Source organism: Camellia sinensis, chromosome 15 (assembly GCF_055761805.1).
Source record: "Camellia sinensis isolate YWXY chromosome 15, ASM5576180v1, whole genome shotgun sequence".
NCBI lineage: Eukaryota > Viridiplantae > Streptophyta > Magnoliopsida > Ericales > Theaceae > Camellia > Camellia sinensis.
Window position 1 is genome coordinate 42,229,587 of NC_138975.1, and position 144,179 is coordinate 42,373,765.

At 35.7% G+C, this 144,179-nt stretch overlaps 4 protein-coding genes, 3 long non-coding RNA genes and 1 pseudogene across 11 annotated transcripts; 6 read left to right on the top strand and 2 right to left on the bottom strand.

Annotated features, from left to right (window-relative positions):
- Positions 1-31,166: 31,166 nt before the first annotated feature.
- LOC114309136 (GAG1At protein) lies at positions 31,167-36,751 on the top strand. Its single transcript, XM_028254835.2, has 2 exons — positions 31,167-31,422; positions 36,375-36,751. Exons 1-2 carry the CDS (start codon positions 31,239-31,241, stop codon positions 36,464-36,466), a joined length of 276 nt encoding a protein of 91 aa, XP_028110636.2. The 5' UTR covers positions 31,167-31,238; the 3' UTR covers positions 36,467-36,751.
- A 25-nt stretch (positions 36,752-36,776) lies between these two features.
- On the bottom strand, positions 36,777-40,994 carry LOC114309135 (putative F-box/LRR-repeat protein At5g02930). The gene is made up of 4 exons (XM_082908201.1): positions 40,985-40,994; positions 37,641-38,857; positions 37,490-37,561; positions 36,777-36,869 (listed from the first exon to the last, which is right to left on the bottom strand). Exons 1-4 carry the CDS (start codon positions 40,992-40,994, stop codon positions 36,777-36,779), a joined length of 1,392 nt encoding a protein of 463 aa, XP_082764327.1.
- Positions 40,995-44,095: 3,101 nt separating this feature from the next.
- On the bottom strand, positions 44,096-52,173 carry LOC114308432 (magnesium transporter MRS2-1). The gene is made up of 7 exons (XM_028254018.2): positions 52,018-52,173; positions 51,862-51,945; positions 49,054-49,660; positions 46,233-46,361; positions 45,790-46,128; positions 45,650-45,697; positions 44,096-44,473 (listed from the first exon to the last, which is right to left on the bottom strand). The coding sequence occupies exons 3-7, from the start codon at positions 49,639-49,641 to the stop codon at positions 44,243-44,245; spliced, it is 1,335 nt and encodes a 444-aa protein (XP_028109819.2). The 5' UTR covers positions 49,642-49,660; positions 51,862-51,945; positions 52,018-52,173; the 3' UTR covers positions 44,096-44,242.
- LOC145813856 (uncharacterized) lies at positions 50,600-51,159 on the top strand. The gene is made up of 2 exons (XR_014357218.1): positions 50,600-50,722; positions 50,955-51,159. It is a non-coding gene; the product is annotated as an uncharacterized LOC145813856 (long non-coding RNA).
- A 13,193-nt stretch (positions 52,174-65,366) lies between the features above and the next one.
- LOC114308412 (protein LURP-one-related 15 pseudogene) lies at positions 65,367-67,512 on the top strand (annotated as a pseudogene). The gene is made up of 3 exons (XR_014356323.1): positions 65,367-65,378; positions 66,281-66,508; positions 67,357-67,512. The product of XR_014356323.1 is annotated as a protein LURP-one-related 15 pseudogene (transcript).
- A 1,835-nt stretch (positions 67,513-69,347) lies between these two features.
- Positions 69,348-72,089, top strand: LOC114308433 (uncharacterized). The gene is made up of 3 exons (XR_014356240.1): positions 69,348-69,463; positions 71,477-71,698; positions 71,803-72,089. It is a non-coding gene; the product is annotated as an uncharacterized LOC114308433 (long non-coding RNA).
- Positions 72,090-77,872: 5,783 nt separating this feature from the next.
- LOC114308434 (uncharacterized) lies at positions 77,873-82,110 on the top strand. 4 transcript variants are annotated; one of them, XM_082909381.1, is made up of 9 exons: positions 77,876-78,035; positions 78,182-78,265; positions 78,886-78,979; positions 79,304-79,371; positions 80,505-80,577; positions 80,804-80,925; positions 81,008-81,112; positions 81,478-81,577; positions 81,788-82,110. In XM_082909381.1, exons 3-9 carry the CDS (start codon positions 78,896-78,898, stop codon positions 81,962-81,964), a joined length of 729 nt encoding a protein of 242 aa, XP_082765507.1. In that variant the 5' UTR covers positions 77,876-78,035; positions 78,182-78,265; positions 78,886-78,895; the 3' UTR covers positions 81,965-82,110. The 4 variants fall into 4 exon arrangements, with proteins under 4 accessions (XP_028109824.2, XP_082765507.1, XP_082765508.1 ...); XM_082909382.1 differs by having other exon boundaries at positions 77,898-78,035; positions 78,182-78,616; XM_028254023.2 differs by lacking the exon at positions 78,182-78,265 and having other exon boundaries at positions 77,873-78,035.
- Positions 82,111-84,613: 2,503 nt separating this feature from the next.
- Positions 84,614-87,653, top strand: LOC114308437 (uncharacterized). Its single transcript, XR_014356851.1, has 3 exons — positions 84,614-84,751; positions 85,234-85,283; positions 87,132-87,653. It is a non-coding gene; the product is annotated as an uncharacterized LOC114308437 (long non-coding RNA).
- Positions 87,654-144,179: the final 56,526 nt, after the last annotated feature.

Sequence of the window (144,179 nt, forward strand, 5' to 3'; positions counted from 1 at the left end):
CACACAGGGGTTGACCCCTGGTGTGGTGGTGTCGACCCTTCAGCAAGAAAAGACAATGCTGGCAGCAGGCAAGGTGTCGACACCTCCCAGACTAGTGTCGACACTAAATTCCAGCAAGCAAGCCCCAGATTCTGCAATATACAAGGGTCGACCCTTCCTAGACTGGTGTCGACCCTTGTGGACAGCAACAAGAGACATGTGTCAACCCTAAATTCCACCAACACTTCCAGGAATTTTATCAACAAGTAAAGGTTGACCCTTAGGACAGTTGGTGTCGACCCCATAATAGAATTTCTAAGTTTCGAATGAACGTTTTGAAGAACAAGGGAACAAACAAACCCAACAAGTCTAAATCAAATTATACTCCTCCAAAGCCAAAATACAACAACTCCAAAGACTCCCAAAAAGAAAATAAAGTGATTAAATACACCTTCCAATAGATTAAAAAATCCAAGCGTTACACATACTCTAGTGGTTGCATGTGGATTTTTAGCCAGGCAAATGAAGACATATAGGAGGTCCATTCATTTCCAACGGTGTTGGTAAACATTGGCAAGCATTCATGTTCATATTTCCAGTGGCAATTGAATGGATTCCCATGTACACATGCGGTGGTTGTAATACAGAATAGTGGTAGGGATTTTAGGACATGTGTTGAACCATTTTTCACCGTCTATCAGTACAAAACAGCTTATTCTGGATACATTCAGCCAATACCAACAGTTGACAAACCATCATTTTCGGAAGATGATTTCATCATATCTCCATCGGCAATTAAACGTCCTCCAGGGCGACCGAAGAAGAATCGGATACCATCTTGGGGAGAGAAGCTAAGTCAGATTAGCTGCGAGCGATGTGGCCGTATAGGGAGCCACAACCGAAAGACATGTAAAGAACCAATATAGTAATGGACACTTAGCGGTGAAGTTTTATAATCACTTATGAACAGCAGCATCGTATTATCATAGTAAAATGTAGCGAAACAAAATGATGACAAATTTTAATAAGTCAACACATTATTGGCATGTGATAGTTTAGCTGGTTTTGTTCTTTACACCACTTTCATTCATATATTAATGTTACATGTTTATGTTATGCTTCGCAAAATTGTATGTTTCAAACCAGCAATACACGTTTGCATAGTGCGTTGCACTTGGGCTTTTATGTAAGAAGCCATAGTTTTTGAAGCCATGTCACATTGGTGTTGTTATGTCAGTGTGACATAGGTGATCCTGCAATCAATTCATCAATCTTAATTTATAGCACTTCCTTGAAAGATTAAAGTGACAAAGCACACCTACCATTTGAAAAGTGCATGTTCCACCAATGTGACATATGTTTGTAGCTTACTTTTCGTACTCCTTTCAGACACGACTAGACCTACAGTTCGGACTCCCGTGGTTCTGAATCTGATTTCACAAGTGCAATGTAAAATAAATAAACACAAATGAGTCCAAATCCGGTAATTCTTTTGGAAAATCGATTTTGAATCAAAATGCCAAAAATGGACTGCTTTGCCAGATTACAGAATCGCCACCTAAATATTTTTGAAAAATTTAGGAAACTCGTGACTCGTGCCAAAGGCCACGTGTCCGCCATCACCAAAGTGTCTCGGCTCGGGAACTTAGAGATGAGAAAGGAATGTCATGAATTGAGCACCCCATTCACCCGATCAAAGATCGGCCTTTACTAATCATGATGCGATTCTTATTTACATTATATGCTCTTGTTTCGATTTTATTAGGCTAATTTTACTACGTGTTGCATACAAGTATAGACTAATTTGCAAAAATTAGAACACTTTGATTTCATGTATGTTTTGAAAAGTGTTTGAATATGTGCCACTTAAAAAAGCGATATCATATGTACAGTAATCAAATTATCCCAATTAGCCTTCATCCACAAGCATTCAAACAGGTATATCATTTAACAACGTAGCCTCATGGAAAGCATGCTCGACATGGTATCAATCACACATATACAATATGCTAAAGCGAAGAAATGCTCACCTAGTACTCCAAGGCAAGCCAAAAAGTAATAAAATAGTTAGGGAAAGCGTATGATCCTAATGATGCAAAATGACTAATGCAACACATACAAAATGCAACTGATAAGTTTAGTTTCCTAACATGACATATGAGACAATTTGATAACATGCGGTGGAGCACGTAGTCAAGGAAGTAATAAATGACAATGCCGTTAGAATGATGAACGAAACCTTATGCATGCGAGACAAATGGATGCAAATCATGGAAAATGCTAAGAGAAACATGATTCTCTATACTATCCATCATAAGCAAGTAAATAAAAGGGAGAAAGAAATGGGGTTTGAAGACATACACATTATTACAAGTATGCCCTCGCGCAAGAGGGTTTGAATGAATGTCCTAGTTAATTAACGAATTAACTAACTATTACAATACCAAAATAAATGAATTAAGTACACTAGCTAATTATTACAATGCCACAAATTAACTAACTATTCTAGCTATTACGAGTTCGAAGGAATTAGACTTAATTAATTACAACATACTACTATTAACATAAATTAACAAGCCATAAGGAATGAAGAATTTTTCATGTATGAATGCAGATTTCCACCCGAAAATGCTCTCTGTTCTGCTGCCAGAATGCTTCTATTACACAGTCAGAAAATTGACCTATTTTTGCCTTAGACTCTGCTCTGTTTTGTAAGAAAAAAGACATTGCCTGGCTGAAAAGAGGTAGCCAACCGGTCAGAAGAAATGGTCGGTCGTACACTAAGGTGGCCGACCGGCTACTAGTTTTTGTTACTGCCCTGCTGCAACAGATAAGAAACGGAGCACAAACAAAGTATTTTCAGGGGATGTTTGTCCACCCTGTCTCTCCTTATCATCAAACAGATCAAATGAGAAGTAGGCTTGATTCGCAAACCATCAATCAACACAAGTTCATTGTGTGATGATACAATCTCAATAAATGACAATGAGAGACTCACAAACCTCCTCCCCATCATAGAATTCATCAAGAGAAGTGATTGACATTGATTCTTGAACCATTATCATCACTAAAGAGTATGAAACGGTTCAAGACTCAATGAGTTCAACTAACGTTCGATTGAACCCCAAACTTGATTTTATTATCTTGTTCCATTTTTAGTTCAATTTTATTGCCTCTTTTAATTACTTTTCCATTCCTTAGTCATTATAGTCCAAAAATGAGCATTAAGTCCACTAAATGGAGAAGAGTGTCAAACAAGAAGTTGTTTTGGGTATGAGAGAGAGGTAATGCCCTGGTAATGAACCTCCAAAGAGAATAAACCATTTAGCATTGAAGTGTCTCTTTCTCAAGCTTAAGCAACACTCAGATGAAACAATTCTCAAAGAAATAAAAAGCCAAGAAAGGGGAGAGGTTGCAGAGATGATTACACATGAACACAAGTATGGAAAGTATGAAATAAATGCTATCAACTCAAAAAGGTTGGTATCTAATACCTAAACCACCAAACTTATGAGGACCATTACACTACAAGCATGCTATACAAAGCATAAATGAAATAAACAACTTTAAAAAGTCCTAAAATAGCTAAAAACAGTGCTGAAATTCTCATGAAAAAGCTTGAAAAAGTCAGCTAAAATAATGAGGAAATGAAGCTAGTAAACAAGCATAAGGAGGGATGGCTAACCCCTCCATTTTTGGGACTTCAAAACTACATTTTTAGCCTATGAAAACTTCTAAAAATTAGTGGTAAAAATTTGAAAAAGAGTTGAGGAAGAGATGGGAAACACCAAATGCAAAGGCTTAGGACACAAGGTTCAAAGAAAGGTGATTAACCCCTCTACCTTTAACAGCCTTAAACAACAAGCTTCAGCCCATAAAAATAGTTGAAAAATAGTCTAAAAACAATAAGAAAAGATAGGAAAGAAGTAGTGTAAAAGAGCTAGGAATTATACCTCTTGAAGATGAATAATCCTTTGAGTTATAAACTAACAATTTTCCACCCTCAAGAGCTGAAATTCGAGCTCAATAACCTCAGCAAAGAGCTCTCAAAATTTAGTTTAGGGAGTCTAGGTAAGGTGTATATAGGTTGCAAGGTAGAGAGAGAGAAATATTTTCCAAGATTTTTCCTTCACCAAAATTTTATAACCTAAATTCTAAAGGGGGGGTCAAGTATATATAGAAAAATATGTTACTATCTTTGAAATATCAATATAGACACAACTGGTGCAGTGCATGCACCTGTGGAGACAGGTAGCACAGCTGGCAAGAAAATATCTATTTGGTCGGAACACTTGGTCGGCCGGCCATTCACTTCTAGCCAGTCGGCTACTAGTTGGCTTGCAGGCCTTTGAGTGGTCAGGTTTGGAAAAAATGTTGTTTTGGTCCAAAAGCGGTGCAAGGTTTGTAGGTTTCTGAGGCTCGAAATTGGGGCTTCTTGCTGAGGAAATTGAGCATTTGTACAGCGTATACATTCATCATTACGTGAGCAATCAAAGGTACCCAAGTCTTAAGGGCAGTCAAAAATAGAGTGTTTACAATTTCATTTGACATAGGAACCAAATCACAAACACAAACCACCAATCGAAGTCGCACTATTCGTCACGCATAACACAATTGACATTGCAATGGAAATTACATGACCACACATTTCACAAAACAATCACATAACAACCTATCCACATTCCCAAAGACGTTTACATATGTGACACCAAAGTGCTCAACGTAAATATAAATAACATGACATATGCTACCCATTTTTCAGTTAGATCACCATTATATACTTCAACAATGGGAACAAATTTGAAATCAAATCAAATCATTCGAAATTCAAAGAACAATATTGTTTATAAAGTTTAAAAAAAAAAATTAGAACTTCTAGTCTTGGAAATTGGTGGAATTGTAATTTGAAGCAAAAAAACTAAAATCATTTCCAAACAAATGTGATTTTTACTCTTATATTTTTTGCCAAAAAAACTAAAAATTACTTGCCAAACGAACCTTCGTGTCATTGACCAATATGACCACACGAACGAGAATGTGCTATATGAGGGGTGACATATAACACACTACGAACACGAATGTGACACCATAAAATGGAGACAATACGCAAATTGACATTATAACAACATATAAAATAACGGTATGCATGCCGATTTATCGAATAATGCGACAACATAAATGAGAATGTGAGGTGCAAAGATTGATGTATGACACACCCCCAACATTAACATCATATATAATGGGTATATGACACTTTGAAAATGTGACACATTGAAAGAAAATGTGACATATGCCATTTGAAATGTGAACCAAAACTGCCCAACAAAAACCACCACCCAAAGTCGTGTTAGTTGTATTTTTCAACTCTCTATGACAAGTAACAAACACTCTCATACATTCACATTCACAAGCTGGGTAGTAAAGATGGGAAGTCAAATTTGGTCAGAACAATCCACCATCAACACGTAACATGAATGTCAAAACCAACAATTTAGACAACCTAGATATTAGATTAATGAGTATAATGTGCATTACTAAAAACGAAAGTCAAATCTCATATAATACTATTCAAATGTCAGCTCATCATTCCTCAATCCTATTAACATTCCTACTGGCATTATTGACTGATAAATACCACCCTATTATAACAAACAAGTGCAAACAAAAAGTTATGACTGAACCATTCTAACATATTCCCACAAAAAATGTACGAATTAGAAACCGTATTGACAATGCTACCCAAAACATCCAAAAACATGATAACAACAAAAATTGTTTAACATCAAACGCACCGTGCCATTCAAAAACTAGTTAAACTTGAATTTAGAGCAAAAAAAAAAAAACACGATGCACCCACTTGGCATCATTAGAAGATTGTTCCGATTGTCAATTGTCATCAACAAATGACTTTATTGGGTCGTTCACAAATGACTTCACCATACCAGCTCGCATTGTCTTGCAGCTCTCCCTTCCCATCGACTTGTCCACATCAAGGTGACACACGAGTTGCTTCATAATGAAGCATACTATAATTCCACAATCAACCCTGTCAGAAAAATTTTAGACATTAGTAAATACATTAAAACGAACCATATGCATTGTATGGAAACATCAATGACACTAATTGCAAACAAACATAATTCACACTTACGAGTCTGCTTTTTGTTGCGGACAATAATCAACCACTAAAAGTTCCTTCACCAAATCTTGCATTTCAATTGTGCTAACCTTCAGTCTACACCTTATGTAATCCTCAAAGTATCCCTTCTACGTTATTGTCAAATTTATATTACCAAGTAATTAGTATTGTTTGTCAAATATAAATTACAAAGACCAGTGAAATAAACTAATTCACGTTTACTAACCAACAACCATGCTTCCCAATAATATTTGTCTTCCCTCCCACATCTTGGTTTCATAAAGTTGTAATGCATCTAAAATCCCTCCTCAATGTCATAAACCATAAGTGTCCAATGGTTATCTAAGTGGATTGGGAATTGAATATATCTGGCTTTGAGGGCATGAGGGGCACGGACCGCCAAGTACCTGTCATGTGCATCTTCACCCACATCTCTAATTGTAGGCTGCACGCATTTGATTTTGTGTTAGTTACCACAAACATAAAATGTTTAACGACAATTTTTCAAATGTCACATCTTACCAAACACAAATTACTGAAAATATATGATTTCTCCTCATCTGTGGATCCAGGTGACAAGATTTTTTGCTCATACATCAGCATTTCCGCGTACAAATCAATTGCCTATGTGCACAAGTAAAACATCTATGACTTTGCTTGACTCATATACATTTACATTATTAAATCACGTCCGCATGTTCACAATCATCAGAAGTTGCAAGAAAAATTAGGGATACCATACTTACATTCCCTCGTAACGTCAGTTCCTTAACGAGTGCCCGTATGTCATTGAAACACACATAATTGAAACCATTCTGCCCAGTCCAGATTTGCACACTAATAATTCAACAAGACATTGTTCAACACTAAATTCATGTACAAATGAAATTGGTAATAGTAAGTTTGGAAACATACCGATTCCCGCCTTTCTCATAAGCTTCTTTAAGCTTGTCTTTCTCTTGTGTTGATAACAATTTCCAAATTGGTAAACGTTTAGTCAAGTCAAACCGAGAAAATATTCTCTCTAGCTCTGCAAGGTCATCAACCTCTATAATATCATCGTGCATGATTTGCTTATCGTCACACTCACCCACGTCGACCACACCACCCTCGGGTGGTTTCTTCAACCTCCTCAAAACCAAGGGGTAATCATACTCTGGCAGTTTGTGCTCCATTTTTTTTTTTTTTTAATGTTTCTCACAAGCAATTTTTGCAACACAACTACTATTCTAGTAGTTTGACTGATTGCAGGCATCATATCCACATCACATGCCACATGCCCAATTTGGTGGGTGGGGGTCACATGGGTATCTACCCCTCATAACTCTGCCTTCACATTCACGTCAGACGGAGATGACGCTGACAATGGCATAATGTCAAGTATGTTTGTCTCACAATGGTACATGGTCGGATGACTTTGCACCATATCTTGTACACCAACAGCTACTTGGGTGTATTCATGCACTACATACTCCTCCAACTGATCCACAAGCTTGGCGTTTTTGGCGTTAAGCTAAGCCACTAGCTGCTTCGGCCTTTCTATCTCACAATCATTCTGATTATTGCACAGTATGTATTCATGTGCTAACTTCCTACATTTTTCTTCATTTGATGCCCTCATTGTTGAAGGTTGTATCTCCAAATCAACTATGACATCACATTTACAGCTAAGTTCTACCTCGAGCACACCAGTTTTACCCAATGCTTTTTGGTATTCTTCAAACATAGACGCACACTGACCATTACAATCCGCACCACCTCTATTGACATCCCTTTCATGTTGTACATTTTCTTTTACGTTGTCGAGTCCATGGACACGAATACCATCAGTCGAACCCAAAATGCTACCATCTACAATCGTCCCATTACTTGAACCTGTGTTCCCACTAACCCCACTGCGATACGAACATTCGCCATTTGCTTCAATTTCCTTCACGTTATTCGCCTTCGTGATGGTCCGTTCAATTAAACATGAGACGAATGATGCATTCAAGTGTTTCCGTTCAACATGACTCATGTGAAGCTCTTCTAACACAACATACCAGGAAAAAAAATGCAAATATCACAAATAGTAATTGGCACGTCTCATATTTACGCTAACACTAGCATACATGCATACTTCAACATCATGCGGCTGATCGATGTCCACAGATCTTATCTTTGTGACCAACTTGCTGATATTCCATTTCATGAACCTCGAAAATCCATCTCCACGATCAGTGTTGATCAAGTCGGTGTGCTCACATATCCAAAACTATAGATCCATGGGTAAAAAAAATTAAGTTGCCAAATTTATTCAAAACGAATACACGTACCAAAGTTACCAAAAAAAATCATAATTAACTAAACGGGGAAAAGAAATAATACAGAGCACTTACAAGCAGGATAGTTACACATCCAATAACTTTCTCAGGCTTAGAGTAGAACCCTTAAGTGACTCCATCAATGTTGCGTATATTGCTCCCACCCAATTATATGCTTTCATGTTGTCTAGATCCTTAACAACCCGGACAAACCCCCATCCCACAGTCTCGCCCGAAGTGGAAAAGAACAACTTCTGACAAAAGTACAAACGCAGTAACTTTGCGACATCATGGTGGTCCTGACTAGTGTTCCCCAATAATGCATCCATTAACAATTCCTTAATGGTCTTCAAGTTTATATGCGCTATGTTGAGACAACTTTGTTAGATGAAGTTGGTCGGAAGTCTTGGGCCATGTGACTTATCTAAACTCTACTTGCCACCATGGATTCTAAATATTAGTTGTATATCGATGCTCATCAACTCAATGTGTTTCCCACCAATCATGAAAGCAGCTTTCTCCGAAGCAAAAGTTTTTATGATCCTCATTACAATATCGTCGCATTTTTGGAAATCATGTTAATTTAGTTCTGTTCTTCGCATAGCATCAAACAGAAGCCAGAACGGTGTTTTCTTAAGATGCTCCAAATTGTAGACGCGCCCGAACGTCCCGGGAAAATCTTGTTTTGTTCATTGGGCTCACTACAGTTTGGACTTGATGTCACGGTTCTGAATCTAATCTCGCAAAGTGCAATGCAAGATCGATAAATCACCAAAGAGTCCAAATCCGGCAAATCGTTTTGAAAAACTGATTTTTAGAAAGAAGTGCCAAACATGGACTGCTTTGCCAAATACAGAGTCGCCACCTAAATATTTTATTTTAGGAGAATTTAGGAAACCCTGACTCATGCCTAAGGCCACGTGTCTGTCATCACCAAAGTTGCCTCAGCTCGGGAACTTGGGTACGATTGGGGAAGGTCATTTCATGAGCACCCCCGCTCGCCCGATCAAAGATCAGCCACTACTAAGCATGATATCTTGTTTTTGAAAACACATGTGCTCTTATTCCGATTATTAACCTAGAATTACTATGTGATGTGCACAGCATACAAGTATAGACTAGATTGCCTAAGTTGGAACAAAGCATCGCATATCCGTTTGTTTTGAAAATGGATTGAAGTTTGCTACTCGCAAGTAGGCTAAAACACGGGTTTCGACGAATTATTTCAATTCAAGCAACCCAACCTTCACCCACAGGCATTCAGGCAGTTATATCACATAAGCACATAGCCTCATGGTAAGCATGCTATCATGGCAGTCACTCACACGCATGCAAGGATGCTAAAGCATAAACACTTACCGAGTACTCCGAGCCAAAGAAAGAAGCTAATTAGAAAACATGCATGAATCCTAACTATGCTGAGATGCCTAATGCAACACATGCAAGAATGCAACTAAGATAGGCTCGGCTATTCTAAGATGGCATATGAGATGCTACAGGTAACAACTTGGAATTGAAATACGATGCAGTTAGTATGATGCGCCGAGCCCAGTGCATGCAAAACAGATGAATGGATGCAAACATACAAGCATAAGGATGCTAATTGAAACGTGCCCTAAAACTAACCATCATAAGTTGGTAAATAAAAGGGAGAAAGACGTGAGGTTGGAAGACATACATCACACACACGCACACTTATTACAACATTGCCCTCTCTCGGAGGGTCCGAATAAATAATACAGAATCGAATTAACTAATTATTACACAACACTAGCTAATTAACAAATTAACTAAACTAGCATGCAAACTATGTAAAATGGGCTTCCTCAGCTCTGCTTTGAATGATAAAGGATGCATGCATGCTCGAGTCGCCTTGTCAGGAAATCCATCGCGATGCCACGGCTCGCCTTTGTTTGCAATTGATTTCAGAAACTTGCACAAAGCTCCAAGGAGATCAAACTCTACCCTGGGAATCTAAGGGGAGGCTGCCGACCAGCTATAGGCATTGGAGACCACCTACCGACCACCCTTGGTGGTGAAAACCAGAAAAGGTGGTCGGTCTGCCAAAAAACCTGGTCGGCCGACCAGTTTCTTCTCCTGGTTTCTGCATTTTCTGCAACAAAGGCAAGAGAGAGAGAAAGCAAGGTATTTGCAACACATGTGTGCACGACCACTCTCCCCATCATTGCATAAGCTCTAGGGAGTGTAGTCCTCGATCCTCAGGCCACCAATCACGCATCCCGATGCATGATGGCCGAGGAGTCGAATTGCACGACTCAATGTAAAATGAATGCACATACAAGCACCTAAAGCCAACAACTCCGTCATGGGTAATCAAGAGTGTCGGGGACCGGGAATCGAGGCACGTTTTGTCACTTTGAGTACGAAACATCCTTCGTTTCCCGTGTTCGAACTAACTCCTATTCCGAACACAATGCAACAAACAATGGCATGCACAATGCGACTCTAAGCATGCGACCTAAATGCTATGCAACTAAGTGATGCAAACATGCAAAGGATGACATGATAGCATGCACAATGCAAATATGAAATGCAACGTGGACAACCTAACAAGGCTAATGGCATGCACAATGCTAATGCTCACATACTCAATGCAAGACAACATATGCAACAATATGGCAAGATACGACTAGCATACACGATGCGAATATCAAATAGCATACTCAATGCGACGAACTACATGGCATGCGCAATGCTATGAACTACAATGGCATACTCAGTGCAAAATGGACTTAAACCAAAATGAGTGGGCCTCAGCCACACTCAAATCAGTGGCCATAGATGATGAAAACAAAGCTCCAAAACTCATGCCAGCACGCACAATACAATGGCCCGAGCCTAAGGCACAAAAACACAACTTTGCACATGCATTGAAAGGACTAAACATGGAGTACAATGGCATATATTCCAGCTCTGAAATGGCATATAACATGACTCTAAAATGACTCTGAATCATGCAAACAACTCACACAACGCATGTTGAATGGCTCAAGCATTGAAACTAGTGAAGTGCATTACACTATAGGCATGCAAAGCGATGCTCAAATGATGAAAGCAACCCCAAACAGACCCTATGCAGGCCTAAAATAGTAGCAAAATGGGTTGGGATGATGGCTTGAAAGGCACAAAAGTGAAGCTCATGCAATGGCTCACAAATAGGGCATAAATGCACAACTCTAAAGAGCACTTAAAGCATGGAAAATATGGAAGTGTAGCACCCCTATAAGCTCTGAAATAACATGCCCAATGATGCCAAAACATGTAAATAGCTCAAGTTAAGCATGCAAGAGACCTCCAAACTCAAAGCTAGTCAATGCTATTACACAACAAGTATGCATGGCAAGCATCATTCGACCAAGGGACCTCAAAACAAAGCTAAGGCAGCCCAAAATATGAACAAAATCAGTTTGGAGTATGGCCAAAATATGCTAGCATATAGGGCCAAAACAACATGCATTGTGAACTAGTGAACATGAGTTACACTACAAGCATATGAAGCATGTGAAGGACTACCAAACCAAGCAAAAACAGAGTCATGGCATGCCAAATGATGGCCAAAAACCCACTGAAACTAGACCAATACATGCAAGAATGACATGCTCCTTTGAAAAGCCATGAAAGAGATTACTCTACACATGCAAGAAGCAAGCAAAAGGGGACCAAACCAGCCATGGTCAGAGCCTAGGAAGGTCCTAAAAGTCACCAAAAAGTGCCTGAACTAGGCCTCCAAATGGTATAAACATATGCTCCTTTGGTAAGCCAAAAATGCTAGTAAACAAGACAACAAGAGAGAGGGTCACCCCTCTCTGACTTAGGCCCTCAAAGCCACATTCTCACCACTAAAAATCCACTGGATTTCAGTGGTAGGAAGGCCAAGCAAAGACTAGCTCGAATGCCCTATGGCATGGCACAAAACAAGGCTAAATAGAGCATGCAAGAGGGTAGATGACCCTCAACACCAAAAGAGCCTTAAACAAACATGAAAAACACTTAAATATGAAGCTTTTTTCAGTTGACAACAAAGCTCAAATAAGCATGAAAATGAGGCTAAGAGAAGGATCAAAACAATGCTTAAAAAGAGGAAAAAGGAGTTACCCTTGAAGCTCAGCAAAACCAGCAACTTTTTTGAACCAAAACCCAACTTTGAGACCTCTCAAAATCCTCCAGCAACTCAGTAACAATGGTGGAGGTGTATGGTTATGAGGTGGTGTGCAATAGGCCAAGAACAAAGCACTTTCTTAGCCTAAAATATAGAGACAAAGAGAGAGATATAAGCTTTGCCTTAGAGCAATTTCAGAACCTAAACAAAGGAGAAGGAGGGCCTCTCTTATAGACATACAAGGCCAAAGCTTCTTCAAGAAGCTAAAAACCAAGGCTCAAGATCCTCCATACACGTGTATGGAGGATACAGTCTGTGCCTTCCACCTGGCACAGCTGGCACACACTTACAGAGACAAGACTAGGGGAGGCAGGCCGTGTCACGACCCGAACCCACCCCTATGGGTTAAGGCCATAACTGGCCAGTAATCATGAGATTACCTACGGCCTCAAAAACAAATAAGACAAAACTCATCAGAGTAAAAGGGGCCGAACGGAAGCAATTTAAAACTTTGTCCATAGAGCTGTGCTTACATGCACGTCATAACATTCCAGACATAAATATATTAATAACTCACAACAAAATTACAGTACCAAAAAGTTCTATACAACAGGATCATCCAAAACTAAGTCAACCCATGGGAACTATATACAGACATGTACAAAGGCTTCGCCAACATGACAAAATTACATAGAATGGCAAAAGGGCGAAGATGTGTCTCGTACGTGAGACGCAAAGTTTGACTCTCCAAAACTTAGTTGTTCCACACTGGCTTCACTGGGGCGGGGTCTGGACCTCTCTTAGCTCACCTACAAACACATGAATGAGCATGAGCGATAGCCAAGTGAATAATATCAAATAACGAATATACATTGGAACAATTTACATCGAACGGCCTTGGGCCCAATTTGCATTTCTAACTAACGCATACATACATAAACATATGTAAGTTAAGTAACTAAGGTTCCAAACACATCATACAGCCTCGGGCCCAATTCATTCGTATTATTCAGATCAAACTAGCCTTTGGCCCATTCGTTTATGTCAAAACGGCCTCTGGCCCATTCATTCATGTCCATCGGCCTTCGGCCCAATCGTTTATGTCAATCGGTCTTTGGCCCACATTTATGTCAAACGGCCTTCGGCCCATGTTTATATCAAACGGCCTTTGGCCCACATTTATATCAAACTGGCTCATAGGTCTTTCATATCAAACTGGCTCATAGGCCTTTCATATCAAGCTGGCTCATGGGCCTTTCGTATCAAACTGGCTCATGGGCCTTTCGTATCAAACTGGCTCATAGGCCTTTCATATCAGACTAGCTCATAAGCCTTTCATGTCAAACTGGCTCATGGGCCTTTCGTATCAAACTGGCTCATGGGCCTTTCGTATCAAACTAGCTCATAGGCGTTTCGTATCAAACTGGCTCATAAGCCTTTCATATCAAACTGGCTCATAGGCCTTTCACATCAGACTCGCTCATAGGCCTTTCATATCAAACTGGATCCTGGGCTTTTCATATCAAACTGGCTCATAGGCCTTTCATATCAAACTGGCTCATAGGCCTTTCGTATCAAAATGGCATTTAAGCCTTTCAAACTTGTCATATCAAACTGGCATTTAAGCCTTTCAAACTTCATATCAAACTGGCATTTAAGCCTTTCAAACTTATCATGTTAAACTGTGTCCACCATTCAAAATTAATGAACTTTACAAAACTTACATAGAAGTAAGCAATTGGATAACAACATATTTCAGATATTACTCACAGTGATCGGCTTGTGAATTTGCCCTGAAGCTTGACCCTACACATCACATAGCACATATGGGTCACAAACAATTCAATCCGTTCTTTAATTCACATATTCCTCTTTAGGCTTCATTCTTATCTATTTAATTCAATTACAATGCTCAATGTATGCCTAAGAGTGTTTAGAAGTGAAAGGGAACAGAAAAACAGAACACAGAATGCATTTTCAGATTTTTAGAAAACAGGGTCCCCGCTCAAGCGTGGACTTCCCCGCTCGAGCGGACCCTTAAGGCCTGCAAAAGTACTGGTTACATGAAAAATATGCTCGAGCGTGTAATAGGACGCTCGAGCGAAAGGCCTGTCTAAATAGCTCCCCCGCTCAAGCGTGGCCTCCCCCACCTTAAGCGGACACCAAGTCTGCAAAAAGTACTGGGAGCACGTTTTTCCCGCTCGAGCGGACATCAAAATTCTGGGTTTCCCAGATTGTGTTCTTGAGTCCAAATTCGACATTCAACCAATGTTTCTTGCATACTATGGCTCTAATTTCACATATTTTTGTATTAACATGGTATAAACACCAAAACACATCATCATGGGGCTCAATTTCATGAATCAAGCACATGCATGGCTCAATTTAATTCAAGTTCAATTCTATCATATGCATTCATGCATTCAAAGCTCCTATCTTTAATTATTCAAACATGCATGCTAATCTTGACTTCATTTCTATTCCAATTAATGCAAATGGTGTTCATTCTCATGGAACACAACAAAAACATGCTTGCATGTAGGATTTCACACTCATATTTCCACGTTCAACTTAATACATGTTTGTTTATGCAAACTTATGGTGATCCTATACATGCATGTGCATTTCAACTTCAAATTCATCAATTAGAGCACAACTCTTGTTCTTGATCACCAATTAATCTTTAATTCACAACATTACAAGTTCAAACTCATGAATTCATAATCAATCACTTACCTAAGAGCTCAATCTTCTCAATCTATAGCCTAATTTAGAGTTGGACTTCAATTCTCCAAGCCTAAAGACCAAAATTTCAAAATTCTCCCCTTAATCTCCCATAACCGACCCTCTCTCCCCTTTTCTTAGAGTTCTTATCAACCAAAAATGAGAATTAAAGAGGAAGTTTGAGTGTATAAAGCCCCTTACAAGCTCCCACTCACACATTACTTTAATAAAAAGCAATTGGGCACTAATTAATCAATTTAATCAGTTTAATCTGACCCGAATCAATTTTCAATTAAATTCCACCGTAGATTCTAAAAATTATGCCAATCACAATGGCGTAATCAATTTCGAGTCCTGTGGCCGATAAGGCCTTTAATTTAATTTTCAAAGCAGATAATCAAACAGATATTCCTACGGTGGACAGATAGAAATTGAAAACCACATAATGGCACACAAAACCATATTAAACACATAATCATACTCATATCAAGGACCAATTAACATATTACGAAACAGGGGTATTACAGGCCGACCAGTTCAGTTGGTCGGCCGACCACTTCCCCTGGTCGGCCGACCAGTTCAAAAGGTTCAACTCCAAGACAGGTGGTCGACAGCCCCACTTGATGGTCTCCACATTGAATGCAAGCTAATGGTGTGGTGGGAGACTAGTAAATGTGGCACAAAGACCAAAGAGACCAGCTTCCTGACAAGAAAACCGACTTGCGGGAGAAAAGTGGTCTCCAAGGAGAAAAAGTGGTCTCCCACCCTTGTACCACCTCCCAAACAATGAAAACAAGGTCCATGCCAAAAATAGACCAAGACGGATGCAAAACGAGGGTACGGGGGTCAAAACGCGCACCCGGGTGCCCCAAAAACAGGTTGTTAAGCATCGAAAGTGGCGTGCGACCACAAAGGTGGTCACCCGGGCCACAGTGTCCCTCTAGAGAGAGGAAGCAAGGTGTGTGCCAAAAATCGTGCCGAATGGAGAAAGTTAAGCGGTCCCGAACCGAGGCGCACGGCCGACGGCTCCGAAAACCGGAAACAAGTCTCCAAATGGGAACAGTGGCCTACGACCATGAAAAGTAGCCTACGGCCACTGAGAGATGGTCTACAAGACCTCTCCCTCCCTTCAGAAAGAGAAAATAAGACCTGATTCACAAACCGAGGCAAAGCACAAAAGGGTCCCGAGGTCCGAGGGTAAGGCTCTCAGCCGAAACTCCGAAACCTTAGAACGAGCACAACATGCACCATCACCGAGCGTTCAATCGATGACGTCTGAGTCTTAAGGTTGGTCAAAAATGGGGTGTCTACACAAATGCTCATCTTTCAAATTTGATGCTGCCACGACCTTCACAATTTCTGTAATGTTCGACCGGTAACAAAATCGAGCTGGTTTGGTCAATGGTTTTGGAGGTTCATTTTTAACCTTCTTTCCTTTTTCACCACTGCTTTGCCCTATTGCGTTCGCATTCCTTAACAGAGATAGACACTGTTGTCTTTTACCAGATGTAGTCCCTTCGCGGGTGTTTTCTTTCGCGTTGGACCCCTTTGGTGGTGTAGCCTTAATTGTACCACCTGATAAACATGCCACAAATATTTCACATTTCGTATACAAACAAGTGGGCAATAGCTATGTAAGAACTAATGTGAATATGGAAATTAATAGCAGTATGTGACAAGATGAGTTAATATGTTCATTGTGAACATTAACATATAATAAGATAAGATGTGATAGTACGTGTATTCAATTCACACCCATTCACAAACCCATACCATACATTAACATTCCAATTGGATGACAATACAACAGTTTAAGTCCAACACATTCAATAAGTATAGCGACCCTGATTTTTCGTAAGTCATTATTTATTATTATTACTTCATTTTATTTTTGACTTTATTAATTGTGTGGATACATGAAAATTTAATGTAGTATTTAATTAATTTAATGTGATATTTAATTATATATAATTAATTTGAATATTTTTATATTTTTATATTTTATATATATATAAAAGGTGTTTTATATATATATATATATATCTTATATTTATGTTTATATATGTTATATTTATGTTGTATTTATATAATATTATATAATAGTCAATTAGGTTAAATCATAGGAGGCTACATTAGAAAGAAAAGAAAGAAAGAAAGAAAGAAAGAAAAAAAAGAGAACCAAAACAGAGAGAGCCGAGAGAGAGAGAGAGAGAGAGAGAGAGAGAGTAATCAAAGAAAAAAAGAGAGCGTTGTGTGTGGCGTGAAAAGAGAGGCGGGAAAGAGGAGTAAAGAAGAAAAAAAAGGGGTTAGGATTTTGTTTTCGTGGCTCCATTAGTTTTTCGAATATTTCTTTGATCTTCAAAAAATAATTGTGAGTACATAACCCACTTCCCTTGATTTATGTTTAATTAGTTGTTTTTATTTATTTATTTTTATTTATTTGATGTTGGTTTGATATTGTATTTACATGAAAATGATAGATTGATTTTAATTATTTTGATTAGTTGTGTATTTTAGGTTTAGGATTTTTATATGTATTTATGTTATGGTTGTAATCACACTCATGAAGATATGAAATTAAAATAATTAGGAACCCATAGATAAGTTCCTTACACTCAACGATGACTCCATGGATTGTTGTTTTATTTGAATGCTAGTGAGAAAGAGTGTATAAAAAAAATGAGAATTATGAGATTAATTTGAATGCCTTAGGCTCGGCATTGTTATGCTTGTTCTCATGAGTAGATGAGGGATTGTGTATATGTATATTGTTACCTCGTTCTCAGGAGTAGACGAGTGCTTTGATTTACAAGCGTACGTATATACTAACCATCCGGGGAGTGTGGGTTAAACTCGAGATGATATCCCCGTGCAAGTTTGGCTTCAGAACGGTGTTAGGTATACAGGAGGCAGATGGGATATATGTGTAGGCCGGAAGTGGAGGGCCGAAGTGGTGGAGTTAAGGTATAAAGAATTAAATATGAACTTATTGGTATAGTTTGAATTGTATTGATTTGTACATCTTGAAAAATAGTAAGTGACCTCAATAAATTACGAAATTTGGACAGAGGCATGTATACATAATTCTAGACAACTTTTGTATTTTAACTTTTTACTAAAAAGATCGATTAGAACTTGTAATCGGATGATCTTGGTTACAACAGTTTTTGTTCATTTTAGCAATGCAGATTTTAGATGCTGTTTTAACCCGTGAAACAAGCTCATTTTTATTGGTTTCACGCAAACTGAAGTAAAATATCATTCTCAACACTTATCGTGTTTTGAACATTTTCAAAAAAAAATCATCCTAGGATAGTTTCTTTTCATTTTCAAATCCAGATTTTTCGATCGAATTTCGCCTAGGTTCTTCTATTAAATTTTTCTCTCAACCTGTTCAATTTCTACTAAATTCATTCTCCTTACCCTTTAGGAAATTTGATTTTGTACAACTTTTGTTCTTTGAGTTTTGGTCAATTTGAATGATTTAAGCATGAAACGGTGCGTTTTCATACTTCTTCAGCAATTTACTTATGATTAAATTATACTAACTTTATTTTTTTTTTTTGCAAAATGGTAGGTCTTACTAACTTTTTAGGCAGGGTTGACCCAACATATTTTTTTATTTATTTATTTTGTTTAATTTATACTCAATTTATATTTAGTTGTATATAGGTAAGAAACTAAATGTCACCGTATCTCGGGAAACTACCCCTTCGTCTTAGTGCGGTTGGAACTACTTGTCTTGTCGCGTAACAAGAATTAAATGTATTTTTATTTGTGTATGATGAATATGTGGGTGTCAAATATTTGTGATGATACCAGTATACTTGTAAACTAACTCGTTTTGTCTCTTGGCATCTCGGATGTGTTCTATTTGAGCGCAGCCGAGCTTCCTTTGCAGAATTAGTTGGGCCTAAGGTGGTGACGAGAAATAACTATAGTTGTTGGACATGTCTTTGGATTTCTTTTGGTTTTATGAAGTTTAGGATTGATATTAGTTGGTTTATTCATTTTTTTTTATGACCTTAGTATTTTGACAATTTGGCATTGTGGGTTATTTTTCAACTTTACATTATTTAAGTTGTTTTGACTAGCTGTTGCTATTCAATGTTGGAGGTATGGGATAGTCATGAATCTATGAGGGATAGTTTGGTCGGCATTTATTAATTTTTTTATCCCTTGTATTTTTAACATTTAGTTTTTTGTTTCACCCCTATGATTTGGATGATGGAACATTGATTAGGGTTTGGTCCTAATTTAATATTTAATGTCCAAATTTTGGGGCTTGACAATAAGTATGCCTGAAGATATATTTTTGCTTCATTCGATAAATGTTAAAATTAATTAGAACATTTTCACGTGTCGTTACGTTTTACTTCTATTAGATTAACATGCATTTTCTGAGCTACTCAATTTAATGCACATCCTTCTTTAGCAGGAATGTACTTATAAATCATGTGAACATAATCCAAATGACACAACACCTTTCTGATTGAAAGCACCACAACACTGTTGGTTTGAAGGAAAAATTAAGATGAAGAACATGTGTATATAGGTGTTAATGTCTTCAGTCCAAAAACAAACGGCCTAAATATCAATTTTTACAAAACAATATGCAAATTGACATATACGGAACAATGTCATACATGATATAACACAACATATAGCATAATGTGGCGCATGCCATTTTTATCCAATAATGTGACAACATAAACCATAATGTGAAGTGAAACGATTAGCGTGTAACACACCCCGAACACGAGTGTGACAACATAAAATGGATATGTGCAACTTGGTGAATGTGACGAAATGAGAGATAATGTGACATATGCAAATTGAAATATGAACCAAATCTACCCAACACAAACAACAAACCGTAGTCATATTATTCATCCCGCATAATACAATTGATGTTGCTACGGAAATTACCCCACCACATATTTCAAAAATTAACACATAACTATGTATCCATATACCCACACATGTTTACAAATGTGACACTAAAGTACGCAACGTAAACGTGAATAATGGAAGACATGCCAATTCGATGAATAATGTCAAAATATAAACAAGAATGTACTACGTGAATATTGGTGTACAACACAATACGAACACGAACACGAACGTGACAACATAAAATGGGCACGTGAAACCACAACCACAATCCGAGGTCGTGTTAGTCGCATTATTCAACTCACTATGACAATCAACTAGCAGTCTCCTAAAAATTCACATTTAGATTTAAAACATGTATTACTCATCCCACAGAAAACAATTGACGTTGCAACGAAAATTACCTCACCATAGGCTTAGTCGCTTTATTCAACTCACTGTGACAATCAACTAGCAGTCTCCTAAAAATTTATATTCACATTCAAATTTAAAACATGTATTATTCATCCCGCAGAAAACAATTGGCATTACAACAAAAATTACCTTACCACATATTTCACAAATTAATACATAACTATGTACCCACATACCCACACACGCTTACAAATGTGACGGTAAAGTACTCAACGTAAACGTTAATAATGTCACACATGCAGATTCATTAAATGATGTGGAAAGAAAATAAATGAAAATGTATTGCGTGAATCTTGACGACTAACCCACTAGGAACACGAATGTGACAACATAAAATGGTGACATGAAACCACAACCATAACCCCAAATCATGTTGGTTACATTATTTGACTCATTGTGACAATGTACAAACAGTCTCCCAAAAATTCACAATCACATTCACAAATCTTAAAGTACGTAAAACATGGACGTGGCACCAGCTACATTCGACAACTTACTTTTGTTACTGAATGCAAACAACCAAATGACATCGTAGCACAACGTAGACTACCAAAAAACATTCAATCAAATACCATCGTTTGTGTGGGTAAGAAATAACCACGTCATACCTACGATGTTACAAAGCTCCATTCAAACGTAAACATCACAAAATAAACCCCCTATTCGAGACCACATCAACAAATCACACACAAACGAAGAGAAATTGACAACCCACATAACCACCATCCAAAATCACAGACAAAAAACTCACAGCACACACCAAATTGACAACCGACACTTATATACTGACAACTTCAAACCAAAACTATCAAAACTTGTAATAGTCATAAAACCACAAAATATACATCTCACGTTACAACTTAACTTTTGACCAATAGAACCCGTAAATGTCAATAATCCCATATTCACATAAACCCTAGTTATGGGTTGCTAAACAAAATCAAATGAATCAACATTGCAAAACAGGGGAAAAGTCACACTTACGTTTCGGGGCGATCAATCGACGATGTTTCACCGGAGACGCATTGCAGAGCCCTCCGTTCCATCGCACCTCGCCGCCGAATCGAACTGTCGTTTTTCTTTCAATGGTGGCCTTCCAATTTTTTGGTAATGAAGCTTCCCTTTTCATCAGCCTAATGAGACAAAACATATCTCATATATTTTGTTTCCTAAAAAATAGCTTAATCAAAGCTGTAATCACCAAACATAACGTGAATTTTGAATTCAAATTCACATACATATAGATAGGATTATAATCTATGGTAACATTCAATTTTCTATATATATGATCTTGCCATTATTTATTATGTTAACAAATAATATTGAGAGTAAATGTGTCAACAAGCTTTCCACAGAACTTATGGGAACATAAATTTTTTTGGAAGACCACATATAACATAAGTCTCTCAAATAGGCTTATAAATAATTATCCTTAAATTAATTGAGAGTAAATTTCATGAATAAACACTGACTACATTTTTATTTCGCACTTGATTTATCATATGAGATGTAATCACTACACTGAAAATAAATATAAATGATACCACTCACTAAAGAGTGTTTTGGGAGATGGTTAAAAGTTGACTTTTGACTTTTAATCAAACTTTTTAGTTTTTTCAGAAAGTCATTTGGGAAGTTGGTAAAAAGTTACTTTTTGACTTTTTTACTTAATATTTGTTTATACTGTCACATCATAATTAAATGACCAAAATATCCCCACCCATTTTAGAAAATATCCATTGTCACTCATGTGGCTCATTTACTTATGCTGCAAAAAGTAGCTTTTAACGTGCTCCCAAATGACCCCTAAGTGAATGTTTAGTAACTTAGTTTTTTTAAGTGGTATTTTAATTTTTAATTTGTTATGAGGTGAAATAAGTTTGTGTATTTAGAATAATTTTTTTAATTGAATAGATAAACCATAAACACCAATTTCCATTCATCTCTCAATGCCCAAATCGCCCAATAAGCCAAATCTTCGTTCAGTTTGACACACGCCTCATCAAAAACTCAATCGCTTCTCCTTTGGAAGGAATTTTATTTTATTTTATTTTAGTGTTTTGGCCTTTTCACGGACACCCAATTTGATATTTTGATGGGTTTCATAATAGATTCATTGAAATTGATTGTTTCATGGTGAGGAGTGCCATCATCAATAATGTTACAATTTCAGAAATTTTATTATGAATTTTATTTAAAAATATTAATCTATGATTTATATTCATTTCATTTTATACTTGAACACATAATATACAAATTTAATTTTTCCCACACAAACACTTTACCTAGAAAATGAACAAAAAAATCTGTGTCCATAGCAATTTTGGTGCCATCATTGGTTCTTAAAGTTGGTCTCATGGACTCATGGTTTGTTCTTTGGGCTTGAAAAAGCTGACCCAAAACTGTGTTACGTGAATTTGTTGCCAATTTTTAATAGACTTGTTGGAGTTAGTCTCCATTTTGCTCTGTAAAATCAAATTATTGGAGATCATTCTTGCTCAACTTGTTTGTTCAAAATCAATTTGTTAAAACAAATTATAGGAATTAATTAAAATTTGTTCGAAATTGATTAGAAAAATAAACAAGTTTTAAGACAAATTTAAAACTAATGCTATATTGATTATATTTTTGTAGTTTATTGTTTTTGTTATCTTATATATCCACACAACATTAGTTTAATGAATGTCCTTATTTATCTTTATTATTAATGTAGTGTTGACACGTAGAGTAATAAATATATTATAATATAAAATTACTTATTTAAACAACTTACTACTATTACTTAACTCGAATGCTTGCAATTTGTATCATTATCAACCAACCACCAATATTAAGAAAGATGAAAAGCAATTATATTATAAATAAATAAATAAAACATACAGATTAAAATATAAGACCTCGAAGAGCCAAATAAATAACCAAACAACAAATAACAAAAAGTAAATCCACTAAAAAATCACTTAGGATCTAGGATAAAACCATCGATCTTCTTATAGATGTGGTTTGAAAAGCTAGATTTGCAGCAAACCAAGCAAGATTTGTATCAACACTTGTCGTCATCGTCGTCGATGTGGTCCCCGTCGCCACTATCTAACTCTGCCATTGCCGCTGCCATACTTCGGACACCACCAGAAGATAAAGTTGAAAAGGAAGAACACCTACAATGATATGGGAGAAGGTTTGAGAGAAGAGAGAACCATTATAAGTGTTGAAATTTAAAAATCTATACCGAAATCAGGAAAAAAATATTCATAACCCTATTCCAGACATAAAAAACTTAAATCTACACTCTAGAAGTGTAGATCTACATTTTAAAAGTATAAATGAGGTCATCGAAACACCATTGGAAATATCTAGAGAGAGAAGGAAGAGACTTTTCTTCAATTGGGTATCCCATCTAGAGAGTGTTGTTGGGCTTTAGTGGACCCATTACGAAACTCGCATCGACGATCTGAATCGTTTAATGTATAAGACTCGTCGAATATTTCATTTTTGCAAAAAATCACGTTAATTAATATCAATAGTCACTTGATCAGATCACATTTATATTTTTTTTTACAAGGATAAAGTACTCAACACACCTTGTGTCAAATAAATTATTTCTACAAATGTGATTTGATCATATTGTGCAGGAATGAAGTACTCAATGAGTCCTACATTAAATGGTGTAGATCATGGATGCGAGCTCTATGGTGAGGTCCAACAGTATTATTGAATCCAATTTGGACAGAAGAGAAGCCTTGTCCATATAAGAATTTATGTAAAAAATATTTTGAAAATAATAATAAAAAAATTAATTGGAAGTTTTTTTGTCACGACCCAAACCCGATACCCAGAGACTTGACATCGCAACAAGATAATAACTGAAATCATACCAAATTGATGGTGCAGCGGAGTAAATAAAAGGGTACCCAAAACTTTATTTAATAATAACAAAACATATACATTTGAGCTTCTATTTAATTATATTGTCAGAGCTTAGATCATGACTATAAAGTGTCGTGTGCCTACCCACGCACCGGTCCTGGCACATCACTCGAAAGTGGTAAACAACTATAAGCACGTGACAGAGTGAGAAATATTATACTAAGAGTATAATGACATAAAAATCACCATGGATAATTATTAGTTAAACAAAGCTTGATATTAAAATACAGAGTATATAATATGGAAATCATTTGACATATAATACAAAATAATCATAACCATAGTACATAACAGAAAAAAACAGATGTATAGACTCAAGAGGTGGCTCGTACAAACTCTAGAGGTGACTCCCATAATAGTGTAGCACTTAGCTCGATATAGTACTTTGCTCCACACTAGAAATCAGAGTGTCAATAGATCCATGACAGACAGAGGCCACAAGGTGACCAATTAGAAGCCAATAGTTTATTTAAGTCCCCAAGACATAGGACTCCCGTGGTGATACTTATAAAATCATTGTCAAATATTTTCTAAAATCAAACAACATATTCATGAGTTTCAATTTAAACAAATAAAGTTCAAAAAATAATCTACGTAATTAAAATAGTAATATAATTTATAAAACACAACTTACGTAGAATAAATTATGATAACTCAAAATATACATAAAATATATTATAGTGACTCAAGATATAATATAATTCACCTTAATATTAATTCTTTATTATATTTCTTTTGATGCTGCTTTCCAAGGCCTTTGTTTTTTTTTTTTTTATCTTTCTTTCTTTGTTTTCCGTTCGCCTACCAATCACTCCCTTTTATAGGCAAGCTTGAGCAGGTGACTCAACCTGCAATTAGTACCCTACATGCTGATTCACTTCCCCTATTGCCTAGGTGCAACATCTGGTACACTCGTGGTTGCCCAGCAAATTGGCCACCTTTCACCTAAATTTCACCATGGCCCAACTAATTTAATAATTACATTATCACCTTTTGGTTAAACACAACAATCCCTAATTTAAATTAAATTATATTTTAACACATACAATTATACAATTAAATATTTTTTTCCAAGTATTAATTTAACTATTTTATATTAATTTAGCTTAAAGTATTCAAAAATAAGGATGTCACAATTTTTTTCCCCACAAGATAACCATTAATATGCTAGTAGTTAGAATACAACAAGAATCAAAATCAATTTATAGCTTGATTTTTCAAAACTATTTTAGATAAAAAAAATTTATTTTTAGTGATTTTTTTTATTGTATTTTAATTAAATTTTTTTTTATACTTTTTAAATACACCTAATTAAGATATATTTAAAAAGTAAAACAATTAACCAAAATATGAAAAATAAAATTTAAAATGTAAACCAAACAATCCATATAACTTGAAACTCACCATACCACCTAAATATCCTTTTCATGACACGATGGCTGGAATAATTACCTTGAAATCTATCACGAAGGCCAGGGTAACGGTAAAAGTAAGGATGAAGGTTGGGGTGGGAATTAAGAAGTTATTGATTAGTCTTAGAGGTTGGGGTGGGAATTGAGAAGTTATTGATTAGTCTTAGAGTATTATTTTATATTATTTATTGAGAGATATGTGTTTTATTGTCCCTTAAATATAGATAGAAATATGATAAATTCTGTTAATTCAACTAATAACAATAAAGTTGGAGCAGCACATTAACTTGCTCTAGGAGCAAATAATAATTTTTCATGGGGGTGGGGATCGAAATAGAGATGGGGATGCTGCTGTGCATAAACGTATAGGCACGATGTCGTTTCGTGTCTTCTCTTTGTTTTTATTTTTTTATTTTTTTTATTGGGTGTTTAAAACATTAATTTTCTTATTGGCTTCATTTATTCAAAGAAAAAACCTTTGATCAAAAGATTGTGGATTTTCTTATTGGTTGTATTTGAAAAAAATTAATTTACAAATCACTATTTGTTAAAAATTAAATAATGTTAAAAAAAATTAAAAATTTTAATACATATTTTAAAAATTATATATATAAATTATATTAAAATATGTAAATAAATATATAAAAGTGTTATGTGTATTAAAATTTTTATTTTTGAACATTGTTTAATTTTTAACAAATAGTGTTTCGTAGCCTAATTTTTTTCAAATACAAAGAAAATTATTAATAATTTGGTCAAAGATTTTTGGGGAAATTAAAAAAAAAAAAAAACTTAAGGCTTAATCCTTATAACAAAATAAATTATGTGGTTTTAATTTTGTCAATTTAAATCATAATCTTTTGATTTGTTTTTTATTTAAACAATTTGTCTAGCTTTATGAGCTAAAACTAACCCTCCCAAAAAAAAATGATATTTTAGTTATTAAACTCAATAAAAAAGTAATATTTTAAATATTATATATATTTACATTGAGTTTAATGACTAAAATATATTTTTTATGTTAGTTTTATTAACTAAAAATAGACAAATAATTTAAATCAAAACATATCAAAAGAAAATTTAAACCACAAAATTTATTTTATTGTTAGGATTAAACTCTTTTTTTTGGTAATTTATCCTTTTTTTTTTTTTTTTTTTAACTGCAGCCAAACTTTGCCCTAAGAAGTACTTTTAAAGGTCCAATACCATTTCTTTCTACACAAAAAAAATAAAAAATAAAAACACATACCCAAAACAACACCGTACGTATGTGCAGCAGTTGCTACTTCATAGGGATGGGAATTCAAACCCAGCCCAATGGGGACTCGATCCCCCGACCCCGAATTGAGCAATTTTCTCCCAAAAAATACTCCCGACAGGTCGGGGATGGTATTCAAAAATAAATCCTCGATGATATTCGGGGCGGGAACGATGATACATTTTTCAGCCCCGGCCCCGTGCCGCTTAGCCCCCGATTTATATATATATATATATATATAAATATGTGTTTAGGGTTTGGTGACTCACTGTCACACACAAAACAAACATCCTCTTCTCTCTCTCTATCGTCTCTCTTTCTCTCTGTATCACCTCTCTCTCTGTCTCTCATACACACACGCACGATCGCCACTCCTCCTTCACCGCTGCTCCTCTCTCTCGGCGTCGGCGGAGTCTCTTACACACAACTGCCGCTCCTCTCTCTGCTTTCTCACTGCCGCTCCTCCCTTATCGCTGTTCCTCTCTCTTGCGTTGGCGTCGGCTCCTCCATGTGTTTAGGGTTTGTTCTTCAGATCTGAAAATAATGAAGATGAAGATGATGATGTTTATGTTGTTGTTGATGAAGGTTTTTTACTTTTGTTCTTGATGATGTTGTTGTTGTTGTTGTTGTTGATGATGATGATGTTGATGTTGTTGTTGATGATGAATGGTTGTATTTTCTGAAGCCAGTTTTTTTTTTTTTTTTTTTTTTAGCCGAGGAATGTTTGGGGTCGGGGAAACCCGATCCCCGTTATGGGATAGAGCGAGGGCGATGATTAGGAATGACAACGTGGCGGCGCGGGGCGGGCCGGGGATCACACTCCTCGTCCCAAATGGTCGAATTTCCCCCATCCCCGGCCCTGATCCCCGACAAGGAACCTATCATCGCCCCTATTTCTGTCCCTTAACGGGGATCAGGTTTTCCCGACCTCGAACATTTCCTGGCCAAAAAAAAAACTAGCTTCAGAAAATATAACTGTCACGCCCTCAAAAATACATAAAAACCCATCATTCATGACATGCATTTATAAAAAAGAAACAACACCTTTCTATTCATCAGAGTAGTTCTTTACAAAAGTATTACATGTTGACATCAAAAGTAAATGCCCTATGGGCTTACAACTTTCCAAGCCAACACTTGGATACAAGAAGTGAGTGCTAACTCAAATACATATTAAGCCTTTAGCTTGAATTTACATGTAATACATCAAAAAGTAAAGCAAAACAACCAAAAAGTCTGTTTGCCTCTAGTCTCCCAAGCTATGTCCTTGGAGGTGGCATACCATCTGTACCTGAAAATGATGTCCCATATAGGGTGAGCCACAGCCCAGTAGAAATATACTAAACCAGCTATAAACAATGACTAGAATAATAGCAGTTGATAGATGGTCAACACTTATACACCCGTTCATATCACATTACAGTTCCATGACAATCATGTCCATGTTACATTTCATTTCCCTTACTTAACATTTCATTTCATATATGTGGCTCAAAACCTGGCCAGATAACTCGATAGAGATTTCATCTCTTATTAACAATACTTCCAATTCAAGTGAGATATCAACTCATATTGATCCTTTCATACATCATAATAGATACACATTTTTGTGCTGTATCAACCTCAAACAAAAACACTTCCATACTTTACAGATAATACACATTTTAGCGCTGTACCAAAACATGTAAAAACACTTCCATACTTCCCAATTGATACACATTTTAGTGCTGTATCAATGTCAACAAAAATCCGGTTTAGAGGTCCATCCCCTATCTTCTCCTAAACCGTAGAGTACATCCCCTATCTCCTCTCACACAACACAATGTATACAAACACAGGTCATATACATAATCAATCAATACATAAGTTTAATGTATTATTCCAACCGTCATATTCGATGACACATTCAATTGATTAGTTTTAGTTCACCTAATCCTCATGCATTGTCTACAACAATCAAGACTATCCTCTACCGATAACCCAAAACAGTTATTTCTAAACAAAAAATAAATGCGTCAAAAGGATATACAATCCACATTTCAACTAGGTGAGTGATGAATGAATCCAACTACACCCTTTAATCCAATAATCTCCCAATTCCAGTATTCTCAATTCAATTTCTCATTTCTCAAAATTAATTATATAAATTAATTTATCAAACTAATTAGGGCATTATCCCATAATTCACAATACCAACCCTAAGGTTCCATTTTCATCAATAATCCAACATTTACCTCATTCCTCTATGTCATACATGAATATGGATTATTACATATAAAACCCCCATCTTTTGTAAATTACACAAAGACCCAAACTTTTCCCGAAATTTCACAGCAATCCCCAACATATCAAAATGCTAAAATTCAAAGACAAAGCTCATAAGAAGGAGTAGGATATCCCTATCTCGAAGTTAGAGCCCCAACGGAGATGAAGACCAAAAACCAAAGTGCTCCAAATCCAAAGTTTTTCAGATTAAAACGAAGCCCTCAACCCACTCTACCTTTCTTACAAAGGACTTAGGATAGATTCACACTAGAGGGAGATGAAAACCTAGAGAGAAGGTTTATAGAGAGAGAGAGAGGACAGATCTAGAGTTTCAAAATTTGAGAGAATGAAAAATGTTAAGTGTAACCCACTGCTGTCTACTGATATATAACAGGCTCGCTCGAGCGAAGACTTGGTCGCTCGAGCGACCAGACACAAGAAATTCTCGCTTAAGCGAAGAAAGTCTCGCTCGAGCTAAAAACTCGAAGCTTCAGGTCTACAACCCAGAAGCACGCTCGAGTGACAAAATGCTCGCTCGAGCGAAGAACTTGAAAACATACACCTCGCTCGCTCGAGCAAAGAAACACAGCTCTCAAGTCAAAATGAGACGTAGACGCACGCTCGAGCGCAAGACTTCTCGCTCGAGCCACCAGACACAAAACTCAACTCTCGCTCGAGCGAAGGAACGCTGGCTCGAGCGAAAGATCTAAAACACAGAGCTTGCTCGAGTGACGAACTGCTCGCTCGAGCGAAGGACCAAAATTCTGGGCAGCAACCATTTGCTCCTATTCACTCCCAACCTGTAACAAACCTGCCTATCACATCCTATTACTCAAATAACAAGGATTAAAGGATGGAAACAAGATATAAACAACTACTAACATCTACGGAACCAAGTTCGGATCACTGTACAACAAGGGGTGAAACTCGGGATCGTTATAATAACCATTCATCATCATCTCCAACAACAATAACAACATCAACATCATCAAGAACAAAAGTAAAAAACCTCATCAACAACAACATAAACATCATCATTTTCATCAACAACAGCATCTTCATCTTCGTCTTCATCATTTTCAAATCTAAAGAACAAACCCTAAACACATGGAGGAGCCGACGTTGACGCGAGAGAGAGGAGCGGCGGTGAGGGAGCAAAGAGAGGAGCGACAGTTGTGTGTGAGAGACTTCACCGACGCCGAGAGAGAGGAGCGGCAGTTGTGTGTGAGAGAGAGAGAAGGAGGCGATAGAGAGAGAGAGAGAGGAGAGGCTGTTTGTTTTGTATGTGATAGTAAGTCACCAAACCTTAAACACATATTTATTTATATATAAATCAGGGGCTAAACAGGGTCGGGGCTGGGGCAAGGTCAGGATTGAAAAATGTATCACCGTTCCCAGTCCGAATATCATCAAAAATTTATTTTTGAATACCATTCTCAACCCGCCAAGAGTATTTTTTGACAAAAAATTGCTCAATTTGGATTCAGGAGATCGGGTCCCGTCGGATCAAAATTCAAATTGCCAAGAATCGAGGCTAGAAACTGGAGAAATTCGACTATCGCGAATCGAAAATGGAGAATGTAATCCGTGACTCCGTCCTATCCCGTTATCATTTCTACGCCCGTGTGGGCCATACCCAACACGTGGTGTGGACCTCGGTGCTGAATAGTCATTTGCAAAACAGTAAATTGAAAGAAAGCTATACGAGGGTTTTAGCTAAAAAAATCAATCAAGGAGAGAGAGAGAGAGAGAGAGAGAGAGAGAGGGTTTTGTTTGGTTGCGAACAAGAAGGGCAAGTTACGAAATGGGAAACGAAACGAAGGCCAACAATGGTGGCAATGGAGGAGCAGCAGCAGCAGCAACAGGAGGAGGAGGGTTTAGGTCAAAAATGGAACATTATCTATACAGTGGTGATAAGAAGCACGTTTTTGCAGGGATTCTCATCATTAGCGCCGTCTTTGCTGTCCCCTGGTTTCTCATGAACCGAGGTTCATCTCTCTCTCTCTCTCTCTCTCTCTCGATCGACATGTACATACACACATGGATGTATCTCTGTTTCTATATTCTAATAGGTTAATTGTTCGCCTGCTTCCCTATCGGTTTGGTTTCTCAGAATATATAAAGAAAAAAAAAATAATGTTGAAGTTCTGATTTTTGTTTGTCTGTGTGTGCTTTTTTGGATCTGGAACGAAAAAAATTACATCTTCAAGGGGGTGTTTTGTATCGTTTAGAAACCCAAATGGCAGAAGCGTAGATTTTGGAATTATCATCTTTTCTTTTCCATAAACAATTGGAGGTGAAGGGGTTTAATGAGGTCAGTTAGATGAGAACCATGTTGTTTTATTGGTATGTATTATAGTGGTAATCTTGTACTAGCAAGCAACTTGTGATTTAGGGAAGATCTATAGATGGTGTGACAAATGTGGTTAGGTCAACAAGGTAGAAGGTAATTTTAAGTCTCGGGAAAATGCCAGTGGGTGAAAAAAAAAGAGAGAAGGAGAAAACAACCCGGGCTCTATGTAGTTGCATTTCTTGATCAACACTAACCCGCGTCCCCAAAGCAATCGTGCACGCTACTGACTATCAATCTTTTGCTTAATTACCAAAATATTTAAAAAAAATACTATTTTTAGTTAATGGACGGATATATGATTTGTACTAGGGAACACCAAGATCTTTGTGGCTTTGACTTGGACATCAATTTGATTGAGGTAAGGGTTTTGCATAGGAATGTGAGACTTAGATGCACACTACTGACTATCAATCTTTTGCTTAATTACCAATTTTTTTTTTTTAAAAAAATAATGCTATTTTTAGTTAATGGACAGATATATGATTTGTACTAGGAAACGCAAAGATCTTTGTGGCTTTGACTTGGACATCAATTTGATTGAGGTTGAGGGGTTTTGCATAGGATTGTAAGACCTAGTCAAGAATATACTATAATCCACAGTTTTGAATTTGCAGTTATTGAATATTGAAAAGGCCCTCATTGGTATATGTGTAGCATGATGCGGTTTGTTGATAGATTAATTGGACTTGTTGGACTAGGGGGATTTTTAAGGTAACGTTGGCTATGATATGTTGTGTCAGGAAATTGGTTTGGTCTGGTGAGATGGCCTTTATTGTTCTATTTGTAATGATCTAGCAACCTGCAATTCTTTATCTACACACACGCATGTATGTATTTTATACATGAGCAGATGAAGTTTAACACTCACAAGTATTGATGTTCTTTTACTAGTTTACTTGTCTGGGAAGTAAGATCATGGATTCCCGCATGTGGACATGATTTTGCATAGACAACTTAGTAGATAATGGTAGGTTGATAATTATAGAGAGCAGGGAAAAGATTATAGAACTCCCAAGTCCCATTTCAAAGTTGGGCAGGTTTCTTCTGTATTTATTACCTTTTTTTTTTTTTTTTTTTTTTTTAATAATAATAATAATAAAATTTCATTCACATCAAATTCAAGGTAGTTGGGTGCTGCAGTTGCAATGGCAAATAATTGAATGTAATTACTAGCCCAGTGGCATATTATGATAACTATTTGGCGGCCACCACTGTACCGTGATCAATTCTGGCTTCCTATTTTTGTTCCATCGTGTGACTTACTTTTAAAGTGAGTTGTGTAGATGAGGGTATAATCATCGAGAGTCTTCAAATTCTTTGCGAGTGATAACAAACTAGTCCTTTTGTACAGTGAATAAAGTAGGAAAACAAATTTTAAGTTTCAAGGTCGAATGAGTGATAATATTTCTAAGTGGTATTAGGACGAAAGTAAAAATGCAGCCCCCTTAAGTGGTATTAGAAGAAATTTACTTTCCAATATTTTCTTCCCCCACCTTCCCAAAAAATAAGAAATAAAAATATATACATTCATATATATTTATTTGAGAGCTCTGTTATCAGAATTTTATGATTTGCGATTCGATTCACAATCCGATTAGCAATTTTTGCAAAATCAATACGAATCTAAGTGAATCTATTTTGGAAGTGAATCTCTAGTGAATCGCACGATTCATAATCGATTCACTCTATACGATTCATGTAATTTTTGAAATTATTATATCCGGCATATTTTTTACTTTTTTTTTCTTGATTTTTTTAGTGAAAATGACATAATATAACTTCTAATAACGTTTAATACCAAGATAAGCAACATATATACATGATTTATTATTATTTTAATGATCATGGAGTTTTTAATAAGATCCAATCAGATTCAGTCAGACCCAATATATTTTTAACCTTTCTTCTCATTTTTTCCTCCTAAAAAATATATATATCTTCCAAAGATGTTTAAGATTAAAGTTACACTATGTATTATATATTGCTATTTTATTAAATTGAATATTATATGTGTGAGGTCAATTATACCTTTTAAAATGTTTCAAGCTTTAAAATAAAAGATTATAAATAATTATTTCTTATTATTTGCTCACTGTTACTTAGACAAGTATGTATGCTTATTATCCAAATATCAATATCATTAATTGTTGTTTTGAAAGTTGATAGTTTGTCTATTTAGTTATTATTTTTATTAAGAATGGTTGATAAGAAATATCTAAAAAAGAAAAAAAGGTAAAATGGTGATCTTACATTAGAATCTTTGTTTACTTCTTACCTATTAAACTACGTAATTATCATTCAAAATAACATTTTCATTGATTTAAGTCTAATTATTTCATATTCATAAGATATATTTAACATCTAAATGTGTAGATATATGTTTTTTAGTATTTTTAAAAAAAGTGACCGAATCTTTACGATTCACGATTCAATTCGATTCACAATTCGGTACAAAGCCATTTTGATTCACAATACGAATCCCAATTTGACAACTATGTTTGAACTTCAGTTGCACTAGTTTTGGACCACAGGTCCATTGCGGAGTACACATTTTGTCATACCTAGTATTATAAATCTCAAAGATACAATATGTAGCATTAAAATATAGAATACATTTTGCACACCATATGTTTGTATTAACACCGTTCCATGTCCACAAGTAAAGACTTTCTTACAGCTGTGAGCCAGTCACCCGAAATTGCTCACATGCAAATTAAATGTGGAGTGACATCTGACTTCCATGAACCAGCTCATGTACCCAAACTGTAACACTTTTGAGTCACAAATTTTAGAGTGACTTAAAATTTTCTACATGTTAGTTTTATGATACAATTGAAGCTGACCATTGGGAATGCCTTCAAGGGCATTAATTATTGGTTAAATTTTCACAATGTTTTATCAATGCTCTATCAGGAAGATTTGCATAAGATCTGGTTAAAAATCCAGGATCCACTATTATCTTCTGCCTAATTTAAATGAGCTCATCTGTTAGGGACCATTTCAATTGGCAATTTGTGGAAGAATAAAAATAGGCAAATATATACTATCTCTAGCTGTTTTTGGTCTGTTTTCATTGATGGAAAAATGAAAATACAAATTGTTCTATTGCCTTTGTTACTGGCGTTAACTTGGCCTCTCTGACATGGATTATCCACTACACTCGTCATAGAAGGGTTTTGTATTCTGAGGACCTGTAAACTTGACCTGATTGGACAATCTCAGCTGCTATTTTGTTTAGCTCTTGGGTATATTTGGGGACAATATTTTCCCTGGGGAGAGGTTTTAGAAAGCCAAAGCCCTTTCTAAGGTTGCCTTGTTCACTTGGATGGTATCTTGTGGGAAGATTTTGATGGTGGACCACTTCTAGAAACAGGGGAAGATTATCTCTAATTGGTGTTGTATGCATAAGGAGTTAGGGGAGCTGGTGGATCCTTTACTTCTCTATGTAAAGTGTGGAGAAAATTATGTGCTTTCCTCTTAAAGTGTGGAGTAAATTATGTGCTTTCCTCTTTATATTTGTTTGGGACCTTGAGGGTAATGCCTAGATCTTTTCAGGATTTGTTTGGTAGTTGGAGATTAGGGACAGTCTAGAAATGCAAAGTAGGCTTGGCTTGGGTCTCTTTTATGCTTGATTTGGTGCATATTTGCTCAAACAGGTAGATCTTTTGGAGGAACGGAGAAGCCAATATTATAGGGTGAAGAGTCTTGTTCTGGCTCTGCTTAATAGTTGAGTCAGAGGGAGTGTGAATCCCTCCATGGATGTGCTGTCAATTATCTACATATTTTGGGTGCCCTTTCATTTAGTATAGCGGTATTGTATATGTTGAGCATAGATAGGAACATCGCCTTGTTTTTTGGCATTTTTATTAGTAAGTTCTCTTACGTATTTAGAAAAGGGAAAAAGATTTGTGTTCAACCATCGGATCAATTGAAATCGGACCATAATTTCAGTTTTGACATCAGAAGTAAAAAATTAGTAACAGTTACATATTGAAAGAATTTGAACTTTTTCAGTTTTTCACAACGTTTGTTTTTTGTAGCACTTTCAAGTTTTCAACTAGCTTCATTTTGCTTCAATATCATAAGGAAGCATTTCTATGCAACCAAAACATCAAAATTGTTATGTCAGTCATGATACAACAATTTAAAAGTAATCTTTTATTTTTAGAACTTAAAGTGTGTAGGTTAAGTGTATTCAACAGCCTGTTGTTTTTGACGAGTAACAAAAATTTATATTGTCTGACACAACTTGTGTTGTTCATTTAGTTTACTCCAAAAAAGAGAAAATTTCCTTCAAGTTTACAATACAAGAAATATCAGTAAACTCAAAAAAACATAATGATCTTGACTCCTTTATGTTCAAGAATTGATCAATTAATATACTCAGGAACAACTTCTATTGCCTGCATTCTTTTGCACGTGCTTTAGCTGATGCATGCCTTCATCTTTGTTTTCTAAAAGTGTTTATTCATCAAACAAGAGGGGAAAACAATTAGAAATGAATAATGTGTTGTCTCAATATATTTTTATTTTTGTAACTACTGTCTCAATGTAAACTTATGTGACAAATTTCTATTTCTTTTGTAGGGTCAAAACATCAATCCCATCAAGATTACTTGGAAAAAGCTGACAAAGCACGGAGTGAAAGACTTTCTTCGGTCTCGTCTTCAGCAAAATGATTTACGGAAGATTTCTATGGTAAGCATTAGTTTTACTGCATTGACCATATACCGGGGTATGGAAGTTGTCTGACATTTGGGCACCCTTAGTACCTTTCTTTTCCTTTTCATTTTGGGTTAGCACAGGACAAGCTTCTATTTATGCATAAAGAGTAGTACAAAGGCCTATGAGGGACAAACTTATGCTTTTGCCTTGTAATTTGAGAAACAAATGTTTTGGATGAAAACTAGAAAGTGCTTAGAGAGTTTACATTGAAATTTAAACCCTACTTTTCTTCTGGATTAGAATGGTTACATCATGATTGAAGGATCAATCGAATGCCACTTGGCATAATCCGTAGCTGCTTGCAAGAACTTTGGATTTTTGACGAGTATGGCTAAATCTTCTCTGACCTAGGCCATTCTGAAAGTAAGGACACATTCAATTAGAAGTATTAACTAAACAGAGATTACTACAATCAACCCACACCATAGTTATCGAACCCCAACTTTGGGACAATTACATAAAAAATCCCAAGGTTTGAAGTAATTAAGAAGGGAGAAGTATCAAATGAGCAAACCATTGGCTGACAATAATTCTAAAGCTCAAACATAGCAATTAAATGTCATAAGTGAAACTTATTAACGATCGTCGATCATCAACATTCCAATTTAATGTTGTAGTTGTCTGGTAAACCAATTGAATATGTCTTAAAAAATGATTTCCAGGCATAATCAATCCCATCCATCGCTCATTCAAAAGTGAAAATCCCAAAGCCATCCATGAGACACTGCCAACCCCTAGCTTTCTCTTTTCATCGTCTTCTTCATGTTCTCACGTAAGAGCTGTATTTCAGGTTAAAAGAGCAAAAATAGATATTATGCTTTAAGAAGTGGAAATATATTAAAAAAAATTCGGGAGTTTATTATAGAAACTTCAATACCTCAAGCTTGTCATGGTGACATACCACATATAAGAGAATCGGATTGAACTTCACACAAGTATTGTATGAAATCTGCATTTGTCCTTGAAGTAATATATACTATGGGATTGAAATCCTTGAGATGATATAGTGGGGAGAGGTTATCACTGAGCTTTTTTTGAATAAATATAGGCTGCATAAAAAAAACAGAATAAATGAGGCAGATAAATAGACACAAATAAATTGAGCAATGAAAAATTACAGTGAAATACCTTGGAATTGTGGTAGTAAAACATAACCAATTTAAAATCCTTTGAATGACTTGACTGGAGAAGAAAATTCTTCAATTTATCCAAATTACTAAGTTGAAGACTTTGAAGCCAGAATTCGATATCAACATTGCGAAGATGAGGTGTATTCATGAAAATGAATGGCATTTTGTATCCAGCATAGTGAATTGAGAGCAGATTTGGAGTGTCAAGCTCAGTGACTGACAATCCAAGGCATTGATGCACGACAAGCCGACTGAGCTTTTGACTAGAAATCTTGATTCTATTCAATATGCTACAAGAATGCAATCCCAAAACCTCAAGGCTTGGTAGCTGTGTCATAAGTTCTTGAAATGCCTGGTCAGTGATCAAAGTTTCTCTTAACTCTAATGTTTGTAAAACTGTACAAGCTGACAAATTATGCTGGAATGATGAAAATCCTTGTCCGCAAAACGAAAATCTATGAATATTAGGTGCTTTGATTTCGATACTCTTGAGATCAAATGCAGCATCTAGGTGGACATTCTTCAATCGAAGCAGAGTTGAGCCTAAGTGAAGCCTGTTCAGCCCCTGACACAGACTAAGTTTGAAGTCCTCAATGGAAGGACAATGAAAGTCTAGGTTTTCAAAGAATTGATTGTCTTCTTCGATGTAAACTCTGTGAAGGGACAACTTCTGTAGCTGGGGAAGTTTTCCGAGGCAGTTGTTTTGCAATTTACAGTAGGATAATGAGACTACTTTAAGCGTATTGGCAATCGGGACACTCATAGGTAGAATATAGAACTGGGTTGTTGAAGTGACATCCAGATTAAGCTCATCAATGTTTCTGGCAAGCGCAATGGTCACCCACTTGTGTAAACAAGTGGCTAGTGATTTTGTGTAAGGGAAGGAAATGCTCATCTTGAATGCACGCATGTTAGGGTTTTGCAGGAGGTGGCGTTGTAGGCACTTGTCGACTAAATCCAACTTCTCTTTATACTCGTTTGGAGTGATTATGTAATCAGGGTTCTTGAAACCTACTTCGAATGCCAAGAATGGGGAGGTGGAGTATAGGTGGTGGCATGCCTTGGACAAGATAGAGGTGCGAGCTGCATCTTTGGGCGGGAGCAAAGAGAGGATGTTATGAACAATGGAATCTGGCAATTGGGGGATACCATCGTGCATGACCATGGCTGCTGCAGCTGCTGCTTTGGCTTCTTCATCTCTCTTTGGTTTATTTTCTGCAAACCAACCAACCAAGCATTCAAATCTCAATCTTTACTTAACCAAAAAAACTAGAATACTGTTATGTAATTACTATTGGCAACATTCAGTTTTAATCTAAAAATTAAAGTCACTAAAAAATTAAAAAACTAACAAGTTATATTAAAAAATCAAAAATTTTCTTTTCTATCTATTCTTTACACATTTTTTCATAAAAAATAAAAATATCATCTTAAACATATCAGTTTTTTTACTTACTGTTTTAACTAAAAAATTACTAAAATAGTACGTTCTCAAACAAGGCCTTAGTGTTCAAATTTGGTCACCTTGACTGCCTATAATGCTAAGATCTAGATGAATGGTATACTAGAACTAGAGATAACCATTTTTTCCTGTTTCGTTTCGGCTACGCATCCCCAGTTTCGCCCCATACGGTTTTCCCCGTCCGCGATGAGAAAGTGGGGTAGGGATGGGTATTGCTTCCTCCACCCTGTTCTAACTTGTCTTGCCCTGTTTATATTTTTTAAATATATTTATATGTATATAATATATATCATTTAGCTCTAGTTATAAGATTTATGGGTAATATTTTTTTAATTATTAATTAGAAAAATAAATTTAAAACTATTTGAATTTGAGAATTCTATTTTGAATTAACTTGTATCTGGCACAACGAAGGATTTCTATCTAAAAAATGTTTTTAATATATTTTTCTAATCACATAATTTGATAAAATTTAAAAACATAAAAAAAGACAAAAAGATTCCATATTTACAATTGACACCCCAGTTCGCTATCCATACATTAATTAGTTTGGATTAGTTAGGTTTAAGAGTAAATCAAAGACTGAATCATTAATTACTATTACATGAAATTTGAAACTAAATCAAACCATAAAAATCTTAAAACTAAATCAAACCGACTATGATTGCTTGGAATTAATTCTACTACTATACAACACGTTTGCAAGAGTAGAGAATTACAATATATATATATATATATATATGATACTAATAAAATATTTGAGTATTTACTGTAAATAACAAATTATATATATACGGTCTGATTTTCATAAATAGGAAGTGCAATTTTTTTTTTTTTTAATAAAAAAAATTAAGACCAAATCGCCCATTGAAAAAATCAAACCAAATTGTTCGATTCAATCTGGATCGAACTGATTTATGATTTGTTCAATTTTTTTATGCAACCTAATTGGCAGAGGTCACAAAACCAAAATATCAACCATTAATTTTCCACATCAGTTATTCGAATACTTAATTAATTCAATACTTGAATTACTTTTCTGTTATTTTCCAATCTTCGGTCTCAACCTTTGTGGTTTTATATTATTTTCCAATCTACACACAATTACCATAAACATGCAAATATATTGGCACACAACAATCTTACAATGATAAAATTTAAATGTGAAGACATACCTAAATGACCCGAGATTTTCTATCTTTAAATTATTATTATTATTATTATACTTTTAGTTATACAAATATGTCTTGAGGTTTTCATATCTCAAAATTGCTACTACATTGTTTGATTGAGAGTGATTTGAGATAGAGATTAAAGGAGATTTGAAAAAATAAAAGATATATTTAGCTAGGATAGTAATTAGAACAAACAATGAAATTTTCATGACAGCTCCAAAATTGTTAACAGAACAACAAAAAGTTGATGATTACTAGCGCACACAAAAAAAACGAATGAAGTCTATAAAATGTGACCAAACCAAAATATCAACCATTAATTTTCCACAACAGTTATTTGAATACTTAATTAATTCAATACTTGAATTACTTTTCTGCTATTTTCCAACCTTCGGTCTCAACCTTTGTGGTACACACAATTACCATAAACATGCAAATATATCGGCATACAACAATCTTGCAATGATAAAATATAAATGTGAAGACATACCTAAATGATCCGAGATTTTCTATCTTTAAATTATTATTATTATTATACTTCTAGTTATACAAACATGTCTTGAGATTTTCATATCTCAAACTTGTTACTACATTGTTTGATTGAGAGCGATTCAAGATAGATATTAAAAGAGATTTGAAAAAATAAAGGATGTATTTAGTTAGGATAGTAATTAGAACAAACAACGAAATTTTCATGAATTTTACCTTTTCCCATGACAGCTCCAAAATTGTTAAGAGAACAACAAAAAGTTGATGGTTACTAGCAAACCCAAAAAAAAAAACGAATGAAGTCTATACAATGTGACCAACTTAAATAGATTTATTTTTCCCACTCCTAACTTGTAATTGAAAAGACAAATAGAATTTGAGTAAAAGTATGTTTAGGATTTCCTAATGAAATTAGGAGTCAACTTTTTATGATGTGTTTAATTTGAGTAAAAGTATGTTTAGGATTTCCTAATGAAATTAGGAGTCAACTTTTTATGATGTGTTTGATTATAGTTCGACAGGTTTTCTTTCAAAAAATGTCAGTTTTATTTTTAATTACATGATATAATAAAATTTTTAAAATTTTATGGAATTAATTATATTTTTAGTTCCCAAAGTATGTGGTTTATATCATTTTAATACATAATATTTACATTATGTCGAATTATCAAAAAAATATTTAAATTATGTCAATTTAATTTATAATATGTAAAGTGTTCTAATTTGGTCTCGCAACCTAATTCCGTCAATAAACACCATCAAAGTCAGAAATATGAAAACTCATTTTAAAATTTATACTATTGATTTAAAAATATGTGTTCCTGTGTCGTTAATGTAAAAACTCACTTGAAATAGATTACTCTTCTTCTTCTTTTTTTGTCAACATTTTAGGAAGTTAGATTTGTTAGTAAAATTAATGTAAGTCTACTACTTGAAAGAGTCGCTGCAGATCTATCAGTTCAAACTCCTAATTTTTTCTCACTACACCATAAGGTGCAGCTACACTCCAACTTACCATAACGAAGTTGACAAAAAAAAAATTAGCCTTTTAAGTAATGCTACGTATCATGAAATAAATATCATGAAACATTTCATGAAACTAATCCAAAGGTGAATGCATAACATACAATAAAACACTACAAACATTATAAATTAATCCAAGGGTGGAGAATCTTTACGAAGACTTTTCATGACACTATTTCATGATACCTAGCATTATGCATCTTTAAAATATATGATTTGTGTTATTTTTTATTTTCATGACATTTATTGCGAAGTTAGGTTAAGAACCAAATTAAAATATTTTTATTAAATTAATATAATTTAAACATTGAAAATTAAAATAGCATAAAACTCCATATATCTTTTGTTCTATAGTTCAAAATATATTTTTCGTTTTTTAGTATTTTAGACCCAAAGAACAAAACCAATACATCAGCCATTATTTTTTCTGACAACAGTAATTTGAATATTTTATTAATTTAATATTTCACCCAAAAATATTTAATAAAGATGTATCTTAAAAATAAAATAAATTGACTAAAAATATTTTAAAAAATCACTGAAAACAAAAAAAAAAAATCTGACAAAAATCTTTGTGAATTTTTGTTTTTGTTTATTGTATTTTTTGTAATTCTTTTTTTTTTCATATTTTAGTTAAAAAATTTTACTTCGTGGATGCATCATAAACGATTTTTTTTGGGGGGTATAATTTCAGGTATCTATTTATCTAAATTATAGGGGAAAATAAGTTAAAATAATTTGGACAAATAAATAAAAATACCAGAACATATAGATTAAAATAATTTAGACAAATAGGTTAAAAATATGGGGACACAAGTGTTAAAAGTATGAGGACAAATAGATTCAAATATGTGGATAAATACATAAAATAAAATTTGGAAAGATGGCTAAAAAATTTGGGATAGATATTGGACAGATAGATACAATATTGGGACACAATTCGGACATATATGTCCAAATATGGAGACAAATAGATAAAATAATTTAAACAGATATGTAGGTTGTACGAAAAAAAAAATTAGTGTTAAAATTTCAATAAGTCATAACTTTGCTTAGATAATATGTTTTGGATGAATTATTTTTTTATTCAGGCCCCGTTTGGAGACTTACCTTTTAGTCAAAAAGTCAAAAAGTTATCTTTTTAGCCAAAAAGCCAACAACTCATATCAAAAAGTCAAAAATTCTCTTTTCTCTCTACTTTTTACACATCTTTTCGTAATTAGCCAAAAAGTCATCCCAAACATATATGTTTTTTTTACCTATTTTTTTAGTCAAATAGCCAAAAAGTTACTAAATTAGCCTGTTCCCAAACGAGGCCTTAGTCTATTTTTTTGGAGATCTATCCATCCGAAGGCAGTTTTGAGCGCTTATTTTTTATTATTATTATTTTGCTGTTTTGATTGATTGAAAAATTATTCTTTTCACTCTTTTTTGTCTGTTTGTTTGTTTGTTTTTTTTTTTTTTTTTTTTTTTTTTTTTTTTGAAATTTCATGTTCAATATTGATTTTGTTTGAAAAATCTCGAAAAAACAAATATACATATATTAATTTTGTTAAAAACGAATGTAGAATTCAAGTTATGAGATTTAAAAAAATTTAACCAGCAAACTTGGATGCTCTCCCCAAAACACTCCCTGTCTGTTTTTCTTTTTGAATATCTTATAAAATTATAAAATCATGTGTAATTGAACTATTTGGCAATTAAACTATTATTTTTTTAATAACTTTATACAATTCCTACAAAGTCCTGATATCAATTTATTTGCGCTTTAAACTAATTTTTTCTTAGTAACTTTATACAACTATACTTAAAAATAATTTTTTGTATTTATAACAAGCAAAATAGCAAAATGTGATGGCCAAAAAATCAGATAATTTTTTAGTAATCCCGAAATATAGACACGTTCTATAATATTGGGACGTTTTGAAAAGTTAGTAAAAAATTGACTTTTTGACTTTTTTGGTAATTTTTTTGGCAAAAAAGCGGACTTTTTTGGTTAAAAAAACTAAAAAATCAAAAAGTTGACTTTTTTAGCTTTTGCCAAAAGAGTACATTGTGATTGGTGAAAAAAATTAGTAAGTAAAATATTGTATTAGGTGATTGAAAAATATGAAAAGACAAAATCAATAATGATTAGTTAAGAAATACGTACATATGATATTTCAAGAATAGTCTATAATTTTCCCAAAAAATCAGTGCCAATATCCCATGCATGGCCAGGTCAACGACTAGTGTTTTTTTAAAGAATAAAAATGAAGTCAACCAAGAAGGATCTATACAACCAAATTATGGACCTCTAAAAAATAGAAAGAATTGCCCTTAGAGAGAGCCATATTTTCATTTCTTATATTTTTTCAATTTTCAATAAAGAACACAACAGTAAATGATGACATTAATAATACTCGATAGCATTTTTTAGCTTCAAGTAATTGCAATTTGCTTCACTATCATCTACAGCGGCATCAATCTTCGGTACTTGAAAAACCACAAAAATGAACAAAATATGACGATTCCAGCTACTCCTGTTATTACTAGCACCCACTTGAACGCACCCTCGTCATCAAACAATGGTATTGGAAAATTCATGCCAAATATCCCCGCTACCACGCCAAATATCGCAACCACAAATGTTGCGGTTGTCAGTAGCAGCTCGAATTGTATAAGCTGGTTTCGAACATTATCCTGGGAAAAAAAATTCAAAATCAAATTTCAAAGTTCGGATGTGGCCTTCTGCCTGAAACAACACCAAATACTACAATGTTATTGTTACAATCATTCAAAAAGCTCAATTTTAACTACATCTTTAACTTGAAACTCAAAGGGTATTAACCACCTGGAGATTTTAAGTTTACATAATGAGCGCGCTGTCTGCCAAGCTAGAGGCAGGAGCAGCAGGCAAGTGCTTGATAGACCTTTTGCCCAGTGATCTGGGCTACTCAAAATTAAGAGGGGTAGCCACCAAGAAGAATGAAATCCCGAACAAGTCCAATAAGACTTCCTTTCAAGTAATAGGGACAGTCTAATACTCTCAACTCCTGATCTATGAAGCCCGGACACTTCTAAGAAGGTGGAGTGTCCATGTCGGACACCAACACTGGACGGATACTTCCCAACACGTGTCGGACACTCATCAAAATATGTATTAATATTTTTTGACTTTTTTAGACCCAGACAATCTTTGGACTCTTGGGAAACACATGTCCATCACTTGGACACACATGAAACAATTATAAATTTGAACAAAGTAACCTAAGATGCAAAGCTAAAAGAAAGATAATGTAGATTTATGAAAATTAGTATGATATTATTTTTATTATCTTTGAATAATATATTCATATGAACATATAAAAAATAATTAAAACTATATATTTTATGCGTATCCCGCACGTGACGTGCTCTACATTTTTTGAAAATTGTGGTGTTGCCGTGTCCGTATCTTATTGCTTGCCTGTGTTCGTGCTTCTTAGCTCCTAATGCAGGAGTGGGAATCTAAGGGGTTGTTTGGAATGTTCTAAATAAGTGCACTTTTTGACTTTTTATGAAATATGGGTTGAGTTTGAAGTGATGTGGCTTAAATAAGACGATGCGACTTAAACAGGATAGTGACTTTTTGACTTTTTTAGGGGATGTCAAACCTAGCCTAAAAGAGGAGAAAGCTTTCGAAAGGCACTGAACCTCCCAATCGAATTGAATATTAACATTCGTAATAATCAACTTCTAGTTATAGAATCATCTACTGATTTCCGACATACTAACTGGCAGAACTTCCTCTTTATTTAAGTTTACAGAAGTATTGCACATACATGATCCACTCTAAATATAACCAGGTTATTTTTAAGATGAGCCAGGGATTCTTACCAGCTGAATGTTGATGAAATCTTCTGTGTCATCAATGTACTCCCGCAGCTGAAATGAAGGAAACAAACAGATTATTAAAACATTTCCACCTTAGTTAAAGGAATGTGAAAAGACAAAGCATAATGAATCACTGTAGATACCGATGTGAGCTTGTTGAGGGTGCTGTCAATGACAACAAAGTAGGCCTCCAACAACATCTCCAGTTCTGCAATACTCTCTGTAGCACTTTCAGTACTACTTCGTGTGCTCTCGTGACGGCTCCTAGCAGTACTCAAGCTTTTCTCGAGCTTCCTACTCTCGGGGGGTGAAGAAACGGGAGAAACTGGAGCTGAAGCAGACTGCACACCGTCAGTTGATCGGTATCCCATTAGAGCTTGGTCGCCGTAGAATGATGATTCCATCCGCATTTTCTTTTCAGTGAGATACATTTCGGCCATATCTCCATCATCATCCATCAGCTGCTCTATCTCATCCCTAACCTATATGAAGAAGAATGAAAATGGAGAGAAAATAATATATTAATCAAAGATCTGCAACCATTTGTGTGCACAAAATAGTAAAATCAATTAGGAAAACACAAAACCTTTTGAACTCGTCGAGTTAAGGCAACAAGTCTACTTTTCAGTCGACGCACACGTTCCAAGTTTAAGGTGCTGATCTTCGACGTGAGTTCATCTAGCAGTGGATATGCTTCAATTTCTAATTCTGTTGCCTGAGTAATTCAGAAATTTCAAAACCTCACGAGTGCGCAACCAATTTTTTATTTGGAGATAATGCAAGCTCAGAACAATAATATCTTCATATTATCAAAGAAACTAGAAATTTTATCAGGATAAAATGGGTATATTTAAGAATGCCTTTCCAATTTTAGAAAATCTAATTAATCGAGCAATATCACAAACACCATCACTACCTCCATATGATGACAATATAGAAACATCCTCTATGTGCAGGCCTGCATGATGACGCAATGCAATATCCTATTTCAGATATATTCTTCTTTGGTGGATCTAACAGATATTGATATATATATATATATATATGTATGTATGTATGTATACATATGCAAGTATGATTCCCTCCCCAGTAAATATGAAAATGTTACTGGAAGTTTAATTAACAAAAGCAAACCCAAATTCATTATTCAATTTGAAACATGCCCTCTACACCAAGGTCATGTTTGCATAGGCAGATTGAATTAGATGAGATTAGCATTCCTAGGACTAGGATTATCAATATGAGGAGGAATTAAGAAAATCCTATCAATTTTGCAATTTAACCAAATTAGTCCAAACCTATTCTTAGTCCTCGATTTTGGATTGTCCCATCCATGTGCAAGCCTCAGATTACAACTTACAAGACTACATGGGGGATATCAAGTTAAGGAAAAGCAAATCATTGTTGAGATCAAAATGCAATCCTTGCCACCAAATCTACATAGAAATGGCCTCCTAAAAACGAAAAGCCAAAGGGACACACCATCACAAATTCCAATAATCAAGATAGTGAAGTCTACAATAATTTTCTTTATTGTGTCAGTCTTATAGCTTACCAAAAAGCAAAAAAGAGATGCATATTGCCTTTGAGGGCGCAACATCTCCACTTCTTTCCTGTGACAAATGCCTTCCAACCAAGTTGAAGGATGCAACATGCTTCAAATCCCAATCATATCATAATAAAGACACTCTTTCCATAGTAAGTGAAAGATGAAATGCTTTTCAAGCCTAATTAGTAACACAGAGTTTTGCATTCTTCTAATGAAAGTCCAGACTCACACTTAAAAAGCACATCAGTCACTCCCACCGACCATGATGAGAGCACCAGTTGCCTTTTCCACCCTATATATACCTCCTCTTCTTCTACTGACAATGATGGGAACACTAACAGTAAGTGAAAGATGAAATACTATTCTCAGCCACATTAGTAACACGGATTTTCACATTCCTCCAATTAAATTCAGGAGTCACAGTTAGATATCAATCACTCCCACCGACCATGATAAGAGCATCAATTGCCTTTTCTTCCCTATATACAGCTCCTCTTCTTCTCCTACCAACCATGATGAGAGCACCAACAACTTTTTCTTCCCTATATATACCTCCTTTTCTTTTTCTTTTCTTCTTCTCGTTTTCTTTTTTCATTTTTTGGGGGTCATTAAAGTTCCACATTTTGCACTCAAATTTTAGTTTATGCTCAACAGTAAGGGGTTGTTTGGGATGACCTAAATAAGTGTACTTTTTGTCTTTTTACGAAAAGATGTGCAGAAAAGCAGAGATGTGATGTGATGGAAAAAAGATAAAAAGATGAATTATTTGGGACTTCCCAAACTTGGCCTAAATAGCAATTCCCTTTTTTCTTCCTCCTCCTCTACCCTTTTGTCCCCGACGGTTCCTGATAATGTTCCATTGGTCATATGAAGCTCGCTAATCTCTATTAGATACACTGTCCATGGATCTTCATCCTTAGGACTTTAATTCTATTTAACTACAATGAATAAAAGACAAAAAACTAACCTAATGCAGGCCATTACAGAAACTCAATGTATCTTGCTCTTTACCAGCTTCTGCTGGTTCCATCTTTCCACAGAGGTCTCTCATCAGATGCGTGCACCAAATTTTGGCATGAGTTCTTCCGTAATTTGAAGTAAAATATTGATTGCAATATGCAAAAATCTTATGGCAGTACAAAAATGGTGCTGATGAATGTATATTTTGTGAAACAGACTTATCCCTAATAAAATGATTAAAAAAAAAAAGAAGAAGAAAGCATGTAAGAAAGAAAGACCGACATCTAAGAAGCAAAACTGAAACAGAGCCCCTTCTTTACCCAATGTGAATGAGGTCTTATCCATCTGCTACCAGAACTCAGAATGAGGAGCAGAGACAATCATATGCATCATCCTTTCTAGACAATTACACATTAAGTCAGTATGCTTCAACTTTTATAGTTTGTAACCCCACCCCCCCGCCCCCAAAAAAAAATTTTTTTTTTTAGTGATTTTGATGAAGGATTCTTGATATTTTTGCCATCTTCCATTACACAGCTTTTATATCTTCACTAACATTTCTCATCAAAGCAAAGTCCACCTTTTACCATTCAAGTCCACCGATGTACATTTCTTAGATCAAATTCTGAACATACACTTTTAAATTGTCCCAACAGTCAATGCTTGCATCATATTACAAAGGGTGTCCAGATATTAACTTAACCTCTCAATGACTCCACGATGTGGGATTACAAGTTTCTTGAAGGTTACAATGTTACAAAAAAGTAGCAAGCATTCATGTCCAAAAGCAGTCAATCAGTCATCTAACAACTTCCATTGATTTAAACAGTTGGTATACTAGCTATGAATTCTAAAATATATGTATCATACAATATGGTGGTTCTTTTTTGGTACGCACCTGAGAATCAAGAAATGTACAGGCAGCCTCCAGAGCAATTTCAAGAGCCCTAAACTCAAAGGGCAAGTAATCAGGTGACACGCTCCCAAACATGTTGTCAAAACTCTTATTTCCTCTCCTGCTCAACTCATTACGTTCTGACTGCCAAACCTCACCTACACCAGCAGTTGTCAACCGCCGTTGTAGCTCCGCCACATAGTGAAATACATAGCTATCAAGAGAATTCAAAAGAAGAACCTCATCAGCTGTGATAATACATCGAATTTGCTCAAGATTAACAACAATGGCCTTCTCTCTGCCAAGAATTGTTGACGGGTATACGAATAATGGATCAAGCAAGCGTAGATCACGGGCAGGAAGATCACAACGACGCATCATTGTGAACTTGTCAACCTCAATCACTTGGGAGTTCCCTGATGCATCAACATGAATCCATGATCGAAGGCCTTGGCCACGCTTTTTCAGGCCTACAACATCCACAACTTGAAAGGGTTGACGACCAGAGGCAGAAGGTCGATAAGATGGGTCTCTAAGATTTGCAGCTGATGCAGGTTTTGGTGGGAGTAGGCATTCTTTGAGGTCTGGCATTAAAAAAGAGCTTTGAATGCTGCGTGAAATGAAAGACATGAAGGAGCAAATGTTACGTAAACCATCAAAAAGCGGATTCTTCACGGTAAATTTGGCCAAAATAGCCCTTATCTAATGCCCATGCCAATAGTAACATGATTCTGCACCTAAAATGTGTCGAAGAAAACTTCTAAAAACAAGTATTGATAGTGATCAGGTAAATGGGTTACTTGGACAATCTCATTTTCATGGATTTTTTTTTTTCTACGTCCAAATATCTTATAATTTTTTTTATTTATTGGAGTTCTGATGGATTTTTAATTTTATATTATTTGGGGGGATTTCTATGATATCCAAAAGCAGGTAAAACATCACAACAAAAAGATTCATGCAAACTTCACAAAGCTTAAAATTGAAGACTCCAATGGGGTAAATGTGAAACATGCAAATGAAATTGGTTCCACAACTCAAATAATTGTTGTTCACATAGAATTAAAAAGATCTGAAAGTAAGAAAGAAAGGAAAATATTTTCCCAATACCTTAGTACAGTGAAATGATTTTGTTCTTCAAACATAAGCTTGCTAGAAGGATAAAAGGGTGTAAGAACATATTAGCAATGACTTCTTTGTTCATACAGACGGACACACGCACAAACATATATTTGTATTCTCAATTGTCTTGCAATTCTAGTTTTAGTTTTAAGATGTAAACTGTAGCAACTCTTTATCATAGAATATATGCTCTTAGTTGTAACCATCCAATCAATTTTTATTTTTTTTTTCAAAATATTCATTGTAAGACTTAATAACTGTTCTAATCAAGTTTGGAACCTTTTCCCAAATAATAAGAGTTAACCAAGCTTTATACTCCTACTATTTTAGAATTGGAAACAAAATCCAATTTGCCATTCATCTTTGTTGAAATTCGCTGCAATTAACCACAACATCAACAACAACGAACACATTAACTGTATTTTAATTGAACACATTTAGCAATATAGGGCTGGCCCTTAGAACATTTGTGGTCTAAAGCGACAACAAAAAATGAGGCCTTCTACATTTTAAATTTTTTATTGAAAATTTATTTGTCTAACTTTTTGAGGTCTAAGGCCTCGTTTGGGAACAGACTAATTTAGTAACTTTTTGGTTATTTGGCTAAAAAGGTAGGTAAAAAAAACTTGTATGTTTGGGATGACTTTTTGGCTAATTACGAAAAGATGTGCAAAAAGTAGAGAGAAAAGAGAATTTTTGACTTTTTGGTATGGGTTGTTGGCTTTTTGGCTAATTTAGTAACTTTTTGGCTAATTGGCTAAAATAGCCTCTTGCCAAACGAGGCCTTAGTCTCTCTTATGACATAGTTGATTTAAGGTAAAAAAAAATTCAATTTTAATTTTGAATTACTTTTTTATGGGGAAACAACTACTAGTATTCTAATGATATTTTGTAAAAAATACATGCATTTGGAAAAAAATCTAATCATTTTATATAATTTAGTACATTAATTAGAGTGCTTTCTTCATCAGTTTAAAAAAAAATAAAAATTTGTTTGAAGAATAACTTTTTTTAGCTGGACACTGAGAAAATAATCTCATTTTCACGATGGTACAAGTCTCGGTGGTGCAAATTTTTTTATGTTTGGTACAAATCTTTTCTGTGTTAGACATGCACAAAAAAAATAAATAAATAAATTCTACCGATAGTATAATTATTTTATATCTGTTTCATTTATTTATAATTTAAAAAAAAAATGTGACAGAGAGAGAGAGAAAATAGGTTAATTTTTTGGAAGTAGATATTTAATTAATATTTCATTATTTTTTAATCATCTTGGTCTCTGCTAACCAGACTTGCTCCAGACGTATTCTCGTTTAGAAATCAAACAAGTAATAATTTCCTTATACACAACGTTACATTTACTTCTTTTTTTTCTTTTTTTTTCTTTTTTTCATTTCACGGTACATCAATAATTAGATCGAAAATACACAATAATAGGGAGGCCGACCTATTTCAACCTATATATATATATATATATGCATATAGTTATTATATACACCTAAAGCAAAAGCTTTGATGACTTTATGCTTGAGCCGACCCTGTATCAATAAAATGGCATTCAAACTAAAAAAACTAACAAATTGAACTCAATTCCCAAACAAAGAACAAAAAGCCAACAAAGAGTTGTTGAATACAAATCTAAACAAGATCAAAACCAGAACAAACATCTATATTAGTACAAGTTACCTCCAATGAGAAAGTTAGGGTTTCTTTTCTCACAGGAGTCGAATTTTCCGCCACCGCCGATCAACGATTGGATCATTCGAGAATCTGCAAAGAAAATAAGGATGATTATTCAATCAATACATATATGTATATAAAAGTATACATGTGTGTATGTACCGGAATGTGTGTGAATCGGAGAAGAGTAGAAGATCAGATTCGGAATCGAGGAGAGTGCGTATCTGATACTCTATCTCTATACACAGGAGATGAGCCAGAGAGAGAGAGAGAGAGAGAGATCCGCAAATTCTTTTCTTTTTTTTTTTACTGTTCCGCAAGTTTATTCGGTTAAGGCAGCGATAAGCTAACGTCACATGGGTGGTCCCATTAGATTGGTAAAAATTTTAATAATTTAATTAGATTCCTAGTATAACTGTTTTTGGATTTGCTAAAATCAAATATATTAATGAGTGCATTTAATAATTTAATTAGATTCCTAGTATAACTGTTTTGGATTTGCTAAAATCAAATATATTAATGAGTGCATTTAACATTCTTTACCATATGATGAACATTTTGAAAACATTTATGGCAAACACGACTTAGGGGTGGTTTTGAATGTTCTAAATAAGTATATTTTATTATTTTTTATGAAATATAAATTGAGTATAGATTGAGTTTGAAGTGATGTGGTAGAGAGGTGATCTGACTTAAATAAGATAATATGACTTAAAGGAAAATGTCTCGTAGCTCAAATTTTGTGGCTCAAAAGTGGCTCAAATGGCCAAAACGACGTCGTTTTGGCCATTTTTATGTTGTTCTGTACTCAAAACGACGTCGTTTTGGCCATTTGAGCCACTTTTGAGCCACAAAATTTGAGCTACGTAGCATTGTCGCTTTGAAGGGTGTGCACTATAGTGTTTATAAATCATCAGATCAATCTTAAGATGAAAAAAAACATTCAAAAAAATTATTCCTAAACATGTTAATTTTTTCACCTAATATTTTAATCAAAAAAAATATTAAAAAATCACTTTCCAATCCAATCCTTATTTATTTTTGTAACCAAATAAAATTGTAATAATAAAAACAACAAAATATTTAGGAAGAATATCAAAAAAGTGAAAAATAGAAAAAATAAGATCAAAACAATTAAAGTACAAATCTTTCTTGCATCAATCATTTGTACTTTCATTATTTTAAAATTATTTAGATAAATTACAAATACATTTATAAGGTTTGATTAAAATACGAATCGTCTCATGTGGTTCTAGAAATTGCATTCTACTATCATCTATTTTATTAATAAATCATCAAGTCAATTAACAGTTTTTAATAATAATAGAAATATGTTTCAATTAACAGTTGAAGTAATTTTATTATTGTATAGGAGAACAATTATGAATTTCATTTTTTTAATTAATTATGTTAAATAAAAAATTCTAACAATGAGTATTTATAATTTTCTAAATCACAGGAATAATCTGTACTTTAAGCAAACCTCAAAAGGCGTATTTGTAATTTATCCAAATTATTTTGTCTACCTTCCATTTTTTGAAATTCTTCCAAATGTTTATACATGTGTTCAAAGAATTATTTAATAACAATTATATAATTTCAGGAAAATTGATCTAGCATTCCTCTCCAACTTTTAGTAATGGAAAAGTCTACAATAATTTTTTTTTTGTAACCTAAGGTCCATCACCCATACCCATATATAACACTCGCTTTCTTATTTTCTCTCATTTCTCTTCTCGCACCAAACCTTTCGCTCTTTTAGAACTTGATCGGAAAATTCATCTCTCTCCATTGAATAAATCCTCAAAATTTGGATCATGAAATCAGATATTCATTAAATTATCTTCCAAACCCACCAAGAACAAATATATATATATATACAAACCAAAGCAACAACAGCTAAACCTACAACAGCAATTGGATCCCAAAAGCACTAAACTCACTAGAATTAACAGCAAATTGAGGTTGGAATAAGATGAAAAAGAATGGCAGTAGAAGAAGCAACGGTGATAGAAAGAACCATCGCACAATGTCATTGTCAATGATGGTGTCGGATTGTATGAAGTAGTGGTTCCAGGAGGTCAAAGGTAGTGACTTCTCTAGTGAGTTTGTTGAAGGAATCGCCGACGTCATCGATGTGGGATATGAAGATGTGGCCGGGGGTAAACTGCACCGATTCCATCGGCAGTGCAACTCAAGAATCAGATTGAATCTTCTCTAGACTCTGTGAATTTTTTCTAGATATGGGAAATGTGTGAATTTTCTCTGACTGTATGAATTTTCTCTAGATGTGGGAACTGTGTGAATTTTTTTTTCTAGCTGTATGAATTTTCTCTGGATGTGAGAATTGTGTGAACTTTCTCTGGCTATATGAATTTTCTCTGGCTGTATGAATTTTCTTTGGAATGTGTGAATTTTCTTTGGATGCAGGAATTGCATGAATTTTCTCTAGTTGTATGATATTTCTTTGGTTGTATGAATTTTCTTTAGTTGTATGAGATTTCTTTGGCTTTATGAAATTTTCCTGGATGTGGGAATTGTGTGAATTTTATCTAGCTGTGATTACTGTGTGCATTTTCTTTGGTTGTGGTCACTGTTTGTAATCTTGTAAATTTTCTCTAACTATGATCACTGTATAAATTTTTTCTGGCTATGGTCATTGTGTGAATTTTCTTAAACACTGTGGGATTGTGAAGTGTTTAGAAAAATTTCAGTAAAAATGCCCAAAGAAATTATAAACATGAACCCACAAACATACTCAGAGAAATTGTAAAGGGATTCTCATGTGTCCAGAGAAATTCCAAACATGAACGCATAAACACATGGTGAAACTTCTCTGATTTTGAAATTTCTTTGAAAAAATGTTGAGGGATTCCAACTACTATGAAAATATTACATGTATTTTATCTTCGACAATGCTACGTAGCTCAAATTTTGTGGCTCAAAAGTGGCTCAAATGGCCAAAACGACGTCGTTTTGAGTACAGAACAACATAAAAATGGCCAAAACGACGCCGTTTTGGCCATTTGAGCCACTTTTGAGCCACAAAATTTGAGCTACGAGACATTTTCCCCCTTCAAAGGGTGTACACTATATGTACCTTATAATTAAAAAAAAATGACATAATTTAAATTTTCTAAGTCATAACTAAAAAAAAAAATTATAACTAAACACAACATTAGACATAATTAAAGAATTCATAGGTTATAACTAAAATAATGTCATAATTAAACAAGAAAATTGGTTATAATTAAAGAAAAAAATGACATAATTAAGAGTGTATATAGTACACTATTTTCGAAGAGGATATATTAAAATTTCCCTATATAAATAAGAATAATGGAGAAAATGACTCTGTTTGATTTCAGTTTTCAAAATTCACTTTTTAGAAAATTTTACTTTTTCATTTTCCGTATTTGTGAAAAAAAAACCTTTAAAAAAATCACTAAATACCAAAAATATAAATAGAAAAATGTGAAAATTTAGTACATTTTTTGTATTTTTGTATATTTATTAATTATTAAAAATATTTTACTATTTAAATACATTTAAGTAAGTAACATTTAAAAAAGTAAAAAAAATTACTTAAATTTTTAAAAATATTCATTAAAAATAAAAAAAAATTAATTTTCAAAAAATTAAATTTAAAAAATTGAAACCAAACCTATTATTTTATTTTTTTAATACGCTAATATAATCGATCGATATGATAGCTTCTAATAATCGGGCTGAAAGCGGACGCCCAGTACATTTAGCTACCTGCTAACTTCTTGGGCCAAAACTACTCATCAATGAGGCCCAACACCGCCTTAATTGTATATTTTTGGGTCTGGTGTAGTTTTAGAATTATAATTTGAGCGTAAACTTATGATTTAAGTATGGAATTGTGAGATAAGTTTTGAAAAGAATTTTTTTTTATTATGAGTTTTGAAAAGAGTTTTTGAATTTTGAATTTTGAATTTTAAAAAAAGTTTTGAGTTTTAAAAAGAGTTTGAGTTGTATTTTGAGTTTTGAGTTTTGAGTTTTGAGTTTTGAGTTTTTGCCTTTTGAATTATATTTTGAAATTTTTTGGATTTATTTTTTTAATATTCAAAAAATTTTAATAAAATTTTATTTTTTATTTTAAATATATAATTTTTATTTAATTTTTTTATTTAAATATTTTATTTTATTTTATAAACATTTTAATTTTTTTAATATTTTAAATTCAAAACACAACCCCATACTCAAATCATAACTAAACACATAACTCAAAACTTAATTCATTTTTTTTTTTTTTCAAAACTCATAACAACTCTTTTCAAAATTTTATTAATACAAATTTTAAAAAAATAATTTTTATACTGTCCTTTAAAATTATATTAGATTATATATTTTTTTGAAAAAATATTTTCTTTTCAAAAAATAATTTGTTTATTTTTATTTTTGAAGAAAAATATTCTTTTTTATTTTTTTCAGAAAACACTTTTTGTTATTTTTTTTAGGGAGCTTTTTCAATAAATCCATTATTTAAGAGTGTTATTCCACAAGACCTATGTGTTTTATAATATTCTATTAGGTCCATTTCATGCTAAAAGACCAAAAAAACTCTCAAACAAACACGCACCTTCCATTTCTTTGAATCAAATAACCGTCTCTTTTTCTCTCTCTTCTTGTAAGAAATCACGCACAGTATCTCCACCATCCCAAAAATCCAAAGTCGTATTCCATGTCGTCTCAACGCCCAGAAGACTGTTTTTGTTCCATCATCGCATCGTTGCATCGTTGCATCGTCTCATCATCTTCTTTGTCATCCCTACGTCGTCGGTCGCCGAAATCGTGGAATCACCATTGTTGAACATCCATAAGGTCTATCTTCGTCAAAATCACCTTCGACAACAATTTGTGACAACGCAACCGTCGAAATGGGCAAAAAACGTAACTAATCTACTCATTCATGTATTTAAACGCTAAATCTCTTTTTCAACAAACAATATTGTGAACTTTCACAAATAACCCCGGTTTCTATTCTTACAATATATAGGAGTCCATATTGTTCATACCCTAACCTTTAATCTGAATCCCCAATCGTAATCTCTAATTATATTGATTTTTTCAATCAAAAACATTACAGTTGCCATTATGTTGTGTTCACAACTGTAAACATTCAAATGGTTTTGAAGAATGTTGGCCAAACCAAATTGTTGTTGTTATTAAAAATTGTGAACATTCACATGGATTGAAAATGTTTGGCCAATCATTATTTTGTAATATTGTAGTTATTTTTTTCCCCTTTTTGTGAATGTTTGCCTTGTTGGTATTGTTGATTGTTAATGGTGATCCAACAACTTGAACCTTCAATTCTTGATTATTTTACATGAAAGTAGCATGAAATACAGTCCATGCAAATATTGACACTATCATTCCCCCCCTCTATCAAATTGTTGTTATTAACCGTAATGAACATTCACATTTAAAATTCCTCGTGTTAGATGTTGTTGTGATACATAATTATGTTGTGAACATTCATTACATGTGTAAATTAATTAGACACTTTGTGAACATTAACCACTGTGTTTAGAGGAAATATATCACTTTTGTTATCTCATGTTTCAAATTGTATTTCAATTTTGAGGTTGTATTATAAGATTGGCATTGCATGATTGTAATAAGAATATGCATTGCCATACAAATTAGGACTGTAAATGTTCACAACATCCTTTTATATGTTTGTGTTAACATCCACATGTTCTTGAATGTTGTTCATGGTTATATAAATATACATTGATTTTTACACACTCACACAAAATGCACATTGTGTTTGTGCTGACACAGTTAACATCCACATCCATGTACAGATGTGGATATTCACATCCATACACAAAACTGTGGACATTCACACCCATGCACACAACTGTGAACATTCACATCAATGGCAATGCTGTGAATGTTCACATCTGTTCTACTATTCTAATCACATGAGCCTTGACTTAATTTTTTTAAAATGCTCCACTTTACAGATATTGCACAGAAGAAAACCTCAAAGAGAAAAAGAGATGAGTACCATGTCAAGGAAGAAAGCCCACAAGCAAATGCTAGCAGCAATATTGACATGCGGCATGTCAACTACATGACCGGACTGGTGAAATTAATGAAAAGCACTAAATTCACACAACCACAGCTTGGCTGCCTGCGCCAAACACCTTTCTGGCATTTATTAGATGCATTGAGAAACAGTGAGATCGTCCTTGACAAATGCATGAAGTACGATGATGATGTTGTGCATGAGCTTCAAAAGAGGCCTTCTACATTGGGGAGAAGAAGATGAACATACATGACAACGACATCAAGCTAATTTTTGATGTGGACTATGGCACCAAGCCAATGGAAATATCATATGGTGCGAAACCAAAGACTGACATTATAAAAGGTGCAAAAATGTCAGCCAGTTGACTTCAAAATGGATACGCACCCTTTTGACCGAGGCATTGAAAGGCAAAAAGAAAGATGATAACGAAGAAGTCGCCCGGCTAGTCTGGATGTATGCTTGCCAAAAACTTTTTTTCTCGACAAGCGGTGAGACAATAGGATGGGGCTACTACGCGCATATGGTCCCATTGAAAAACATACAAGAATATGATTGGGCCAAGCAAATTAGAATAACGTTGACATCCTCCATTTCCCAAAACGACAAAAAGCCAGCAAAAGTCACCGACTGTGTCATGTTATTGATAGTAAGTACCTATGTTCTCAAATAATAACAGTCACATGTCCTTCAATGTTGTTTATCTATGCCAACTGTGAACATTCACATCTATACCACTGATGTGAATGTCTATATGCACTTATGTTTCACAGGTGTGAATGTTCACATCTGTACCACTGATGCGAGTGTTCATATTCACTCATGATATACTACTGTGAATGTTCACAACAGTGCCACTGTTATTAATGTTCACATATGTTAACATTACTATACAAATGCTAAATAACATATGTCTTTGTTGTTTTGTTAAAGTATTGGTTGTGTGAGCACACAACCATCCTACAACCTTACAAGCCCAATGCCATTCCTCGCTGTGTCACGTGGGATCTGACTGCTTTACAAAAGAAGATGAAAACCATCTCTTTGGCTGATATTGGTTTTAATGAGGTATGCCCTTCAACTATTGATCAAAACATTCACATTATGATACCACCCAAATATATACATTAAGTAACATAACTTTTTCATTTCAGGTTAATGCCAACAAACTCTTTGCAACCCCAACAGAATTACAGAAGTTCAGGCATACAACATTGAAGGTGAAGCCAGACCAGCCACCACATCTCCCAACCTCTCTAACATCAAGGAAGAACAACACAATGGCAGCAACTCCCAATTTTCTGGAGATGGAGTTGAGCTAAATGACAGTAATGAGGACATTCACATTCCGTTTAGCAACCCACATGATGAGAGAGCTATTGTCATAGCAAACATAAGCCAACCCGACATCATCGATATGCTTGTCAAAGAAAATCAGAAGGCTTAGGGCATCATAAGGTAGTAGGAAGCAAAGTACAAACACCTTCAATTCTCATAGGAGTTAAGGGCAAGAGTCATAACTGATCTTGAACATAAATTGTTCAATTAGTCAAGCCCACCCAACATGAATACTGAAATAAAAAAGTGCATGGAGCAGAAAGATGAAGAAATTAAGCGTTTAACGCAGCTGGTCATCGACTTAGAATGTGAGAAAACAATTCTTCAGGACCTTTACGATGACCAGTTAGTTCACATTGTCACACAGGCCGAGACGCAGAAGCAACCCCTTGTCCCAATGCAACACAATCTCAGCCCACCTTTTTGGGTGAAGCGTATAAAGGAGAAAGATCGAAAAGAGTATTGCTTGCCTGACTTTCAGTACCCAGACTTACCTGGCCAAAAACAGCCCCATACAGTCGAAATGGTTGAAGATGTGGACAAACACCCGCCAGGGAAGCACCTAAAAAAATCGACCTTGACCAACAAGTTCAAAGTCTGGAGCATGATGTCCAAACAAGACAAGCAAAAAGTGGAGGCGATGAGTAAGTGACCGTACAAACACCTAATGTCAACATTCACATTCCATAATTGTAAATATTCACCACTGTGCTTATTTATTTGATTTGTTCAAAACTGTGTAATGTTAATATTCACATTGGTTTGTTTAAAATGCACAGGCTGCTTGTGTGGAAAGGAGACTTGAAGTTTACATACGTGTATTTTAATCATATTGTGAACCTTATCAAGGAGGAATCGATACACAGCAATGTATGCCATTACGAAGATGATTCACTCTTTATGCCTACACACACCTCCACAGCCACGGACACACATTGTTCACCCACCACAAATAATATAATACGACCTTATGTTTGTGCAGCTCATAGATGCATATGTCGAACTATTACATTAACAACAAGAGGTGGTCAACCCAACTTCAAATGAAGCGTCATTCATCTTCAGGAACATGTGTTTGGTAAAATCTATCATTCCATTTTTGCTAATGTGAATTTGAAACTTCACAGTCCATTAATTATTTGTCTAATGTGTACAGAAGGTAATACGAGAGTACCATCCTCGCAAAAGAAGTAAACATATTGATGCACATGTGAAAAACTACCAAGGAGAGAGATACATACTATTCCCATTGCACCATGACTTCCACTGAACGATAGTTGTGTATGATGCTAAAGAAAATTTGTGGAGGCATTATAACTCATTGCGCCCAAGGACAGGCATACATGACCCCTATATCGACCAAGCACAAGAAGTAGTAAGTGACTCTTATTGTACACAAATATGAATTGTTGTCGTGCGTTAAATTCCAAAAATGAATGTACACACACATATGTTCGTTGGTGCCTGATGTGAAATTCCCTACACAGAGGAAGTACATTGAGAACATTGTGCGCGTTATTGGCGAGTCATCACCGCTATGCACTAAGTTAACAGGCCAATATCCGTCACAACCAATCATATCAGTTGATGTCTGTCCACGGCAGGGCGACGACTCATAAGCCTTACTATATTTTTTACAAATCCTCCATAACCATTATGCAAACATACATGTCAAGTGCTAATCAAAACCATTTTGCATTTACAGGGTGGACTGCGGACCTGCAGTATGTTACATCATGTGGGTGCACATATACCATGAAGAAATTGTTGGCAACCTCACTAGTTCTGAATGGTATGGACTATGAGACTTATTAGTACATAGTTTTTTGAATCATAAGAAAACAAAGTGTCATTAAAACCTATAGGTGGGGGTGTCCACCCACAAACTAACTGTCTTGTCATAACGCACGCAAAATGTGGCACTACAAAAAAGTCTAGTTTCGGCCCTAGGAGTTCTTACCCGTTCCACACGCTGCAAGTATTTCTTTTCTCTTACACCTTCCCTTGAACAAACCCATTTCCTACTCTCTACAAATTTGTTGTCTCCACTAATTCTTTTTCTACTTCTTCGTACGCTAAAACTGATGACCTTAGCGTATGCATTGTAGAAAGTATAAGCATCATCCTCTAAATTGAATTTCATTTGCAACACATCTTCCTTAGTAAGCATTCGTAAACTATCATAGGTTTGGGAAGCTAACCCTTCTTTCACATCAACAACATCATCCTTGCCATCTGGAGCAAATTGGTCATCAATTTCAGTATTGACCTCTTTATGCCTACTACTTTCAGGTTCATCCATCGTATATACACTCATAAGTACCCTATTAGCAATTAAAATGAAAAAAATCAACTAAAAAACACACCTGCCATTGCGCTGTTATAAATTAAATCTTCAGAACAAATAAATTAGCACCTGCCAGTGCCTTGTTATCAATTAAAAAAAAAAAATTCGAACAGGTCTGCAAGCACCTTACTATCAACTAAAACCAAACAAAAAACAAAAAAGCACACCCGCCAATACTGTGCTATCAATTATTAATTCTTTAAAGAAAATGAACAAATAAGCACACCAGCCAGTGCTCTGCTATCAATTATACGCCAATAATAAAAAAGCACACTTGTAAGTACCCTACTATCAATTAAAATAAAATAAATTAATTAAAAAGCACACCTGCCAATGCCTTGTTATAAATTAAAATCAAAAAAATAAATAAAATAGCACACCCGCCAGTGCCCGGCTATTCATTAAAATCAAATAAATAAATAAGCACACCAGCCAGTGCCCTGCTATCAATTCAAAGCAAATAAATTAAAAAACACAAAAGCAATTACCCTACTATTAATTAAAATGAAAAAAATAAATAAAATAGCACACCCGCCAATGCTCTGCTATTCATTAAAATCAAACAAGTAAATAAGCATACCCGCTAGTGCCCTGCTATAAATTCAAATCAAATAAATTCAAAAACACAAAAGCAAGTACCCTACTATCAATTAAAATGAAACAAATAAATAAAATAGCACACCCGCCAGTGCCCCGCTATTCATTAAAATCAAACAAATAAATAAGCACACCAGCCAGTGCCCTGCTACCAATTCAAAGCAAAGAAATTCAAAAACACAGAAGCAAGTACCCTAATAAGAATTAAAATGAAACAAATAAATAAAATAGCACACCCGCTAGTGCCCTGCTATTAATTAAAAGCAAATAAATTAAAAAGTGGACCTGCTAATGCAACCGCTACGGAGGAAGGGATGGAGGATGTATAGGTTTACTTCTACGTTAAGATGGAGAAATTGAGGACCTATGACAAACACAAGTAGAACATCGAAATAGAGTTAGTAAAGAAGACAATACTTAAGGAAAGTAATGATTATGGCGAGAAAAGAAAAAATCTATGTACGAAAATTATTATTTTGCACATCTTTTTCATTTTCCTTTTCCAAATCCATAGTTAAATCCATGATCCAAACATAACATTAAGGACATATGATGGTTTCAGTGTCATAGAAAGCAAAGCACATTCACATAATTTTCTTCTCCTTGTGTGCTAGTTTATTATTTTCCAAAACAATTTAAAATAAAAATAAAAAAAATTGTGGGAGTGTATTTTCCAAATGTTTTGAGCAAGCTTCAGTCCATATGTCATAGTTAGATGAAGTTATATATCATAAAGTGAGCAATTACAAATGATAGCAACTATGGATTTGGTTATAATTCTTGATTAATTATAAACAACAGCAACTAGGACTCACTTTGCTAATTTAATATAAGGATTTTTTTGGTTAAGTAGGGAAAGAAATAATTTTTCAAAAACACACTCGTTCGTGTGGTTGGTAACATTAAGGTGTAAACAAGAAACTCACGTGTGTTTTGGTCTTTATGGTCTTGAAGTTCATATTCACTATTTGGGGTGAATATTTATTCTCACGACTTTCACCATCTAATATTGACAAACAAGAAAGGATAAGCTTTGTACATATTGGAGATTTTGCATGATAGAAGATAAGTTGGAAGTCTTTGTCAAAGAACAAGGTAAACAGATATAACAAAAATTGAATTGGAATTTGAATATACAATCTTCACCACCACAATTACAAGCTTGCTTTTCTACCCAAGATGAACTATAAAAGCCGACACCAGTAGTTTAGCAGTATAAGGTTAGACCCTGCGATGAACTGTAAACCTAGACATCTTAGTTTGACTCTCATTAGTGTCTCTTGGGCTTAACCCATACCTGTGGTTTACCAATGATTACAGGTATCAAAAGTTCACTCCATAAGGGTGGGTCAAATGTTGCCCTACCTTTCAATTACATTGTCTAAATCTTAGTGATGAAAAAATGGACCATCAAATATCTTAAAAATGGTTAAATAAGCTGCATGGGATATAACACGGAACTAGATTTTTTTAATTTTTGTCACCTGTTATACAGATTTAAACTTTATATAATTTGAATCATACTCAATAAATTTAATCCGTATATTTTAAATTTTAATTTTTTTTCCTTTCTGAATATAACATTGATGGGATCCAATGTGGTTGATGAAGGAGGATATTTCTTGAACAAGAAATGATTTTGGGATGCATATAGGATCCACGTATGGTTTCACCAAAAAGAGCTACCAGGTGCACAAACCCTTTGGTGGTTTTGCACTCAATACCACCAAAGATATTGGCATAGCTGGAGAGCCATATGAAAAAGCAATATTTATCATAGCTAATAGTGAAACCCATATGCATTTGAGCTTATTTGGGTAATAAAAACACTAAAACGGTGTTGTGATTCTCTATAATCTATACACTTGGTCGATCTCTATTAGTAGTTTAGTACACATGCCAATGTCATGCCACTCAATTAAAGAATAAATATCGTTAGGCAGTATTTAAATTTTGAATTTTAATAAAAATTTGTAGAAGATACTAAAAAGAGAATAAAAAGTATTAAAAATTTAGTAATTAGTATCTCGTGTCACGTGAGTCAAGTAAACCAAAAATAACAATGCTATGATTCCAAGAAAAATAATAATAAAAAAACTCTCCTAAATTTCACATCAATAGTCAAGATTCATTTAGAATGTGGCCCCACAACAGCAACTTTCAATATACACTATTTGACTATTAGACTATTAGATTTGGATTATTTTTTTGATAACTCAGTATCCAGCCTATTCATCTATTTGACTATTAGATTTGGATTATTGTTATTGGGTTTTCTTATCTTCATAGAACCATTATGTTGTGTTTGGATCATGGATTTGAGTAGAGATTTAAAAGAAAAAAGATAAATGTAGGTGAAATGTGAATTAAATATGACTGCATTTCACACTCTTGTTCCCTTTCTCTTTCCAAATCCTTAACTAAATCCATGATCCAAACATAACATTAAGGAAATATGTTGTTTTCAGCGTCATAAAAGCAAAGCACATTTCTTTCTTTCTTTCACTTTTTTTTTTTTTTTTTTTTTGTCTTATTTAATAGTACAAGGTGTAGTTTAGATTGTATAAGCATATCTGTGAAAAATTTGTATTTTAATACATTTTTCTGAGTATTTTTCCTGATTATGTAGAATTGTTGTTTACTTAAAAATCATAACTTAGTTTAATTCTTAGTACTTTTCTCTGTCAAAGAGGAAGATGAGTTGCTTTTAACTAGGCTGACTATTTGATTCTTGTTACTAGGTTTTCTGACCTTGATAAAGCCTTTTAAAAAAGCTGATGTTGTCATTTGAGCATCATAAAAATCATACTCTCATAAAATTTCAGAATTTTATTATCAAGATCATTCATGATGACAATAATGACAGCTAATAAAATTGTTAAATTCTAATATTTTTGCAAAATAGGTTCTGAAACAGATCCTAGTCAAGGATCCAGTAGCTTGTAAGGAAAACTAATTTTCCAAGTAAAACATTTAAATTGTCTTCTTATGCATCCGTTATTAAAAAGCATATGCTATACAAACATCATTACATTAAATTCCAGTATCAAAAGATTACTGCAAACAATATAATTTCATAAATGTAGGAAGCCCTCAATAAAAGTAGTGTATACAAAGAATTAGAACACTTTTGTAAATGAAGAATGGACAAGAATCATCCTAGACATGACTTCAAGTGTATGCTAGATAAGCAACCGATCAAAATAAAGTGTATGCTAGAGAGGTAGGTAAATATATCACTAGGGGGAATATTTAGAATTAGTGTAGTTCTAGAATTTGACAATTATTTTTTTCTAGAAATGTAAATTAATTAAATGCTAATTTAATTATCGCCAAAAAACTCTCAATACTTTGAATCATCAAGCATTTCAACCACGTGTTGATCCTTCCACGTTATCTCACATCAAGAACGCTCTACGCATCAAGGCTCACAAAGATACAACTTCAAGATCTTATTTTAGAGATTATTTTGAAATTTTAATTGAGATCAAGTTATTCAAACCCTCAATAAATTCTTTTTTCCCTCAAGCTTCTCAGTTTCAACACTTAAAGAAATCCACAATCCCAACGTAAAACAAAACAAAGGTAAGAATGAAATTACTGAAATTTGTATTATTTCCATGCACATCCACTAATTCGGGGCCTTAAAGTTAACGACTGGGCAAACCTTGGGCGACTCAAACTCGAGAACTTGTATTTTATCCTCAATTTTTTACCACTAGGCCAATCGCTTAGGGTTGATGGAAGGGTGGTATTGAGACTTATCCAAGCATGAAAAGTTGACTCTTACAATTATTAGAAGTTAAAGTAAAAAAGGTAAGGTTTGGTATAAGAAAAGCCTTGTTTGGGGAAGCTATTTCTTTTATTAATTGAGACCTTGATTCTTGGTTTTTGGTCTAGTTCTTGATTTTGTTTCCTCTTTGAGCTAGAGTTTGTTTTCACATTGTGTTGCTCTACCCCCTTGGATTGTGTCTTGAACATTGAGCAATATTATAATAAAAAAAACATTTACTTATCCCAAAAGAACGAAAAAAAAAAAAGCAATGGTATATTTCAATTTTGTTGACGTTGGTTTTTAGATATTGACTACACATAGGAGGTGGCAATTGTTCAGGGGACAGAGCTCAGACCCCAAAGATCTTCTTTTCAGTGTTAAGAAGTCGTCACTTATCCAATTCAAGACCGAATTAGATGCGTTCTTGGCTGCCAATACTAAAGAAGAAGTTTGTGATTTCAAGGTTAAGGGAAGTTGGCTTGAGAGATCATGTGCCATACATCTTGGAAATACTCCAACCATCATTGCCCAGGTGAACTTGCCTTAGATCAAACCCATCTAATGCCTTGTTTGGTTGCACGAATTGTTTTATTTTAAAATAGTCAGCTGGGGTTATTCAAAACAGATTTCAATCTCCCAAATTTAGATTAAGCAATTCAATGTTTTTTAAAAGAAATAAAACCTACTTAATGTTTATCAAATGAATATATATTTTTTAGTTGTGTCAGTTTTACAACTAAATCCATCATAAGGGTCTGTCTGATTAGAAATAAAATGATGATTGAAAGTGAAATGAAAGAAAGGAGAAAGAAGAAAAAATGAAAGAAATAAGAAAGAAGAAAAAATGAAAAAAAATTTGAAACTAGAAATGAATTTTTTGCCTACATTTGATTAGGACGAAAAAATTTCAAGAAAAATGATTTGAAATTTTGGTTTTCTAGTTTGAAAAGTAGGAAGTTGTAAGAAAATTCTTCGATTATACTTAATCGTCTTCATTGAAACTATGGGCAAATTTGAAAAACATGATAATCGTTCCCCACTTTCCCAGGAAAGAAAATTCCATGCAAATTTTGTGGGAAACCAAAACCTGGGTTCAGAAATTTAAGATTGTATGAAATATTTCATTTTTCAACACTTACTTTCAGAATTCTTTTGCTTAGCATACACTACAAAGTTTGTTTGTTTGTTTTCTGTTCTCTTTCTTGCATTTTCCATCACTATCTTGTTAATGAAATGGACCCTAATGATTTGATTACAAAAAATAGATAATTTAAAATGGCTTAAATCATGTTTCTGAGACAACCAAATGGCACCCAAGTAGTTGATCTCTATCATATATGTTTAAAGGGGTTGTTTTTCTTAATGGTTGTTTAATTGTAGATGCACAGAAAACACAGTGTTCAAAGCTTTGTTCTTGGAAAAGCTACGTTTGTGGTGACTGTGCACCCAAACGTGGACGACGCCTTCATAGTTGCTCTTGTGGTCGTTCTTGAAGAGATCAATGAGGACAGAGAAGATTGAAATCACCTCAAGTGAAGTACCTCATGTTTACATTACTAGAATCATTCCTGTTTGTATTACTAGAATCACTAAATGTGGTTTACTAATGTGCCACTCATTATGATGATTCCTAGAATTTCTGGAGTGCTTACATAAATAAAAGTGACAATTTTGTGTGTGAACATGTTTTGATCCACACATACTCATTGCTCAAATGCAGTTTAGTTTGAGATTATTTTGAAATGATTTTGTCTTGTATTGTTGGATACAATTAAAATTTCAAAATTATTCACTTTTGCAGAGATTGATGATTTAATTTTGAGATTTGGGTACAGTAGTTGAAACAGGGAAGTTTGAGTTCAGTTTCTGATGAGGGAGGGTAGTTCTGAGTTCACCAGCTTGGCCAAGATGAAGGGGCATTGTGGGCTTGTTCACGACATTGGTGTTTTGAGTCCGAACAACCTCTTTCCCCTCTCTACCATGTTCAAAAAGAACAAGAACAATACGGAAGAAAGTTTTCTTCAACTCTTAGTGCTTACGGATGATTTTTTGAGCGTTGGAGATTCTTAGTACTAAAAAGACGATTTGAATGTTAATAAGAACCTACTCAATCTGATGAAATTTCAAACAAATATAAAATTACTATTAAAAGAATATGTGCATAGATAATGCACCGACAACATCCAATCATGAGAAGAATTCTACATCAATCAATAAAAATCCTGAAATGTATAGGTAAAATATGCAACTACTAATCCAGAAGGGGAATATTACATTCAATGATAACCCAAAAGCACCATTACTAGAAGTATAACATAAGAAGAAACGAAGAATTAGAAACATAAACAGATTTCAATAAATAAATAATTACAATCTCGTATCAATTACATGAGTACAAAATTCAATTGCCCACACATCAGATTTCACAAACTCAACCAAAATTTCAAGATATATATCTATATATATGGAGTCAAAACAACTACCAAATCAAACAAACATTACAAACAAAAGCTATTCATATCATCTTTTCCTAAATTTAGAATCCAACCACTCCAAGTGAGTTCACAAACGTGAAAGGGATATTTTGAACAGTGGGAAACAAGAATCGATACAGGAAATAGGGGTTAACAAAAGGGGATTTCAAAGAATGGAATCAAAACAACTACCAAAGCAAACAAACATAAAAAACCTAAACCTAATATTTTCTTAATTTTATAAACCAACCCAGTGAGTTCACAAACGTGAAAAGGGCAGTTTCAAAGAAGGGGATTGCGGTCTAAGGTTTCATAGAATGGAGATGGAGAAATGAGGAGAGAAAAAAGTTGCAGAAAGATAGAGTCTTACGTTGAGGCGAAGTCGATGGTAGGTCGTGCTCGCTGGGATGGTCTTCGAGGGCGAAGAAGAGTGTCGGATTTGTGTCTCAAAAACAAAGGGGGCTTTGGGAAAACAATGTGAAGAGCTCAGCTGGAAAGAGAACAATCGGTGAAGAAATTTGTAAAAATGGTAATCGGTTGAAGAAGTACTCAAGATTTCTAATCAAATTATTCAGTGGTTGAGATTAAGAGAAAAGTTAGGGATCATGAAATTTTTTTCATGAAAATGATCATGAAAGATTTATGATCTTTGGATTACCTTAATTAGTGTGTGGTGTTTTATTCTAAGTGTAATTCAAGGATCACAAAGCTTTCATGATTATTTTCATAAAAGGTTTTTTATGATACCTAGCATTGTTGTTTGTAAAAATCTAATGGCTTAAAATAAATATGTATATGATGTGCACAACTTATTGAGGTGCGCATCTTCATAATATAATGTTACTAAAAAAAAAATTTAACATAATTATGTTAAAACTATAGGTTAATTGTATTTTTGCCAAATTTCGGGTGCTCAGTGTAATTTACCTTAAAAATAATTTAGGGTTCATGAAAGAAGAAGGTCTTAGGGGGGGAAAAGTTCCAAGATTGTGAAGATTTCCTCTACAGAACAGGTAATTCTCTACTCCTTAGGCTAAAATTTCAATCGATGTCTAGTTTAATTTGCAGAACTTTACACCATGTAAGGTCATCTGTTAGAGCTTGTTCATCTACTTACAATAATCTCTATTTCATTCAAATCCACACATTTTCATCATCATCACTCGAAACGACTCCAAATCAACACTCATTCGCAGTGAATTACTTCATAAACTCGTGTGGGTTTCCTCTAGAAAAGGCTCTCTCAGCATCAAATTATGTCAAATTTGAAACTCCAAACAAACCTGACTCTGTCCTCGCATTCTTCGAGAACCACGGCTTCACCAAAACCCAGATCTCAAATCTCGTCAGGAGGTATCCTCCGGTAATCTTATGTGATCCGGAGAAAACCCTTTTGCCCAAATTTCAGTTCTTCAAGTCTAAAGGTGTTTCGAGCACTGATGTTGCCAAAATACTATCTTCAGCTCCAGCTGTTTTAAAAAGAAGCATGGAAAACCAAATAATCCCATCTTTCAATTTCTTTAAAAGTTTTATACAATCCGAAGAGGAGACAATCTCTGCTATTAAACGCAATGCTGGGCTTCTTTTAGTTGATCTTCAAAATTGTGCAGTACCCAATGTTGAAATTTTGAGAGAAGCCAATGTGCCAGATGCAAAAATTTTGTTCATGTTAAAGTTCATGCCTAGAGCATTCATTTTGACTAGTGATAGGCTTAGAAAGATTGTGAATGAGGTAAAGAAAATGGGTTTTAATCCTTCGAAATCGAATTTTGTGTTAGCGGTTCATGCATTGAAGTCAATGAGTGAATCAACTTGGGGGAAGAAGGTTGAGGTTTATAAGAAGTGGGGCTTGTCTGAGGATGACATTCTTGTGGCTTTTGGGAAGTATCCATGGTGTATGATGGCGTCCGAGCATAAGATCGTGAGAGTGATGGACTTTTTTGTCAATAAAATGGGTTGGAGGTCTTTCCTTGTTGCAAGAAGGCCGTGGTTTATTTCAATGAGTTTTGAGAAGAGGATTGTTCCAAGGTGTGCAGTTTATCAAGTTTTGTTGTCGAAAGGTTTGATTCAGAACAATGATATTACCTTGGCAACTATGCTGAAGTATACTGAAAAGGTTTTCCTAACAGAGGTTGTCAACTGTCATCAGGAAGAAGCTCCTGAGCTATTGAAATTGTATAAGGAAAAATTGGCTGTTGCAAAGTAATTATGGGTATAAGGATGAGTGTGGACTGGTTAAGGATGCCTTCCTTTGATACTGACTCAACATACAGTTGCCCTATTCTTTTGCTTCTTGTAATTAAGCTCTGTTTATTGAATTATCTCATTGTGAATACATGGAGGCCATGAATTAAAAATTGTCATATGTAGGCAAGTTTGAGTTCTCTTTTTCACTCTGACAAATGAGATTTGAAGTTCCACATCGCTGCATTGAATTCTGCCATTTTGTTGTGGTTGAGACTTGAAGCAGTGTACCATTATATGTTCATCCGGTAAATTATATATAGATATGTAAATATATCTATATCTCTACATATGAATGGATTTAGTTTATGCATTACCCTATTGTTTGTGCACAGGCTACCTATTTACTTTTTTAAGGTTTACATTGGTTCCACATATTCATGATGGCTGCTCCAGCTGTGAGTGCTCGTGCTGGTTACAATTGCCTGATTACACTTCTTGTTGGCAACAATGATCAGATTATTTTTCCCCTTTTTGTATTCAATTTATAATCAAGTTTCAAATTGACAAATTATAACTTTTTTGGATTTTTTTTTCCTCTTGGGTATCATTTTGATGTTCCATTTTACATATTCATTTGGCCATTTGTTTTGGTATAACTAGTATTATTAATAGTGACATTAACCCTCTGTTTGGATTGAGGGATTTGATTAGATAGAAAAGACGGATTGAGAGATTTGTGTTCAATTTGAGCTAGATAATTTTGGTTTTATACTCTCTGTATGCACACTAAATTTGAATTTTGTTTCCCTTTTTTGTTGGGTTTGAAAACTACTGAATAGAACTCATTCAGTGAAGCACTGTCAGAGTAGCCTTGAAAAATATAATGGCGATATATACTTGTGCTGGCACTTGCATGGTGTGGTGCACATCCTGATTTCCTTGCTCGGTGATTTGCTGTAAAAAAATCTTAATGGCAGGTATCCTAACTTAGCTATCATCATGCTTGTACATCTTAGAAACTTGAGCCTGTTGGAGGATGAAAGTTGAAGGATGATGTTTCAGTAAGTTGTATCTTTTGTTGAGTTGTGACTATTGAAGTTAAATTTCGTCGTGAATATTGAAGTTAATTTAATCATTGCCATCGTTATTATGTTTTTGCTAGTAGATATTTAGCATTAAAATTTGAGGGAAGATGATGATGACGACGACGATGATGATTATGATGATGATGTTTGGATTGCTGAATATTGTTGAAGAGTGGGAGAATATGAAGTCTTCAAAAGAATCCCAGCATGTTTTTGGATTTTCTTCTATAGAACAATCCTGCTGATTACAATCTATTTTCCAAATAATTCTATGATGGAAGACTATTTGAACCATTCACCCTCTTGTCTTCTTCAATTGGTCAATCAATAAGTGCAGTGTGGGGAAGAGATGTTGAATCGGATGGAATATGAAATGTACAATTTTGCTTTTGAGTGTGTGCGCGCGCGAGAGAGAGTGAGAGAGAGAGAGAGAGAGAGAGAGAGTTTATGTTATTGCTTTTTGTTAGTTGAAATTTTTGTTAATTCATACTTTGTGTGGATAAATGCCCCCCAAATTGAAATCATCTCCTCATAATTTTTTGAAAATCCATTCTGTAAGTGTTGTTTTTCAATTTTAGGCCTTGTTTGGGGATAAATTATTTTAGCCAAAAAATCACTATAAATCGTCACATCATTCTTTTTATTTTTTTTTTACAAATCTTTTCATAAAAGTTAAAAAATTACTAAAGTAGCATATTCTTAAACGGGGCCTTAATCTAGATTTCTATTAAAAGGCATCGGTAATGAGATGTTCAAAAAAATCTTACAATAAATATATAATTAAAAAATCTATTTAAAAGGTTCTTAATGAGGTTGTAGTTTATCACTTGGCTTTAAAACAAGGCGTTTAGAAACGGTGGTACTACATGCATGTATTAACTAGTGTACCAACACTAGATATGACATTATTATTGATCCATTCATTAATTACATTACAAATTTTAAAAACCTCTTAAATTATGACACATCATTAATTGGTACACTAGTTAGTACACCAATTGATACATATAACATTATTTTTTAGAAAAAGTAAAATGACTTTAATGTCTGTGTGTATGATTTATTTTATTAAAATATATATTTATTTTTATTTGTTTTAAAAACATTTTTTTTTAGATAGAGAAGATAATACAATTCAAATCTAAGATGTAAGTTAGGTAAAAAAAACCCTATTTCACTTTAATAAACACACAATATATAATAAATTTTTTATTTTGTTTTTATTTATTTGAATTACACACGGTATTACTACATATAAAGAGAACATAATATTGTAAGATTTTTTGCCAAATAAATTTTTATATATATTTCTAAATTACTCAAAATACCTCCATAATTTGCACCATCCCATTAAAAAAAATGATCATTAAATTAGTCTTAATTAATTATCATCAATTTTTTTCAGAACTAAAAAAATAAAAACCAAATTCATGGACATAGCAATGTTTTGGGATTAACTAAGGATGCAGCTTGTCTGTAGTCCAAATTTTGAACGGCACAGTGCAATTCACCCTTTGTCGGCTCACTCCAGTCTATTTTGATAATTCAATTCGTTTATTTTTACAAGAATCGTCGATAAGATCATTTATGTAAAAAATTAAATTGATCTGATATCGTTTAATACATGCTTGATTCATATTTCTCTTAATAATTGAACGACATACATAATTTCGATAATAGACTATACATTGTTTTTTTACAACAAAACTAATCTGAACATGTGTTTAATGATATCCAACTCGATTTTTTTATAAGAATGATCTTCTTATCGCTCTGTACAAAATAAATAGTTTAAATTATTGAGACAAATCACAGGTGAGCCCACAAAGGATGAACTACATGGATGTTTGAATTGCAGACAAGCTGCTTTCTTAACTAAAAAAAATAAAAATAAAGCAATGCTATATTTATTGTCTTTTTATATCATTTTTGGTAATACATTATTGATGTAATGAATAGCGACACTCATATCTAATCCATCTTTAACATAATGTTTTTTTTTTGCCAGGTGTTCGGATCAGTTTACATGCATCTCGACTAATTTTGAAACCCATGCAAAGCACTCCCTTCACATGAATCGGATAAATCTCAAGCAAAACCCACAAGTGTGACCTCAAGGAATAGATTGCTCCTAATGGGAGTTTGAACTTCAGACCTAAAGGAAAAATACCCTTAGGTCTCGTTTGTTTTGGAAGATAAGGATGAGATTGAGATTGGGATTGGGATTGAGATGAAGATAGAACCCACTATATGTTGTGTTTATTTTGGAAGATGGAGAGAAGATTCATAATTCCATGGGATTAGGATGGGCCTTGGAGTTGGGATTGAGATGGAAGATATGGAAATGGTATTAGGAAATTAGTCCTATGCGATTAGGTTTTTTTATTTTTTATTTTTTTATTTACATGTTGGGCATTTTTTTTTAAACATTAATGTTTAATGTTTTTTTTTTATTTTTTGTTAAGTAAAAATGATAATTTTATTTGTTTAATATTTTATATATCTTTTATAGAATAATAATTTAACAATCTTCACATTAAAAACTACCATAAAAATAAATACAATTTTACTTTAATCCCCTCACTATCAATCTCTTATATTCTACCTCTGAAAACAGACAGGGCCTTGGGCCCTAAGTTGCACCCACTAACCAACCCCTTGAGATTATCTTTAATATAACGTTAACACATGAAGCAAAATACCAAAAGTAATATAAAAAAAGGAAAATTTATTAGGAAATTCTATTTCAAGTATCCGTATCCTAATTAGTTTATAAGATATTTTTATATTCCAATAAGTCCTATTATTTTGGACATTTGATTTATCAAATCCTAATTATTATATTTAAGGTATTTTATGGGTAATTTTACTTTTATAAATATTTTTTGAATATTTAACAACTTGCTGATGTGAACATTATTTGATAATGCGAATATTCACAATGTCAATGTGGCTTTTTATCCCATTATTATTAGAAATATTTTAACAATTATATTACCTATAAAATTTATTAAAATATACAAAAATAATTTAAATTAATTATAAAATAAATAAGTGATGAAAAATTTATAAATAAATAACTCATAAAAAAAAAATATTAGTGTAACATTACCTTAACTAAAATAAAGGAAGGGACAGGAAATGGTCACCACATGTAAATATATGGCTCATAACAGGTCAGGTCATTTTTGTTCCCCCATTCATCCAACAAATTTTTTTTTTTTTAATAAGATGTTAGAAGTTAGTAAGTTAGATTATTACGAAAAGATTGTAGTCGATTTATCAATTTAAACTCTAAATTTTTTTACCTTCCCACAATCTCAAGAGACAAATGTATGAATTACTAACCCAATTGCCTTATCTTAACCATCAACTTTAAAATTGTCAAAATCACAACTACAACCAAACAAAAATTTGTTTGGTTTTCAGAGTTTTCAAAGAATAATTTTTTTTTTTAAAAAAAAATTAATTTATATATTTTTTACTTTTAGTAAATTTTTTAAATATTTAAATTTTCTAGATTTATATACTTAAAAAGTATAAAAAAATTCATAAATACAAAAAAATATATAATTCAATGCATGTTTATATATTTTTTGTTTGTATTTAATTGTTTTTATATTTCTTCACAAATATTTTCATTTTTAAGTGCATTTAGTTTAAATGTATCTACAAAATTAAAAAAAAAAATGATTAGACTATGAAAAAAGTTTACTAAAAACAACAAAAATGAAAAACTAAAAATTTAAAAACTCCAAAATTATTTCTAAAAACTCAAAATCAAACAAAGTTAAATTACTAGGCAATCGGCATTTTACTGTCTTATTGAGAAAATATGCTCAAAATAATAGGAAAAGTTTTTATTCTGTTTGGTTTTTTGAAACTTTTATTTTTAAAACTAATGTAGTGAAAAAAAAAAATAATAATAAATAAATAACGCTTATCATTTTCATATGATTTTACAATTTTTAGAGTGAAAATAATTTTTACAAAATTTAAAAATATCTTTTTAGTGCTTATTTTGTCAAACTAATTTCTATCTTTTCAAAAAAAATTCAAAAAACTGATTGTGAAATTGAAAGAAAATAAAACTGCTTAATTGTGTCAATGTTATAATTTGGCATGATAAGTGTAAGAAATTAACTCTAGTAATGTGTTAATAATTTCTCATTTATTATCAGATTTTTTGTTGTATTATTCATTTCTTTCTTAGAATGAGACTCTTTCTTATATTGATGAATTATTACATGAGTTATTTTTCTCCATTATGAGATGTTATTGGGCTTCTGTAATTATTGAAATATAACTGTTTAGACGTAATTTTTTTTATAGTGTAAATAATCTTTTATCAAATAAATAAATAAATAAATAAAATAGTGCAAACTTCTAATATATTTCCCTTACAAAAAAAGGCCCATAATACAAATGCGGGCTTTTAAAGCAGTTTTTTTTTTTTTTTTTTTTTTTTTATAATTTTTTTTTTTTCGGATGGTACTTTTAAATGATTTTTTGTTCATCATATCGAGGAAGGTGTATTTATCCGTATTATCTTTAGAATTTAGATTTGTTAAAAGTAAAAATTAGATAAATTATAGTGGTAGTCTCTATACTTTTCTTTGTGTTATTTTGATTTTTGTAATTTTAATTAGTTTAATTTGAATCATAAATGTATGATTTTATCTCAATTTAGTTTAATTGATTACAATTATTAATATTTTTAATGGAAAATGTGTATATAAGTGGCATACATTATATAATTATGGGCAAAATTATATCTTGTTCAACTCATTGATCAACTCAGCAATTATTTTCTTCTAAAACTCTTAATCGACATTATCAATTAGATTATATTGACACCAAATCTAAAATTAAGAGTCAAAATTAAAATAATTGAAATTACAGAGACTAAAATGATACATAGAAATAAAATGCAAGGATTATCTGTGTAATTTACCCTTACAAATTTCAATGTTACAGTGAAGTTGATTTATGGAGCTAACTTACTATTTTGATGATTTAAATAATTTATCTTATAAAATTGTTTATTTAAAAAATTAAGTTGATCTAACATTAATTATAATTTTTTGTATATAAGATACATATGTTTTTTCAAATAAATCATCCATTTATTACAATATTTGTGATTTTATTATATGATTATTAATGTTTGATGCATTTAATTTTGAAAAAATTATCAATAAGTTCTATTTTTATCTCAAGATTACTTATTAAATCCTATCAAGTTTTAATATGAATATTTTGGTAACCAAAAAAAACAATCACCTATTTTTTCAAGTTTTTTGACTTTAATAAAAAAAAATTCAAAATTATATCAAATTTTTTTTTTTTTTTGCGGTCCATCTTATCGATCCGAATTAAAAAATATATTTTTTTTGAAAAATTTTAAAAAAAAATTCACTAAAGAACGAAAATAAGTAAAAAGAAATTACTTATTTTAGTTTATTTTTGTCTTTTCTAATTTTTTTTTGAATTTTTTTGAAAAAAATATGATTTTCAATTCGTCTTGTCAAGTTAAATGAAAAACCTAATTTTTTTAAAAAAAAATTCACTAAAAATAAAAATAGATACAAAAAAAAATATCAAAAAAATACACATCTCAAAAAGTCAACATTCGTTTGACAGTCGTTGGACTAAAATAGTAATATAAAACAAAATAGATTATTTGAATTAAATAAGATAAAATATCACATCAAATTCATAATTATTTTATTTTTCGTGTCGTAAAAATTAAAAAATTTTAAAAATCTATCTCAAATAAGACTTATTAGTTTGAAATTAAAATAACCAAAAGACCAAAAAAGTCAACTCACATCCCAAGTTTTAAACTCTTGTTTGGCATATATTAAAAAAGTTAAAAAGTCAAAAAATTACTATCTTATTTAAGTCACGACAATGCTACGTAGCTCAAATTTTGTGGCTCAAATGACTCAAAACGACGTCGTTTTGAGTACAGAACAAAAGTGGCTCAAATGGCCAAAACGACGTCTTATAAAATCTTAACATTAGTGACCTTAAAAAAATTCTCCTATAAATCCCATCTAAAAAAATTATATAACTGATATATTTTAGATAGTAAAAATAAAATTCATTGAAATTATAAATAAATTATCTTTTGAGAATTGACTTTTTAAATTTTTGGTTTTGATTTTTAAATCTTTTAGTTATTTTAATAAAAAAGGCGAAATTGCCAAATAGTGGAAATTCTGGGCTCGGTTCATCGGGGTTTTTTTGGGGAGACAGACTTGCTCAATCCCTTACCTTCTCTGCAACATCCCAAGCTTTCATTCAAAAGGTATTCTCTTCATTTTATCCCATTTTTCTAATTATATCTAAATTTTCTCACTGATTATTATTACTATTTTTAATTTATGATAACACACCTCTCAACTCTCTCTCCAACCATGTACGTAACTCTCTCTCTCTCTCTCTCTCTCTCAGATCTTCTCCTTCTGTCTCTGCAACTGCTCAGATCCCATCCACCCAAACCCACCTCCCCACCGAGATCGAGATCGAATTGGACTGGCGACTTTTTATTTTTTATTTTTTTTTAAATGTTGTATTCTGGGAATTTGTTATGATTACTTTTTCAGCTTTCGATTTGCTCATAATCTTTAAGCTTCACTATTTGTCACCATTTTATCCTAAACTAGTGAGATGAAAGGATTGAGTATTTTTATCCCCTAACTTTATCCAATTGATCCTTGATGCCAATTCAGAATTTCTTGTTCCCAGATTTTATCTAGCCTTGAAAGTAGAATCCTAGACTCTTCTTCTGTGAGGGGATTAGATTGATTTTTATCACCCCTTTTTTTTCAAAAAAAATTGTCAACATCCATGTCAGCACTAGGTGCCTAAGCGGTGCCATAAGAAAAGGTAGCATTTTTTTATTTTGGGTACAACAATTTTCTTTTCAAATTTGGGTAAGTTAGTTAAAAAGAAAAAAAAAAATATAGTTTCAATGTGTAGCTAAATAAACACACACTAGCTACAGTAGTTAGGCAAAATAAAAATGCCTTGCACAGTATTAGAGTTGCTAATGTAGAATTTTCATCTTTTCCTCTTATATTAGTTTGTTCTTTATTTGGAAATTATTTTTCTATGATTCTGTCAATAGTGATATGAGCTTTAATCCAATGTTTTAGGATTTTGAAAATGGGGATCAGTAAAATAGAAATAAACTTGAGGAGGTTGCTTGCTGCTGCATCTCATCAACAAAATCAAGCAAAGCTTATACATGTACGTCTACGGATCTTTCAACTCAAACTGTTGATTTGGGAACGGTTTGTGTGCTCTATCTTCTCTATATATGTGCGTGCATGTTTATGTATATATAGATTTTTACTCAGTTACAACTCCCCCTTCTTGGGGGATGTTTCTGTTATTATTATTTTTTAAATCGTTTTAGAGCATGTTAAAATGCCTTAATTGATTGGCATTGTGCATTGGCTGTTATATATATATATATATATATTTTGTTATTGATTTGGCAAAAGAATTTGGTTTGTTGTGTTTTTGTTTACGAATTCATGCCATACTTATTATATATTTGCATTGTTGCAGTATGTTGCTACACTAAGAGAACAATTAGAACAACTAGCTGAAGAGAGAACCTCAGATGGATTACCAAGGTCAGTACTCTTTTCTTTCAAAGTTTTATTTTTTTTTCTTTGTACTATTGGATTATTAGAGAGGCACTGCATAGTGCACACTGTCATGTCCGTCATATAATTGTCGTGAACATTTTGAATTGCTTTTTACATATCCTTCTAGAGGGACCTGATGTTTCACTCTCCTAGTAAATTCAAAATTTTTTTCTTTGTGTATCTTTTTCAAAATGATGATCTTTGACGTTGCAATTTCAATCATGAATTGTGTAGTATTATGGTAGTGTTTGGTTCATTGCAATAGAGTGGAATAGAATGATCATTCCATCAAGGTATTCATTCTCATAGTTGGTTAGACTAGAATAGAATGATCATTCCATCAAAATATTCATTCTCATAGTTGGTTAGACTAAAATAATAATGATAAATGCATTATAAATGGATTCATGTTACACATTTTAAGGGAATTATCATTCCGTAGGAAAATTTAAGGAATCACATTTCCATTCCATTCCCTTTCATTCCAATGAACCAAATAGAGCCTAAGATTGAAGGGAAATTGTAAATAATGCATTATAAGCACTGGAGATAATAGGTGAAGGTCGTCTAAAGCCATTTCAGGAGGAATGATTGTGTATTGATTTCTTCATTTGAGGCCTTCTTAGGTAGATATAGCTCCTTCGGATTATTGTGCTGGCCTTTTATAGCATCAGACATGTAATTCATTTGAAGAACTGAAAGCTAGAACCATTTCAAGAAACTAAAGCCATAGAAGAAATCTAAAAAAATTCAATATAAAGACATCAATGCAATGACAAAAAAATAATAATGTAGGCAGGTCCGATCAAGGAGTAAAATATTTGTAAAAAAGGGATATCTTAGTCTTCAAAGATTGTAGATATCCTGATAGATATAACAAAATTGATATTGGTACCTGAATATTCTAAGTCGTCATTTTTTTTTGAACTTCACGAAGTGTTGATGTGTAAATATATTTTTCTTGATAAATAGATATTAGACTCATAATGTGCATAATTTCATATTTTTCTATACATGATCTGCTAGTGATGTTCATGTGGAGGAATTGTTCTAAGTTACTCAATTTATTAACATTGTGAATCTTTTTTTTTTTTTTTTTTCTGTGACTGTTTATATAGAGTTTCAAAAGCTCAGGTGAATGATTATTCAGAGAAGATTGAAGCCCTTGCTGCCAACTTGGCTGCCCCTGTGGTGCGTGTATACTTCAGCTTTGTTCTGTATTGGCAATTTTGCATGTTAAACAAATAATATTCAGGTTTTTCTAAGTTTTAGTAAAGTACACTTGAATGAACATGGGTTTTAGTTCAGATCCCCAGCATTATGAAACTGTTCCATTTCGCTGATTTTGAATTACAAATTCATGCATCTTATATGGGTATTTCATTTCCATCTAACTTTTCTCTTGGAAAACTTCCAGTCAGAGTCAGTTTTGCCAGAAACTCTGCAACCTATTTCTGTTACTTCTGTCAAAGAAAGCCCTTCCAAAGCAGTAGGAGAAAGTTCTATTCCCACTTCTCCAGGATTGAGGAGGAGATTTGTGTAAGGAGCTATGGTTTCTTTACTATGGCTTTTTTGGTGATATGTGTTTGGTCTTACTTTGTTTCATTTTTTGATTAAACAGCGCTCCATCAAACATTGAAGATAGACCTCGTGATAGTGTTGAGACTGATTATTCAGCGCCTGTCAAATTGGATGCTGCAGCACGGACTCATATTGACAAGCACAGGTATTTTCCACATCTTAACTCATTGTTGAACTAAGTTGAAGTACTAGAGCATAATAAGAGAGTGAGAGCAAGAAAATACCTATTTGTTTCCTGATTGATGTAGACACGTCTCTTTCTATTTATTGATGTATATAATTTTATGTACATTACATATGTATTGCGCCATTGCAGTTGAACAGTCGGTAACCTAACCTACCTTTACCATATCCTTGTTTTTTGTAGACTATCCACAATTTAATTCCTTTTAGGGGAAATGAACTTTCATCATTCTTTTTTAGGATTGCCTTCTACTTGACCTAGATATCGTTTGTAACTATTACCGCAGATACTTCATTATTGCTAATGCTTATTCCTTTCTCTATCAGAAAACTTCAAGATGATTTGACAGATGAAATGGTTGGGTTGGCTCAGCAACTTAAAGAGAGTAGTCTCATGATGAGTCAATCCCTACAAAACACTGAAAAAGTAAGTTCCCAAAATGTCACAGTTTTAATTTACTTTGATTCTGATTGTTGTCTTGAGGTATACAGTGCAATGTATCCTAGTAGCTTGGACAGTTGACAATACTTGTATTATAGAGATTTCTTATAACTGGGATGTCTAATAACTAGCATATTAGATGTATTCTAATACATGGTCAACGAACCTCATAGTGCAATTGTAATTTGAGTGCAGATACTTGATTCAACAGAGCAGGCGGTTGAACAGAGCTTGGCAAGCACTGGTCGTGCCAATGTACGTGCTATGGATATATACTCGAAGAGTTTCAAGACTACGTGTTTTACATGGCTTCTGATATTTGTAATGACATGTATATTCATCATGGTTGTACTTCTTATTCGTGTCACTTAGTGTATTACATTCAGTGGGAAGCAGCAGTCATAGATTCTGCAAGTCTTATAGTGCTTAGAATTTACCAATCAAACTATGTTCTTCTGATGTAACTTATATATGCTTACGATTTTGAGTATTAAGCCATGTCACAGGTTTATTCTGCATTTGACTTTTGATGGGAATGTCATTTTGATTCTCAAGAAATGCATTTGAGAAAATTTTGCTAGGGCTTGTTTCTGGTTTTTCTGTAGTATTAGCTAGCTAGTAATAATAGTACTAATCAGAATTATGGCTCAATTGTTTAGTTACAAAAATTAATCGAATATGGGTTGGGTTGGGTTGGGTTAGAATTGATTTGTTTGATGTCACAAAAACACAGTTCTCAGCAATTCAACAACACAAGCCTTATTGTATTGGTTGTTTGGTACAGTTTATGGGTGCTTATGGGTTCTTTATTTTATTTCATTAAATATATATATATATATATATAGGGAGCTGTTAAGATGTGTACCTCATTAAATAGTGCACGTCATATACACATTTATTTTAAACCATTAGATATTTACAAATTAATCTCAACCATCAAATAATTTGATTAAAAATATTGAATACCTCACCAACCGGCTACAATTTTTTTACCAATTGTTCCATGTTCCACAATCCCTCTTTACGTTGTTGGCCCAAAACGCTTCTATTGGTCAGACATGACTCCGAAGCTCTTCTTTGCTGTCGAAGACTATCCTGCGAACACAATTTGCCCTTGACTTCGCCTCAAGGTATCTCTCTCTCTCTCTCTCTCCAACTTGTTTCTCTCCCTTTCTCCATCTCCATTCTATGAAACTCTAGACCGAAATCACCTTCTTTGAAACTGCACCTTTCACTTTTGTGAATTCACTGGGTTGGTTTGTAAAATTAGGAAAATATGATTTGAAGAGGTTTAGGTTTTTTTTTTTTTTTTAATCTTTGTTTGCTTTGGTAGTTATTTTGATTCCATAAATATATATGCTAGAAATTTGAAATCTGATGTGTGGGTAATTAAATTTTGTACTCATGTAACCAATAGGAGACTGTAATTTTTTATTTGTTTGTTGAAATCTGTTTATGTTTCTAACAATTACTCTTGTGGTGACTTAATTTTCCTATGAGAAAGAAAATTAAAGTGGGTTGGGATGTATTACCTTTAGCAATTTTATGGGAATTGTGGAAAGTGAGAAACGAGTGGATATTTTGATGTTATTGCCACTTAGTTGAATACCCATTTAGTTATTTTTGTTTTTTTTTTCTTCGAAAGTGTTAAAAAATTATCTCCAATTCTTTCATCAAATCTCATTAAGGGAGAGTTATTTTGTTCATCAAATTGAGAACCCATCAAATAAATATGAATTTGAGGAAAATAAAAAAAAAATAAAAAAAATGAAGCATCGGAGATGGGTTTTCTTAATCAAATTTGATGAAAATGGAAATTTTGGATAAGAGGAAGATTTTAAAAAGATTTTAACGAAAGGATTTGAGTAGTTCATATAAAATTAAGTTTCTTACTCAAACTTGAAATCAAATTAGCTGAAAAAATTGGTGAAAGGTTGGAGATGCTCTAAAATGGTTTATGAGTTACCTTGGAGACGATGAAATGCCAAAATTTGATAGGACTAAGGCCTAAATTAGAAAATCTACAAGGTATTAACAATAGATTAAAAGTTATGAAATGATGAGATTTTTAAAACTATATGAGGACACCAATGTCTTACACCTATTTTTGGGATTCTATGTTTGAGTAGCAAATTATTTGTGCAAAGTTCATAGAAATTTATTTTAGCTACTATGTTGTTATGATTTGAATTTCTAACTAACCGTGCAAAGAAGTAAAAAATAGTGATATCTCTAACTAGTGGTGTGATTTGTAGAACTTGTGTATCTTAATGTGTTGAAATAAACTAGCAAGACTGATAGGTAAAAAGTTTGTTTGTGATGATCGGTATAGGTTGCTTGCATTGGGCTAGGTTGAGAAGCATGCATTGCAGCCATAAGATCGTTCTAAGTGTGATGCTTGTCTTTTATGAGAGCCTTGCTTCTTGGGCTCGAGCCTCTGGTTTTTTAAGCCTCAAGGTTTTGTTGTAAGCTGCTTTCCTCGATCTTCGAAGTGAGTAAGTCTTAATTCATAAGCCTTGACAGCCTTTTAAATTGATTGTGACATTGTCTCAAAACACAACAATATGTATTAACAACGAACATGGAGGTAATGCATCTTTTGCTGATATGGCTAGCACGGCAGGCAATAGAAAGCGCCCATACCTAGCAACATCATAATCATATGAACATTTTTTTATGGGATCATCCACTTCCTTGTTCCACCATTTAGTGTTGTCAAATGTGGCATGAATTAGGATAAATAATTGTGAATGATTGTGATTGTGTATAATATAAATTTGTGTTTGGATTAGCAGATGTGAATCCAACATTGACACGATCTACTCCACCTATTGAGGAGTAGGTTGCCTAAGATGCTCCTCGTTCTGCAATTCGCTGTTGAGATTCCCAATCTTGTGCTTGTGATCCCATATCCATTGGAAGGGCAGGGGCAGGTTGCCTGATTTGTTTGATAAACTTTGAGATCCCAACTACCTCTCTTTCTCCCTTCTCTCTGTTCTGCTATACCCTTTTGCTATCTCACCTACCCTTTTGCAGCCACTCATGACCTTAGCCCTCAAAATTGCAGATGATGAAGATGAGTTTGTTGGGTGCTGGCCTTGCTGGGTCAGCGGGTCTAGATCTGCGGGATTGGGACATCAACAATCTTCTGCTTGGATGGTGATTTCTCTCTCTCTCTATATATATATATATATATATATAACATATGTATATACATATTTGTATGCATAATTGCATACACACATGTTCATATCAATTCTTTGTTTTTTCATAATTGGAATTGAATTTGGATGTAGTATTATAGAATGCAGATTACTTGGTTGAGATTGATTGAGTGGTTGTTATTGATTTAAATTATGTTAATAAGGTAGACAAAAATGGTAAAGTCATATAGGTTATTGATTGTGAATAGAAAGAATAGGATGATCTGCTGCATTTTCTTTCCCAAGATTTAATATAGATAAAATAGGAGAAAGAAAAAAAAATTCTAGAAGTTTAATGAGGAAAAAGCTGAAGATATTTGTAGTGGGTTTTTCTCAATTGATCTATGTTTGGCCTTTATCATTCTCTTTAAGGAACATGTTTGTGTAAGTTTTTCATGGTGCAAAAGTAATGTGTCTATTTTCTGTTTTTCCACGCAGGACCTTAATATTATTCGCAATCATGGGGCGAGCCCACAAATAAAATCTGTGTAAGGTGCATTTTAATATTTATATATATATATATATATATTTGAAAGGAAAAAAGAAAAGGCAAAGGTGATGTCCAAGGAAATAATCTATGGGCTTCTTGTCATTAACTTACGGCTCTATATAGGAATAATTTGTTGTCTAACTGTAAGGATTGAAATTACTAAATGATTTTTCCCTCAATGTTATTATCACCCATATATCCCAAAGGGGAAGGTAACCTTAAGAATATGTATCCTTCTTTCTTTTCTGTTTTTTTATCCAGTTCTTTTAAGATGCACAAGTCTCTTTTGTCCATTTGGCTTAGTAACTGAATAGTTATTATCCATGTTAACTGATTGGTTTAAAAGATTCGAGATTATGTTTGATTTAATAAAAACAATATTTAGGGCTTCTTTTCTATAGAGGGTAAGTTTTGTGTTTGGGTTATGCAACTAACTTTTATCTTACAAGTGTAAGGTGCACGATCATTGAATACGAAAAGAATTTTGCTTTAATGTTTTTATTCTTAAGATACCAAAATCCCCTCTTAATTAATTCCTCACTGTAGCTTACATAACATTATGCTTTAGGAGCAATGCTACATCTACTTAAATCTTTACTAAAAACATACATGTCTAAACATTATTGGATGTTTAAATATCTTTGCTTGTTTTACAACCAATCACATATTTGACCTCTTGTATTTTTAATAAGATTGTTGGTACGTGCAGAATTACTCTATGCTTGAGAAACCAATAACTGACAAATTTATTCTTTCAAATAGAAAACTAGGTTGCCATGTCAATCTCTAGCTAATTTTGACAATGGGTTTGACATATTGGTGTACAGTGACATCAACAAGAGAATGAGATCTGCTCCCAAAAAAATTTGTATATAAAAAAAAAAATTGAAGAAAATGAGAACATAGGATAGTGATAATCGCCCTATAGTTGGCATGGACAATGTTCATTAAGAAAGGCTATCTAAACTTTCTTTTTTTTTTTTTTTTTTTTTTTTTGGCTCCCTTCTTAAGATAACTCCTTGATTTGGGTTGTAAGGCTTTATTGCATCTCTAGAGGAAATTTTACAACTTCTAAAAATCTGGGCATAATTTCTTCTCTCATGACATCATTTTTAAAATAAAAAAAAATATTCTAAAGTTCTTAATTTTGGATATTTAGAATATAGCTTAGTTGCATCAAGCCCTTTTCCCTTTGTCAAACCTTCAAAAATAAAATAAAAAAAATAAAATAAAAATGAAAAACCTCTTTAGATTTTTAATATATTTTGATCCACATAATTTGATTTGCTTTTGGAATTGAATCAACTGCATTATTGGTAACCATTAGAAATAAGGACCTCAAAATGAAATTGGTAGGTATTGAATTAATTCACAATTAAACATGATCACAATTGACATAATAGTTTAAGTAGAGACTTTGGGCAAATTATAACCTCTTTTCTTGTATACTCTTTTGTTATAAACCTACTCTTTTGTGAGATGTAGACTCCTATCTGCCCAGTTCAAAGAGAATCAAGCTAATGATTGGTTTATTAATGAGTGGCAGCAACCATTGTTTGTATTAAAGTCTCATGCATCTGTATAGCCTGTGTATACTATTAGTAATGTTTTGCAGTCCTGTTTTCACTTGGCTGTTTATGTGTTTGCATTGTCCAGTCTCCATTGCAGGTCTTCTTGGATTTAAGGTCCTTTGTATGAAGCTATGCCCATCATTTCCCCTAACTGTTTAGGGATGTTGTGGGTTGAGTGGCTGTGAGATCTATATGCTAGGCTTCTGATATGTGAGTGTTTGTGAGGCTGTTTATACTAACTGTTTTTCTGTCCCTGTTATGTGGTGGTTGAACAGATGTAATCCTATGTTTGAGCTGGTGCATTTGCTGCTTGGGTTTGCTGAAGCTGGGCAATGGTTGGTTCTAGTTTTACCTGTTGTAAGCAACTGACTGGTGTTGCTGGTTGTGTTGCTAGTGTTGCTGGCTATTGTTGCTGCTGTTTGGCTGCTTACTCTATTGGGAAACAATACTGCTATAGCTGGAATGTTAGCTGGGGCTCCTGTTGCTGCTGCAGCTGGTGCAACTGATACTATTGGTTGATGCTGCTATTGTGGACTGCCTGCTCTGTTGGAAAATGTTTTATTGTTTTATTTTTTTCCTGGCTGGATTTGTCTCGTACAATTTGTTGGTTGTTGGAGCTATTTTGGATGTTCCTTTTATTTTGGTTGTTTGTTTTGTTTTGTTTGCTGTCTATCTTTAGCTTTCTTAGCTTCCCTTTATGAGCTTTTCCTTCTCGTGGTCCTTTTTTTGGATGGTTGGAAGTGAAATGTATGCAAATTGCAGAATGGTTGATAATATGTGTATTGTGTTTATTTATATACATGGTACAGGTTGCACGGAATACATGCAGGTTGTGGACAAAATAATTAAAAAATAAATAAAATCTTGCTTTTGGCGACGAAACAATTGGTAGCTAAAAAGGAAGTAAATATTTTTAGCGACTAAATAGTTAGTAGCTAAAAATAAAAATAAAATGAAAAAAAACTTTTTGGCTACTAAATAAGTAGCCATAAAAAAAAGTGGACTCTAGTAGCTAAAAATAAAATGAAATAAAATTGGCGATTAAAACTTTAGTAGCTAAAAACAAAATCAAACTTTAGGCGACTAATACTTTTGTGACGGAAAATGCGGCATAGGTCAAGTTCAGCTTCATTTATACGAAAACCTCCGCTACAGACCACCTCAACATGCAATCCTCCATCGTAGAACACTTCCATTTACCGCTTGCAATGACCTATCTATTTTGAAGTGGGAAAACAAAGTTTTCTAGTGATCAAAGTAGGAAAGTTAATTTTTAAAATTCTAAAGTTACTCTTCGAAGTTAGAAAATTGGACCAAAAATAAGAAAAGACATAATATAGGGACTAAGGTGGGTACAATGACAAACAATATATATCTAAGAATTAAAATGCAATTTATTATTTTCAAAAAGGAGTGACGATAAAAAGGTAGTGACCGACTACGAAATAATAGGCAATGAATAATATTGGTATGTGCTACAGTTATAAATGTGTCAGTGATTTATAGCCAACGTCATCATTTGAACATAACGACAACATGACACTAGTAGCGGCAACAATGTATTATAGTGGTCTAAGTCGATGATAATGGTTGTATTTCAATGGATCGAAGGGCGTGACTAATTGAAGTTGGTAACAATAACATTGTTGTCTAATTCACTAATAATTACAAGGAAAGAAAGAGTAAGAGTCAATGAGATAGTCATAGCAACAACATTTCAGGTAACATTAACGTTGACATATGGACTGAAGCTTGCTCAAAACATTTGGAAAATACACTCCCACAATTTTTTTTATTTTTATTTTAAATTGCTTTGGAAAATAATAAACTAGCACACAAGGAGAAGAAAATTATGTGGATGTGCTTTGCTTTCTATGACACTGAAACCATCTTATGTCCTTAATGTTATGTTTGGATCATGGATTTAACTATGGATTTGGAAAAGGAAAATGAAAAAGATGTGCAAAATAATATTTTTCGTACATAGATTTTTTCTTTTCCCACCATAATCATTACTTTCCTTAAGTATTGTCTTCTTTACTAACTTTATTTCGATGTTCTGTTTGTGTTTGTCATAGGTCCTCAATTTCTCTATCTTAACGTAGAAGTAAACCTACACCTCCTCCCTCCCTTCCTCCGTGGCGGTTGCATTAGCAGGTATGCTTTTTAATTTATTTGCTTTTAATTAATAGCAAGGCACTGGCGGGTGTGCTATTTTATTTATTTGCTTTTAATAAATAGCAGGACACTGACGGGTGTGCTATTTTATTTATTTGTTTCATTTTAATTCATATTGGGGTACTTGCTTATGTGTTTTTGAATTTCTTTGCTTTGAATTGGTTGTAGGGCACTGGCGGGTGTGCTATTTTATTTATTTGTTTCATTTTAATTGATAGTAGGGTACTTGCTTTTGTATTTTTGAATTTATTTGATTTGAATTTATAGCAGGGCACTGGCGGGTGTGCTTATTTACTTGTTTGATTTTAATGAATAGCAAAACACTGGCGAGTGTGCTATTTTATTTATTTGTTTCATTTTAATTAATAGTAGGGTAATTGCTTTTGTGTTTTTTAATTTATTTGCTTTGAATTGATAGCAGGGCACTGGCTGGTGTGCTTATTTATTTATTTGATTTTAATGAATAGCAGGGCACTGGCGGGTGTGCTATTTTATTTATTTTAATTTATAACAGGGCATTGGCAGGCGTGCTTTTTAATTAATTTATTTTATTTTAATTGATAGTAGGGTACTTACAGGTGTGCTTTTTTATTATTGGCGTATAATTGATAGCAGAGCACTAGCTGGTGTGCTTATTTGCTCATTTTCTTTAAAGAATTAATAATTGATAGCACAGTATTGGCGAGTGTGGTTTTTTTGTTTTTTGTTTGGTTTTAGTTGATAGTAGGGTGCTTGCAGACGTGTTGTTCGAATTTTTTTTTTTAATTGATAGCAAGGCACTGGTAGGTGTGCTAATTTATTTGTTCCGAAGATTTAATTTATAACAGCGCAATGGTCGGTGCGTTTTTTAGTTGATTTGTTTCATTTTAATTGCTAATAGGGTACTTATGAGTGTATATACGATGGATGAACCTGAAAGTAGTAGGCATAAAGAGGTCAATACTGAAATTGATGATCAATTTGCTCCGGATGGCAAGGATGATGTTGTTGATGTGAAAGAAGGGTTAGCTTCCCAAACCTATGATAGTTTACGAATGCTTACTAAGGAAGATGTGTTGCAAATGAAATTCAATTCAGAGGATGATGCTTATACTTTCTACAATGCATACGCTAAGGTCATCGGTTTTAGCATACGAAGAAGTAGAAAAAGAATTAGTGGAGACAACAAATTTGTAGAGAGTAGGAAATGGGTTTGTTCAAGGGAAATGTAAGAGAAAAGAAATACTTGGGCCGAAACTAGACTTTTTTGTAGTGCCACATTTCGCGTGCGTTATGACAAGACAGTTAGGAAATATGTTGTGACCCACTTTGTAGGGGAACACAACCATTCCTTGGTAGCACCACACTGCATCCCTTTTCATTGTTCCCATAGGTTTGTAACAAGTGCAGACCAAGCTCAAGCAAAGGCCATGCGCAATGTGGGTATGAAAACGAGTCAGATCATGGATTTTATGGTCCACCAGTCAGGGGGTTATGAGAAGGTGGGCTTCATTCACAGAGATTTGCACAATCAATTCCAAGCTGAGCGTAAAGTACAACTCGCAGAAGGGGATGCAGAGGGTGCGTTAGGATACTTATCAGCTAAATTAGATACAGATCCATTATTTTTTTTCAAATACAACGTCAATAAGGACAACCGGTTGGACAAGATTTTCTGGGCAGGTTGTAGGTCTCGAATGGATTATGCTGCATTTGGTGATGTATTGGTATTTGACACAACTTATCGTACAAATGCATATAAGAAGCCATTTGTAAGTCTAGTTGGCGTAAGTAACCATTTTATGACAACTATATTTGGATGTGCTTTGTTTCTTGATGAGACAATGGAGACATACACGTGGGTGTTGGAAATGTTAATGGAGGCCATGGATGGTAAAAGACCCATCTCCGTTGTAACAGATGGTGATAGGGCAATGCGTTAGGCAATCAAAAAAGTTATTCCAAATTGCAGACATCGTTTATGTTCTTGGCATCTGGAGAAAAATGCCTCAACAAATGTCTACATACCAGAATTTACAACTGATTTTGCACAGTTGATGTTAAAGAAATGTAAAATTGATGAGTTTGACAATACCTGGGCTGCTATGGTGAAATAGTACAAGTTGAAGAACAATAACTGGGTGTCGGATATTCATCTCAAGCGTGATAATTGAGCTGAGGCATATCTCCGTGGTCACATGTTTGCTGGAATGAGGAGCACTCAACGTGTCGAGGGTATGAATGCATATTTCAATATATTCTTAGACCAAAAGATTAGGCTGTACGAATTTGTAGCGCAATATGATAGGGCTCTTGCTAGAATGCGTGTTAATGAGGCAGAAACATAATCTAAAATAGAGAATAGTTTCCCGGTTTTGACTACGCCATTGAGAAGTTTGGAGAAATATGCAGCTGAACTCTTTGCATGGAAGATTTTCTCATTGTTTCGACATGAAATCAGGAAAGAGGGTAAATTGTTTGTCATGGAAAGAGTTCAGCTAGAGGATCATCGCACCTATCGTTTTGGTGAGTACAAGGCACCAACATGCACGTGGACAGTTGAGTATTTTCCAGTTTATATCAAAATGAAATGTTGTTGCTTGAAGTTTGAGTCGTTTGGCATCCCTTACTGCCACATGATTGCTGTTATGAAATCTAAACAATTAATGTGTATTCCACCGAGTTGTGTCTTGCAGAGATGGACAAGACGTGGTAGGTCAAAGTGTCAACAACCAAGTCTTACCCAAATTTGTAGCACCCTAACACAGATAGCTCAGTTTGGTATACTCAGCTCCTGTTTTAGTGAAATGTCATATTATGCCTCACACGCGGACAAAGATTTTGAAGAGGCAAGGAAAATAGCTTTCCAGCTGACATTGTAGATGAAAAAACGTTGGGCAATGAGAAATAAGGTAACGCTGAGGCTGGGGACAGAAATATTGCACCCAAACTATATGGCGTTGGTGATCCTAATGTAGTGAAAACCAAAGGGAACCCCGGAGGGACATCTCCTATGGGTAAACCTCCAAAACCAAGGCGGTGTGGGTATTGTAGGTATGGTACTTTCATTATATGACCTTTTTATATCCTGTTACATGCACATGATTATTAAAATTGTTTATGCATTATTTGCTACTGTAGGAGCATCAGACACATGAAGTTGACGTGTAAAAAATTGGCTTTAACTAGCCAGAGAGAGGGTAGCAACTCAGACAGTGAACCATTCATGAACACAGAGTTGGATCCCCACACGGATTATATCAATGAACTGCCAAATTATCCAAATGATCCAGTGTAGTTGACTTTCATGGTAAGGCTTATAGTGATCGAAACATTGTTCTTACAAGGAGACATTAAGGCCTAGTAGTTACGTTTTGTTAATGCCTTAGTTGTTTTAATCTTAGGCATTCTTAATAAATTTCGTAGTTTGGAGATTAATTTGAAAAATAAAGGTGAATAAATTCCAAATTTGTTTAATTGCTGATAAAATAGGGACTTGCTCATGCCATTACTTTACAAACAATCACTGTTAATAATACCGAACTCTCTCCTTTTTTCTTTTGTAGATTTTTTTAAATGTCTGTTTGCTTGGTAAGAAATGGTGGACATTGCTGTTGGGTGACACATAACTGTGCTGATATTGGAATGGTGTGGTATCGATGTATAGGGATAATAAGAGATGATGGAGATGTGCATTGCCAAAATATAAACGACTTCATCACCCAACAAAAAAATTAGTAACATGAACCCAAGTTGTCATTCAAACAATAGCGTGGTATTAAACCAACTATGCAAATCTACTTCCTTAAAACTAAAAGCATCTAAGAAAATTTAGGACTTGAGCCTGTTGATGCAGTCAGATTAGCTTGCATATTATGAATTGAAATGCAATAGTGAATACAGCGAAGTATTTGAACTATATAATTATTTATCCTTGCCTTCCCTTGCTACAATCAAGCAATTAACAGTAAAAAACTGCTAAAGATAAAGTACCTATTTGGCTATCTGCTCACACAAGAGATCCCAAGCATGGAATAATCTTCATTTTCAAGTAGTCGAGAGTAAAAATTACAACTGCTTATAACAAGTGAGAGTACAGTAACTTGACTCTAATGATCCAACTCCATATGCACCCAAAATCTACAAATAACTTGGCAGAGGGCTTTTGCATTTGCCTTCAAGACTACTTTCCTTCACCCAGATTATGGAAGATGCAGAATCCTCATTATGGGTAAAAATCAAAGGTGTTGAGCAGACTAATGAATCATGACAAATGTTGGATATTCCCATGTCCAGACATGTGTTAGACACATTTAAAACTAAGACAATTAACTTTTAGGTGTTTCTCAAAAAGTGGATTGTGTTTTGGAAAAATTTTCCTAAAACATTTTTCAAATTTAAATACAAGCTCAAAAAAATTGCCTATTTTTAATATTTTTGACTTGAGTCTATTTCTTCCATTAAAATATTTGACTTAATATTTTTTAATATTTTTGACTTAATAAATTTCGTAGTTTGGAGATTAATTTGAAAAATAAAGGTGAATAAATTCCAAATTTGTTTGATTGCTGATAAAATAGGGACTTGCTCATGCCATTACTTTACAAACAATCACTATTAATAATGCCGAACTGTCTCTCTCTTTTTCTTTTGTAGATTTTTTTAATTGTCTGTTTGCTTGGTAAGAAATGGTGGACATTGATGACTAAAATCAATAAGGTTTTAATATATTTGCATTTGTCATTGTATGATCAAAATTTGAATCTCTCCAATGACATACATATGTTTTAATATGTTTGGATATTACGTAGGTAATTGAAGATGTCACGGAAAAAGACAACAAAAAAAAAAGAGTAAAGGAAAAGCGGTAACTCCTCACGTTGACCTTGGTATTTTTGCTAAACGGGCTATTACAGTAGAGCGGGCTGTCAAGTTGAAGGAGTTAACTCATATTGATATTCCAGCAATTGTGGGCCACTTGCATATCCAAAACCTGATCGAACGAGAAGGGAAGGCTAATGTCAACCTGGTACGGGAATTCTTTGGTAGCATATAAAAGCCAACTGATACAGAGAACTTGATTCTGAAAACAAAACTGAAGGGGAAAGATGTGGTGTTTTCTGCGAGTTACATATCAAAATTCTTAGACATTTAGCGATCAACACATGATAACAAAACACAATAGCCATACCTTCCTGGTGTCGACCTTCCTAATGAAGCCCAAATTGTTGATGATTTGTACATCGAAGGAGTCATACCACAAGACAAGTATCATGTAAAGTTCCTGAAGCCTGACCTTGCTGTTCTTCATCTTATATTGTGGTACAATCTTGACCCAAGGGGGGTGAAATCCACTTTTGACCATGAACGAGCACTCATGTTGTATGCTATCCATAATTTCAGCCCTCTGGATGTTCCGAAGATAATTTGGCAAGTTGTGGATTCTGTCACAAAAGCAAACAATCCACATGTAGCATTACCATTCGACCTCCTCATGACGGATATGCTACTTGAGCTTCGTGTACCGACTCAACCAAATGATGAATGAAAGGGGCAAATGAGCCACATAGGTCGTGGAACGTATGGGAAAACACAAGGGCAAATTCGAAAGAATCGTGAAAGACAAGATCCTACTTCATTGGAGAGTATATCAACTCGTTTGTATGAGGTTGTGTCCATATTGAACCGGGTGGAGTTGCAACACAAGAAAGACATGAGGAAGGCCAAGTTAGAACTAAAACAAATGCGGAAAGCCTTTTGTGGTGAAGATTCTGAGAATTCAACTAGTTCTAATGATAGTGAGCAGGAATCTAATGGCTCCAACCATGATGACAACCAACAAATGGACACAGACAATGATGGTTGAACAAAGTTTGCAATGCCAATGATTTAGCTGACACTGTTACTTTTTTTTTTTGCAAACAGTGTTACTTTTTTGTGCAAACAGTGGTGGTACTTTGTTCAGCCCATACTTTTGCGAATAGTGTTACTTTTTGTCCCATTTATTATTAAAAGAAAATTGAAACAATGTTAGAATTCATGGATGGCTTATGTGATGGACAACATTTGGGTGGTTTATGTCAACAATATTATTTAGTATGATGCTTCGATATTTTTGATAGATATGTCCAATTAATTTTTTTTTTCAATGCTAATGATGTATGTATAGCTTGCTGAAATTTATGGATTCGACTACACAGTTGATACATTGATTCCAAAACTTAGTATGATATTTATGCACGGAATGTGATTGACAAATATAATTCGTTAGATTTCTTAGACGTTCTTTTTTTCTAAGTCGTTGAAGGATACATTAGGTGTTGCTTACTAACAAGGAAATGCAGGTCCTCTGTTGCTTTTTTGTAGCAAATACTGTCATTGTTCTTGGTATTTTTAAAATTTGCAAAGAACTACCTTTGCGCGCCTTCTAAGTGGGGAGATGACATGAATTATCACTTTCTCTGCATTAACAATATATTTTTTATTTAATTTTTTTTATTGTTTATTTTATGTGTGTTTTCTTAAATGTAAAATTTAGAAAATTTATTAGTTATTTTGTTACTCTACCAAGGACTTGTCCTCTTACACTCTTGCCATTTGAAATGTGAACATGATAGTATACACTAATGGCACAATTTTAGTTGGATATGAACTGATTATGCAAAAAAAATTATATTGTACTATATATGTAGCAATGCATGGACTCATAATCCAATTTTTTAAACAGTTTCCCCACTAACATTTGGTACATGTGTGTAATTTTTGATGGATTGTAAATGTAACAACCAATAGTCATGTGATACAGTTAAATATCATAAATAGTTTCATCACACCAATCTTGAGCAACAATATAAATTCCATACAAATTGAAACCCAAAAAATAATATGCTTTTTCAATCATCCACAAAATACTACCAAACTGGGTTAGTTTAGTCGTCCATATTTCTTCAACCATCTAATTTGTTCATAATTGTGAATAAGCTTAGTGCCAAAAGTACGGTTAGGCGAATCAATCTTTTTTTAACCAGCCATGTTTTCAATCACACTTTCTTTTTCCTTCTAGCCTTCCGGAGCCTAGAGTACCTGTTACAAAAGAAATTACATTCAGTAAGTAATCAACTGAGTTTATGAAGGGCATAGGTTGTTCATGGTTTGGGGACGCACCTCTCTTTGTATTGTTCGAGCCTATTCATAACCTCAATATAAATACGGTTAGACGAATTGTTCACTAGGTCAACTAGTAGCCTAAACCTTTCCAGTTTATCAAACTAAGGAAACAAAATAAGAAATATTCCATCAACAATACCATCATATGACATTGTAATTGCAATAGTGTAATTATGTGGTTAACATTGAACAGTCACCTTGTGTACGCCGGTCGGCATAACAACACCTTGCATATACTTCATGACAAACATACCACAGTCATAGCTTTATGATAACATACATATGAATGTCAAACTTGTGTGTAATGTTAATAAGAGAGCCAAAATTGAATAGCGAATGAAGAAATTTTAGAATACCTATCAGTTTTATGTTGGAGACAAGTGTCTTTCAACCTCTCTAATTCAAACTCCTTCACATTTGCAACATAAAGGTCTCCAAAATATTGTTGCAATAACAAATGCATTATTTGAACCTATGCAAGAATATTGTAAGATAGATTGTGCTGATTATTATTATTTTTTTTTTAAAAAATATATATTAAACGACCTACCAATTTCCTTGCCATTAATTCACGACGTTTGTCATTTGTGAGGCTGGGACTCGAGTCAAATATATAATCCATGCGATGTGCCATATCTATGTTGACACAAAACCAATGTTCTTCATGGTCGTTCACCGAAATATATATCTAAGTGGCAATAATTAAAAAAGGGTCATGCCACGTTGCCTAACCAGTTTAGAAAAATAAAAAACAACAAAATAATGACGACGTCGATACCCTAAAAAATTTAATAAATAATAAAAATAATTGTAAAATTGAGGGGATATTTATAATAATCCTGCAAAATGGAAGAATGCTTGACACATTACTTCTTGACAGGCATGAAGCTTCCCAGTGTATCGAGACTCCCCAAAATATTCGTTACATAGCTTTGCATGGTCCACCCCATTCATACTATGTTGCTATAATTGATAATGCACAAGTATGTATCAATAAGTATACATGAATAACCAAACATAAACATGACACACTAGACTACTCACCGATACATATGTGGGAATGTACCATGTCCTATGACACTTATCGGGGAAGAGCCTTCTTTGTGCATTTGTCAATTGTGCTACAACTAAATTAATAATCTAAAATACATGCATCAAATAATAATTTCAAACCTATATCATTAAAAATGACATCACATAGCAATATTGATGCATGAAATGAACACTTACGGAACCACAAATCCATGTTTTTGGTTGTAATGAGCACAAATCGAATCGGGTGGCAAATTCAACCGGCGTGTAAAACAACTCCATGACCACAATATCCTCACTACATCATGTACAAATTGAAGAGTTGAACTTATTGGTGATAGAGAGGAACATACAAACGCAATAAAATTACCTGCTTTCCAAATCCTTATCGAAACAATAAGCCTTCACAATTTGTTCCTCAGCAGATAAAGGACATGGCCTCACAATTCGTGTAGTAGATGACTTGTGAATTTAACCGAACACATAAATAATAAATTGTCAAACTTCTTGCAGTGCATTAAAATAAGGGGATTGGAGATCAAGAACAATAATGAAATTAGTAATAACCTCAATGGCAGTAGCAGATGCTTCAAAACTGAGGCCAAGTAGTTTTCCAAGTAAGTTCAAACTCTAAAACAAATTACAACGAACAATAAATAATGAAAAATCCTGAAATATATTTACAAGAATAGCAACATTGTATAACACATATATTATGTACATGACTTACTCGATCAAACTTATCCTCCTTTGTATCGAGAGATGAATCCAATTCATCTAAATGAAGCTTTGTCTTGGTTGGTACTTTCTGATTGGCTTTCCTCTTCTTACTAGTAATGGCAGTAAAAGGTGACTGTATGTCCACTCGCGCATCCGAATGTTGAGTGCAAGGACCGCCATATGGACCAATGGATGAACTATAAGTTGGAGTTTTGGGATTTTCTTTCCTCGGTTGTTGTTCAATCTTACCTTCATTTTTGTTCTTCGCTTGTTTGGTTTGCTCATGAAGATGGGCATCCAATTTCAAGATGGACAGTGTGAGCGGAATTCTATTTTCCTCCATGTTCTCTAATGCTATCACAACATTAGGTTTTGGCGGGAGTATATTGGTCTCATGTTCAACTATAGGTACAACTGTAGATTCAACCACAACATTAGGTTTTGGCAAGAGTATAGGGGTGACATGTTCAACTATAGGTACAACTGTACATTCTACCACAACTCCAGGTGCAACTGTGCCAGCTTTACATTTACAGTGGTCGTGCCCCACTTCTTGTTGTTTTGACATTTGTAGTGGCTCACATTTTTCCATGACATTCGGAATGGAAGAATTAGTTATTCCACTTTTAACAATAATAACTAGTTCTTCCAAAACACTTTTCATGTCACAAACAGTCGTCTCAATTTTTGAAATCTGAATATCATTGATATTTTTCATTTCCTCGCTTTGTACAAATGGTTGCATTTGCTCGTCAACAACAAAATTAACATCAACCTTTTATAGACACATCATAAACAATTTAGTTTTCCATTTCAACATGAAAAATAACAAACAAAAACCAAACATAAAAGAAAGGATATGCTAAGGATGACCTCCTCATTCTGGTAACCCCCTGAATTTTGGAATAGTTTTAGTGTCGCCTTTATTTCTGCATCACCCCAATCAGCCAAGTAGGGGACCGAACGAGCACGAGCAACATCACAACCACTAGGGGCAACACGATCAAAGTAAAACAACTGCATCACAAAAATGTATTAATTTAATATGTACTATGTAATGAAAAAGGCATTGAAATCAAGTATTTCTAACAAAACAATTTGTAATTGGTTAGAAGCTTACCATTATAAGAAATAAGCATCCATTTGGTTGTGAGTGACTTTTTGAATTGTACTTGCATAAACCACGAACAAAGAATTGAAGAGTGAACTTTGCCCAATTATAATCCTTCATGCCATCCACATTCTGAACGAGGTGAATGAATGATTGTTTAACAACATCCTTTGTGGTTGGGCATAAAAAGGCACCTAATATGTATAGAGAAAATATCCTCGTAAATTCCTCTCCAGCTCCCTCTGTTTTGGTCAAATACTCTCTCAAAACATTCAGTTTGATAGCTCCTTGGACAACTCCAAGTTCTTCAAATAGCTTGGGAAATGCTTGTGAAGATTTTTTTAGTTCTATTGTTTTGCCTTCTGCAGGAATGCCCAATAACTTGTGAACATCTAGTTCAGTAAAGAGGAGTCGTCGCCCATGAACATTCAACGAACAAGTTTTGGGATCAACTTTCTGAACCAACCATTCGTAGAGGTCATGATCAAGCTTTATACATCTGAGATTAAAAAGCCCCCCTAACCCACTACTAGTAACTGCATCACGTTGTTCCATGCTCAATCTTTTTATTATTTTAACAATTGATCTCAAGGCAATTCGCGTTTGGAAATGCCACTGAAAAAGAATATAGTGGGTATTAGAATAATTTAAGAAAGACACTTTCAATAACTTCAGAATAGTGTGTGAATCAATTTTTGTGAGAATATGAAAATGCAAACATGTTATTACAATGTGTGAAATATGTCATAATAAAACAATAAATTGTTGTTCTCTTTGTATTTCACCTTTCTTGGTTTTGTGGGAAGGGGACCTTCCAACTTGGCTTGCTTATCAATAGTCCACCTGTCCATCTCTTTGTACTCCTTGTCTTTCTTCTGTCGGGTTCTCCATTGATGTCATATGTCCTTCTTCATCTACATTGCCGCAAAAGTAAATATAAGTGATGCAAGTAGAACATAAAAGATAAAGATAACATAAAATATGCAAACAGTATGTGGTAGGTAGGCAATGTGCAAACCGTGTCGGTAACTGTAATTTGTGCTTCTTGCATGCTTTTGTTTTCATCTTCGCTAAAGGTTCAACCAAATGTATAATAAGGGCTAATATTTAAACCCAACATAAAACATGTAATTAAAATAATACATTGAATAGTGTGAAGAAATAATACTTGTAGAAGAAGAATGCTAGTGTAAATCGTTTGTGTATGCAAGGTTTGTTGCTTCCTTCGCTCATTGTGTATCGTCATATATTATCTATATAAGCAAAGGTGAAATAATCATATGAGACAAAATCAAGTTAGTAAGTGCAAGAAAAGTATACACACCAAAAGACAAATAATAATAAACACAATCCCTTCCTTATTTGAGAGAGATATATACTATGAATACAATAAAAGAAATGTACTGATTAGTTTTATTCAGTTGACGCAATAATACAAGCACACACTAGTTGCAGCTGATGACTTGATGGGGACTGTTACTACCGTCTCATGTTTTCTCTAATTTCATGTGTTGAAGAACATCTAGTCCTTATTTCCATCCTTTAATTTTTGCTTGATAATAATAACAATAAAATATGGGGGTTACGATAAAAAACAAAACCAAATAAGCTGGTAACTCCGAAGACGAACCAGACAACATCTGGAGAACAACTGTTTTACATAAACTCAAGGAGGTTTTGTAAACTTACTTACATCTTAAACATCCAAGGGTTTTGCACAAGTTGAAACTCGCATCAAAAGATAAGTTTCTCAAAAAAAATAAAAAGGAAAAAAGAAGGCCAAGTAATACTAGAAATTAGTTGGGAAGAAACGATCCTTAAACTTTTCACACAAATGCAATATGAGAAAGCATAGGACACTTCACCAAGCCAAAAGAAAGAAAACAAAGAAGACAAACCAGATTACTAGGTCACAAAATCATAGAAGCATGAACATGCAACAACTTAAGGTCTAGCAATTTCAGCAAAACTAAATTTTACAGCTTACAACTTAAATGCTCATTCAATTACCAGAACATAATCCCAAGATAATGTTGGCAACAGTTTTAATATCCTGGAGCTATTCTTTGAGGAAACATTAATCAAACTGAAACCAAGAATTGGTCTTTAAAGTTCAAACCATTTTAGTAAAACTTAGCACACTTAAGGAAGCACATGTCCAAATGACTTAATAACAGAAAATCCAAGTACAAGCACACTGAAAGTTAAAATGTATCACATTATATTCTGTGGCACCAAATGCCAAAATTCTATTTGCTAAAAGCCAATTTGATCTCAAAAAAGGGAAAGAGAAGGATGAGGAGGAAAGAGAGAGAAAAGAATAGGATTTAAAATTCCATTCTCTAATGTCAATTTTGAAATGAATCTTCATAGTGATCTTTTCCATCCCTCTCCATTTTTAAGGGAAAAATCCCATGGCATTAACTTGTTCCCATGACTTCTTTGTTAATCTGTAAAGTCCCATTTTACAAATTGTTTGGAAGCTTAAATAGGTCCCATTTTACAAATTTTTGGAAGTTGGAATCACTTTCTTTGTTTGTTAGGTATATCAAATTCATGATGGCACAATTGGAAACCCAAAAAAAATAACAAAAAAAGAAAAAGTTGTTAAAGCTTGGACTATTTACATCATCACATGACGACCAACGAGGGACGCACTGGATACCCTTTTTGCCTCGCTGACTTCGGTGAGTTGATTATGGCGAGAGTGGCATTTTGGATCAATGCTCATTGGAAGGGGTGTTCTTATTCAGTCCAGGATCTGTAACTTGTAGCAAATCAGGTCAAATAATGTTTAAAGTACAGGTGGTGTTGTTGCTGCTTGATGTTGTTGCGGCTAGATGCTGCTGTTGTTTTCTGTTTGTTCCAGTTGCTGCTACTGCTGTTTTTCTCTGTTTTGGGCCATTTTGCTGCTACTAGTTGATACCAAATATATGTAGCTTAGGGGATTGTTGTGGGTAGCTTAGGGGACTGCTGCGGCTGAGTTGTTTTGAGTCTCGGATGGGTATATGTAGCTTATTGAGGTCCTCTGTTGCTCTCATTTTTTAACTCCAAATCATTCTCTTCCAATTCAAGGATTGTACGGATTAATGACTATCATAAATAAAATATAAAAAATAACTATTCCAGCAACAATGAGGTCTCAATTTCTGGTTTTGTTGCGCTATAAACTAGTCTCTCCCTTCGTACCTTTTTTTAATTTTTTGTGGTTTCACTATTTCTTGAGTTGAGAGTTTGTAGTTATACTGTGATAGATTTGACAATATGGGGTAAGACTATAATCAATGACTATCGTAGCAGAAATTAGGCTTACTTTGTTTCCTCTGTTTTCCCTTGTCTTTTGTGTTGAGTTTTTTTTTTTTTTTTTCATTTATCTCTGTTTTCCCCTTTTTTTTACTGCACAATCTGAAATTCTTTTCACTTATCAATGACAAAGAAATTTAAAACTCTAACCTACCTATTATTGAGAAAAGAAAGAAATGGATGGTAGAAGATTTTGAAGTTCAAAATTTTCTTATTTGAATGGGTATTGTATATGCAATATGAACAAAAACATGAGTATTTCATCATATTTAACTCATCAAAAACAACTAAAGCCTCGTTTGGGAACAGGCTAATTTAGTAACTTTTTGGCTATTTGGCTAAAAAGGTAGGTAAAAAAAACTTGTATGTTTGGGATGACTTTTTAGCTAATTACGAAAAGATGTGCAAAAAGTAGAGAGAAAAGAGAATCTTTGACTTTTTGGTATGGGTTGTTGGCTTTTTGGCTAATTTAGTAACTTTTTAGACTCAAACAATATCAACAATAAGCTCTGTCGTGGGATCAAACAGTGGCTTATACAAAGACAATATCAGACTGGCGGGGTGAGAGAATCTGAGACCAGCAACATGAGAGACAAGACTGATATGCCAAAACCCCAAAACATGCGTTTCTGTGGGAGTTTTTTGGGTGGCCAAATTAAGCATGTGTTGAGTTTTTAGAAAGTTTTACTTATTTTTTTTTTTTGGAAACACTATATGACTGTGTTGAGTTTTAAGAAGTCTTAAATTATTTTTTTGGAAACAAAATATAAATATTTTAATGGAGGTGGAGTGTCTCCAGTCCACAATTTGGATTCGACCGTATTGTTTGGACTTTTTGGGGCACCATTGATCCCGTTTTGATAATCAGAATTTTTTTTAGGTTAATTTTATTTACAAAAAAAATTAGGTCGCTCAAATGATCATAATCTTTTCAAATTATCGTATTTGTCATTACAAAAAGTGATGATTAAATTTTAAAAACACAAATTTTGTATATTTTTTGGTGACAACCACGAATTGCTCTATCTTTTTGTGTTAATGAAATACACAACAAAATTAATGGTTTGGATTCGAAATAGAACCCGTGATGGGCCTCACAGGCCCAAACAATGCCCTCAAATCCAAATTATGGGGGGTCGAGATAATCCACCTTTTTAAATTGGTGAGGTCAAATAATTATGCAAATTTATAAATATTTTTTTATTTTCTATTTTCCACAGACTATTTTTTTTACAATTTTTTTTATTGAAATTTCACTTTTACAAAATATCATTTTTTCCGAAAACAACTTAAACTCAGTCGAAAAAAGGCGTTCCGGGGGCAAAAATTCGAAACAACCCCCAAACCACCATGTGGCTCTCACGAACAGCTTCCCCATGACAAATAGGACTTGTGACAACTGATGGAATGTAATCCGAACCCGTAGGTTGGGAGTTAGAGTTGAATACGCCCAAAACTTGCTCGAAAAAGGACGTTTTGGGGTCAAAAATTCAAAACAGCCCCCGAACCACTATGTGGCTCTCACGGGGAGCTTCCCCATGAAAAATAGGACTTCTGACAATTGACGGAATGTAATTCGGACCCATAAGTTGGAAGTTAGAGCCGAATATGCCCAAACCTTACTCGAAAAAGGCGTTTCGGGGGCAAAAATTCAAAACATCCCCTGAACCACCATGTGACTCTTACGGGCTGCTTCCCCATGACAAATACGACTTGTGACAAGTAATGGAATGTAATTCGGACCCGTAGGTTGGGATTTAGAGCCGAATTGTAGACACCCCATTTTTGACCGACCTTAAGACTCAGACGTCACCGATGGAGCGCTCGGTGATGTTGCATATGTGCTCATTCAGAAGTTTCAGAGTCGCGGCCGTGAGCCCTACCTCCGGACTTCCGAACCCTTTTCTGTGCCTTGTCTCGGTTTGCGAACCAGACTCGGTTTTCTCTGTTTCTTTTTCTGAGGGGAGGGAGAGGTCCCGTAGACCATCTCTCAATGTCCGTAGGCTACATTTGGTGGCCGTAGGCCATTTTTCTCATTTCGGAGTCCGGTTCCCGGTTTTCGGAGCCGTTAGGCCGTGTGCCTCGGTTCGGGACCGCCTAACCATCTCCGTTTGCTCTGATTTTTGGCATACATCTTATTTTCTCCCTTTTGAGGGACACTGGGGTCTGAGAAACCCACTTCGTGGCCGAACGCCACTTTCGGTGTTTAACGGGCAGTTTCCGGGGCCCCGAACTGCGTGTTTTGGCCCCCGAACATTCGTTTTGCATCGGTTTTTGTTCATTTTTGGCAGGTACCTCTGTTTTATCACCAGGAAGGTCACTGGAGGGTGGGAGGCTAGTAATTGTTGCAGCAACCAGTTATCTCTCCTCCGGAGCCTCCCGGCGCCCGTTTTTCCAACTTCCGGGCTAATGTTGAACACCCTAGGGGTAGTGTTGCCAACTTTCAACCACATAACTGTGATCTACACACCTTGGAGGACCCAAAAAAGTCATGGCCGGCCATTAATTGTTATTTCCATTTTTGCCCCTCCTCTTCCGGGCCAATGTTGAACACCTTGGGCCCACTTTCTTGAACTTTGAACCACATATCTGTGATGTACACACTTGGGAGGACCCTAAAAGTTTATGGCCGGCCATTAATTTTTCTTTCCATTTTTGCCCCTCCTCTTCAAATGCAATGTTGAACACCCTGGAGTCACTGTTGCCAACCCCAAACCACATATATGTGATCTACACACATGAGAGGACACCAAAAGTTGGTGGGAGGCTAGTAATTTTGCCAAAAAAGCCAACTTCTTTTTGGTCAAAAGCGTTTCAGCATGAATCCGGGAAGGAGAAAAAGCTGCGCGGCTTCACCGAAACGGGCGTAACTCTTTGCACAAGAGGAATTAAGATATGAGGCCACCACCATTGGAAAGCTTACTTCCGGGGCTTCATTTTGCACTCAAGAATCTCCCAAGTCCAAGTCCGGGGGGGAGAGATGTGGTTGGTTGAAGTCCGCTTGGACTGAATCTGCGCGGCTTCACGGAAAAGGGCATAACTTTTTCTACAGGAGGAATTTTAATGCAAGGTTTGCGCCATTGGAAAGCTAACTTCTGGGGCTTCATCCTAGGGGGTGACCGGCCATTTTTTCTGGCTGGCCGGCCGGCCGTTTTTTTCTTTGACCTAGCCGGCCGGCTATGTTAAGTGGCTGGCCGGCCATCTGCAGAAAAAGTAACTGGCCGGCCTGCTTCTTCAGGTTGAGTGCATTCCTGCTGTGCCTTGGTTTTCCCCCAAAAAATATCTACATCCGGGGCCCCTTTTGAAAGAAGAAAAAGGCTCATTTTTCACTAGACTTTTGAGGAGGCTCTTCTCTCTCTCTCTTAAATTTTGTTGACCTCCCAACTCAAGAAAGGGGTTACAAGGCTTTCTTGGAGGAGATACATAGATAGCACCCCATTTCCTTCAAGTTTTGGGTTCCATTTCTTCATCATCTTCAAGCTCTACCACCACCCTTCCATTCCAGCAGTAAGGGGAAGAATTCCAGCAGCTTAGAGTCACCAAATCTGGTCCAAGAAGCAACAAAAGTGTTGGTCTTCAAAGGTAAGTCCAATTTCCCTCTTTTCTAGCTCATTCTTGCACCATCTCTAAGCCATCCATGCTTTTTGTTTCAAGCTCCGGCCCTAACTGAAAAGGGCCCTCTTTTGAGCTCATTGTCACTTTTCATTAAGGGCTCAACCCTGTTTGAGCCCTCCATATGCTACTTGCTTCAATACCCTTTGTAAATACCGTTTTCTTGCATGTTTAGTTAGCCTACCATGCTTTTGTTTTCGGCCATTTTACAGGCCTAGAGATAGTCTTATTTTGACCTATACTTCATGTTTTATTAAGGGTCTTTGGCTATTTGGTGATTATTTTGCATACCTCATGTTATAGCCACTTTTGAGCCTAATTTTGCATTGCATTTCTAGCATGTTTGTATTCTGTTTTTGGCTGTTTTACAGTTCTGGAAATAGGCTTATTTTGAGCCCCTCTTCAACATTGGAGAAGGGCTCAACATTGTTTGGTGTCTCCATGTGTCACTTGTAGTTCAATCCCTTATTTGGCCCTTTTTTTTGTATAAATTAATAGCCCTCTTTGCTTTTGTTTTTGGACCTTGGTCCGAACTGAAAGTGGCCTTGTTTTGGCCTATACTTCATGTTTTATTCACATTTTTTTTCTGTTTGGTGATTATTTTATATACTTCATGCTTTAGCACCTTTTGAGCCTCATTTTGCATCATATTTTTAGCATGTTTGTATACTGATTTTGAGGCTGCCATATACTGTAAATGTTCATATTTTTGGCCCATCTTCAGTGTTGTAGAAGGAAATTTTTCAGTTTGGGTTTAGCTTATACCACTTGCTTCATTACCCCTCTTTTGGCCCCTATTCTTGTATGCTATTTTTCCCTTACCTATGCTTGCTGTTTGGCCATGTTTATAACTGTGAAAGTGCATCTTTTGGGACTGTCTAGCTTCTGTCTTTGCATTGCATGTCCATATTGTGCATGTTTAGCATGGCTATAGGCCATTTCGGATGCCTAATGTTGCATTTCGGGACATTTCCTTGCATTTCATGTCATTTCGCTTCATTTCGGTGCTGTTTTCCCCCATATTTTGCTGCTGAAATTCCATTGGCATGCTTGCATGTCATTTCCATGTCATTTCATATCATTTTTGCACCGCCTCGGTTTGCGTGCCCGTGTGCACGCATTTCGAGGCACCTCATTTTTATCCGCCGGCATCCTATGTGAGTGTGGCTGAGGCTCATTCATGTTGGTATAAGTCCATTTGTCATTTCCATGTCATTTCATATCATTTTTGCACCGCCTCGGTTTGCGTGCCCGTGTGCACGCATTTCGAGGCACCTCATTTTTATCCGCCGGCATCCTATGTGAGTGTGGCTGAGGCTCATTCATGTTGGTATAAGTCCATTTGTCATTTCCATGTCATTTCATATCATTTTTGCACCGCCTCGGTTTGCGTGCCCGTGTGCACGCATTTCGAGGCACCGCATTTTTATCCATCGGCATCTTATGTGAGTGCGGCTGAGGCTCTCTCATGTTAGTATAAGTCCATACTTCATTTTCCATGTCATTTGCATTGCGTATGCATTGCCTCGGTTTGCGTGTCCGTGTGCACGCATTTCGAGGCACTTCATTTTCTACCATCGGCATCTTATGTGAGTGCGGCTGAGGCCCTCTCATGTTAGTATAAGTCCATACTTCATTTTCCATGTCATTTGCATTGCGTATGCATTGCCTCGGTTTGCGTGCCCGTGTGCACGCATTTCGAGGCACTTCATTTTCTGCCATCGGCATCCTATGTGAGTGTGGCTGAGGCTCACTCATGTTGGTATAAGCCCATATCATGTTTCCATGTCATTTGCATTGCGTATGCCATTGCCTCGGTTTGCGTGCCCGTGTGCACGCATTTCGAGGCACTTCATTTTCATCAACCGGCATCCTATGTGAGTGTGGCTGAGGCTCACTCATGTTGGTATAAGCCCATTTGTCATTTCCATGTCATTTCATAACATTTTGTCATCGCCTCGGTTTGTGTGCCCGTGTGCACGCATTTCGAGGCACTCCATTCTTACCCGCCGGCACCCGATGTGAATGTGGCTGAGGCTCACTCATGTTGGTGTAAGCCCATTTGTCATTTCCATGTTATTTCATCACATATCATTTCCTCAGTTCGCGTGCCCGTGTGCACGCATTTCGAGGCATCTCATTTTCACTGCATTTACCATTACCTCGGTTCGCGTGCCCGTGTGCACGCATTTCGAGACATCTCATTTTTCATTGCATTTACCATTGCCTCGGTTTGCGTGCCCGTGTGCACGCATTTCGAGGCATCTCATTTTCATAGCATTTTATTTCCATAGCATTGTATATGTTAGGATGGCATCTTAGTTGCATTTCATGCATATCATGCATATTGCATCGTGTTCGGAATAGGAGTTAGCCCGGGCACGGGAAACGAGGTACGTTTCGTACTCCGAGTGACGGAATGTGTCTCAATTCCCCAGTCGCCGACACTCCGGATTATCCATGATGGAGTTAGGTTTTAGCTGTAGTTTCATGTGCATTCATCCTATATTGAGTTGTGCATTTCGACTCCTCTGCCATCATGCCTCGGTATGCGTGATTGATGGCACGAGGATCGAGACATGCATATATCTGTGCAAATACATTGCTATGCCCCTTTCCTGCTCTCTGTTGCAGCAAAATCAGGAATCAGCAACTTTTTGGGGCTTGGCACGCATTTCAAGAACAGATGTAAACAGAGGCTAATTGGGGCATTCCGGTGGATTTCCGCGCAAGACAATCCGGACATGCATCATCCATCAGAAGCAAGGCAGTCCCTGGCTTGCACGCCAGTTTTATTTGCTTTCTTAGTTAATTCATTAATTAATTAGGATTCTGTAATATTTTGGACTGTAATATTTGGACTGTATTATTTATTCGGACCCTCCGAGTGAGGGCACAACTATAATAAGTGTGGGTGAGTGTGATGTATGTCTTCCAACCCCACGTCTTTCTTCCCTTTTATTTATCCGCTTATGATGGTTAGATTAGAGCATGTTTAAATTAGCATACAGTATGACAGCATGTTTTGCATTCATTCATCTGTATTGCATGCACCGGGCTCGGCGCATCATTCTAACTGCATTGTATTTTCAATTCCAAATTGAATACATGATAGTTGTAGCATTTCATATACCATCTTAGAAGAGCCGAGCCTACTATAGTTGCATTTTGCATGTGTTGCATTAGGCATTTCTGTATAATTAGGATTCATGCATGATTTCTAATAAGTATCTATTTTGGCTTGGAGTACTCGGTGAGTTTTATGCTTTAGCATCCTTGCATGCGTGTGAGTGAATGCCATGATAGCATGCTTACCATGAGGCTATGTGCTTATCTGATATAACTGCCTGAATGCCTGTGGGTGAAGGTTAGGTTATCTGAATTGGAATAAATCATCAAATGTTTCAAGTCTACCTGCGGGTAGCAAAACCTCTTTCAAAAAAGGCAAACATGAAATGTTTTGTTCCAATTCGGGCGACCCGGTCTATACTTATATGCTGTGAGCATCACGTAGTAACCTAGGCTAATAACCGGTTTAAGGACACACAAAATTTTCAAAGATTGATATCATGGTTAGTAGAGGCCGGTCTATGACCGGGCGAGCGGGGGTGCTCACGAAGTGACCTTCCCCAATCGTACCCAAGTTCCCGAGCCGAGGCAACTTTGGTGATGACGGACACGTGGCCTTTCGGCACCGAGTTAGGGTTTCCTAAATTTCCCAAAATAAAATATTTAGGTGGCGACTCTGTATCTGGCAAAGCAGTCCATGTTTGGCACTTCTTTCAAAAATCTGTTTTCTCAAAACGATTTGCCGGATTTGGACTCTTTGGTTCAGACTTAGAACCGTGACTACGAAAGCCGAGTCCGAGCTGTAGCGAGGTCCCCCGCGGGCTTGTTACACGAATACGCCCAAAACTTACTCAAAAAAGGGCGTTTCAGGGGCAAAAATTCAAAAAAACCCCCGAACCACCGTGTGGCTCTCATGGGCAGCTTCCTCATGACAAATAGGACTTGTGACAAATGATAGAATGTAATCCGAACCTGTAGGTTGGGAGTTAGAGCCGAATACGCCCAAAACTTATTCGAAAATGGGCGTTTTAGGGGCGAAAATTCAAAACAGCCGTTGAACGACAATGTGACTCTCATGGGAAACTTCCCCATGACAAATAGGACTTGTGAAAATTGACGGAATGTAATTCGGACCCGTAGGTTCGGATTTAGAGCCGAATACGCCCAAAACTTACTCGAAAAAGGGCGTTTCGGGGGCGAAAATTCAAAACTGCCCCTGAACTACCATGTGACTCTCACGGGCAGCTTCTCCATGACAAATAGGACTTGTGACAACTGACGGAATGTAATTCGGACATGTAGGTTGGGATTTAGAGCCGAACACGCCCAAAACTTAGTCTAAAAATGGCGTTTCAGGTGGCGAAAATTCAAAACAGCCCCCGAATCGCTATGTGGCTCTCACAGGTAGCTTTCTCATGAAAAATAGGACTTTTGACAATTGATGGAATGTAATTCAGACCCGTAGGTTGGGAGTTAAAGCCAAATATGCCCAAAACTTAGTCGAAAAAGGGCGTTTCGGGGGCAAAATTTCAAAACAGCCCTTGAACCGCCATGTGGCTCTCACGAGCAGCTTCATTATGACAAATAGGACTTGTGACAACTAACGGAATGTAATTCGGACTCGTAGGTTAGGAGTTAGAGCCGAATACGCCCAAAACTTACTCGAAAAAAGGCGGTTCGAGAGCGAAAATTCAAAACAGCCCCCAAACCGCCTTGTGGCTCTCACGAGTAGCTTCCCCATGACAAATAGGACTTGTGACAACTGACGAAATGTAATTCGGACTCGTTGGTTGGTAGTTAGAGCCGAATATGCCCAAAACTGATAATTGATTCATCATGGAAGGTTGCTTTTGTGATTGAACATACATTTCTACATATTTCCTTTTGTGATTGAACTTTATTTTGGTTATTATTTTTCTCACATGTTCTAATATCCTGAATGAAATGGCACTGACAGACATTAATAAGTAGGAATAGTTTTATATCCAATCTAATGATTCAAGTGCCTTTTGCAAACAATTAATGATGAAGTTGGTAAAAAGAATAGTTTCTATTCACATTAGGCTTTGATATTGGTTTAGCCACAAAATTTGGATACATGTTGCATACAAATAGAACATTGTTACATTAGCTTTATGTTAGTAATGACAGATTTAGTAATGATTGTTCTGCATTTAACAATGTTCCTTATAACAAAAGACTTTAGAAAGACTGATAATTGATTCATCATGGAAGGTTGCTTCTTTGATATGTTATTTGTCACTTGTTCCCAAATTCATTCATCAAGTTGGGCATTTTTGGGTCCAATTCTAATGTTTTTTTGTTTTTTGTAGATGACTTTATTGCGTGGACTTTTAGAGTAATATTTTGGTGTATGGAGAAGAAATTTCACTTTTGTATAGAACTAATGTAATACTTTTGTCATCCCCGACTTTTGTACAGTTCACTATTACTGATACAGAAAGCTTTTGGCAGCCAACAGATAATTACTGATATGGTACATAGATTACCTTTTGTCGCCGTACATATATATGATTTTTTGTCATGGTACATAGATGTACTTTTGTCTTGGTACGTACATCACCTTTTGTCGTGGTACAGATTATGATGGTAATTTGTACCATGCCAAATGGTCATTTCACATGGTAGTAAATGTAATTTTTGTATATGGAGGGCGTTGCTTTTTATATGATTCTACATTTTGTGTGGAATTATTATTTTAGTTTGGACAATAGTTGGTTTGTATGTACTTTGACGGTTAAAGTTATTTATTTTTTGTATACAAAAATTGACTTTTGCTGACTAAAAATTTATTCGCCAAAAGTGAAAATTCTTGTAGTGTGTGTCAAAGTCATTTATACTCGACGTCATCATTTGGACATAATGACAACATGACACTAGTAGTGGCAACAATGCTATTATGATGGCCTAAGTTGATGATGATGGTTGTGTTGCAGTGGATCAAAGGGCATAATTAATTGAAGTTGGTAATAATAACATTGTTGTCTAATTCACTAATAATGACAAGGAAAGAAAGAGTGAGAGTCGATGAGATAGTCATAGCAACAACATTTCAGGTAACATTAACATTGACGATAATGTGTGTGTGTGCGTGTGTGTGTGTGTGTGTGTGAGAGAGAGAGAGAGAGAGAGAGAGAGAGACGTAGTTGAAGTGTCATGCATTTTTGTTAGTGATAATGTTTGAGGTAATGAAAACACAACAACAAAATTACATAAAAATGGTGACCGATCAACCAATCAATTGTGATATTTGAATCTCCCTTATATTTTAATGGATTGTACAATCAATTGTGATAGTTCAAAACTCTTGCCACTAATCGATTGTATAATCAATTGTGGTCTTTCAATCCAATCGATTTTGCAATCAATTATGATTTTCCATTCACTCCAATATGCTATACCAATTGATTACACAATTAATTGTGTTTGAAATTTTAAAAGTTATGATGTTTTCTTAATGTTGTTATGATTTTTGGGACAAAATTACAATCAACATGCTATGTTATGATTCATTGATAAAAGTTATGATAGTTTGTTAATGTCATTATGATTGTGGGAAAAAAAGTTATACTCAATGTGTTATGGTTATGATTCATCAGTGAAAATTATGATTTGTACCACCAAAAGTTATGATTTGTCATGATGAATCATAATAAAAAATGTTACGATTCAAATGTTATGATAATTAATTAGAAATAACTATATTTGTTATGAGTTGTCATTATATTGTTATGATTTATAATGTCTTTATTATGATACTTTGGTGAATATTATGACATTGTTATGATTCATTGTAGTATTGTTATGATATTTGAAAAATGTTATAATTCTTTCATGTAACCTGTTAAATGACCTGTTTAGCAAGTTACTTTTTATGACGTGGCATAATATGAACCACACAATAAGTGCATATCATATGCCCTTTTAGAAGGTGCACATTGTAGACTTTTCCATATTAATATACTTGAATGTTGATTTTTTCAGTAAATGTATTTTGTGTGAAATAATATTAATATAACTATATATAATAATGACAAAAAAAAAGTTTATTTATAGCAAAATAAAGTAGAAATAACCACTCCTTAAATTTATTGAAATTAATGCAAATAATGTAAAGACATAAAAATGAATGAGAAAATTTCATATAAAAGATATGATAATGGCATTGTCTCGTATATATGATTAATGTATTATTGATGAAAAGAGAGTGATGTATTATGTGGATTAAAAAGTTAAAGGGTTTAAGTCATACTATATACAAAGTTTGTTATACTTTATTTGTGTTTTAATTTATGAATTTGATTAGAGATTTAGCAAGAAAAAAAGAAAATGTGAGTGAAATATAAATAACTTATAACAATTTTACACACTTTTCACATATTTTTTATTTTTTATTTTTTAAAGCTCTTCTCAAGTACATGAACCAAATACACCCCTAATGTATCAAAAAAATAAAAAATAGAAACCCAAAAGAAAAAGTTGATAATGGAGAAAGCTACAAGATGGAAGCACATTCAAATTCGTGGAGTGTGGGACAAGTATTTGGAAAGGTGGAGCATATGTCTAGTTTGTAATCAAACTAAATCGTATTGTTGGATCTTGTGAGTTCATTATGGAGTCTGTATTGAAAATCTGAATCGTTAAATATGTAAAACTTGTCGAGTACTTCATCTCTATAAAAAATCACTTTGATCAGATATCGATAATCACTTGATCAGATCATATTTCTATCAACGTTTAGTATGATTTTAAAAAATTATTACATGAATGTGATCTAATCAAATAACAATCGATATCTGATCAACGTGATTTTTTGTAGGGATAAATTACTTGACAAATTCTGCACATCGACGGTTTAGATTATCGATATGGGTTCCGTGGTAAGCCTACAAAGGCCCAACAATATGGTCTAATTGAAATTGGATTGGAGACCAACATCACACTATTTGAAAACGGTAGGTGAGGAAGAGGATGCATTTCAGATCCCACTTGTTCGTGCTTTTTGATGCAATCTGATACAAATTTATCAATGATGATTGAGATCCATTTTTTTTGGGACTTCTATAATTTCTTTTGAATCTCAATTATTAATGGTGTAGATTTCACACATATATGAGTAAGTCTCATATATACATCAATGGTTGAGATCCAAAGAGGGTTATGGAGGTTCCAAAAAAAGGGGTCCCAAGCATTTTTACAAATTTGTTAGATCAACAATGATTGAGACCCCTCTTTTTTTGGGACCCATACAACCTCTTTGGATCTCAATCATTGATGGTGTGGGTTCCACATATACATGAGTAGGTCTCACACATACATCAATGATTGAGATCAAAAAATAGTTGTGGGAGTCTCCAAAAAAAATGGGTCCTGAACATTTTTGTTCAGTTCACAAAACGGAGGGTTCTAGTTTAGTTGGTTAATTTTTTGATAGGTTTTAGGTTCTACCCGTAGGAGTGGAATAGTAGGGCAAAATTTTTTAACAAGGTGTATGGGTGTAAGTTTTAACTCTTTCGAAGTGTTAATATATAACAATTAGCTATTGACAACTCTCTTGAGGTGTTAATATATAACAATTAACTATTGACTTTCGTTTGTAAAAAAAATTATTCAATTGACAAGAACAAGATATCAAATTCACATGCTCAAATTCTCACGTTTTTAATATATCATCTATAAGAAAATATTAACATTTAACAATTAAAATTTGTAAATAAAATTTTAAATTTTAAATTTAAGTTTCTTAAAAAATTACTGAAAATTTATCTGATCATTAATTTTAAAATCTCCCAAAACTAATTCTCAATTGTTTAGAAATATAAGATAGCTTGAGCTCAATTGACTTGAGTTAAGTGAACGATACCATTACCAAAAACAAAAAAAATCTTCTTGTTGAATTAGAGTTACTTGGAGCAAGTGTGGATCTTTTATCTCCCTCTTTGGGAGGTGTGTATATGGAACCTTCATTGTTCTTCAAAGTTGTACGGAGGGTTATTAAACAAAGAAAGTTTTTTGAATTCGGCTGGTTATATAAATTAATTAAATTATAATATATTTTAAAGAGAGACTTATTTATAAGTCCTTTTTTAGACACTTATGGTAGATTAAGTCCTGTGTAATTTTTTATAGAGTCTCAAGTCCTATTTAGATAGGAATGTATTCCACAAGATCCTACATAAACGTAATGTGACATGACACTTACATAAACGTAACGTAACGTAACGTGACACCTATATAAACGTAACGTAATGTGACACCTACATAAACGTAACGTAACGTGTCACGTTAATGAGTTTTTATTTTTTTAAATTGAATGTGAAAATGTTGCTGGTTTATGTTGGTGTCACGTTACGTTTCATATAAATATGATCTATGGTAGCATTCAATTTCCTATAAAGAAAATTGAATGTTGCCATAGATCATAGGTGTCACGTTACATTTATGTAGGTGTCATATTACGTTACGTTTATGTAGATATGATCTATGCTAACATTCAATTTCCTATATAGATATAGGAAATTGAATGTTGCCATAGATCGTAGATGTCACATTACGTTTATGTAGGTGTCACGTTACGTTACGTTCACGTAGATATGATCTAGGAAATTGCATGTTACCATATAGATCATAGGTGCCACGTTACGTTTATGTAGGTGTCACGTTACGTATAGGTGTCACGTTACGTTTATGTAGGTGTCACGTTACGTTACGTTTATATAGATATGATCTACGGTAACATTCAATTTCCTATATATGGTTTTACTATTATTTATGATATTAACAACTAATATTGAGGATAAATGTGTCAACAAACTTCCCACAGGACTTATGGGAACATAAGTTTTTTAGTAGGACCATATGTAGTACAAGTCTCCCTAATAGGACTTATAAATAATTTTTCCTATTTTAAAATTTATTAAATTATTCGATCATACTTGATAATTTATTATTTAGCTCAATAATCTTATAAGTATTATAATAAATCAAGCTATTCATATTTGGCTTGTTAAAAATTTATTTAAGATTGACTCATTATATAAACAAGTCAAGTTTAAGTCCTGGTTTGGCAAACTATCTGGGCTAAGGAATCACAAAAAGACAAAAAAAAATTAAAAAGTCAAAAAGCCAAAAAAGCCAACGAAAAGTTTGTTATTCCAAAGCCAAAAAGTCAAAAAAGTCAAATAAACAAAAAAATCTCAGGTTAAAAAAGTCAAAAAGTCAACTAAAAAAATCATTGCCAAACGACCCCTAAACATATTTTAAAACTCATTAAATTTTCAAGTCGTATTTAAATAACCTAATACTCAGCTCATTTATGGGCCTAGTTGCATGATGTGCTTGTGTTGGCTGCATATTTTGTATAGGCCAATTATAGCCTAACATGTGGCGAGATGAGGGCAACATGGGGAGTTAATTCAAGTCTTCAATTGAAATCAGACACGTGGTAGTTAGCATTGGTAATCATGGATCTGTGTAGTGCTAGATCAGCGAAACAATACAAGATGATATGACCTAACAGTTACTCACAAAGTTTAAATTCAAAATCAAGAGGGAAGCTTAACTGCAAGAGTGGCGTAATTGGATTGACTGTGAGAGAGCATGTTCAGCAATCATGGGAGGACATTTCGATGGTTGAAAGCCCACTTCGACAGTTATTATTGGAAAGTATAGATAGTAAAGAAGGCAAGTATAAATAGTAAAGAAGGCCTCAGAATGAAGGATCCAGACTGAGATAAAAAAAACCAGCTTACTTACTTCGTTTTTCCTTCCAGTTTTTACAGTTCTTTACATTTATGCACTTCAATTCCTGTACTGCACTTCATTCCTATGAATAGTTTCAGATAGCTTGTTGTTGTAAATCTCTACGAGGCTGGGTCAGATCATTGTAAGTTTTTCATTTTACTTAATGAAATTTAGATTTTGAAATTATTCTTCACCTGTTGTTATTTACTAAATTCTCCTAAACAAGCCACTAGTAAAAGTCCTCTTCATTAAGGCTGAGAGAACTAAAACACAATCGTCTGATAATTGGTTGGCAATTAATATTCTGTAAGGACTGATTGATCCTTACTGGCACGCTTAAAATTACATTATTAACCTTCCGAAGACCAAAAAAGCCAACATATATTTTTGGCACGCACAGTGGGACTAATTGAAATGGCTAGCTGTAGAAGACAATGAGAAAATGAACGCCTAGAAGAAGGTATGGAAAGAGAGGTAAAAGTACCTGATCCAGAGGATAATGTAATACTACATCCTATAGAAGCACCTATCTCATCAGAACCTATGGTCGAATAAACCAGCAACTCAGAACATGCACCATATGTTCAAAATATTGGACGCAGCCATGGAATTGGACCATCCACTATTCCATCTACTCAGCCAATGAATCCATGAGGAGGCTTGATAGATGCCATGGGATAGCAGTTAATGAACACAATGGAAAGATAGGCAATATCCTTTATGGATTGAATGAATTTCCATCAACCAACTAGCACAAGGCATATGGAGGAAAATTCAAATGTTCCTCAGCAAAGATTGGCTAGAGATAAACAGCCTATGCCAAGTAATGGACATACTAATGGTCAGACTAATAATTAAAATTATGAAAGACTATCACTTATACCTCAGTCATGGTATGAGCCTCTTTCGAGGCCTGTGGTAAATCAAAATGCCTCATTAACTAACAACGATGCCATACAAATTGATGGATCTGGGCCAACACAAGAAAATGGCATGAGAATATTTCCAAATCCCATGTTCGAAACCATACCTGGCACAAGGGGGTTCACTAATCCTCTGTTTGAATTGACACTCGGGGGGTTGGAAAGGTTTCCTGCGGTTGGGAGAGAAACAACACCCATTCCTCTTATTGTAGCACCTTTCGCAGGACAGACTTAGAGAGGTCAACCATACCCTCAACAGCAGCCAGTACCACAGGGACAACCAGTCCCAAATATACCTCCCTATGGACCAAGAGGGCCTCAAGTACAAGGGTTTCTACCAAATCCTCTGTTTGTTCCTTCAGTGGTAGTCCAACAAGCACAAAATATGGTTCTTAGGGATCAAATTGCTGATATTGTCAGAGAAATATGTGGACCTACGGCTCGAGAGGTTCAAACTCTTGTGTATAGAAAGCCATATCCAGAATGGATAGATATGGTGCATGAATGCCCAAGGGGGTTTAGAATACTAGATTTTGCTCTTTTTTATGGAAATGGAAACCAGCCAACAGTAGAACACATTACTAGGTTCGCAGCCCAATATGGGGAATTTACCAATAATGATTATATGAAGTTGAGACTCTTCCCAAATTCTTTACTTGGGGCAGCTTTTGTATTATATATTAACCTCACACTTGGCTCTATCCAAACTTGATAGTAAATGGAGGAGGCATTTCATGCCTAATTATTCCAAACAGAGCCAGAAGTTTCTATAGCAGACTTGGCAAGGTTGAGTCAAAGGCCTAATGAGAAGGCTGTTCAATTTATTGCCAGATTCAAAAGAGCACGAAACAAGTGTAGGGTCATTCTACCAGAGCCTGAATTTGTGAGATTGGCTCAAAATAGTTAAGAGTATAGGCTTCGAAAGAAGTTCGACTCAACTGAGTTTCGAGATTTAGTGGAATTAACCTATAAGGTGTCTAGATATGAATCATTACTTGAGGAAGAACAAGATTGAAGTAATGCATCATACAAGACTTATTATAGAGACCCTAATTACGAGATTGATGCAGCAGAGATTGTAAGAAAAGAGCCTATGACCTGTGAGGCATTAATTCATAAAAATACTACAATAGACCAGCAATTTAAAAAGAAAGACCTTCATAGGAAATACTCTTTTGATTTAATAAAGGCAGATGACATTTTTGATCATTTATTTGCAGCCTAAAGTTACCAAAGGAAGTTAAAATCCCTTCCCCAGAAGAACTTAAAAGGAAAATTTATTGTAAATGGCACAATTCTTGGTCTCATTCAACTAAAATCTGTATTGTTTTTTAAGACAGGATCCAAGAACAAATTTGAAAATGGAGTTTAAAGTTCACAACCAAAGCAGAGAAAGCTATGGGAATTGACACTAACCCATTCTACGAGATTGGAGAAGCTACAGCCAATGTTGGTATGCCAGACTTCCAAAACCTATCCTTGAAGGAATTGGAGGAGGTTAATATACAGATACATATTGCAAGCCAGACTGCTTTCAAGAAAGATATCAGAAGTTCACCAGCAAATGGACAGAGCTTTCTGGACCAAAATGAGGACTCTAGTAAGGAGGCACTGGATGATGACTCTCTAGGAGCATCTGTCATGCAAAGGATGTGTCCCAGGTGCAGGTTAAGTTACAAATGGTTGAAAGGTCTCCCAATTGATGGAAAACAATATTACAATGATGTGCAGAGACGCCCTAAACCAACTAGTGCCTACAACAAGAGGCCATACCTAACTGGTCCCAGACAGCAGCCATTCTTAGTTGGACCACCAGCCGCTAGAATGCATCCCAAGAGTAAGAGACCTCTGCATGAGTTCAGACTACCTAACTACTACAGGATGGAAGGCAATTATCCTGAGAGAAGGCCTGAAGTGGGCTCAAGTTATGGAATAAGAGCCAAAGATCGGTCTCCAAGATCAGCCTCAAACAAGATGGAAGGTAACCACCCTGACAGAAGGCCTGAATTAGGCTCAAGATAGGGGATCAAGGCCAAGCAGTGGCCTCCACAGGCAGCTTCGAAGTTGGCTTCGAAGGAAGAAAGAGCTAGTTCAGCAACTGAACTAGTAAGTTAATGGGTACCTGGGGTTCTAGATTGGTTTGTCATGTAGAACAAGCCTAACGAAATGCCTGCCCAGAGAAGTGTCTTTGGAGACCAAGGTAGGATGATTAAACCTCTTTTTGTGGCTCCAAATAATTGGGTATTACTAAAGCACCCAAAAATAAAGGAACCAAATATGGTTCGAGTAATCTCCAGGTCTCAAAGGAGGAAAATCCAGCGAAGGTACACTCAGTACCAAAAGGATTTGAAAGAAAGTGGAGAAAGTTCTTCATTGGCCCAGTCAAAATACCAGGCAGAGGAAAAAAAAGTCCAAAATTGGATTCTAGTCCAAAATTGGCTCATCAAAACAAAAGAAATGTCAGCAAAGAGCAATCGGCTAAAGCTTACACTGAACTAAAAGCCAGGGAAAGATCTAGTTTAGCAGGTCTTGATAGAAAATGATAGTGAGACTGTAACGACCCTCACTTTACTCTAGTCATGCTTGCATATATTACATGATCTTGTCTTGATACGTTGCATTTTGCAAACCTTGATTCGTCTTGCTTAAGTGTTTCTCGCATGTTTTGTACCTTGCTTGGTGTGAGTTTAGCCGAGGTCATCTTTAGTCTAGAACTTCCTTGGAACCACTTTGTTTGACCTCCACCTTCGCCCTGACATATTGGCCGAGATGTCATTATCTAGGCCGAGGTGTTCATCACCAAGGCCGAGATGTGTATTATCTGGGCCGAGATGTCACCTTTGCACCTAAGTGATCTTGTCCTGGAGTGGTGTGACCTAGACCAAGGTGTGGCACATCTAAGCCAAGGTGTGGCACAGCTTAGTCAAGTGTTGCCCTTCCTAGCCGAGATCATTGTTCCCCCACTTGCCGATGTCTTGTTCTTAGCCGAGATCATTACCCGCCAGAGTGCCCATGCCATTTTGCTTGTAGAACACACTTTGTCATAGTCTTGTCCTTTCACTCAGCCACCTTTTTGAGGAAAACCAACCCGGTAGTGCCACGCATCCCAGCTGAGTGTTAAGTCAGCCGACAGACCCAGAAAATATACATTTTTGGTATTACATCTTTGACTTGTAGAGAGAGAGGCTCTAGGAAGAAGAAGAAGTCTTAGAGTGAGAGAGTAGACTTCCGAGCTTGATTTCTGAAGATTAAGCCGTTAGATTCGTGTATTGAGGTTAGACTCTTGATTCACTCTTGTCGTTCTTATTGATCATCCAGCTGCATTGCACGATCGAACCTGTTTTGCATGTTATGCATTGGTTTAAAGTTTGGTTTTAGAAAGAGAAAATGGTTTTCATGTGTTCTTGACGAAAAGCCTCGTTTAATCCGAAAGTTTGCATTAAGGTTCATGTTTTTGTGTTTGTTTTGACGAGATCCTTGAGTGTGGGCACCCAGGTCCATGTTTTTGAATTCATAGTATGAAATCTCAGCTTTTGTAATAGCAAGTTTTGATCTTTGCATTCATCTTCCTCATGTTCATGTCCTTCATGTTCATATTCTTCAAGAAAAGGGAACCCAGTTTTCCCGACTTTTTTTCCTTGGATGTGGCCATCGAGGCAACACCTCGGCAAGGAGGTGTGGGACCTCGGCCTAGACTTGGTAGTTGCCCAGCATGTTTTCCCGAGATGAGAAACAGTGTCTTGTTTTGACTTAGCTTGGTTTTGAAAGATGCCGAGATCATCTGTATGCATGTGAATTTGTTTGAAAGTGCATTCAACAGACTTTGCCATGTGTTTGTAGGACTTGGACTTGCCTTGACCCCGACGTCCGAAGAGCTATGTGAGTGGTATTTTTAATAAAGTTATGTTATTAAGTTTTGATAAAGTTTTGCCTTGCTTGTTTTGGAAAAGTATTTTGTGAAGCATGAATGATGATCCCTATTTTGTATACCAAGTACTAGCCTCGTTTTGTAGCACAATCTTGAAAAGTCCGTACGTGCTAGGGGACTATAAGCATTTGTAGCACAATCTTGAAAAGTCCGTACGTGCTAGGAGACTATAAGCATTTGTAGCACAACCTTTGTTAATGCCATCCCTTGGATTTTGTACAAGATGTGTTATGCTTTGATTTGATAAGATTTCGGATATCATTCATGTAAACCCCTTTATTATTTGTACCATTCACTGAGTATCCAAGCTCACCCCTCTCTATATATATGTAGGTGACGAGCAGGACGGCGGTGACGCCTAGATGTACTTGCTACTTGTTTTGGATTTTGCACTTTTATAGCATCTTGAAGATTTTGCTTCTTAGTTATATTCCATTGTATTTTGTATTTGATGGCTGAGAAGCCTTTTGGTCAAGATGTACTTTTGTACTTCATTGTTGTATTAAAGCTATGTAAAGATGTATGCCATTCCTTTTAACTTATGCACAGCTCATATAGACCACTTGTATTTTAAATTATTGCTTCTGCGCTTGTGAGCCCCATATATTTATACTCTGATTGTGTGTGAATTTTGAAAGTTGGCCTTCGGTAATCTCGGATTACTGGCCATCACGGCACCAAACTACTAGGGGCGGTTTGGGGTCGTGACAGAGACAGAAGGAGAAGTTGAACTAGGCCAAAGGAAAGAAATGGCTGAGGATGAGATGTTTGAAGCCTTCATGGCTGAACAGACATTTTTGGTCGAAAAATCAGCAGGAACAGACCATTTGAAGGAAGTCACTAGTACTGAAGTACCAGAGTGCAGCATGGAAGATGCTTCTGAAATAACTGAACAAGTTAGCCTGGAAAAGAAACAAGTGCAGCCAGCAGTTCAGTTTGGCTCATTTCCTCCAGTGTCAGTGAATATGGTGTATATATTGCCACAAGAGTTTCAGGCTGAAGATGGAAACCAAGAAGGTCAAGAAATTGACCCTATTCCAGTTTCTAGTGAAGATTCACAAGTTAGCATGGTTCAAGACGAGTCTGAAGTGGCCACACCAATGGAAACTGAAGATGAGAGTGAGGAAGTGAGTATTAATCTCTCATATCCCTTTGAGTATCCTATAACTTCTATGACACAGCATGTTAAGCCCTTGTATATCAAGGCTTTTTTTGATGGGATACAAATGAACAGGGTATTGATAGATAATGGGGCGGCAGTGAACCTGTTTTCGAAGTCCTCTTTGAAGAAACTGGGAAAAAGAAACCCCAGATTAATCCCAACCAACACAACCATTGCTGGCTTCGTTGGGGATAAGCAGATGGCTCAGGGTATTTTGCCCATTAACCTGAGTGTAGGAACCAGAGATTGTATGACGGCATTCTTTGTTATTGATAGTAATGCCAAGTATAATGCTTTACTTGGCAGGGATTGGATTCACACCAATAAATGTGTGTCTTCCTTTCTACATCAGAAGATAATGATAGCCTTATGCAATGGAGAGACAGAGGAGATCAATACAGACCCTCAACCCTTTATCACTTGTGCTGACTTTGTAGAGGCCAAGTTGTATACTAAAGGAGTGACACCACTCAGTATATTAAGAAAACCTGATGGTTTAGCCGAAGTGATGGCTGATGAGGAAGTAGTACACTTGAAGCACTTAGTGCAGGAGAGTGCTGATAAAGATTTTGTCATCAAGGATGATAATGGTGCCTGGTTGTAGGCAAGAAAATGAAACCCAAGAAGCCAAACCCTTAGCTTTAGTTAAGTTTTCAATGTAGGACATAAAATCGATAGTCCAGAAGGTTTAAGAACAAGAGAAAGAAGCCATGGTAGTTGGTTGTAAGCAGGAGCAACAAGAGTTCAGGTCTTTGACCTTTGATAAATACTGTGCATTGGACATCAAAACGAAATTCCAAGAAATACAGGAAGAAAAAGCCATATAAACAGACTTTGTCTATGAGGAAGAAGGCAAATATGTTGAACCAGAGAAAGTGGGAGCAGAACAAAACCAAGAAGTTGCTTCGAGGGCAGAAGAAATCAAAAGAGAAGCATTAGTGAGTGCTCAAGTACAAGACCTTTTGGAAGAAGTCAATTTAGGGGGGGTTCTGCATAACAACCTATTTATATAAGTGCTTGGTTAAGTCCTTGTAATAGAAGCCGGTTATTGGTTGTCTTAAAACAATATAAGGATTGCTTTGCTTAGTCTTACAATGAGCTGCCTAGATTGGACAAATCATTAGTAGAACATAGGCTCCCTTTGAAGTCTAATTTCAAGCCATACAAGCAGAAGCCAAGAAGGATGAGTCCTGAAGTGGTTCAAAAGGTTAAGGAGAAAATTCTTAGGCTCCTTAAGGCAAGCTTTATTAGAACAACCAAATATGTTGAATGGTTGTCCAATATTGTGCCTGTGGTTAAAAAGAATGGTAAAATGAGGGTATGCATCGATTTTAGAAACCTGAACTTAACAACTCCAAAAGATGAGTACCCCATGCCCATAGTAGACTTATTGGTGGATAGTTCAGCAGGGCACAAGATTTTGTCTATGATGGACAAACATTCTGGTTACAACCAAATCTGCATTGCAGAGGAGGATGTCCATAACCATAAGATAGCTTTCAAATGTCCTAGGAACATTGGCACATTCGAATGGGTTAAAATGTCATTTGGTCTGAAGAATGCTAGGGCCACATATCAAAGGCAATGAACACTATCTTTCATGATCTCATTGGAGGATATTTAGAGTGTTACATTGATGACATTGTAGTAAAATCTCAGTCCATGGAGGAACACTTGGTTCACTTGGAAACAGCATTCGAAAGAATGAGAAAGTTCAAGTTGAAGCTTAATCCTCTCAAATGCGCTTTTGGTGTATCAGCTGGAAACTTCTTGGGCCATGTAGTACACAAGAAGGGAATACAGATTGAACAGAATAAAGCAAAAGCCATCATTGAGGCCAAGCCTCCATCAAGTAAGAAAGAAGTACAAAAGTTCATTAGTCAGGTTAATTTTCTTGGAAGATCTATTTCTAACACTGTAGGGAAAACCAAAGTATTTTCTTCTTTATTAAAGTTGAAAGATGAAGAAGAGTTTGTGTGGACAGCAGAGCATCAAACTGCTTTCGAAGGAATTAAAGTCTACTTGGCCAAGCTTTCAGTACTGATGCCACCAAAGAGTGACAAGCCTTTGAAGTTATACATTGCTACAACAGAGGATTCATTGGGAGCTTTCCTAGCCTAAGACAATGAAGAAGGCAATGAGCAAGCAGTTTATTACCTTAGTCGGTTTTTAAATTCTTGTGAATGTAAATATTCAGCTGTTAAAAAGTTATGCCTTGCATTGTATTTTGCAGTAATGAAATTAAGATATTATTTTTTGCCTAATGTTGTCTCGGTAATTGTAACCACAGACTTGGTTAAGTATATGTTATCTAGACCAATGTTGAGAGGAAGAATTGGCAAATGGATATTAGCCTTGTTAGAGTTTCATCTAGAATATGTCCCCCAGAAGGCAGTAAAATGACAAGTTTTGGCTAACTTTTTGGCAGATCATCCATGTCAAACGGAAAGCTAGGAGATAATGGATCTTGGTATGATCAATGTTGAGCCATGGCAGATGTGGTTTGATGGGTCAAAGGCCAATGGTCTAGCTGAAATTGGTGTTGTAATTAAGTCACCACAGGGGGTAGAAACCACACACGGTTTCAGAGTGGATAAAATTACTTGTTTCAATAATCAAACTGAATATGAAGCTTTAATAATGGGACTGGAAATGCCTATTGGATTACAAACTCATGTAATTGATATATTTGGAGATTCTCAATTGGTAGTCAACCAAGTGAAAGGAATTTTCAAATGTCAAAGTATAAGCATGTTGCCATACTGTGTTGTTGCATTACATTTGCTTTCTCAATTTCAGATAGCAAATGTAACTTATATCCCAAGGTTCATGAATAACAAAGCCAATGATGTAGCTCAGAAAGTTTCGAATTTCAGAATAAGGGATGACACTCAAATGAACATAAGTCAAGCAACATATCAAAAATTAATACCACCTTTAGCCAAAGTGAATGTGGTGTTAGAAGTTAATCATAATGACTTACAAGATCAAGATTGGAGACATCCAATAATGCAGTACCTAACTGGCCCATCTTCAAAAGCCAGCAGAAAAATCAAATTACAATCTATGCAATACATAGTGTATGGTAATGTTCTTTACAAAAGGGGAGTAGATGAATTGTAATTGGAATGTCTAGGGTCGAAGGAAGCATTGACAACCATGGCTGAAGTTCATAAAGGCATTTGTGGTGCCTATCAGCATGGTGTAAAGATGAAATGGTTGCTTCGAAGGCATTTCCACTATTTGCCAACCATCCTTAAAGATTGTATAAAGTATGCTAGAGGTTGCCAAGCATGCCAAAAACATGGCATGATAAGACATGTACCAATAATTGATTTATATGCAGTTGTGAAGCCTTGGCCATTTAGAGGTTGGGCTATGGATATGATAGGGAAAATACATCCACCCTCTTCGAAGCACCATTGTTTCATCCTAGTGGCTACAGATTACTTCACTAAGTGGGTTGAAGCTAAACCATATAAAGCTGTGGATCAAACTGAGGTTATTGGATTTATTAAAGATCTGATCTACATATTTGGCATCCCACAGACCATAACTATAGATCATGGGACTGTATTTGATGGACAAATGATAAAATCTTTCACAGTAGAATTTGGAATTAGTTTTGTTAAATCCACCCCTTACTATGCACAAGAAAATGGTTAAGTAGAATTATCCAACAAGTCCTTGAAAAAAAGGAATATAAAGAGTTGTGGAAGACAATCCTAGGGATTGGCATAATTTGTTGTTAGATGTATTATGGGCTTATAGGACTTCTCCAAGATCAAGTACATGAGTAACTCCTTATGCTTTAGTATATGGACATGATGCAGTGTTTCCTGTAGAAATTAAGATTAAGTCTTTGAAAGTGAAATGCCAGGACTAGTTAACTTCTGAGCAATACCATCAAAGCATGTTTTTGGAATTAGAGAGTACAGATGGAGCTTGAATTCTTGCATTAAATAATATTTTGTTCCAAAAGAAAAAGGCAGCCAAGAGCTACAATAAGAAGGTTAAGCACATTAGTTTTAATGAAGGTGATTTGGTATGGAAGACAATACTTCTAATAGGAATTAAAAGCCATAAGTTTGGTAAATGGTCACCTAATTGGGAAGGTCCATATCAAATTCATAGAGTTTTGCCTGGGGGAGCATACCATTTGAGAAATCTGAATGGATATGTGCATTCTAAGAAAATTAATGGCAAGTACTTGAAACCTTATTATCCAACTATATGGGAAACATAAGGATTGTAGAAAATGCTAAACAAGAGAAGCATAAAGACACTCAAATAATGAATGAAGATTTCATTTCATATAGAGTTGAGTACATGCAGCCATAAATTGGCCCAAAAATCAGTACAATGTTTCAGTTGTTCTCTTACAATTGATTCTCTACTCCTAAGGGATGAGAATAACTGAATGGCTGTAGCCATGTCCTGCCTTCGATCAACCAGGCCTTGATTGGTGATTTGTAGCTTTATAGCAGTTCGATCCAAAGCTAGATTAATTGCTAACAACTCTTCTTCTAATTGAGTCTTCTGCTCCAGGAGTTGAGTTCGAAATTGAGAAGCACAAGAATGTTGTCCTTTCAATTTAGACACCTCAGCATGTACATAGGAAACAAATTCTTTGTCTTTTAATAGCTTCTCCTTTGCAGCTTTGGCGATATGGCAAATGTTGACATAAAAAATTATGGTAGTTGCTGCTTGGGATAAGTGACTTGAAATAGCCATGTTGGATTGCTCAATGACCTTGTAGCATTGGAGAAAACCATTCTTTATGATAGGCCTTTGTAAAACTTCGAATGGAAGCCTTGAGAATAATGTTAGCAATTCAAAACAGGTGCCCAAGTCCAATGGAGGTAAAAAAGCTCTACTGATGGTTGAAGAGCTCTAAAAAATTTCCAAGAGAAAGTTAGCCAGAGTTAATGGCTCAGCTTCATTATTGGTTGATGGAATGGTAGGAGATATGTCAAAAAGGCTAGCCAGCCTAGCTTCAAAAATGTCTATCTCTTCCACTGGCATTGGAGGTGCAGAAAAGTCTCCAGTGGAAGGAAGAGATGGCTGCATAGGGATAGGAGAGGAGGATGAAGTGTCCCTAGCAGTGTCTATAGTCCTAGCCACCAGTAAGTTAAGAGAAGAAGGACTGGAGCTGGATAGTGATGGTGGACAAAGAATTGGTAAGCTGCCAGTATCTTCTCTAGGAGTATCAGTTATCACTGAAGATGAAGTGATAACTGGGATCTCTTTAGGTGGGGAAAGAGCAGCCAGGATTGTAGGGAGAGTAATTTGGGCTGAGGTAAAGGTTAGATAAGGAAGATATGGAGTTAAGCCAAAAGATAAAGATATAAGAATGCTTTACCTAAAAAAGGTATGAAAAGTGTAGAACCAAGAAGTGGAAGTATTGCCTGGATGGGCTCTACACTTAAAGGCACTTTAGTGTCGATTTTCTTCTTCCTTTTCGAGCTTGTTTCTAATTGTCTTTCAACTTCAAATAAGACTGAAGAAACCCTTATCGAATGAGGAGGTAGAATAACTGTTGCTGCAAAATAAGAAATATGAAGCAATGTTAAGTTTCATTACTGAAAACTTGGGAAAGGAAATTACTAGAGACACAAAAGGAAATTACCAATTTCAGAAGTGAGAGCAATGGTTAGAGAACTGCAAAGGACATAATGTTCAGCAGTTTGTTGCCTTCTTGTAGCTTCTCTTTGGAGTGCATCAGCAACAACAGCTTCATCCCTTAGTACTTGCTGCTGTCTCTATTTCTAAAACCTCTAAAATACAATGATTTCTTTAGAGTGCTCCTCGTCCATTACTTTGGCAACTGCTTCATGAGTAGAGTCCCCAATAAAATCAGAGGGAGAAACTGTCATTTTCTTCCTCTTTTCAATGGTATCTCTTTCTCTTTTTCTGTTTCTTCCTCTTCCAAGTGAGTTTTAAGTATCTCCTCCTCATAATCAAGCAACAGTCTTCTTTTCCTCTGTTGTTGTTGCTTGCCTTTGAAAACATTCAAAGCCTGAACTCTTTGAGGAGATTCTACTTGTGAAGCTTTTGTATTAAAAAAAAAATCCATAAGTAGATGAACAAGGCCTTATAAACGTCATAGAGAGAAGAGAAGGGAAAAAAATAGAAATGCATGCCCCTCTTCGAAGCAGGCCTGGTGACTGTAGGAGAAGAAGGAAAGGCAGCAAGAGTAGCCTCAGTGACAGCAGGAGTAAGAGCTGGGATAGCAGGGGCAGTAGAGACTGTAATAGTGGTCTCAGTTTTTTGGGTTTGGCTTGAGTGGGCACATCTAGTCCTACTAGTAGATCTTTGGGAGGTATTGCCAGGAGCACGTCCATATTGGTTGTTCACCAATTTTGAAATCCTTTCAAAGCTGTGCCATGTGGGGTAAAGGGGGTGAATTGAAACTCACTCAACTCTTGCAACAATTTGAATGTTGCTTCTTCCAATTTGTTTTTGGGTACCTTTAGGTCTCTGATTGTGAGATTGGTATTGGAGAGGCTACAAAGAGGGATAGGGATTCCTTGAGTAAGCCCAAATTGCTTGGCAAATTAGGAAGGACAGTAAACTTCAAATATACATTTGTAAGCTCGAAGATTCAAAGTACCAATGAGGAGCTCCCTTGGCAACAAGATAGAGGCCCACATATCCTTGTGTAATGAATTGGAGCACTCCCTATCAGCCAAAAATGCCCTGAGCCAGGCTGGTCCTGTATTAGTTTCAAAGAGGCAAAAGAAGGAAGGAAGTAGAGAAATTCAGAGTTGATGAAAGAAGGTAAAATAGTAGGCAAAGCTGGAGGGATATAAAGAAATCCTAGCAAATTTCTCTCCATAAGTAGTGGGTTCTTGCACTAAAAATATCAAGCATTTGGAATATAGACCAGTGAAATATGTGAAAAGCTAGAGTTGTAATACCCATAGAGGGCCTCCTTGGTTAACATCCAGAGGTTTCTCGTAAAATTCTCCATAAACATGGCCTAAAATATAAGGAGCTAAGGCTATCATCTTCTTCAAGGCAAGAGCCTTGGCAAATGGGGAAAACTCAGGCATAATCTATTGAGATGAAGTGCAAAAGAGAAATTTGCATAACCAATATAGAATGAAGGAGAAGAACTCTCGGTCACCTACAGGACCTACCTTCTTGTTCTCAAATTTTACAAAATCACTGAAGGAAGAGTTCAAGGATGAGATGGTGAAGTTGACTGGAAGGTCTGGGTAATTAGGCGAAAGGGGAGCACAAAGTGGTGAGAGCCCTAAGAGATAGCAAATATCAAGAACGGTGGGGGCCATCATACTACACCAAAACTGAAAAAATTAAAAGTTGAATTCTAGAAACAAAGGGTTGCAGGAATCAAAAAAGGATCCTCAGGGATAATGAACCTGGAAAGGCGAAGGGCATCAAGGATACATAGCTCTTGTAGATCCAATTCGCTGGCTGGCACAACCTTGTCATACCACTCCTCCCATTAAACCCTCAATGTAGGCCAGCAGCGGTGGGGACGGTTTATCCTCCAGCTTCCCCAATCAAAACCCCCTTCGTAGAGCAGGTAGTGATCCTCTAGACGAGGATACAAAGCAAGAAGTTGAGCTGGGGCTTCTCTGAAAATGGGTCCCAAGATGTATTTCTGTTGTTCATTACGGCGAGGAATAAAGAGGCGACCATCTATGACACTCGGTTCACTAGCATTGAGCTTAGATATCTCTTCGTCGATACACCTCTTTAAAGCCAAGGATGGACTCATGCGTTTCATAACTGGTACTTTTAGGAAAGAAGAAGCCATTAGCAAGAATTTTCGAAGGATGAAGCTAAGAAAAGAATAGAGAGGAGGATAGAGCAATAGAAATGAAAAGGTTTGTGTTTGGGAAAACGAGTAAGATAAAAGCGCGAAGGGAGAGGGTTTTAAACCTTTCTGTTCGAAAGATGCCCCATCTGTCTAAATGGGTAAAAAGACCCGAGAAAGATTATTCGATTGATGTTAGAACCCGCATGAGTTTAAGACTTTGTCCTAAAATTTATGAGGGTCCTGAAAGTGCAATGTGAAAAGTCTCTCTCAAGGTTGATAGTTTAGGCGGGAGAAATATCTCAAACAATCAAATTGGCTTCGAAAACAAATATTTGGCTTCGAAAGTCAAGGTTTGGCTCCAAAGCTAGATGTCAAACGATCAACTAAGGCTTCGAGAGTACGTAATTGATTTCGAAGCACATTTTATGCTTAAAAATACAAGAACGCTTAGGTTTTGTCTGCTTCAAAGAGATTGGTGACTTGCTATTAGGTTTCTTATAAAGATAAAATCCGTTGAAGTAAACTTTGAAGTGCTCTGCAGCTGGAATTGTTTGTTTTAGATTTTAAAGTTGCAAAACTAGTATTTGGTCAAGCAGTGAAGAAACCCAAAAGGGCTCACTCTGTAAGAAGTAAGCAGTATAATTCCTAAGGGAAGTTTCCATACTTTGAAGCACGTAGGCTGTTCTTCGAAGCAAAAATGTGTAAATTCAAAGTTGATTGGTTATGCAGATTATGTTAATTATGTAATTGGAATGTGAAGCTTAGGGAAAAAGTTGTATTCCTTAAGAAAAAATTCTGTTTCCATACTTTGAGAGTAAGTTTGATTGATTCAAAGTTTCTTGTGAACATAGTAAGAAGCAAGGTCACATCAATCACACAACCAAGCATACAATTGGAACATAAAATCAGATCATATTGAATAAAGAAAGAAAAACCTAGCTTTATTGATATGTAAATAATTACATTAGAAAGCCTTTTTTGCTACAAATTCAATCTCATAAAAATAAGGAATAGAAAGAATAACAAGGTCATGAAATTTGTCCCAGCAGTGGTCAATGAATTTATGTTCCTTCTTTATTTTGTTCTCTATCCTATCCAAGCTGGGTTGTTGTGGCTGATATGTCCTTATTTGATGAAAAAACTATTCAGCTTTCATTTCGAACTCTATCTCCTTCAATCCTTGTTCTATTTCGTCCATCTCTAGATCATCCCAGTATGCAAAATCCTTATTCTTAAAGTCATTATATTCATCAATAAGATTTTCTACCTCGTATTGGGTTTGAATTTGTTTGGCCGAGATTTTGTCTAAAGAATTAGTGGTAGCCAAAGAAATTTGGTACCAATGGAGAAGAAGCGGGAGTTGATCCAAAAAAGCCTGAAGCTCTACTTGAGCAATGGGGTTGAGAACATGACCCTGAGTCATAATGTCACAGGCCCATCGGAAGTTCTTGAGAGGAGTCACATCTCTAAGAACATTGAAGGGCAAGTGAGAAAAAGCTACAAGCAGAAGTTGAGCTTGGTATCGCTCAAATATAGTGGGAAAATCTAGAGGTTGGTAGGAAGGAAGAAACTGATTCTCAAAGAAAATAAGTTTCAGTTCCTCCATCCAGTGAGGATGAAGAGGAAGAGGAAGAGGAGGCGTAGGAGCATCCATCTCAAAAGAAGAGGGGAACTGGGGATTATTTACACATTTAAGCCACTCAGAAGAGCAAAGATTTGCCTTCTTAGCCAAGAATGACGGATTGTATCCTTATGCTTCCTCTGGACGAGGAGTTGCTCGCACTATTTTCGTAGGCATGGAAGGTGTGTACTACGCCACAAGTAAGTTGTCCTCTAGACTGCGTCGATGATCAATGGGTACATAGAGGTAAACCACTAAGCTCCGAGCAGAAAAAGGGATAGACAGAGGATCAGCAAATTCGACGAATCAATGGTGAATTTGCTCTCTTAATTTGAATTTATCAGGTTCTAGCCAGCTTCTCAGCCAGTAGACATGGAGGAAGAAGAAGCAACTGTGTCCCATGCAGAGGGTGGTGGGGCAGAGGAGGAAGCAGCTGTGTCCCATGCAAAGGATGGTGAGGCAGAAGAAGAGTTTCCAAGATCCATTTTTGTAAACGCTTGATCCAAGGGTTCGTAGTTGGCAAACTTTGGATCTAAAGGTTGGTACGTTGCAAAAGCTTCCATAACTTTCATAAATGAAGGCGGATAGGTGTAATTAATAAATGCATTGAGATTCTTTCGAAGCCTATAATCATCTTCCATAGACTCCTCGTATGCTCGATCAATGTAGGAGAATGTGTGATTGGTCATTGGGGATGTACCAGTCTTTTTGTCTACTCAAAGAATGTAAGTGCAAGTTCATTATTCAAAAAGCGGTTATGCTACCAGAATACACAAAGTCCATGCACATCTTAGAACGTGGGTGGATTGCACTAGTTCACTAATATCACCAAGTATTGGGTATATTAGTGCGGGGGGTAATGTTGGATTCATATTTTGTATAGGCCAATCACAGCTTAACACATGGCGAGATGAGGGCAACATGGGGAGTTAATTCAAGTCTTCAATCGAAATCAGACATGTGACAGTTAGCATTGGTAATCATGGATCTGCGTAGTGCTGGATCAGCGAAAAAATACAAGATGATGTGGCCTAATGGTTACTCACAAAGTTTAAATTCAAAATCAAAAGGGAAGCCTAACTGCAAGAGTGGCATAGTGGGACTGACTGTGAGAGAGTATGTTCAGCAATCATGGGAGGACATTTCGACGGTTGAAAGCCCACTTCGACGGTTATCATTGGAAAGTATAAATAACAGAGAAGGCCCCAGAATGAAGGATCCAGACTCAGATAAAAAAACCAGCTTACTTACTTCGTTTTTCCTTCCAGTTTTTACAATTCTACACTTCAATTCCTGTACTGCACTTCATTCCTAGGAATAGTTTCAGATAGCTTGTTGCTGTAAATCTCTACGAGGCTGGGTCGGATCATTGTAAGTTTTTCATTTTACTTCATGAAATTCAGATTTTGAAATTATTCTTCACTTGTTGTTATTTACTAAATTCTTCTAAACAAGCTATCAGTAAAAGTCCTCTTCATTGAGGCTGAGAGAACTAAAACACAATTTTCTGATAATTGGTTGACAATTAATATTCTGTAAGGATTGATTGATCCTTACTAGTACGCTTAAAATTACATTATTAACCTTCAAAAGTCAAAAAAGCCAACAGCTTCTTACTTGTTAGAACAACTCTAATGATAAAAGTTAAAAATGACTTTATTAAAGTTATTTTTTAAATTATTACAACACAAAAAAATAAATACATATATGTTTTTTTTCATTATAACCACTCCAGTGGTTCGCGTGCTATTTGAACAACAAATTTAACATCATTTTTTGGCCATTGGATTAACTCTTCAAAAATCTTTTGTAATTATAATTTAGTTGTGTTAATGTGGCAAAATAGTTTTGCCTAATTTAGGCTAAATTTAACACATACTTTGACTTTGTCATGTTTTGACAAGTCATTGACTCTCTATTGAAAAATAATTTTTAAGATGCCCAAGTTAAAAAATGACTTTAGCAAGCCTTGTGACTTGTACTCAGCCTCCGTTTGGCAAGGACTTTTTCAGGCTTTTTTGGTTATTTTAGCCACAAAAAACAAAATAGGCTATTTTAGTCATAACAAACAAAACATCACATCTAACTTATAATCATTGCATTCTTCTCTCACAAAAAAAGTCAAAAAAGCCAAAAAGCCAAAAAGCTCTTCCCAAACCAAGCTTTTTAGCCCAGGCTAAAATAGCCAAAAAAGTCAAAAAGTCAAAAAGTCAACCCACTTCCCAAACGGAGGCTCAGTGATCTAATGGTCTTAAAGATTATAATGATTTTTTGTTATAAAACTAAAAGATGGGGATACATAATACAAATCAAAATATATAAACTTCAAAAGGGTTCAATAGTAATTGCTCATGTAAGTCAACTATTTTTTATATTTTTCTATGAGTATTGCTATTAGTACCACAATTAATACTTTGTACGCTCTATATTCTTATTTATTTATATTACAATAATAATCTCAAATAAAATTATTAAAAAAGACATGAATTATATTTTTAATGACTATTTTATCTTTATTTTAGAAAAAGTGTATTGAAATTATTATTTCATTTAACCGTTTCTTTTTTAAAATGGAGATTTAGGGGGTTGAAATATTGGAGTATATGTGCCCAGAAGTATATAATAATACAATCTCGATACAATCACTTAATTGAAATTACTCAATGCTTTAACAAAATGTTTGGTAACTTTAAAATAAAAGCTCTAAAGGAGTACTAATTATGCGACACTAGCTCATGTGTAATTATTGTTACTTTCTATTGGTGTTTTTCATCTTCTTTTAACTTGTCAACTCATTAGAGTTCTATTTAGAGCTTTTGAATTAGTGCTATGTATCATTGCTCATCTTTTAATTGAGACTCCCAATTTCATCTCCAATGACGTGATTAAGACTAAGATTTATATAAACCGGTTTCACATTCTTCTCTCTTATCTTTAATCTTCTCTAATTCCACGTCATTGGGGATGGAATTGAGGGGGCAAAATTAGAAAAATGAATCATTTTTCACAATAATTTGTACCTAGAAAGGGGTGAATAATATATACTATCAAATTAAAAAATCTAATTTTATGTTCAACTTATTTAATTAATCCAATTAACACATCAATGATCAAGTACGCATGAACAAAAGATTTTATGTGAAAATTTTAAAAGAGTATAAAGTCAAGATTCCAATACTCATCGAAATCCACTAGAAGATTCAAGAATACAAAAATAAAGTTAAGAGGACTTACAACCTTCACCAACGTTTATTTAACACGATGATTTGTATTAACTCCACGAGCACAGCCTAATTCAGTCAGCCTTCTTGATTTTCAAGAAACCACGAAGCTTTAGTTTCGATCTTTGTTCACAAGCAGCTCTGATTATCCAACTGGCCTTGAGTGTGGAACGAGCAATTCAATGATGCAAAGTATTTGAAAGATTTTTATGGGTTTTTGAAAAATTATTGTTTGGAAATTATTTTTTAGTGATTTTTTATTTTTATTTTTTAATAAAAAGATGTATAAAAAAAATTTTAAAAAAAATTTGATTATTTTATTTAATTATTTTTTTGATTGATTTCCAAACAACACCTTAAGTTTGGTGAGATTTTTACTTTGGCTTGTCAATATCGTTTTTCAACCCTTTTGTTAATTTTGCAACCATTGCTATGAGATTTCAGCTTAATCATTAAAGTATTGGCTGGAGTTTTACATCTTGCATGTGACATTGCTGTGATCTGCAATCAAGGAGATTGTTTAAAATATATATATATATATATATATTTAATATATATAAATGTTGGCACTTTTTACTGAAAGACTTAAAAACGTCATTATTTTAGTATATTTATTTAAATGCGAAGTTCTATATTTACAATTTTTGGATCACAGTTTTATGTACTGCAGGAGCACGGAACAATTTTCACTTGTATAATCCTATTAATTAAGGTTGTGCATTTTTAAATGTCGTCGTACCACTTGAAATCACAAATGTGAGCTAGCCGGTGAGAGTGTGTCGGAAATCTCTCTAATGCCTCAGTTAGCAAGTAAACTAAGGAAATAAAAGCTTTGTAAATCCAGGAGTAAAAATTGCAATACTTGAGAATAGGATTTGGTATGAGTTTTTGTAGATTTCGCATAGTACAATTCTAGTAGGATTTTAACTCTCCTTCGTAGAGTTTTCCTAGGAATCACATTCTAAAGAATAATGTTTATCCTTTAACACCCTCCTCACTGCAAGCTAAGTGAGATGGCACAATTCTTTCCTCTGCTTTCCACCGTGCAATCGGACTACTTTTACTTTGTCTGCTACTGGCTTAGTCGTGCAATACGCACCACCGTGCATGGCTTGTACAGTGCGCCACCATGCTGAAATTGCGTGGCTCTTCTCCTAGCTCGATCAAACCTCCGTTCTCAATCTGCTTGACCGTCTCCCCTTGTAGCTCGACCAAAGAGTTGACTGCCATTAGGAAGTAGCTAGGTCCAAGAATATGGACATTTTGTAGTTCAGTCAACCTCTTTGACCCGTTCGATCCACTATTCGGTCCAAGCTAAGCTCTTCCCAAGATATAGCTTGGCCCAACATGCGGCCCAAGTCTCAAAGACACTTCCATATAGCTCGGCCCAATTGGGCTACACAAATTACCCTCTCACATACAAATATTCATAATTACATTTTTGTTGAATGACTTTAAAATGCCATATTATTTTAATAAATTTAGTCAAATGTGAAGTTTCAAATTGTAATTTTTGGGTGAAAATGACTTTAAAAAATGTGATAATATTTTTAGCAAGTTCATTCAAATTTCACATTTACAACTTTTTTATCACAATTTTAAATGTAAGTCCAGATGAGACAAGTATTTTACCTGTCATGAATTTTTTTTTTTAAATATGTTGATACAGTTTATCTCAGTGAATGAAGCGAACTGGTCCAAACTCCTCAAGCCCAAGCCCAAATAATCGAGCCCACCGGATAACCTGCAAACAAGTTCAACGGGGAACGGGGTAGTCCCCTAGTGAACCCTCTGACGAACAAGTTAGGAAGAGAAGTAGAGTATATGGGGAGAGATTAGAAATAGAAAGCTTAACCTTTTTCTTGTCTTCAACGTTCGCTTATATCCTTTGGCAATCATTTCGCTGTCCCTTCCGACCTGCTCTCCTCGCCGAAAGCCTATGCTGTAGCTTACCTCGCTTAGGGTAAGAGGGTCATGTTCCGGCGGAGAGGTGTTGTCGTAATAAATGCTGTGATGGGTTGCATTAATGGTGATGTGCAGTGGCAATAACTTTGCAGATCTTTGTCTGCTGATGTGGTTCATTCTTCTCTTGCCGTGTGTCTGAATGTCATTGGCTCTTTATGCCATGTTGGACTGTAGCTGTCCTGGACCTCACCAGCTGGGTTATATACTGGGCTCCAAGTGATGGGCTTGGATTGTCCATAGGTGATTCGTGGCCTTTATGGGCTTATACATGTCAGTAGTCCCCCATTCCCGAGTGCAGCTTTAGTCCAACGAAGGGAATATTAATGACGTAGATGAGTGTGTTAGGGATTGGCAAGATGGAGGTCGACCGGAAGGGGTGATCGAGGGGGGTGAACCGACCGGGAGGTGGTCCGACTGCGCAGGGCGACCGAGTGGAAGGGCCGATCACGGAGAGGACCGACTGCAAGGTTGGTCGAGTGGGATGGTCGACACCAAGAAAGGCCGACCGCGAAGGGGGGGCCGACCGCAAGGAGGGCCGACCGCGGTGTTGGTCGAGTGGGATGGTCGACAGCAAAGAGGGCCAACCGCAGTGGTTGGCCGAGCGGGAGGGCTGACCGTGAGGAGGGCCGACCGCGGCGTTTGGCTGAGCGGGAGGGCTGACCGCGAGGAGGGCCGACCGCGGTGTTGGCCGAGTGGTATGGTCGACAGCAAGGAGGGCCGACCGCAAAGGATGAGGTGGAGGGGCGTGGGGCTCGAGACGCGGCGTGTCACGAGGTGAGTTGAAATGGAAAAAACAGGGTAAGGAGAGGAGACAGTGGATCGTAGTCGTACACGTAGCAGCATCCCGTAGGGGAGGAAGATTAGGCGTTGGATCAGAAATGAAACGGTAAGTCATTATGGGTGTTAAAGAGACAGTTTTGGCGGATGATTTTGAAAAGTTTTCAAACTGGCGAAAATTAATTAAGATCCTTGGAATACGGGCAAACCGTGGGCTTTTGGCATTATTCGATTCACCTACTTGTTTACGAAAAATCAAAATATTCCAAGTGTGAATTCCTTTGTTGCTCACAATACACCTCTGCAACACTTTTTCGATTTCCTTGTACCTGCCGCCGAAGCGATTCGCAAACATACCACAGAAATGGCCCAAGAAGGAAATGCGATTGTCAGGGTGGACCCACTTGGAGATGATGATGCAGTGGAGCTAGCGGCACAGTATAAGACAGAAAGGGTAGGGGAGTCGGTGGTACGATCCCATGGTTCCACCATGATAGTAGCTCCAAAGCCAATCAGCCAGGCAGAACCAGATCATTGGCACACAAAGGCTGACAAATCCACGATTACTGCGGCGGAGTTGGAGGCTATCAGCGAAAAATACCAGATCCCTGGGGAAGTGGAGTTATTGCTGCCGACATCAACGGAAAGGCCGTCTGACGCCAGGCCAGGAGAGTTTTCCCTTTATGAGGAAGCTCTGAAGGGTGGACTGAGGTTGTCACTGCCGCAAGTGGTAGTGGATGTGCTCAACCGTCTGGAGGTAGCACCGGGGCAACTAATGCCCAATGCATGGAAGATCCTACTGGCCTGTGCAAGTGCGTGGCCGAAGGCGAATGGAGGGGAGGCCATGACAGTAGACGAATTCTTTGCATGTTATAAGGCCTCGGGGCAGCAGGAGACATGGGTCACTCTGCAGGCAGCCGTAGGGAAAGGGTTGGTGGCGGGGCTGCCGTCATCGATCAAGGGGTGGCGACCACGACGGTTTTATGTGTCTGCCAATGGAGGGCTTGGAGTGCGCACCATTTGGAAAGTACCTATTAGGTCTGTGGAGCCGAAATTGGGAGCAGCCGCGGAGGGGAGGGTGAAGAGGGTGAAGGAGTGGAGGGAGAAAGAAGGGGCCAAATGGGACGAGCTCGTTCAGCCGTCTGCATTGTTTAAGGCAGGGTTGGGTCCAAAGCCAAGTAGTGGGGACCTCGACCGAGTGGAGTTGAAGGCGAGGAGAAGGGCTCAAGAGGCGGAGGATCAGGCCATCCTTGCTAAAGCCCAAAAATTCAAAGAGTCCCAGACCGAACGACCACCAAAACCGGTTGCGAGGGAGAGGATTCGACCTCGCCCCAAACCCTTGGGAGAGAAAAACTTAGGCAATTTTGTGCCACGACCCCCCCAACAGACCCTTTGAAGGAGAGGTCTTTGAAGGAGATGAAGGCGTTGGGCGTGGGGAAGAAGAAGAAGAGGGTGAGGCGGAGTGAGGGAGTGCCTGCCCAGAAGAGGAGGAGGGAGACAAGTGTGAAGGAAACCAATGCTGCCAAGGAGGCTGAGGGAAAAGAAGTGGAGGGGACCCCAGGAAGGGTAGATAGCCCAGAAGCGGTGGATGTTGCTTCAGAGGGCATGAAGGTGGTGGCGGCGATCGCTGCAGGGGTCGCGAGGGTCGCCCCTAAAGGGCAAGGAGAAGATGGGGCAAACGGCCCTGGCTCAAAAAGAGAAGAGCAGCCCCAGGGGGGCCCTACACCCCAAGGAGGGGGAGTTAGTCTGACCACAGCGATCTACCACGCTCGCGCGGTGGCTGGGCGGCTGGAGGGAGAAGAAGGCCCAGCTAGGGCAGGGGCAGACCGCCTGGTGGGGATCGTAGAAGAGGCAGCCATGCGCTCGGCATCCAGATTCAACGAGGCTGAACTGCTGAGGGGGTTATGCTCCGCCCAAATGGAGGTAACCACCTTAGCAGGGGCTCTGTTGAGGAAAGCAGGGGCTGCCAAACTCAAGGCAGATGAGGCCAAGGCCCAGTTTGCGAAGTTGGAGAGGAAGAGGGCGAGTTGGAAAGCTGCCCATGCTGATCTGCAAGCAGTTGAGGTGGAGCTGGAGAGCACACGCCGCCAGGTTGTGTCACTCGAGTTCCAACTTACTAGCGAGCAGAAGAAGTTGGAGGAGGCCCAAAGAGCCTGCGCCGTCGTGGTCGAGCGACATGAAGAGGCCATGAGCAGTAATGAAGAGCTGGTCAGGCAAAAAGATGAGGCCGATGGCAAAGTAGGCGATCTCCAGAAGGAACTGGAGGGCGAGCGTGCCAAGGCAGTAAAGAAGAAGGGGAGGCTTCAGAAGGAGTTGGAAACAGAGAGAGCGCAGGCGACGGCAGAGAATGAGAGCCTAAAGAAGGAATTGGAGGCAGAAAAGGCAAAGGCTGCGTCGGAAAGGGCGACCCTGCAGAAAGAGCTGGACGAAGAGAGGGCGAAGGTAGCCTCTGAAAGGGCGGCTTATCCCGATCTGTGCGTTGCAGCAGTGGAGCAATTCAAAGGGTCTGCCGAATTTCAGATAGCGGTTGATGCCGCAGTCGCGAGCAGCCTGACTAGGCAAGAATCTGGGGGGGCGGGCCCATCGAGGACGACTGTTGGAGGCAGAACTGAAGCAGAAGTTATTGAGAGCTTCCAGCAGTCAGATTTTTATAAGCACGAAATGGTTGAGTACTGGGACAGTGGCTGGAAGACGTTCAAACGTAGAGCTGAAGAGCTGTTCCCAGACTTAGACCTTAGTAGTGTAACGATTGGCGAAGACGATGTAGCCCAAACCCCCCTGGATGAGGGCATTGAAGAAGAAGACCTCCTCTCCAGTGAGGAGAAGTAACTAGGAGGAAGGAGAAAGAGACTGTGCACCGACATTGTTTTTGTTGTTGTTGTTGTTGTTGTTTTTTTTTTTTTTTTTGAATTGTTGTAATGAACTTTTGTATAAAGTTGTGGATAAATAAAATTTCAGTTGTGTTGTGCATTTCACTGTTTTTGCTTGTGCGTCTGAAGTTGAACTTGTAATAAAAACTCAATGCAGAGTAAACGTGTAATAAAAACTCAATGCAGGGTGAAGGTGAGCTTGTAATAAAAACTCAATGCAGAGTGAAGGTGAGCTTGTAATAAAAACTCAATGCATGGTAAACGTGTAATAAAAACTCAATGCAGAGTGAAGGTGAACTTGTAATAAAAACTCAATGCAGAGTAAACGTGTAATAAAAACTCAATGCAGAGTGAGTTTAAAATGTAGTAAAATTACAAGTTTGCGTTTGCCACACTGCTCAAGTAGGTTAGTGGTTTACGGAGTGAGGCTTGGTTTGTGAGTGTGATTGAGAAAAGCATAACCTGACTTGTGTATGAACGGTTTTGGAATTCGATTGAGCAAAGAGTGGTCTAGAGATTTGGAGCTGGAATTGTGACTAAGTGTGTCTACTAATTCCACGAGCATGGAATTTGCATGGGTGGTCTTGACCGAGTCCTGCATGCGTGCTCATTTGGGGCAAGACATTGTAGGTAATTGAGTCTGACTCTGAGACTGTGGCTCTTGGTCTGGCAGAGGATGTTAGTGCTTGGTCTGGCCGAGGCTGTTTCGTGCTCAGTTTGGCTGAGGCTTTTAGTGCTCGATCTGGCTGAGGCTTTTTAGGCAGGCCGAGTACTTCATGTTCGGTCTGGCAGAGGCTATTAGTGCTCGGTCTAGCCGAGGCTTTTTCGTGCTTAGTTTGGCTGAGGCTTTTAGTGCTCGGTCTGGCTGAGGCCTTTTAGGCAAACCGAGTACTTCATGTTCGGTCTGGTAGAGGCTGTTAGTGCTCGGTCTGGCCGAGGTTTTTTCGTGCTTAGTCTGGCTGAGGCTTTTAGTGCTCAGTCTGGCTGAGGCTTTTTGAGTGCTTAGTCTGGCTGAGGCTGTTGACGGTCGGTCTGGCTGAGACTTGTAATAAGTGCTGCAAATGAGAATGTTATTGAGACAACACATAGATAGCCAAGGTATAGATTTGTTGTCATGATCAGTGTAATTCAGTCGATACAAGTTTACATTATATAACAAAACAAAAAGAAAATACAGCATCTGAGCAATACAACAGTAAGGACTTATTGAAAGTAGCGTTTCAGGTGTTCAGCGTTCCAGAGGTGGGGGAGATCTCGACCTTCCATGTCCTGAAGTCGGTAAGTGCCCGGATATGGTCAGGCCTTCACAACATAAGGTCCCTCCCATTTGGGTGCCAGTTTGCTCTCGGTCGGATTTTTGGTGGTAAGGGTTGCTTCTCTTGAGACAAGGTCCCCTACAGCGAACTCCCTTGGTCGGACTTTGCGGTTGTAGTGTGTTCTCATTTTCTATTGGTATGAGGCCAGTCAGACAGTAGTGGTTTCTCTGAGTTCTTCAATTAGGTCCAGGTCTGCCCGACGGAGCTCTTCCGTTAGTGTTGGATTCGGATGTAAAACTCTAGGGGTAGGCAGACCGACTTCTACCGGGATAACCGCCTCAGCGCCGTATGTTAAGCGAAAAGGAGTTTCCCCAGTGGGAGTCCGTGCTGTAGTTCGGTAAGCCCAAAGTACATTCGGTAGTTCCTCGGCCCAAAGCCCCTTGGCAGCTTCTAGCTTGGTTTTGATGATCTTCAGAAGAGAACGGTTGGTGACCTCAACTTGGCCATTGGCTTGGGGATGTCTGGGGGAAGAAAAACATGGTTGAATTTGGAGGTCCGCACAGAACTTCCTATACTTGGTGTTGTCGAATTGTTTGCCATTGTCGGAAACAATGGCCTGGGAAATGCCAAATCTGCAAACGATCGACTGCCAGATGAACTTGGTTGTGTTCCGCTCGGTAATGGTGGCAAGGGGTTCTGTCTCTACCCACTTAGTAAAATAATCAATGGCGACAATGGAAAATTTGGTCTGGCCTTGGCCGGTAGGTAAGGGGCCAACTAGGTCAATCCCCCACTTGGCGAACAGGTAGGGGCTGTAAAGTGTGATCAATTCAGTAGGAGAGGCACAGGGGATACTGGCAAAACGCTGACACTTATCACATTTGAGCACGAAGTCAGCCGCATCTTGGTTGAGAGTAGACCAGAAATATCCAGTGCAAAGTATCTTGTGGGCCAGGGACCTGCCGCCCGAGTGATTGTCGCAGATACCCTCATGAATTTCTTGCATCACATAAGTTGCTTGAGTTGGATTGAGGCACCGCAGATAAGGGCGTGAGAAACCACGTTTGTACAAAATGCCGCTGACGAGGATGTAATTGGACGACCGGGCCCTGACTTTGGCGGCTTACCGTTGGTCATCTGGAAGTTCCCCCGTTGTCTGGAATAGAAAGATGTCCGACGCCCAAGGGATGGGCTCATTTTGGAGGAATTGTATTTCATGCTGGTTGGGGGAAATGGAGGTGTGGGATAGGTATTCAAGCGGACACCACTGCTAAGGTCGGACTAGTCTGCGGAAGCCAACTGGGCCATCTCATCTGCCTTAGAGTTCTCTGCCCGAGGAATGTGCTTGATGTGGAAGGTATTGAAGAGGCGAACAAGGGGAAGTGCAAGATCCCTGTAAGCCCGCATTGTGTCCTCCTTGGCATCGAATTCTCTCGTGATCTGTCCGATGATGAGCTGGGAGTCACTGAGCACTCGGATGTGGCTGACACCAATGTCCCTGGCTAGGCGAAGGCCTGCTATCAGTGCCTCATATCCGGCCTCATTGTTACTGGCCTCAAACAAGAAACGGAGTGCACATTTGAAATAACCACCCTCAGGGGCAGTGAAGATGAGGCCCGCCCTATTACCTTGCCTGCGGGATGATCCGTCGACGTTGAGGGTCCAAGAGTGAGGGTCTTCTGGCTCGATGGGAGCTGGTGGGGGTGGAGAGGCAGTGGTTGGGGTGGGATTAGTGAATTCCAAGATGAAGTCGGCTATAGCCTGCCCCTTAATTGCTGTTCGGGGTCGGTAAGAGATGTCAAACTGGCTGAGTTCCACTGACCACTGCATGAGTCTGCCGGAAAGTTCTGGTTGCTGCATGACCTTCTTCAAGGGT

Excerpts from the sequence above, each read along its gene's own strand:
- LOC114309136 (XM_028254835.2), top strand. The coding sequence starts at position 31,239 with ATGGGAAACGAAACGAAGGCCAACAATGGTGGCAATGGAGGAGCAGCA. Across the intron at positions 31,423-36,374 it reads CTGGTTTCTCATGAACCGAG|GGTCAAAACATCAATCCCAT; the intron begins GTTCATCTCTCT and ends TTTCTTTTGTAG.
- LOC114309135 (XM_082908201.1), bottom strand. Across the intron at positions 37,562-37,640 it reads TTTACTACCACAATTCCAAG|CCTATATTTATTCAAAAAAA; the intron begins GTATTTCACTGT and ends TTTTTTATGCAG. Across the intron at positions 36,870-37,489 it reads TCAAGGATTTCAATCCCATA|AATGGCCTAGGTCAGAGAAG; the intron begins GTATATATTACT and ends CCTTACTTTCAG.
- LOC114308432 (XM_028254018.2), bottom strand. The coding sequence starts at position 49,641 with ATGCCAGACCTCAAAGAATGCCTACTCCCACCAAAACCTGCATCAGCT. Across the intron at positions 46,362-49,053 it reads GTACATTTCTTGATTCTCAG|GCAACAGAATTAGAAATTGA; the intron begins GTGCGTACCAAA and ends TGAATTACTCAG. Across the intron at positions 46,129-46,232 it reads TAACTCGACGAGTTCAAAAG|GTTAGGGATGAGATAGAGCA; the intron begins GTTTTGTGTTTT and ends TTCTTCATATAG.
- LOC114308434 (XM_082909380.1), top strand. The coding sequence starts at position 78,112 with ATGATAACACACCTCTCAACTCTCTCTCCAACCAT. Across the intron at positions 78,147-78,885 it reads TCAACTCTCTCTCCAACCAT|GATTTTGAAAATGGGGATCA; the intron begins GTACGTAACTCT and ends CCAATGTTTTAG. Across the intron at positions 80,926-81,007 it reads GGATTGAGGAGGAGATTTGT|CGCTCCATCAAACATTGAAG; the intron begins GTAAGGAGCTAT and ends TTGATTAAACAG.